At 45.2% G+C, this 108029-nt stretch overlaps 1 pseudogene; it reads left to right on the top strand.

Moving 5' to 3' along the window:
* Positions 1-3068: 3068 nt before the first annotated feature.
* On the top strand, positions 3069-90309 carry LOC142786336 (uncharacterized; annotated as a pseudogene).
* Positions 90310-108029: the final 17720 nt, after the last annotated feature.

The following is a 108029-nucleotide window of genomic DNA, read 5'->3' as shown; positions in this document are numbered from 1 at the left end:
GGAAGCTTTAACGTGGACTCGCAAAAGTCGAGTGCGTCTGCCACAGATGAACTGAGCGTTTGCACGGCAAGGTGAACTTTCATCTTTTGTTTTGCCCACTCAATATGAGCTCTTGTCAGCCTGTTCCCTAAGTGTAGTCCCTCATCCCGTTGCAACTTCTCGAGTTCTTCAATAAAGGACCACCTGACTTCTGATCCATTCAGGTCAGCAAGGTGGTCTACAGAACCTAGGCAGCTCGGATAAGCTTTAGCATGTGACATGCATCTAGAATTACAGACACCTTGTTTGGAGAATCTGTTTGTTCTGTTGAACTGTTAAAGCTTGTGTCAAATTTAGGGGAGCTGTACTTGAGATCAGCCCCTAGGCACCGAGCCATAGTGAAGTTCGAGGCGGCACCATCAAATGTTAATGATGCTACTTCAACATCTATTGACGAGAGTCTCGACAGACATTCTTGTGTTAGTGCAGCTCTTTCAGATCCAGAAAGAGACTCGATGAAGAAATTCCCCAGAGGTATTTTGAGTCGCATATTCATGCCGACCAGCATAAAAACGCAGACATTTGTCGCTTTGGGCAGGCTATCATCGCTTTCTTTTCGCCTGCAAGAAAAAAAAAATCAGTTATGCTCCAAAGTTCAGAAGCCGGGTATAATGGTCCCACCCACTGCTTAGACTGACTAGAAACGGGATTACTAACGCGGGGATCTATTTATAGTTTCGGTGCGGAAGTTTAGCGTGCCCGTATTTATGCACGCACAGTGAAAAAAAAAAGTTGGACAAGTAAGTGTACGTGACGTGCGCTTTGTCAGAGAGTGGTGTGATTTTGAACAGCACGTAGGAAACGAGAAACTGTGCCTACACATTCGGAAATCTATAGCCTATTTACCGTAACGAAAATGTACATTCGTGATGGTACTCACTGGTTTCTGGAGATGCGCAGGGAACGCAGCAAAAATGGTAGGAATGCTCTCTGGTCGCAGTCTGGTCGTTTGGCCCGTCCTGTCAAAGCAGTTGGCTTCAAAGTGCTCCGAGCAGAGAACGTCCGCATTCTTAGGCTCCCAGCCATCCCTCCGAACAGCACGCTGCCATGCGTCACGCAGCGTCTTGTCTTTCGGAAACCTGCGGTACCACACGCACAAAATAGGTTATTCAACTTCTACTCGCCAGCTGAAAAATGCTAATGAAAGTAAGTTTTCAGCTGAAACCGCGCTTCTCGAATGAGGTAGCGCGCCGAAGGAGACAAGCGATTGAAAGCGCTTTTTCCCGCGTACTTACACGTGAAAAGTGATTCCTGGCTTCTGCTTCGCACGATTAGTGCAGCCGAAGGCGACACATGAGCTCACCATAACGTCCGGAATCGTGTCAACTTCCTTTAGAACTGCACAAAATCCGCACAGAACAAAAGAACAAGGGACAAACGCGACAACTGTTGTTCAGTGGCGCGAACGGCGGGGGCCAAACGACCGACGGCACGTTTTTTGCCTGGAGCAACATGGCGGCCGTCGGCGTCACCAGAGGGCAGGCGCTTCCACTCCAGAAGTTTTTTTTTAAACCTCCTTGAGTAGAAACAACTCATGGCTGACCACTGCAGACACCATATAGCAATGCGATTGTCAACCCTGTATACTCTTCTACCTTGCTGCCTTATGCACATCTACTGTAACTGGATATAAACTGAAACAAAACTATCTTCTAAAAAAGAAACTGTTCTTGGTCGAGCTCCTTTCGGGTCTATTGGGCATTAAGTACCTCGCATGTTCTAACAGGCATGTTCCATAGAGTTCGGCTAATTTTCACGACTATCATCTCGGTCATCAAAGTGCATCTTGATAGGCTGATAAGCAATGGAGTGGGTGGCGTTATTTTGCAAGAGCTTAGCGTTTCATTGAGGGTTTAGGTTACGAAATGATGCATTTAATTGTGTTTAAGACGATAGCCTTTCTTGGGGACCTTCAAAGCAAAAAAATTTGGTCTGTCAGTCTGTACGTCTGTCTGTCTATTTGTGTATTTGTCAACCCTTAACAGTACCGGACACTTTAAACGGCTTCACTGATATCCCAAACGGCCGACCCCATCCGCAGCACCCACCAATGTTGCTCAAGATTCAGCGTTCATACTTGTGGTATTGACGTATAAAAAGCAATTATCGCGAATATCTGAGGCACTATAACAACACGTATATATTCTGTATGTGCGTCTTTTACTAGAAAAGGCATACATTGGTTGTTTTAAAGATCATAGCGTTTATCACGCGGTGCTGACCATGTAACGCTTGCACGAAAAGGGAAGTGTTTCCAACGCTTTGTTAAGTGGACACGGTGGTGGCACCTACCTGTCACCTTGCGTTCTACACCTTATCACCTCTTAGACGGGCGCGCACGCCTATCTTAGAGCCACGCGTTTTACTTTCCCAGATAACTGCCAGATAGCGCTCGTGTCTCACGTGTGACGTGACTTGGTGCGCTCGTTGTCCTCCGCCGCACGCTCGGGGCACTCTAACGCAGTGCCTCCAGAATACCATTCACTAATTTTCTTGCGCAGAACCTGATTTAAATTTATTGTTCGATCTCTCTAGACGCAAGACTATCAACTTTCGACAACACTAGCAGATTTGCAGATACGGGGCCATTTTTTTACTTTTTTCAATATACTTTTGGTTTATCAAACCTCTCCGCTTCATCGCTTATATACTATTCTACTTCAATGTGCTAGTTATAACGTTTTTGTTCAGATTTCTATCGCCCAATAAAAAAAACTTTATCAGAAATAGTTTTGATAAAACGCTAAATTTATCTGCAATCCCCTAGCGTGTCGGCGTACCACAGTTTCCAGAATCAGCTCTACTGTATACTTCTCGCGGTATTCTTACTCTGCAATAAAAGCAAAATTTACATTCAATCAGCGTATCTAATCCAGAACCCCGGTTGAGTGTCTAACATTTTCGCCCATGAGTGCAGTTTTGAACCCTCCTAAAGAGACTGTTCGTCGGCAGCGTCAACGTGAATTAAAGTCGCCATTCAACAAAGTCGCCATTCTGATCCAGAAACTCGTGGAGGAAGTTCCGAAACCATGGGCAAGCGTAAAGCAGGAGATATAAAGGTTCGTGTGAGAGAAGAAAATTTTACACACGAACGGCTTGCATCTGACCCCGACTACGTGGCAAGACGAACCGATGGAGAATGCTTTGCTGTGTAATCAACCTTCGCGACGGTCAGTTACTGAGGCTGAGATTATGAGCTTTAAGTGCTATGTGACTCAGTTCGATACGTTGTTACAATAAAACAAGATATCATGAAAACAATGCAAAACCCCTATGTACTGGAAGTCATCTTTATGTATGGCTGACACAGTTCGTACTCGAGGGAATTGTCACGAACAAATTAATAAAGACAAAGTACCAAGGCGCTCTTAAATACTTTGGATATTTCTACATGGTAAGATTTCATAAAACAGCACTGCTTCCAATGAACATTTCTAGTAAAGTTTTAAAAAGTTTGGTTGGGATATGGCAGTCCTCAATTATTTTTTACTTCTCGTTCAACGCTTCGTGCACAAGATGTATGCACCATTGAAGGTGTCACTCAAGTGCATCTTCTTATCTCTGGCACACATCCCCTTTGCGAAACTGATGAGTATAATTTCATCTCTCTGCAATGTAGAGCAACAAAGAGAGAATGGGCCTGAAACTCGGCTACAGAGAGTTTAGAGACTACATAATTAAAACATACTTATATATTAATGACAAAGAAATCGTGAATAAATGTATTTGACGCCGATCTTTGATCTGCCTTTCTAAAGTTAAATATGTATGCGTGAAAAATGTGGGAACCACGCACACCGGCTGTTCTCGCACCACCACATGCGGTGCTGTGGTGGTGCGCGTGGCCAACCTGCGCGAGTTGAAAGGGCAGCCTGCAATCTTCCCAAGAGACGGGTGCCTTGGCTGCCAAGAACAACAGATGATGTCACCCACGCTGGCTAAGTGCTGCTGCCCGATAATCATGGTCATCACTTTGCTGTCTAGTCTACCGGGGCTCCTTGGGATGTGTTCGTTTTTTTATTTTACACCTCCGGCGTCCTTTTTTGATCAACAAAAGGCGGGACGCAGGGAGCCCAATATGATCAAATTAAGCAATTTTTAAGAAATCAGAGTTCTTCGCAAGTCTACTCCTGTCCATTTTTCTGGAAACTTTGAAAACGATGTGACAAAAGTATACTCAGTATTTGCTTTCAGTGAGAGCATATTTCATACAGAAACTAATTATTTTTATGCAAGAGTTTTGTACTCTAGGTTTCACAAAAGCACATGTCGATATCGGACCATGCCGAACTAACAAAATGGCAGGAGCTAATGCACGTGCTTTCTTTCATTAATACTCAGCTCGCCATCCTAGTAATTGTTAAAATATCACTATAGATACTACAAAAATACTTTAAAATTGTTCATGATGATGACCACCTAAAGAAGTATACCTACCCCATGAATACGGTGCAACGCACAATATTAAAGATTTCACAATTGGTGCTGCAAACGTGCGCCAATGATTCTTTCGAATAGGTTGAAATTAAGACAGTTAATGAAGTAATATATGCTAATAATTCCACTCAGGAGAATGAAAAACGAAAATCTACACATAAGCGGCGTAAAGACCGTTGGTGCAGAGTGACCGGCGTTCTTTCTCAATTATCTTTCCCTTTTACCATCTCATCAAACCCCCTCCCCCTGAACTCACTCTCCCACCCACGCACAATAATGTAGTGTACATATCATTGATATAGAAAATTTTACACTCTGCCCTCCTTTACCTCATCATTCTGACTTATGTTATTCACTCTCTTGTCAAAATGCAGAGACAAAAGAGTTACCCACTCTGTTGCCTCTTTCGCCATTATGCATGGCCATGCCGTGCTTTTTTTTCTATCTTTCAATGCACGTTAGCAAGCCCAAGGCTACTCCATCAAATGGTTCCTAAAGATCTTTGTCTTACAGCCACGCCTTGTTAGCAGCGTCATCGCGATGTTCGAGTTTCGACCGTGAGTACGAAAATATTAATCCCGCCTCACGAAAAATGTTCATTCATCTTATTCATTTGTTCTCTTCCTTCTGTCTGATTTCTCTCCCTTCCCTCAATCCATCCTCCTGCTCACTTCCATTAACCAAGCCTTCGATTAGCACTCACTTGCCTCCTCCATTCAGGCTCCCTGTCTCAGCATTCCCGGTTTACTATACTCTCCCTTGCTGAACGCTTCAACCTGCTTCCTCATTGCTCTTCCCTACTCTATTTCACTCCTGTGTTTCCCTGCCATATAATGGCTGTCCCTCAAATGTCTTTCACTTGTCTTGAAAATAAAACAATTTATTTGACACATTTTGGCCTGAATAGTTTCGTACCTCACGTGCACATAATCTATGCTTAAAAAGTTTGGCTGTTAAAGAGCCACTAAACAAACCCCAGGGTCCGGGTTACCTCTGACTTTCGAGTGAAATTCGCCAAACAACGAGCGAAAAGTCGCCAAAAGTTGTTACTTCAGATTTTGTCTGCATGGTCCCCACTGATCATTTGTGTGAGGTGTGTAGTAGTAAAAATTGCCAATATTATATAGCCCCGTTGTTAACAGTACCATCCATAACTCCTAAATATATTAACGTTTTTACATGCCAGTTGAGTCACCCATTTTACTATAGGAGGCTTAGTGGTCTTGGAGTCACATGATCCCCTTTACCGTGGAAGCACTGAAAGGGCATGTATGCACCAGCTGTGTCCCTCAATGCTACTGCCTCAAAACGAAAGTTTGCAATGCTTTCAGTTGTGCGGCATCAGGGCGAACCAGTCGTTACAACAAGAGTCGGACTGCGTGTGTGGCCTACCTGCCAACCTATGAGAACTTCATCGCAGTGGAATCATATGTCTGATAATTAAACAACCAAATTTCGTAAGTACGAATGTAAATTTGAAAGTACGTGAGAACCATAGCAACGTCCACACCATGCTTTCAGGGCGGTCATGCTTACGCTGCAGTCACCGTAGAGCAGTTTGTGAAGGTTGCCCAAAGAAGCCCACTTCTTGGCTGGCCCGAACAGCGTGTTATTGACAAATTTAAACTCACATACTAAATGACAGCAGTGAAAAATTCGACAAGCTATTCAAGACAAATGAGACTGTGGCTCGAAAACGTGGCGTAATTGTCACAAAGCCACGTCAGAAGCAAAATTTTAAAGAAGCTTAAAGTGTGTAAATACCTAAGCAAACGTTATTATAACACTATTACTTTGGGGTTACTCGAAGAAGTACGTTTACTTAAGTTTTGTTGGAAGGCTGCTGGTGGACGCGCCAGTGGGCCAGTGTCCAAAAGATTTGTTGACTTGAGGAGATACGCATGAGAAAAAGACCAGACGTACTAAATTGCGCGTTTAGTGCGCCTTCTACTGGTGGTTATAAAACTATAAAAAAGTAGAACAAAATACTTTATCGCATTCATTGGGCAGACAAGGAGCATCGAATGTCTAACTCAGTCGAGACCACGGATGAACATCTCGAAAAGTTTGCCATGTCACTGTTCACAATTTTAGTTTGCCACGGGCCTTTCAAATTCGATTTGGCGGAAAGTGGCCACCAGTGGCAAGCCTGCGCAAGTTCCTAAACTAACAATAAAATTAAGAGCAATTTTTCGTAAACACGTTACCGCAATTCTTTCGCTATTACGTACTATATTTAGAAAGTTGAAGAAGTTTTAACATTGGTTTCAGTGGGCTTCAAATTCTCGTACGGCCTCGTTATTCTTCTCCCTCACAAAGAGGGGAAGGCATAACCCATCGTCGTCACTGGTTGAGACCAATCGACAATCTTCGTGCTATGTCAAGGCCCCAATCGGCATGATTGCGTCACTGCGCGTGAAAAAGAAAGATTAATCTACCGTACCAAAGGGGTTAGCGAATTGCGTTTCAAAATAGAGGCTTTCCGTGGCGGGGAGCGATGCTATATTTGAAAAATGTGATCACCATGATCTCCTTTACGAATTTTCGAGCATCTCTGAGAGGTTGAGAGGTATAAAAAAAGTTTGAGCCGCTTAACTAGACCTTCAAAAAGCCCTGACCAGCTGCTTATGGTTCACAAGACTGGAACATCCGAAAAGATTGATTGAAGCGCTGTTAAAACATCGACAAAAGAAGAGAGTGACGACACAATCGCCTTTGTTGGCATTTTCTTCTTGTGTCCCTTTTGTGTGCACGCACTCAAAAACCGCGTTTCAGAGAAACCATCACGAGGTAGCCGAAACAGCTGTTTCACCACAGCTCTCGACCATCAGTTTATTACTAGAGATAATGATGACGATCATGATGCGTGAAATATGGCTCATACCTACTCAGAGGGTCTGAAACAGGGCTTCAAAGAAATCAAAGTTTCACATTGTCAAAGGATACTAAACTTAGGTTGACCAAAAACCCGGGAACTTACGCAAGTAAAACACAAGTCTTTTCTTGTTATACAGTTGCTGCAAAATGTTGTAAACACCCAATAGAAGGATCAAAAATGACAACTGTCAGTGTCATCCTCATTATTCATTCTCGAGGCAAAACTTGGCACCACAGTTTCCAAGGTTAACGGTAATCTTTCTATTATATCTCCACTATTCTAATTCTGAAATAGTATTTTTAAAACCACTCGATTCTTGGTCGATCCCCTATAGTGGATACGCGTCGTGATCAATAGATGAACAAGAACAAGAAAACTTGGCAATGTGAACGTGAATTACGATGGTTCCATCAAACCATTGCCTGTCCCGGGAAAGCTTATATGCGTTTTACAAAAGTGGGTTACATATCTGCGAGTTGCTGCGAAACTGATTGACTCGAAGTGGAGTTCGGATTGCCATATGGTGATATTTGCCCTCTGATCCCTAAGATGTCCCTAAACAGTGCATGCCGAACACTAGCTTAGCGCTACAGTAAAGCACTTGGTTCGAATATAAAGCGGATTACCTTGTTTTAAGGCAGTCATGGAAAATATTGACCGCCTTCAGAAAACGTCATGGTTTTCGCAGGTACTTTTCCGCTTGGCGCGTGTGCCTTAGCCTAACCTTCAGGAAGCACGCACCGGCACACATTGAATTTCTAATGCATTGTATGTGTCGGTGTTTTACCTTCTAAATATTTGGTATGATTATGAGAACAATTTATGACCACCTGGAGCTCTTGAGCATGCACCGGCATCTTAGCACAATGTTATATATCCTTTTCACCTCCATCGAAAATGCAGCCGCTGCGAATGAGTTCATGTCGCACCCTTGGGGTTAGAATCGTGCACTATGACCGCTAGGCGCCCGTGTCGAGAGCAAATTGCATTGCGTCGCCTACACATTATGTTCTTCTGCCTCGATTCCTAAGCATCAAGCAAAAGAGCTTCATCAATAATACCTACAAAAGAATCTGGCTCTGCGATTGTGTAATTCCAAGGAAAATATTGAAAGCACAGGCTTTGGATTGGATAAGGTTAGCTAGAGAGCTGTCTACGAACTTTTTTCTACAGTCTAAGTTTCGTTCTCGTGCAGGCCGGGTAGTGGAGTATGGTGAAAAAGGCTGAAACAGTGCCTTTCTTGTTCAAAGAGGTTGAAGACCACTAGATCTCTTGATTTGCTGCGATGTTGGAGGTTTACGAGTTGTACTTGACAGTTAAAGGGCCACTTACCAGACTTGACAATTTTGAGATGACAAGCGCTATACGTAGACAAGGCGTACATGATCACGTCTGCCAAAATTCGCAACTCTACGCACCGCGGAAATGGGTCAAATTTCAAGATGAACGCTGCTCCTTCTCCCCTCTGCCGGCACGCGCCTAGAAAATGAGGGCATGACGTGCGCGTATGAATGACTCTACGTACACGGCAACGCAGTGACGTTGGTCCTCTACGTAGACGACTCTGCTCTGACGTTGCAAACAGTGCACGTAACATGGCAAAAATTATTTGACACCGCATGCGTAGTTTATGTACTTTTTTGCTTGAAGAGATTAATGAAGCTCTAGATAGATATTCAGACGCAATAGGAGAATGTGAGCGTCTTTTTTATTTTTTTTTTGTGAATTGCAACGAGAGGCGGGGCTAATGTGTCGGCGTTTTGCATGCGTTCGTGTCTCTGCGGTCAGCGTATCGAGCAGACAACCACCGTGAAAAGTTCCTACGCGTTCGCGCACTCATTGTGCTCATCGACTCCACCGTGTCTAAACCAGCGTTTCCAAACCATCCCGCAGAAAGAGGCACAAGACCACAAAATAACGCTGGTCAGCAAAGTAACGCTGATCGCGGGCTTGGGGGTTAGACTTGTTCGGGCACGTCATGCACACGTCACCTCACGATCGGATGTTGGATAGGGCGGGAAAGAGATTTGGCTTGCGAAGGCTACACGGAGGAGCCGCAATGGTTTCGAACTCGCCTCCTCATCCTTGTTTCGCGCCTCTTTAAAAAAAAACCCCGCTTTTTCCGCTCGTGATAAACCGAGAGAGAGAGGTAAAGGTAAACTTTATTAATTTCCGGCAGATTGCTGGGATGGGCTCCCACCTAGGGGCCAACGGAGAGACCGTGTCTCCCGGCAGCTTCCTTGGCCTGCTGGATCGCCCAAAGTTGTTTGTCCAGGCCCGAACTGAGCAGTGCAGTCCGCGAACGCGCCCGAAGGTCTTCATTGGAGGCCGTGAACCCAGAATATCTGACTAATGCTGGACATTCTCATAATATATGGTCAATAGTGGCTCTGGTAGTACAGTACTAGCATATATTAGAACTGTAGACGTCGGGATATAGGTGGTGCATGATGACAGGGTTCGGGTATGTGCGTGTTTGTAGCCGTCGCCACTGAACGGACTGGGCTCGAGTTAGCTTGGGGTGAGGCGGAGAGTACTCCCACCTTTGGAGTCGATAGTGTTGAATTATGCCATTAAATTTAGTGAGCCGATCGTCCCTTTCCCACACCGGCGCAGAAACGTCCGTTTGGGTGGCCGCTTCGTCTGACGTGACTCGGAACGTAAGACCTCGAGCCACGTTGTGCGTCACTTCATTCGGACTGGCCTCCGCGTTACCTAGTGGTGTGTGGGCAGGGAACCACAAGATGTGTACGTAATTCTCCGCCTCGTGAATTTTGCCTGTACTAAGAATCCGGAATGCCTCGGGGGAGATTCTGCCACTGGCGTAGTTTCGAACGGCTGTCTGCGAGTCGCTGATTACGCATGAGGCATTAGTGTGGGCTATGGCCATCACGATAGCCACTTTCTCTGCCGTTTCTACGTTCCGTGAGATGATTGACGCGCGGCTTTTCAATTGTTATGTGTGGTCTACGACAGCAGCCACGAAGCGGTGACGTTCCGGGTAGCGTGCTGCGTCAACAAAGACTGCCTCGTGGTTGCGCCCAAACATCTTTGACATGGCTCTGGCTCTACTGACACGTCTGCCCTAGTTGTGTTCAGGGTACATGTTTCTTGGTATGGGTGGTACTGTTAGCTTAGCATGGATAGTGCGTGGTATGTCGTGTTTATCTCCATGTTGAGTGTGGTAAGAAATACCGAGATTACATAGAAGCTGGCGGCCTGGCTTAGTCTTGGCTAATCGCTCGAATTGGGAGATTTGTTGTGCCTCAATAAGTTCCTCAAGAGTATTGTGTAAACCAAGCTGAAGGAGGAGCTCGGCGCTAGTGTTTTCAGGCAAACCTTGCGCTTGTTTGTAAATTTTTCAAATTAGGCTGTTGAGTTTTGACTTTTCTGCGGTGAACCATCGGTGGTACGCCACCGTATAGTTGATGTGTCTTAGAACAAATGATTGGATCAAACGGATGATGCTAGCCTCTTTCATGTCTTTGCGTTAATTGGTAATGCGCCTAATGAGGCGCATCGTGTTGGACACTCTGGCTTCTATGTTGCGAACTGTCCCTCCGTTGGTACCCTTACTTTCTATGATGAAACTTAGCACTCGGATTTTGTCCACGGTGTGTATGGCGTGACCATCGCTTGTAGTGAATTTTATGTTACCGTGTGCCTGCGCTTTGGAATGATGTTTGGGGGGCCGACCGCTAAGTGTACGGCGATGTAGCAGTAGCTCAGATTTCTCCGCCGAGCAGGATAGTCCAGTTCCTTGTAAATACCATTCGACTATGTCAACCCCCCTCCGTAATCTCTGTTCAATGGAACCGTCACTGCCTTCGCACACCCAGAGGGCAATGTCGTTGGCGTAAATGATGTGATGAAGTCCTTGGATGGTTTGAAGTTTTGAAGAAGACCAATGAGGGCGAGGTTAAACAACAAGGGAGAGATCACGGAACCCTGTGGGATTCCCGCACTTCCTATGGTTATTTCGGACGACCTGAGTGCTCCCACAGTGATCGTGGCCGTTCTGCCCGTAAGAAATGCCCTTATATAGTTGTACGTGCAAAGCCGCAAGTTTAGGGTATCGACCTGATTTAGAATGGTGCTATCCGTGACAGAGTCAAAAGCCTTCATGAGATGGAGACCAAGTATGCCCTTAGTGGAGCGCCCGGTACTGTCTATAGTGGGATGCTTAAGCTGCCACATGGCATCCTTCGTTGAAAGATGCCTGCGGAAGCCAATGATGGTGTGGGGGAAAAACCATTGTCTTCGAGGTAATTTGTCAGTCTAGCCAGGAAAGCGTGTTTTATCAATTTGCCTATGCAAGATGTTAAGGAGATGGGCCTAAGATTGTCAGTATTCAGTGGTTTGCCTAGTTTCGGAATCAGAATCACCTTGGCTGCTTTCCACTGCGGGGGCAAGATTCCGGTGTTTAAGCAGGTATTAATATAGGTTGTGATATGCGTGATCGACTCGTCGTCCAAAATACGTATTATCTTATTCGTGAAGTTGTCCGGACCTGGTGCAGATTTGGTGTTAAGTTTTTGTAGGGCGGCACGGATATCCGCTTCGGTGAATTCTTCATGTAGAGTGGTATTGACCTGGCCCGTATATTCTGGATGCTGCTGAGTAGGAGCCTGAGTGATATATTTGAGCTCTACCCCTCTAAGAAACACCTCGTCGGTACCCTTGTAGGCATGAATTAGTTTGTTAATGATTCGTCATTGGGCGGTAATGCTGTCTGCTAGATCGAGCAGGAACCGTAGAAAATGCCATATTTCACGAAGCCTTAGCTGACTCTCTATTGCATCGCAGTTATCATTACAGTGTTGCCGACTTAGCTGTGTTGCATACATCTCTATCTGTGTGTTGAGGAGTGCTGTGCGTTTCCTGAGATTTCTGTTGTGTTTCTGCGTCTTCCACCTTTTTTGAAGCAATTGCTTTCCCTCTCACATGTAGAGGAGCCGGCGATCGATCTCTTGGAGGTGTGCCTGGGGAGGTACGATAGAGGTGGCATTATTATTATACTATTTAAGCGTGTGTATCTAGTCCTCTATGTCGCTGAGGAGTTGGACCTGGTTCTGACGTGATTCGCGGAACTGGGTTCAGTCTACCAACTATAGCTCTTTTCCCATGGATTTACGTGGGCCACCTTGAACATGTACCTCAATGCTGTAGTGATCGCTGCCCAGGTCCTCTAGGGTATTTTTTCAGGTGAGTGCTGATGTGTTTCTCGTGAACGTAAGATCAGGCTTTGTGTCTTTACCGGAGCTAGCGCCCGCACGTGTGTGTGGGCTAGGGTTGGTGATGAGAGTTTGGACTAAATTGGAACGCTAACTTTGGACTGACTAAATTTGGAACGCATTGGCAGGACGATGCATACCCTGATGGCTCAATTTGTCCAGGTTTCACATTTGCCGCCTGGTCACAAAACACCTTTACAATAAAGTTTGCATGAAAATAATTGAACTAAGTCTCATTTATATATAACTTCATATCGTTTTGTTTTACACTCGAAAAAGAGGCGTCATGAATCTCAAGAACGTAATAGATCCGAAGCGCATCCGAAGCCTGTACTTCCCATAATTCTCATGGGGTTACAAGCGCTGCTGACGGAGCCCACGTAGACACTAGCGCCAGCTTCCCCTATAGGTGTTATAGTATGAAACTCTAAGAATAAAGCAAACGGCACACCGTTATCGCCCAGATCCGTCTGCGTGCTCAACAAGCATCAGTCATATTACTAACAGTAATCGTGAAGCCACGAGTACACATGTATTCGTTCCTGTTCGAGTAAATCTGCGCTCTCAGTGATACAGGATGCACAAGCATTTGTGTGTTTTTTGCACTAGTGTGTGAGAATATAGCAGCAAAACCTTGCACCAGTCTCAAAACTTGGTTCTTAAGCTAAACCTGTTACTAATACTCTTTCTTCTCCATAAGTCAGGGTTGTGCGGCCACACATAGGCACATCAGTGTAGCTTGAAGATTATCAACGTCCCTTCTTTTTGTTCGCCTGTATGAAAAATATCTTACCAGCACAAATAGATACAATGTAGGTCACGTTTGAGATCACCAGTTCAAAATTTTGCGTATTTAAATAGGTCACAACCGAACTATTTATATTACTTGAAGACCATTGAACGTGCTGTTTTGGTTTAAAACCCAGACAAAAAGAAGAACAGTTCGCAATATCAAGTGACCAAACAAAAAAGGTATTTTTTACAAAAGTAAAAAAATAACAATAGATTGACTGCTGGTACATTTGAAAAATACAATATTTTCTCTGATATAAAATAGAAACGTACAAAAAGTTTAGGACAAGGTAATCTCAACATTCTGTGGCATGCATTTATACAAAAAATGCATATAAATAGAAAAAACAGTACTATGTATTTTAACTCTACAACGTGAAATGTGCGCTTTATTTATTATTATCCTTTTCAGTTCATTTTAAAATAGCTTTGAACTAAGATTGCAGTCTTAATCTCCTTTCAATCGGTTAAGAAGGGACATGATTTGATATTTCATAGTGTGCTTCCCATAATTTTTTTTTTGTGTCATTGGTATTTGTTGTTTTTTTTGCTCTAAGTTAGTACTTTGATTCATTTTTGTTGGTGGTTGTATATGATTTTTCAAGGTATACTCTTTGAAGTAACTTGATATAAAAAATTTGATCGGTCCTCAGTTTATCACGCTTTATAAATAATGGTTGTGTTCTTAAATCCTGTAGGTTGTCTCTGTTTTTCGAGTAAAATAGAGCATAATTACGTGTTTTCATTAGCCTCACAGGGATTAAAGCAGCGACTCTGTATAAACATTACATAGCTTTTGCAAATTCCACTGCTAGGGTATCGATATATGCATTCCTGGATATGTGATTTTTAAATATTACACCAACACCTTTTTGCGTTGCGACTTTTATTCATGGATTGATAAGTGGGGTTTAACGTCCGAAAACTATTAATGATTATGAGAGACGCCGTAGTGTGTATCATATCTGATGAAAGAACATGTACTATCTACATGCATGATTGCCTCGTGCGTACTCCTGGCTCTCACCTTTTCTAATCCTTTCCACCTTCGACTATAACTACCAACGCAGAATAAACGATGGTGTTCACTTGTTTCTCGACAACCCAGCTGTTCAGTCTGTTCATTCCACACGGGAATGAAACATAGTGTCAGAAGTGGGCAACGTATAAGCAACGACATGGATCACCTGAGGCCACCTGAACCGCTACGTTTGACAGCTGATGGAGAAAGGAACTGGACGCGGTTTCGTCAGCAGTTGGAATTTTTTCCACAAGCGACGGCATGCCAAGCTATACGATGTCGGAAGCAGTGAAAACGGCCCTGGTCCTCAGCGTTGCGGGGAGGAAGCCTTGGACGTTTTCAACAATTTTGTGTTCAGGGGAGAAGAAAACAAGGAGGATTTCAGCACCGTAATATCAGTTGAATTTATTTTTTCGCATACAGTGTGGGCTATCTTCTGTATCATTGTCACTGGATCAGCGCCGCCCGATACTGTTTCAACCTACCAGCAGTTAAGATGCATGTACTGCTTCATATCTTCGCACTTTTTTGACAGCAACCTATTTTATTCCCTTATATTTGTGTTTCTTTCTGTTTCTTCACTTCTACTCTAAGTTGCTTGATTTCATCTACCAATTCTTTAACATCTTTACAGACGCCAGCACAAAAGCACACATTGTCTTTCAACTTGCCAATGAGCACCCAAAAGTCACGTTTGAAGTTTTCAAAGGCCTCCCCTCATCAATTGCGCATGTCTATTGCACCTATAATTTTTTTTTCATGACCCTAACTGCCATCTTTCATATCTTTCGCAGGAGCATCAAGTTTGTAGAAAAAATTGCTAACGATTTAGAGTACGATGCACTTTACTATAGGAGAGGAGTAAGCAGTTTCTAAATCAGGCGTGATGCCGGACGAATCCTTCCCACATTTCCGAAATAAAGAAAAAAATTGACACTTGCCGCGTTCGGCAGCCGTGCACCAGAAAGACGCACTGCTGGAATATCAACGGCTTACAGTACAATGTCTTACTTAGAAGAATGCAGTTCCCTAGATGCTCGTCAGTCGTGCACAGCTGCCGAACTGAGCCGAGTCCAGCGGCCGTTGGCTTTTATATTCTCTCGCACGCAGTCTGCATCCCGTTGCGCAGGCGCACCAGGGGTTCCACTGGTCCCATTTGCTGGCAACGTATGGTTGCATCTTTTTATCTTCTTTGTTGTCAAACTCCTGTGAAGGGCTTCCCCGAAAAGATCGCTCCCCCGTCGAAATATGCAAAAATGCAGTTCGTTAGGTGCTTGCCAGTATTGCACAGCTGCCGAACTAACGTTCGCTGAGTGGCCGACAGGCTTGCTTGATTGTTTCGATGGGGTTGTCAGCCACTGCGCGTTCAGTGCTCTTGCAAGATTTCAATACCGTTCCTCCCCCCACCTCCCATTCGCCCCTGCTGTGCATGGTACTAGGGCTAGCCCAATTTTTGAGGCACATGCTTCGTATTCATTTGACACACGCACCTGCGTTAAGGTACGAACACACTGGTGGTGCGGCACTCTATCGATCGCCGCTGAACGCTGGAAGACGCTTTTAAATGCGAAGCAATTTTTAGCGAACTTCGGCGACTTTGAGCGTATCCATCCATCCATCCATCCATCCATTCATCCATCCATCCATCCATCCATCCATTCATCAATCCATCCATCCATCCATCTATCCGTCCGTCCGTCCGTCCGTCCGTCCTTTGACTGTATGAAGAACATATTTGACTAGTCATACCATGAAAGTCATGACATGTATGTCATGAATATCATTATTTACATTTCATAATCTTGCAGCCATCGCAGTGGTTTCGTTCACATGGCATGCAGCAAAACTGGTATGGTATAGCATGATTGCGTAGCGAACACAAGCGACAGACCCTAACACAAATGTCTTGACACGCGTGTCATGTAACAACATCACTACATGCCACGATCATGATGCGCTCGCGGTCATTCCGTTAGCGTCACTTATACCAAACTTGGTATTACGGTACGTGAATGAAGGATAATGAAAGTATGTGACTTGTGCGAACATGATAATCATGAGATGCGTGTCATCTAACAACATGAATGCATGCCACGCTCATCGCGCTGGCGGCCGTTTCGCTAGCTTCACTTATACCAAATTAGGCATTACGGGAAGCGAATGAAAGGTGGAGGTATGAAATTGGTGCAAACATGATAAACTTGAGATGCGTGTCATGTAACAGCATGATTACATGCTACGATCATGATGCGCTCGCGGCCGTTTCGCTAGCTTCACATGTACCAATCTCGGTATTACGCTACGCGAATGGACATCTTGAAATTTCCGGAGCCCTGCAGTATGGCGTCTCTCAAGATTATATGGTGGTTTTGGGACGTTAAGCCTCACATATAAGTGAATCGTTTTCCTTTTCATATAAACTTCAGACTTGATCGCTTACTCTAGCTCTTTTTACAGAGATATAACATATTTCTCAGTACCGAATTTTTTCGCCCTGCATATATAAGCAGCCATTCAATCATCGTGGGCTAATGTAGCGTATGCTTGTGATTAGCTATCTTTTGTTGACAGTAAACGCTATCTGTATACAAATTTATATGTGTTGCATATCAACAAAAAAATTCTTCACGTAGACCTAATATACTAATTGAACGAGGACAAGTGCTTGACCATGTTTTGTCTTTTCAGCAATAGTCATCAAAAATATGGGAATGCAAGGCAATATGCCGCAGAGTTTTATATACAGTTGTACAATAGTATAAATACTCCTATTAAAATAATGAATGGGTGAATCACTGCAAAATACAGGAAATGTTTTGTTGACTCAACTCACTTGAATATACACATACGAAAATCCCCACTTTATAGTTTCCAACTGCTAGATAATATTTCCTCATTTGAGATACCATAATGGCCTTTCGCAGTCTCATAGTTCCAGCTGCATTTATTTAACTCTACTTAATCTTGAAAACTATACTTTTTTTCTAATTTGTAATCAGAACTTTCTCAATATGCGCCTATCTTCTGAACCACTAGTTGACGGTGTTTCACATTGAGAAGGTGCAATATTTGGCCTGTGATGTCCTTCTCTTCAAAATAATGATAGTACATAGTTTGTGACGTGAACTCCTATTTTATGATTAGACTGGTAAATTAAAGTTCATGTCACCCTAACGAAACGCTAAATATATATATATGTAAATATATATATATATATATATATATATATATATATATATATATATATATATATATATATATATATATATATATATTAATTACTTGAACCATGCAAACTCGGTTTTGCGAGTTAACCAGGTTTAGTTCAAACGCGACACGAGCGAAACTGAAGGAGGCTGTAATACAACCTATTTGGAAAAACTATCACACTATCGCCCTAGCAACGCATATGGGCATTCACTCATGGCGTTCAAATGATCTCAGCACTCGTTTGTCCTACAAAAAGCATCATACGCCGGTACGCATGGGGAGCCATATGTGGAATCACCGCACGCGTAAGGCCCTAGCAATGTGTGAGTTAGTTGTCGCTATGGCTATGTGGTTCTTCACCCTCACAGGATGCCACCTTCAAGAGCACATGTGTTCTGCATATCAATCATGTGGCGTGGATGATTGAGAGGTCAGATGACAAATAATCTTGAAGTCATTCCACAAGCAAAATCTACAATCCTTGCTTACCTATATTAAGCATGCTACTGTCATCCCGTGTTCATTTTTTGTTGTATCTTTCTTTTCTTGTGGTGTCGTCTACAGCAGTGTTCCTATGCCCGCTGTACACTAACGTGTAAGTGATAGATCAAATATTTTGTCAGCATCAGATGCCCTAGCGGTGCAGACGTAAGCTTAGTCCGCTGTAGTCTCGCCTCGACAAGTCAGCTGGGTGGTCTCCTCCGTAGCGTATCGCGTCACAGATGGTCTGTAATGTGAGCTACAGAAAACACACAGTGATCAACGGTAGCGAGCTTGTAAGCCTAACCTATTTAGTGACAGAACATTTGCACCTAGTCGATTGAATTTAGTCGATATGCATATACTTCATTTACTGCCAACTTACTCGATCGGCAGGAGTTGTATAACTGAATGTTATTGCCGCATATTGTTTGCTGATGTGGACATTGTTGGGTAGTTTGGAATTGGTAAGGTATCATGGTATTTATCCTCAAGGGATCCGTGCTATGTGACTCGTCCTGTTCCAGTTTGAAAAGACATACAAAGTTTCAGTTTAACTTCACAACAAACGCAGAAGCATGAAAGTATGTCTTTATCTGATCTTGTATATCTTTTCCTAAGATACAAGGGTCTTCTTTATTGCATTTCTACACTTGCATGAACGCTGTGATCCACACAATTTGGCCAGTTTTGCTTTTCAATAGGCACGCCAACTCTGCACTACTTGCAAGGCAGCTTCTGCTCGGCCAGCAGTGTTGTACTCGCAGCACGCTCTGCCAAAACGATAGTATCCAATAGAATACCTAGCCCCCTTTTCCGCATGGAAGTCGTCGCTTCGCTTCGTCCGATTTTCTCGCGGAGGCGAACCGAGCCATCTCCATCACTTGCCTCACTGGCCGCAGTGGAGTCTCCTTCCGACATTCTCTCTTCCACACTGGCTGAAAACTTTTGTTCTTTCCTCAGCAATAACGCTATAGGGGCAACCACAATTTGATTTTGGTTATCCCATTCTATTGTATTGCTTTTTTTGCCATATACTTAAAGTTATTCAGAGCTCTTATTTCCTAACTGCTATACTTCTTTGTCATTGTATTGAAGTAGACAAGAACAATGACAAGAGAAACTGCTGAATAGTTTTTCTTGCCAAAAATGAGCTGCATCTGCTTGTTCAACAAAACAAAGTATTTCCGTTCACATTGAAAAACATATTTTCCAAATCAAGACTCGTTTTCTCTCTCCAGAACTCACTACCTTTCCATAAAGCACCGGCAACGCTGCTGAAAGGTGCTTGGTTGCATATGTCGTCGAGTAGGTTATTGAACTGTTTGCTTTAAAGCAATAATTTCAAGATGCATTTAGAGCGTGGTAAGCTCAACGCGCAAACTAATTGTTTCTTTTCGCTGCGGTAATGCAGTAGCAAATATGAAACTTACTGAACTTAACAAATTACTCTTTCTTGATCCAAGATCAACGACAATCTAAATCATCTTTTATCAGCCTGTTAAGACGTGCATTTCAATACACAATCACACCGAAAGATCGCGCAGACATTACCCCTGTCACACGGGCACTTAAATGTCTTTTAAGTGAGCAGTCTTTTTCCGAAAAGGAGTTCTTGACAGCAGACATACGGCACAGAGCGAACTCCTTTTAAGAAGCGGTCTTTTTCATAAACGGAGTTCGTAGATCTCTTTTACGGCTCCGAATGAGTAGCCTCGAAACCCGTGTGCGCCAGCAATTTTCGAGTGGTAGGAAAAAAAGAACGAATGCTTATTTTTCTGTCACCAAACTCCTTGTAAAAACAAATTTCATATCCTGCAGAAGATGTAATGAACGCTTTTAATGGTTATTTCCTTTTCTACTCTTGTAAGCAACTACAACGCGTCGGCAATATCACGTGGTGACGCTTGGTCTCGCGCCGCGCCATTTTGCACAAGCGAGTAAAGCGTGGCAGTCGTGTGTTTGCCCGTCATTCAAGTGGTCCGAATCTGAGTGTCTATAGCCAACTCCGCATGATCAAGCAGCCGGCGCCTCACGGAAAAGGCAGCGTCTGCAACGGTCGGAAGCAGACACGTGGAGCCTAATCAGACTCTGGGAGGACAACCTCAGGAGGGATGGTTTCACGAATGCTGGCGCACTGTCTTTCGAGCTCACTGCGCAAGCTCTCCACAATTAAACGAAAGGTGGACGGATACACTCGAAAAGATTGCTTGAAGTTCTGCTCACCGAGGTGAGGTACAGTTCCCTCGAACCACTTCTCGTTTCGTCTGAAGGCCCAGATTGATCGATCGCAGGCCTTCTCCGATAGCTCCAGTTCGCACAGCAAGGAATTGCTGAACAGCAGTTGCTGCTTGATCCTCTCTTTGAAGGCTTTTTCAGCGTCTGCCTTGCTTTCCAAAGCGAGAAGGCAGGCCGTGAGGCTTGCGATCCTCACTTTTTCTTCCGTACGGTCGCCCATAACGTGTCGAGAGCAGTCGAGAGCAGCGAAAAACAAATAGGGTAAATAAAAGCCCAGTTGTGCCAGACGGACTTGTGCACGTCGCTATTTATGGGAATGCTTCCTTAACTAGTGCAACAAACTTTCAAATTGGTGTTTCTTCATCTCTTATTCTTAAAATTATTTGAAGAAATGAGCAGTGCAACAAGTCTTTAATTTGTACGTCGTGATACATCGTTTAATTTTCATTGCTTCTCTTTTAACTGCTAGTGCCACGCTTTCGCTAGCGTCTTCGAATGAAAATACCAAAAGGAGATTGTTGCTGCCATGTGTCTGCGCCGCAACACCTCTTTGTTAAAATTTTTTCAACTTCGTAAAAGACCGCCTACTTAAAAGACTTTTTGCGCGTCCGTGTGACACAGGTATACGTTTTTGAAAATTTTGAAAAACATGTGGTCAAAACGTGGTTTAGAGAAAACTCAAAAAAGGGCTACATATTTATTATGATGGGCATTTCACTCGTGTAATACATTATTGTGACCCCTCTTTTGTATTCTTGTCAAAACGCGACAGAAAATAAACACGCGAGACCTAAGCTGAATACTGGCATATATGTTTCCACCAATCATGCTTTTTAATGTCAATAAGCGTGACTACATGTGGCTGAAAACTGTACAATGTAGTGTTCGACTTTCACATACTAAGATGATGGCGTTCCAGACACTGCGATAAGACTCAACTTCGTCTTTAATGTATAAGGCAAAAAAATACTTGTTTATTTACTGCGCTCGGAATTGCTCTGCTGGCACTTGAGCGTCCCCGCATCCCTCCTCTGGCTCGCGCTCTTCTTCTTTCTCGTTTCCTTGTCCCAGCCTGGAACGTGAAAAATAATCAACATTTCGGCCGCGCAAAGTTAACCACATAGTTCAAGTGGGTACAGTCTTTGTATCGGCCTGATCACAAGGTGACCACCTTGCAACTTGATCTTGCAAGAACGAATGATACCGTCGGCACTGCTGTACACTTCCGTGACCCTTGCAAGCTTCCATAGCTGGCGTGGCGTGTTATCCGCATGCACAAGAACGATGTCCCCTTGCTTCAATGCTGTAGTTGATTTCGTGTCGGTAAAGTGTGCAGATCGTAATTGCAACAGGTATTCTTTTTGCCAACGCTCCAAAAAACTTTCAACCAGCACCTTGTAGTTGTGTCTGCGTATGGCGCCTGCTCGCTTAGAGTTATTGTTGATCTCGTCAGCAGTCGCATACGGTATGGAAGTCAACCTTCGTCTAACGAGTAGTTCGGCTGGTGTCAAAGTGCAAGGTTCTCCTGCATCTGTCTCGATGAAAGAGAGAGGCCTCTAAAGTTTACGACAGCTTCGACCTCTGCCAGCACTGTCGATATTTGTTCGTAGTTCAGACGAGCTTTGCCGATGATTTTTCGCAGCGGAAGCTTCACTGATCGTACGAGGCACTCCCACCATCCGCCCCATCAAGGAGCGTTGGGTGCAATAAACTTCCACGAAATGCCGTTGGTGCTGAGGTGACCAGTGACGTCCTTTTCAGAGAACATTCGGTGTAGTTGCTTTATGTCTGCTGATGTCTGGTGAAAGCTTCGTGCGTTGTCAAAATAGATCACCCTAGGTAATTCTCTCCGAGCTGCAAATCGTCGTAGGCACAGCAGGAAAGCCTCGGATGTCATTTCCGAGACAATCTCAAGATGCACAGCTCTAGATGCGGCGCCCGTAAAAAGTGCAACGTAGCACTTCGTGTCCCCTTTCTGCGTGCGTGCAAACAGAGCGCCCGCGAAGTCGACTCCTACAACTTCGAATGGGTTCGTTGGTGACACTCGATTACTTGTTAACAGGGCAGTCTCAGCACTTCCTGGGCCCGCACTGAAACGCTTGCATATATTGCAGCCATGCAGCACTCTTCTTACTAAAGAGCGAGCTCGACAAATCTAGTAGCGTTCTCGAAGCTGCGTAAGTCTATCTCTATTTCCTCCTTGTAGGACTTGAAGGTGGGCTCCGTTTTCCAAAAGTGCTGAAAAGTGATGGCTTGACGGCATTATTATTGGGTGCTTGACATCTTGTGTGGAATGCATGAGGTATAAACGGCCTCCAACCTGAAGAATTCCGTATTTGTCTATGTAAGGGCGTAGTTCAGCGATTCTAGATGTAGACCCGACTGGTTGGCCTTTGGTCAAAGCGGTGAGTTCTTCAAGAAAGCCTTGCTCTTGTGTACATCTTATCCAATACTGTTCAGCGTTCAGGATTTCTGTTGCCACGAGATGTCCTGTATGATCCGTCCTTTTTGTGCGTCGATCAGTAAATCTGAAAATCCATGCAGTGACTCTGAGTAGGTGCTGAAGCCTGCTGGATCGTTGAATATTGATTATTGGAACTGAGAAGCGTGTCATTAGTGCGACTTTTACTGTTGTAACATCACCTTGGGTGGCTTCTGCTATTTATAGTTCACTGAACTGTAGGGGCCATTCAGACATTGGTTTAGTTAGCTACTCGGGACCATGCCACCATTTAGAGCTGCACAGATGTCTCTCAAGCGTCGCGCCACGTGTGAGTCCGTTCCAGAACGGTATCTCCACTTTGATGCATCTGTAGTGCACTTAATTTCCTTGACTTTGTTGGCTATCAACTGTTTCCAATTTTTGACGTCACCTTTTATCCATGACAACACGAAGGAAGAATCTATCCACATCGTGTAGTCAGCTTGACCATTCTTCAAAGCGCTTTTCACGTATGCCAACATTTTTGAGCTGATTAAGGCAGCTAGAAGCTGCAATCACGGCAGCATTGTCTCCTTAATGGGTGCTACACGGGACTTCGCAATCAGCAGTTTCGGCTCATCAGGACTTGGCACGACGTATATCGCTGTTCCGTATGCCGCTGGACTGGCATCGCAGAAAACATGTACTTGAAGCACATTGGGCTTCCTTGCTCCGCCATCCAGATAGCGAGGAACGACGACGTCTTGCAGTTGCGGCAGCTAGATGACCCAATCATTCCATTCTTTTTGCAGGTCATTGGGTAGTACTTCATCCCAGCCAATCCCTTGTATTCACAGCTTCTGAAACAATATTCGTATGGCAACAGTATATGGTCCTACAAATGCCAACGGGTCAAATATTCTTGATGCTGACGGCAAGGCAAATTGTTTTGTGTCCGTCTGTGCAGTCGAAAACCGGAGTAGATTTTCAACCGAAAAGTTGAGTTCATCCTTTTCAGGATGCCAAACCAAACCCATCACCTTGACTGGCGTTTCGTGAAGAACGACCATCTTATTATTAGTAGATTCTACTTGATTTTCAAGCATTCGCATCAAATTTTCTTAATTTGCTGTCCATTTCCGCAATGTCATGCCGGCCGTTTTCATTATTGTGCGTGCTTCTCGGCAAAGTTTAGCGGCTTCCTCTACTGTGTCGGCACCAGTGACTAAGTCATCCACGTAAAACGACTCGGCAACAGTTTTCGCTGTTTGCGCCATGGCAGCCGGTGCTCTTTTCACGTGGTAGAGAATAGTAGCTGTGAGTGAAAATGGGCTACATGTAGCTCCAAAAGTCACTCGTGTCATCCTCAACTCTTGCAGCTTGCCCTTGGATAAATCATCTTCTGCGAACCAGAGAAAGCGGAAAGCATCTCTGTCGTCCTCTCTAATCGCAATCTGAAGGAATGCCTTTTCTATGTCCGCGATAATTGCCACCGGGTGCGTTCTGAAGCGTAGCAGAATTTGCACGAGGTCTTGGTATAAGTTGTCACCTTTTTCAAGGCAGTCATTAAGGAACTTGCATCTTTTGGCATGTGACAAAGCGTCAAACACCACTCTCATTTTCGTCGTCAGAGCTTTTTCACGCAAGACTTCCTTGTGCGGCATGTAATACAATTGTGTCACATCTGCAGGTGCATCACTGACTACTTCGGCGTGTCCTGCCCTCAAGTTCTCTCTAGTGGTACGGTCATACGTTTCGAGCAGTTCTTTCCTGGAGTTGAGTCGGTTGACAAGCTTGTCCAGTCGAGTAACGGCAACTTGCTTGTTGCTTGCAAGCTCGAAATTATCCTTCAAAGTTAGGGCCACTTCATACCTTCCGTTTATAAAGTTAATCGTTGCTCAAAATGCCTCATGATGTTGCTCATTTCAGCTGGCTTTTTTATCATGTCCGTAATTTTTATGTTTTCAAGTTCCCAAAAGGTGCTCAAAATCTCGTCGAAATCGGTAGCTTGGGCTATGAGCACGCACACCATCATTTGTGAAGTAGTTGGTCGGGACTCCAAGTGCGATGTGCTTCCCTGGAAGGTCTATCCAAGCTTGGAGTTCAGTGCGATCATTGATATGTTGCCTTCGCACCGTAAAAATTTGCCGGTCATCACTTTCCGCATCTGATCGGACCCGATAAGTACGCTGATGCCACTCTTAGTGATGGTAGATGGATGTTTGAGCTCATCGGCGACATCGTTTCCCAGCTTCTTGAAAGACGCAACGAAGGCTACGTCCATTGCAGTCTCTGCGATGTCCTGGCAGATGCTTATCTATTGCAGTTAATACTATTTTCGCGTCGGAAAACTGTCTTCGCAGTCGTAGTTCTACAATGCGACGCCTCTTAGCCTCTTGGTTCGATGTACTTGCGAAACTTTTGAAGGCTATTCGAGTTGTTCCCACGCTTATCAGCTGCAGGTGCTTGGACAGATCTTCAGTTATGAAAGTCCTCTGACTGCCACCAACAAAAATGCCTCGTATGTAGCGGCAGGTGTCATCATTCATGGCCCATGCTCTGTAAGTCTGAAGGAAAATGCAAGTGATAAAACCTTTCTCGACGGGTCTTCTTCTAAGTGATGCGCAGACTGTCGTAGTTTTCTCATTGTTCTTGTTAGCACAGTCTGACTTCCGCGAACACCTGTCAGGATCGCACATGCTTGTAGCGTGTCGAGCTTGGCATCTGGAGCAGGAAATCTTCGTTTGGCAGTCCCGTGCCTGATGTCCTTTGGTGGTGCAGCGGAAACGTCTTTTGTCGTTGGAAAGCAGTTCTTTCTTCTGTGTCAGTGACTAGTCAGTTGTGCAGGCTTCCGATCCGTGATGGCTGGACGAGCAGAATACGCAGTTGTCCTTTTTTTCTCGCACCGAGTTGCTGTGAAGCACATATTACGTCGGTTTCCCCCGCCCAGAGTACGTCGACTGACTGGCCACGGGGAGTGTTCCATGTTCTCGTCCTCTGGTATCCTTAAAATCACTCTTCTCCAGGCTTTCGAGCTCGATACACAGGAAGTTGAGCACACGGTCCCGTCCCACGGGTGTAGCTTCAGTTATCGAGTCATATGCCAACTGGATGGCACACGATCGATGATAATGCACAACTATATCCCGTGGAAAAGCACGCAGTAGGATGTCGCAGAACATTGACAAAAAGGAATACTTGTGCAGACCTAAAGTCAGTGCGCCTCAGATATTTACGAGAACTTAGTCGTACAAGCTGCGCGGCGCTTTGGTGTCAGTCGATGAACCGACGGGGCTTAACATCCGTAGCTTAGTAAAATATTCTTGCTCCAGGCGTGTCTTGTCCCCAAGTCACTTCTGTAGCATGTTGATGGCGTCACTGTAGCAACTTTCTGTCGTCGGAAGGCCCGCAATTACTGATGCAGCGTCTCCTTTCCGATACAGTCTCAGGAAATTAAACTTCTCTGTGGCAGTGATGCGATTGTTGCTATGAACAATTCGGTCAAATTGTTCCCGAAATTCGGTCAACTTGCATAGGTCTCCAGAAAAAGGAGCTATTGTCAGTTTAGGCAATTTAACTCCAGTTCCGTCTGATGGTGCTGCGACTGTCTGGGCAATTGTTTCTTGAGTTCCGGTTGATGTCCTTAGCATGCGATATTTCTTGCTGAGAATCTCTGCGAGAGTGCGCGTAGCACTGTCCTCATACTGTAAGACAGCGTTATACTCGACTTCGAACTCCTCGTCAGGTATAGGCAGCTCAATCTGGTTCAGGCTTTCAAGCTCTTCGTTATTAACCTCCAGCCTCTCATATATGAAATTGAGCTGGTCATAGGAGGCAGAGTCGTTAGCGAGGAAAGCACTTACTTTGTTTATCATCCTCTTGTTCTGTGCTCGCCGCGACGTCCGCTTCGACTTCAGTCGGTTCATGCCGCTGCAATTGACTGGTAGCCGTCCGTAGGATCCTGGTTTTCCATCCCGGTTCTTTGGCACCAAATATTAAGATGATGGCGTTCCAGACACTGCGATCAGACTCAACTCCGTGTTTAAGGTATAGGGCAAAAATAATTGTTTATTTAACTGCGCTCAGAAGCGCTCTGATGTCACTTGAGCGTTCCGCGTCCCTCCTCTGGCTCGCGCTCTTCTTGTTTCTCGTTTCCTTGTCCCGACCTGGAACGTGAAAAATAATCAACACAGGTACCCTTAATTGTAGGAACCATCTTCTAAACGCGAATGAATGTACGCTTTTCGCACTTCTGTGTGACGAGAATTGAGGCAGATGGTACTTAACTTTAAAACTCTCTACAGAACCAAGTGGCCGCAACAAGGGTGTTTACAATTTGCAAGTGACATTATCTAAGTAATATGTGTCCAAAAAAAAGGAAACCGCAATCGGCATGCAAATCAACATCAATCTTACTAACGCAGTGGTTTTATGCTAAACAAAACGATCATTAATGAAGTGCCTAAAAAGTATCTTGTCAAGTCTAAATGGGAAAAGAGACCCTTTTTGTCAGTCGAAGAAATACAATGTTAAAAGCACGCCGTGTTTTCCGCCACTTCACTTTTGCGAACTTACAGCTCTTGAGATATTAATATGGTTCTGCTTGCACCGAAACCCTACATATTCAATTAACCACAGAGGAGGAGTATGTACCTTGAATCACACTTAAATTATATCTTATAAGCAATGCTCAATGTCTCATTTGTTATGCCAGGAATTTTAGTCCGTTATAATTCAGTGCTCGCAAAGCTATTTCCTTGGCAAAACTGACGAGGCGTAATATACGCTGACGATAACAGGTCCTTACTGTTCTTCCTGGACCTCACAGTTCAGCCAAAAATAATCGAGGCACATAAAGCGCATGTTTCCTATGCGTGGCTGAAATGAAGAATACAGAGTGCTGGAATGTGTCAAAACAATCTGGGGTAGACAAGAACCAGGCTCTCGTCAAAGTGAGTAGACGCGCGTCGTGTCGGCTCCGGTTTCAACGAATGTTTCGCAGCGGAAGTCACCTAGAAGCCCACAAGACTTTGGTACCCGCGTATTCAGCTTGTCAACAGGAATCGCCCGGTACCAAGTTTCATGTGGAGACTTGAATTTAGACACCTTTACCGACGCATTTCCGTCAACCATGCTGGCGGAAGAGCTACGCCTAACGCCTGCCAAGCCACTGGCAGCGCAGCTGCCAGAGGCGGCCTAGCGCGGCGGACACCGAGAAACGCCGGTCGGTGCGTTTGACGACTCCAACTTTCTGAGAAGGAATGGAGGTCGCTGTAGAGGGAGAACCCATTTCCCGTGAAGAATTTGAAGAAAGTACAGGATGAAGCACCGTAGCATCAAAGAAGTCAACCCGCGGGCAATCACTAGAACCCGGTGCGGATTCTCAACGCGGGAATAACAGCAAGAAACAGCGTGAGCAACGCCTGCGTCAAGTAACAAAATAGGTCGGATGCCTCCACTGCCCCGCGACGACTACAAGATCATCAACTGATCTAGAGGTGGCCTTCAACTAGCCGATCATGGAGCCGCCCGAGTGGCAACTAGCATTTACAACGTCGCTGAAATTATGAGAGAAGCGAAAGATGAAGACGCAATATACCCAAATTTCCTGCAAAATATCATCGTTGGGAGCACACCCATCGAGGCGCATGCTGATATATACCAGAAAACCTCTCGCATTGTCTGAGACCTGGCTTACTTCCATGTCCTTTGTTTTTCATTCCTTCTCCTCCTCCTTATCCTCCTCTCGTATTGTGGTCGGCAACAAAACGTACAACACCAGCGCATATGAAGCAGCACCAGACTGTACGTCAAAAGGTGTGATACGTTACATCCCATTGGAAGATACTGCCCGAGATATTACGGCTAATGTGATTGCGACAAAGAACCCCACAGTCATCGCTGCGAAACACCTCAGCAACACAACGACGGTGATCGTACTGTTCGCTGGTCTTCACTTGCCGACATACGTTCGATAAAGTGGAGCAATGTTTAGGCGCTCCCTTTACCGCAAGTGGATAGAGACGTGTTACCAATGCGGTCACCTGGGGCACCGCGCAGATGTATGCCCAAATCCGAAAGACCACGTGTGCCGTCACTGTGGTACGACCAACCCCCCGCAAGATCACCAATGCAAGCCCACTTGTTAACTATGCGGCGGCGACCACCAGGAGGCCGAAAGGCGTGCAGGGCACGTTGCAAGACGCCGTACCTGGTGAAATACCAGTGATAGGAGCGACAGCAGCAATATGAAGACTACCCGACAAAGCCAACGCCTTTAAACAACAGCCTCGAGCAGCGGGATGCTACTTCTACCCGGAATCCCGGAAAGAAAGCCTGGTCGAGATCTCGGTCGCAGTCTCGCTCCCGGCCCCACTCCCGGCCCCGCTACCGGTCGCAGTCAACATCTTGCAGCCGTACGCCTGGAGCTGACACAACCTCCAAATAAGGCTGGGTAGAAGTAGTCATGGGGGCGCGATGGGTGTCTGAGGAGCTGTTTCTCAAGGCAAACTTGATAAATTAGATGCTGCAATAGCACAGCTAAAACAGATGTTAGCACAATGCAGCCAGAAAATTACAGCTTTAGGAGAGGAAAACAGGACCCTCAAGGAGGAGTCACTATAAAAGAACAAAACATGCTCCACCAGTATTACCACCACTCTTAGCTGTTACACCCAGTGAAACAATGGAGGAAGGTACAACACCACCACTTTCCAAGCGCTGAGCTGAAACGCAAACCATTGAAGACGAACCCACCCGTGTGACGCCCGAGATTGAAGTCCTAAAGGAAGTTCAGTGCTACTGCTATATCGCCCTACACTTTGAGGTCAGCCAACCAAACAACATCCCCAAGCGCAGGCACACGCTAATATAAAACTCACTACAAGCGATGGTCCCGCCATACCCACCGTGGATAAAATCCGAGTGCTAGGTCTGATAATAGAAAGTAAGCGTAACAACGAAGAGACAGTTCGCAACATTGAAGCCAGAGTGTCTAACACAATGCGCCTCATTAGGCGCCTTACCAATAAATGCAAAGGCATGAAAGGGACTAGCATCATCGGTTTGATATACGATCATTCGTTCTAAGTCACATCACCTATACGGCGGCGTACCAGAGATTGTTCACTGCGGAAAAGTCAAAACTCAACAGCCTAATTAGAAAAAGTTACAAACAAGCGCTAGGTTTGCCTGAAAACACCAGCACCGAACTCCTCCTTCAGCTTGGTTTACACAATACTGTTGAGGAACTTATTGAAGCGCAACAAATCTTCCAATTCGAGCAATTAGCCAAGGCTAAGCCAGGCCGCCAGATTCTATGTCATCTCGGTATTTCTTACCACACTCGACACGGAGACAAACACGACATACCATGCACTATTCGTGCAAGGCTCACAATACCACCCATACACAGAAACATGCACCTTGATCACAACAAAGGCAGACATGTCAGTAGAGCCATAGCCCTGTCAAAGATGTTTGGGCGCAACCATGAGGCAGTCTTTGTCGACGCAGCACGCTACTAGGAACGTCACCGCTTCGTGGCTACTGTCTTAGACCACACACAACAATGCATAAGCAGCACGTCAATCATCACACGGAACGTATAAATGGCAGAGGAAGTGGCTATCGCTATGGTCATAGCCATCGCTAACGCCTCATGTGTGATCAGCGACTCGCAGACAGCCGTTCGAAACTACGCCAGCGACAGAATCTCCCCCGAGGCATTGCGGATTCTTAGCACAGGCAAAATTCACGAGGTGGACAAATACGTGCACATCTTGTGGTTTCCTGCCCACACACCACTAGGTAACGCGGAAGACAGTCCGAATGAAGTGGCGCACAATGTGGCTCGAGGCCTTACGTTCCGAGTCACGTCAGATGAAGCGGCCACCTAAACAGACCTTTCTGCGCCGGTGTGAGAATGGGATGATCGGCGAACTAAATTTAATGACATGATTCAACACTATCATTTTTAAAGGCGGCAGTACCCACCACCTCACCCCAAGCTAAATCGGGCCCACTCCATTCAGTGGCGGCAGCTACAAACACGCACATACACGAATCCTGTCATCAATTGCCACATATATCTCGACGTCTATAGTTCTAATCTGTGCAAGTACTGTACCACCAGAGCCACCCTTGACCAGATCCTATGGGATCGTCCAGCATTTCCATAAGATATGGTCAAGAGTGGCTTGACCATATCTGATGATCGATAATTTTTATCGATCATTTATACCTCGTACATCAGTAGATTGGAACCACCTTCCCGAAGACATCGTAACTATCACTAAGAACAATATTTTCCGTCAAACATTACTCAGTATTGCATGAGCTAAACGTTACTCAAACTTGTGTTATGTTCGCCGTCGTTGCATAGCTACTCTGTATAATCAGGAGTTTTTTTTACTTTTTTATTTATACATTTGTTGCAATGTTTATTCTAGGGCCGCGACCCCAGAAGAAATTCTGGGGTCGAGGCCTCCAATGAACACCTTCGGGCGCGTTGGTAGACTGCGCTGCTCAGTTTGGGTCTGGACAAGCAACTTTGGGCGATCCAGCAGGCCAAGGAAGCTGCCGGGAGACACGGTCCCTCCGTTGGCCCCTGGGTGGGAGCTCATCCGAGGAATCTGCTGGAAATCCACAAAGTCTACATCTCTCTCTAGACAAGAAGCACAATATGATGTGACAGCAGTCTGGTGCGGGCACCGTGGCGGGAAAGCCTCTGAAAGTTCGGAAGTAGACTCTCTGACAATGAGGGAATCGGCGGAAGAGTGTTTAGCTGACGGCAATGCCAAAATATTTACCCATTTGCTGCCAAGAAGTTTCTTATGACGAGCCGGCTAATGTTGCCATCAACATGGCTGCTGCTGAGAGTGTAATTTGCGAGGCTGCTCAGATGGTGCTTGAGAGGGGCGCGTGGGTAAATAAGCCATCAGTTGCACTGTCAGAAAGAGACTTCTCTTTTTTGGGGTGTGAGGGTCGACATAGCAAGCTCAGTGATTGTTGACGTGATTTTGTATCATTGCATCTGTCATCTTTTTCCACTGTATTTTCTGTTCACTAGGTATATAGAAGCAGTTTTATCGATAAATTTTAGTTGGAAGGAAGTCAGCGCTTGTCCCGTCCTTTTCCCTACCGGTTGCTATTTTCGCGCTGTTTACCTTAAGTTGCTAATCTGAGTGTTCAGCGTCCTCTTCGTTTTGTTGCCTGTTCACTGACTATCTAAGAGCTGCTATAGAAAACGAGCCGCCTCAAGAAGTGGTTGCCGTGTGGTGAGGTGATCAATACAATAAATTTAGTTAGCCTCAATCACATTGCACACTGCAGTGAAGTTAGACATGATCCTGGCTGGGAAATTCTGCTTTAGCGCCCCTATAAAAATACACTTCGAATGGTGTCGGATAAATAACGACTGCACAACTCTACTGTGATGCATAGAAGTTAAATGTGTTCCGCCTAACAGGTTAAACGCTGTGGTAGCTCTTCTTCTTCTTGTTTCTCTCAAAGCTTCCAATTCTGAATGTTAATTTCTTAAGAACCTCTGAAAGTAGGCAACAATTTATGTAAATCGAAAAGGTACTTTCCCGCGCAGCTCAATAACAGCATCGTAACGTTGACACTAGCCCCCCCCCCCCATTTTTTATTCACAGTCTTTCAATAGCCGCTGAAACGCCGGTCACACGATTGCAGCAAACGGCGCACGCCCTCTCTTCAGATTAATTACTTCCGGCACTTCTCCTGTCAGCTCACGTCTGCTCAATACGTTGACAATCTCATCAATAGTCCCCAAGTACCGACGTCTATGACACACTTAAGGCAACAGAGAGATCTCCCCCCCCCCCCCCCCCCACCCGAGCCACTTCATCTTCTAGCAGCATGAAAGCCTGCAGTGGCCACAATCATTACCAGGTATACGCCATGTATTCATCATAGTAGCTATTTTTGTACGGATAAAAAGAAGTTGTATAGTATGCCCTGATGAGTGGATAAATCGTGTGTCGACATTAACTATGTTCTCAATCGAAGGACGCGTCACACATTGTCTGGCAAAGAAGACACGGCAGCGTACCTAACAACGACAAGTCCCGGATGTGTAGGTAACTTTCGTTACCACAGCGTTGGTCACAATGGTATATAATTGTTAATGTATGCGCCAACAAAGTTTTTTCCTGAATCAGTGTTTATTTGAAAAAAGTCTGCAACGACGGAAGAGAAGTCATAGTCTTGAATAAAACATTCCATCTTATGAATGAAGAAAGCGCAACTGACTGCTTTATTTATTATCATTTCCCGGAGTTACTTGCCCACTATTTTTCCTACGAAGTTGTCTAATGTGGGAACATTTTTTCAGCTTTACAGCTCACTCTATTCAGGACATCGTACATCTCTCAACATGTGGGCAAACAATGAATTGAATACAATGTGTCATGCCTACAAAGCTACCTACGGTTCACGAGGAGCTGGTGGTAAAATCATGTTTGAACTGCGTTGGACTTCACTTTTCTTCCTCCATACTGTTAGACAATGTGCGGCTAGAATCGTTGTTCAAAAAAGGTTGCTAGAATGTTCAGAAAACCGCTACTCATGCTGGCACAATGAATGAACTAAATTAAGCTATTACAAGTTGCTAATGTCATACAGGCCTAAAATTAATGTATAAAGCTTCTCAATTACCATGTCAAAATGAATATTGTGAATCACGGCTAAACTTTCGTGGTCGAAACACACAGATTCTAAGACTGTGGCTTATGTTACATGACTGATAAGCTGCCCCAAGTCCACAGAGAGGTGATTTTAAGGCATTCGCTAGTTAGGTAAAGATTTATATCTTCGGCCTTTGCCTCGATGTCTATATCAACCACCAGCGAGTGCGATCAGGAGCGCCTCCTGCACGTCACCCGTAACGGCGAGAAAAATAAATAACAATGATTTTCGGGCTTTAACCTTCCATAACCACCATAAAATTATGAGAGGTGACGCCATGGAGGGTTCCGGAAATTTCGGCACCCTAGGTTTCTTAACGTGAATCTAAATCTAAGCACATGGGCGTCAAGCATTCTCACCTTCATCGAAAAAGAGGCCTCCACTGCCAGGATTCCATCACGCGACCTAAACGACAGCTGCCTAGTGCCCAGCCACTTGACCACTGCGGCGGGTAGACAACCAAGCAAACCCACAGGTCACGGGATTGAATCCCGGCTGTGGTGGCCGAATTTTCGATGAAGGCGAGAATGTTCGAGGTTCATGTGCTTGGACTCAGGTGCATGTTGAAGAACCCCAGGTGATCAAAATATCCGGAGCCGTCCACGCTGTCATCTTTCATAATCCTATGGTTGTTTTGGGACCGTAAACACCAATAATACATATTAGGAAACCAAGAAATATTTGTCCACCTGTCCGCATGCTTCCCAATGAAAATAAAAAAGATTTGACGAGCTGAAAAAAAATGTTAGCTAGCTGGCGCTGCTTCTTTGCGATAGCCCAGACGCGTCTGCGGTTATAAATGCCAAAGCATGCCTCATCAAACATAAAGCTTGACCATCCGCCTCCCGCGTCATCGGGGACAAGTGATGCAAAAGACCATCACGAGGTGCCATCACCATTTAACGTCACAGTGGCGCTGAAGATCCCCGAAACTTGTGAAATTATCATGACATCACAGCGTTGTAACGTGACGTAATGCCGTATGAGGACGTCATCACATCGCATCATAGCTTGGTCGAAAGTGGCGTGAACACAGAGGCAGTGCAAAGTCATCGTAGGTGACTGACCTTGAGGTCAATGTGAAACGATGTTATGTGCAGAAAGTTTCAAAAGGGTTTGTCATAAATACAACAGTTTGTCATAAATACAGTAACTTCTACTTCCAAAACAGTCTTGTTTTATTGAACACTAGTAATATCTTTGCTCCGCCGTGGTGGTCTAGTGGCTAAGGTACTCAGCTGCTGATCTTTAGGTAGTGGGTTCCAATGCCGGCTGCGGTGGCTGCATTTCCGATGGAGGCGAAAATGTTGTAGGCCCATGTGCTCAGATTTGGGTGCACGTTAAGAAACCCTAGGCGGTCGAAATTTCCGGAGCCCTCCACTACGGCGTCTCTCATAATCATACAGTGGTTTCGGGACGTTAAACCCCACATTACAACCAGCCAACCAGTAATGTCTCTGTTATCGGCATCAATCTCAATTGGGCAAGAACATGCGTTTTTAGTTTTGCAGGCCACTTATAGCACTCAATAGTTTAACGAGCTACATAAAGAAGCGCCAGAGTAAATTTTTTATTATCCTAACAAACTTGATACCCCTGCGCAGTTCATGCGTGAAAGTATATGATTGCTGGACTTCCCACAACCCTTATATAATCATAAAGCACGCCGTGGTTGGGGTCTGCAAATGAAGTACAACAAACTGAGGTTGTTTAGCGCAAACACCGACATAAGCTAACTGGTGTTCACATGTTGGCACCTTCTAATTCCGGCCGCGGCTGTGAACTAGAGCACAGCCCTCGTCCTCTAGTTACAGTGACGCGACACTTGCGGCTAAACTACCATGGCTGGCGAAAGCACAAATGAAAATGGGTAGCAAAGTGTCACCGTACCTTCGTTTCCCAGACTGCTCTACAATACTCAGGAACATTAAGCTACATCACAAGAACTGCATATTGAAAATGAACTCTTCCGCGAACTAGGCCGAAATTCTCAGTTGCATGAGTTTTTAGCGGCGCAAACCTGCACCAAGAATTAGGGCCGAATAATGCACGCGTGCAGTGTGTGTCTCTCCTCGATGGTATTTTGCTTTGGCCAGAGAAACTAAAGACCAAATGCACTAATAGGGACAGCTTTGCGCTATAGGCAATTGCTAACACACCTTTGTCGAAGCAGTATTCCAAATCCAAACAACTCGTAACCACAGCGCCACAACAATAACAACACAGTTGTTTCACATTGACTGCAAGCTGACACGCCAAGCGAGTACCGGGATTCATCTGTAGCAGGGTAGTGCAGCACATTAAAATATTTCACAACACGTAGTATGAGTAGTTTTCTTCTCCAATATTCATGTGGTGTGGCAGTTGTCCATATATACATGTATAATCTAGCTGCCACGACAACAACACCCACCGATGCCCCTAACCAAAGAACACCATCCAGTGCGAGGTCAACAAGTCTTTCTTCGCGTGGTCCTTGATATAGCAAGCGTGTTGTGTGTACACAACTATGGTGGCCATTACCGCACTGAAGTATTGTCATTCATGGGCTCCAAGCTGTATAAATGAATGACTCATCGTCATACTTGTGATGAACCCTTGAAACAAGTACAACAGATGTTATAGCCACACAACTCAACGAAGTGGACGCGACGAAAGCGAAAGAATCTGGCCTACACGTTGTTTCCTCCCTAAGTAATAGCAGAAAAAGACAGAAATAGGAAAGGAAAATTTGATCTGTGGTTGCTGTCTAGAGATGCTGCAATCATGAATATTTCGAAATGGTATGAAAGGTTCCATCAGCTTGTTCTCACAGGAACTTCATAAACCTCTGAGCTTCCTTTTCCTTTAGGTGGATGGGTTACGCTGAAAGGATCAGATAATCCTTCTAAGCCCAGCATGCATCCAAGAAACGCTACGATAACGCCGATATACAGCCTCCATTATTGCACTGCGCAATTTCTTTTGAAAGCTATTGTGTGCCAGCGTGTTATCGATCACCGTGCTTTCTTTAGCAGCCGACCCATCACGCATAGTATGCGAACACAACAGCACCAGTAGCAACAAAGAACACTCAATAGCGACAAAAAAAAATAGCCCCGTAGCTGCCATCCAGTGCTCCTTGTGCATGTTGATAGTGCTAGATACTCTCAGTGACCTGGCACGAACTGGAAAGAAACAACGACACCTCAATGCATGCACACAGGCATGCATGTCTTTGGGAAACGACATCGGGAAACAATACTCTGGAAATGGCTGTTTCGAAACTTTCCTTCTCGAAGCTGCTCAAGCAGCGTATCCACTACGCATGCAAGATGCTTATTACTTCAATGCTGTTCTGTTGCATCTCGTAGAGAATTTTTTAAGCTCTCAAAATATTTTCACGCAACATGGACATACCACTTTGTTTTATAAGGAAGCAATGCGTTCGCCTTCATGTGAGTGAATAGTCGCCCCTTACGGCTCAATAAAAGGTTTTATCTTTCTTTATCGCTTAGAGGTCTTGTAAAGCGATGCGCGCTGCTTGTTACGGGAATAGTGGCGAATTGCGTGGAGATAAGCGCTGTTGCATTCAAGACAGAATAGGTCTAGCTATACCGTATAGTAATACGCTAAGGAAGCTAGCAGGAACCTATCCACCCAATCATCAATCATGCTGATTATCGCGAACACGGGAGTTTCTCTGGGCTGTATACGCTTTGCTTTCTTACCTGCTAATTAGTCGACTTCTAGTTGATATTCTTTTTGCAAAATGTTTCTTCATTTTTCAGAAGTTTCACTCGATTATATACGACTTTTTATTTAAAATAAAATAGTCTGCCGAGTCGCCTCTTACAAAGTAAAGTACAAATCGGTTCTCGACATTGGCGTACCAACAGCACACTATCTTCCTCTGATATTAGAAATATTGAGCACCCAAATATTTATTTTCTTATCAATGAGGCTCTCCCGGCTCTACCTTCTCAACGCAGGTCACATACTGCTTACATTTTGGCTACACAAGTACATGCTGCTCTAAAAAAATCATCAGAAGACCAGCTGGCATGTGCCACGCACATCCGAGTGCCGAGTTTTAATGACGGCCGATATTGCACTCTGTAGAAGCAACATAATTACCTTCTACATGAAAAGAGTCCATCGGTAACACCTTTTACTATAAGAACATCGCCATTTACCCAATTCGTAGGTGCGCCCGCAATATTTCCGATGATGCAAAAGACTACAAGAACCCTAACAATAGGTATATAATTCGACGGAACTGCGTTGCAAAACGCCCATTCTTTGTCTGTGGGGACTCCACGTGTATGCCATAGACGGACTGCTCGTGCTAGAATGCTCCGCTTTATTCCGCCCAAAATGCTTACGAAATTGATGCGTTCCGGCAGCCACGCGTGAATGGGCTCGCGAGAGATTGACGCTGATATGCTTGCGAAATGATGAACGTAGCCGTAGTACTAACGGTGGATTTCTAGCTGTGGTGGTATATTGAGAGGCCTTTCAATTTTGAACGTCGGGATCGCTTTTTCTCTTGTTTTTTTTTGTCTGCAACTCACTTTGTGTCCTCTCAAATCCTCCGCCTCCCCCCCCCCCAAAAAACCGTTAACAAAGATCACGAATGGGGCATGGGGCCGTATACCTTGCGGTGCAACCTTTATCGAATTTTCCGCCTAACGGCTCTGCCCTTCGCATGGTACATCCGGTACTGATGCGTTCGCAACAAGAGCAACATACTGAGATGGAAGAGGCCACGGCTAGAGGACCGGAGTACGGCAGAGTATTTACTTCATGACTTTATAGATAGCTCAGCTCATGCGCGCGGCATTGTTGTCCCGGGACGGGGTTACCGGTAGTTCTGCTGATACATAAGTCTAGAGTGCACACTGATTACAACAAATTCGTGTGCGTCTGCTTCTGAGGAAAAAGCTTCGCAGACTACTAAAGCTGTATGTATTTATGATCCACTAAAACTCCACAAAAACAGCCTCGCGAAAAACTATTCGTTGTTGTGGTCTCATATATCAGTTCTCGCTGTAAGATTGCTCAAAAGATCAAACAAACCGAAGCGCGAGACTGCCAATATGATTGCAGCTTTCGTCCATATATGTTCGCTTCTAAAATGCCGTGCTTTTTTTAACACTGGAGTACAGTAGTTAATCAACCCCGAAACAAGCTTCTATAGATGTCCGCACTCTTGTGTTTAGAAAAAGGGGATAACAATTTTGAGTACTTTATACTCTACTATGGGAGAACAGAAAGCCGTCCCATCGAACACACGATTGATGAGGCCGTGTTGGCAAAAATCTATCACGAATAAGCTCATGACGCTGATGTTTTCGAGACTGCTTGCTAGTGCACGAGACTGTAAACTGCGCATGTGAATTGACTTTTGACTATTTGAGTGATCCGGACCTTTCACGAGTATATTGCTACCGTACACTACTTCCGGTATGGGCTTCGCGATTTGCCTAGTGTGTAGCCTTCTTTTTTTTAATATATACACCGAGAATTGTTACCTGCTTGAGCAAGAACCGCTAAACCTAAAGTGACTCAGGTTTTTTTTTTTTGTACCATTTACACTAATGTCCTGAAATGCAAGTACAAAAGCATTAATCTCTTAAATATGGCGATGCACAAATCAAATACTACAACAGCAGACGCTTCGACAGACCCGAACTCCTGTAGCCACCGGCTACCCCTATTAATCTTAGCTCTTTAGCGAAGTGTGGGGTGATTTTAAATGCCCATTTCATGCAGATTTCAAGTGAGCATTTCATATACGCACCCACTCACAAATTTTGCGTCGGCGGTACACCCTCACTGCACATGCTCGCATCTCGTGCCAACTGTCCCTCCCTTCCCCCTCTCTCACCTCTGAAGGCCGACGCAGGCAGCGGCTGCTAGTAAAAAAAGCCGGCGCCATTTCCCACGGTGAAAACTCGAATAAATGCGTCGTAGAGGAGGGGGGGGGGGTTCATGTGAATGTTGCGTATTTGAGTGTTATTTCGGAATGCATCATTGTTATTTCGTGTATCATACTTTAATTTATTTATTGAATGAGAAGCGCTGTCTTCAACGTCATGCAAAAGCAAAGACGCGCTTGACTGAAATCCCAACAGGCGATTCAGTGCGTATACACGTACGGGGTGTTCAGTGAATGAGTGCGCCGCACGAGCAATCGGTTTTTACTCGCAGACGCTGCCTGCGTCAGCCTTACGGGGCAACACAGGGAGTAGCGAGAGTTTACAGGAGACGCGAAACGCTAGCATGCTCCACGGGTGTGATGAGGGCGCCGCCGACGCCGAATTAGCGACTATAGGGGCGGCTATAGAATGTTCTGCATTTAAAAACCAGCTGCTCGCGCTGCACAACCGTTCACCGACACTGGATCGCGCGTTTGAAATTCAGTCAAAGGCCTCTTTACTTGGCTTGACTTGACTTGACGCTTTGCTTGACTCGAGTAGATGCTATGGAAACAACAGTACCTTCAACCAGCAGTGGGGCAGAACCCCACAGGAGCGTCCCATCGCTCTTTGAAGGCAACGCTTCTCATTCATTCAATAAATATTAGAAAAGACAAAATAATCAGCTTTCCAAAATTATACCAGTTACGCAACGTTAACGCGATACTCCTACCTCCACTGCGATGCATTTGGTCGAGTTCTCCCCTGTGGCAAGATGTGGGTGGAAATTTCTTATAGAAGGTTTTGTTGCGAAAGGTACACAGGTCAAATTTGAGCAGTTTCGCGTGGCAGTTTCGCGTAAGTGCTGTGCATCACATGGCGCACAGATGACATGCCAGAGAAGTCTTGGCGCTGCTGGAGTGACACTCCCGTAATGTCGTGGACTGGCAAATTAATGTTCATTCATCCATCCGGGGTTTGTTCGTATGCACTTCAATTTGTAGTTCATTTGTCTGTTTGTCCATGGTTCGACAATAAACCCGTCCGTTGGTTTATCCACAGTCCGCCGATCCGTTCGTGGTCCATTCATTCTTCTTCCACCTGTCCATGGTTCATCCATCGGTTCGTTCATTCGTGGTTTGTTCATCTGTCCATCTATTCATCCATATATTCATCTTTGATTCTTCCGTTTGTCCATACTTTCATCCGTCCATCCGGGGATCATTCGTTCATCCATAGTTCACGCTTTGTACACCTTAGCGTAGCCGATGTAATCCACTGATACTTTTCTTACGATACATCCCTACATATACTGCGAATGTTTCAGCCTGCTTCTCAAACTGACTGTCAAGCTTTTTAAGAGCACTGTTGGTCCTCAGCACGGTGTCCGCTCTGTTATTCCTTCAGATCAAAGCATTTCATGACAAAGAATGCCCACGGCATTTTGTCAGGATAGTGAAAATATTTGTTATACCACGGTAAATCGGGTACTCAAACTACTATATGCAAATTAGCTACACAAAGAGACAGTGGTATAAAATCAGGTACAACAATTAGGCTTGTGCAAGCCTTCGGGCTTCGTAGAATCACTTTAGATTGCTTTCTACTTAAAGTGGCAGGTCTCAGAGAAAACAAAATGAAATTGCCTAGTCAGGAAAATGTTTAAGCAAGGCTTAGGGTTGCCGATGTACACAAGTATGGTGAAAAGATTTAAATTATGACTACGCGACGCGCTCGACGAATCAATTGAAGCGCACTACATAGAACAGAGCAAATGACTTTCAAAAACCAAAACGGGCAAGTACGTTCTACAGAAGTTAGACATAGGCCATCGAAGCAAGGGCAAAACACTGATGTAGTCGCGATGGTGGGAAAAAAATTGAGGTCCCATCTTTGCCCCAAAACATGCACCCGGAACATCACACCAGCAGGAGAAATACGAGGATGCTGTAAGTGTAAAGAAAATTAATAAATCGCGAGGTTGTGGCATTCGTGTACGTGGCGAGATATGTGCGCAGGTTTAGCTACGTGGTCTTGGTGGGCAACTGCGAAGAAACATGAAAAACGAGCGTTACGGTGCAAAGCCCGAAAGATGCAGAATATGGTGGAAGAGATGGCCATCGCTCTCTAGGTGGCCATCTCTACGCTGCAGTAGATTAGCCACTCTCAAGTGCAGTATGTAACAAGGAGGAAAGATTAAGCGAGAGAACAGGGAGCTTAGCCAGTTATTCACTGGCTGACTACCGTGCGCTGAGGAAAAGGATGAAGGGAATAAGGATGATAGAAAAGAAATGTTGCAAAGACAGAAAGAAAACAATACAATAAAATAGCGAAACAGGAAAAACAAAATTGAATAGAATACGACACTAAAGCCTGTCTCTGAAACCAGTTGTCCACAAAACGCGTAAAAAAGCTTTCAAGGCCTTCTGGGTGAGGAGGGACTCGGTCATTGACCCAGAACCCTTTGTTCCGACAAAGGGCAATCATGTAGTCTATCCAGAGGTTGAATAAGTTGTCGTCTTGGTGCGTTGAAATGGGTGCACTCCCATATAAGGTGGGCGATGGTTTCTTCACAGCTGAAGTAAGTTGTGTAGAGGAGCTGGTCACTCCAAAAAATAGGAGATAAGAGAAAGACACAAATACGAAGGCCAAAATACAAGCAAGTAAGACGCAAATATACACTACAACGCAACAAATTAACTTAAAGAAAAAGATAAATGATTCATCTTTCTAGAATATCGGTATACACGAAGGTCACACGTGTGTTCCTAGAGCAAGGGGAGCGCTTATTGTGCATGGTTCGCCACAGGGGCAAAGATATGACCACAGCTGCAATTAATTGCAATCTCATGCGAAGGACTGCCAGCAGCTTGATATACTTGAAGAGAACACATCAAGCTTAAAGAACTTGTGAAATTAGCGTACACAGGAAAAGCTTGGGTTAACAGGGCAAGTGTCACTGTTCAGGCAATAAAGCACGCTGCTCAAACACAAAGAAAGCCACACAAAACAAACGCGCTAGTATACTAGGGATAAACGCGAACTTTCACAATTCTTACTTCTTCGTGTATGAGCAGCACTCTCTACTTTCGGCAACGTGCCCGCAGCAGCGAGAGGTGTGACCTTCGTGCTCTCTATCAGTCATGTAAATTATAGGCTAAGTTGAGGTGCAAGCACTATATTCGGCGACAAGTTTCTGGGGCAGCACGGCCAGAGCTACGTAGGTGGAGCGCATGAACACATGCACCCTTTGCCACAGTTGACAAGAACGTGCTGAAGTTGCCGAGTTCTGAAGACCACCAAGGATATATGGTGTATATAAATTGCTCGCCACTAGCAAGCTGGAAAACGTGCGCTCTGTGGCATAGTGGTGTCGCACCGCGCATTGCGGAGTGTGGGGTCACAGATTGGATGCCGATCTGTGAAGTTTTTTCTTAATTTTTTTTTGTAATCTCTTAGTGTATTTTTACACCATATTTATGACTGAACTACACCAGCGCGATGCCTGGTGGAACTCGGCATAAAACACTTTCCAGTTAAAAAGCAGGTATTTGCGCGGGGACAGCAGCAGCTACACACCTACCCTAACCAAATGATCTTTCGTCATTTATTTATTCATTTTACCTCAGAGTACACAGTACATTTCAGAGGGGAAGGACGTGCACAACAATGAAAAACAAGAAATACAAAGCAAATGATTTAAAATATTGTCCCTAATTGGGGCACAAAGATGAATACTCCTAACAACTCACATCACAATAAAGCAAATTATAACACAAATTTTATATTTATTACATGGTGAAGGCACTAAGAAATACAAATAAACTGTTCAACATACAGGTGGTAATTAAGTAATCATTGTTTTAAGTACATTTAAATTGAATGGTTTCATTGATGCTTGTTATTGATGCAGGCAGAGCATTCCATTCATTACAAGTTCGTAGGAGATATGTTTTGGCATATGTTACTGTGTTGCAATGGGGGACTGTGACTTTGTGTTGGTGAAAACAGCAAAGAGAAATGAAGGGAGCAGCTTAGATTAAACGGGAACGGAGTTTCAAATTATGATAAAATATTTTATGAAACAGGCAAATGCGAGTGCGCTTTCGGCGGGTATCTAGTAGGATGAGGTTTAGAGATACCTTCATTTGAGTGACACAAGCTGAACGATGGTAGTTAGCCAAAATGCAACGAGCTGCACGGTTTTGAACGGATTCCAACATGTGTGATAATGTTACCTGACTGGAGTCCCAAACAGATGAAGCGTATTCCATTTGAGGGCGGACGTATGTGGTATATAGTAATAACTTTAATGACGATGGAGTAAGAAAGAAGTTTCTTCGAAGGTAACCCAGTGTTTTATTAGCTTTGGACGCTATATGTTCTGTATGTAATTTCCAGGACAAAGTGTTAGTTATGTGGACGCCGAGGTACCGGTAAAAAGTTACAGTTTCAAGAGGGTGACTGTGAATAAAGTATGTTGGACAAGTTGTGCTCAACCGAGGAATCCTCACAGACTTGCATTTTTTAATGTTTAGTTCCATTTTCCGAATATGACATCAATGGAGTATGTTATTGAGATCAGCCTGCAGAAAACGAATATTATTGTCTTTAGATATTTTATGGTAAATCACACAGTCGTCAGCGAACAAACAAATTTCGTAAGTAACAGTAGAAGGTAAGTCATTTATGTAGATTAGGAATAATAGGGGGCCAAGTACTGATCCTTAAGGAAGCCCAAAATCAACCAGTGCAGTGGAAGAATGAACATCGTTAGTGCTGACAAATTGAACACAACAAGAAATGAATGCACGAATCCAGTTAAAAACTGCAGGGTGAATTCTTAGAACACTTAGTTTATAAAAGAGCAGAGAATGGTTAACTTTATCAAACGCTTTTGCAAAGTCAAGAAATATACAGTCAGTTAAAAAAGCTGACTCCAAAATAAATGCAAATTATTAGTAAAGAAGTTAGTTGAGTATCACAAGAAAAGAATCTTTCGAAAGCCATGCTGAGTTGAAGGGAAGAAGCTATTATCCTCTAGAAAATTAACAAGATGAGAAAATATTATATGTTCCAGTATTTTGCATGGTACACATGTGAGAGATACAGGACGATAGTTAGATGGACTATGTTTATCACCGCCTTTATGTACTGGAATATTCACAGCAGTTCTCCAGTCTTCAGATAGTACACCATCATGATACGATTGTGAAAATATGCAATAGTAGAACAAAGATGGTCGGGAACAGGATCGCTGGTGGGTGTAAGCAATGATACTTTACTGGTGCTAAGTGGTTTCATTATACTTTAGAAACGTTTAGGGTTAGTCTTCAGGATGTTCGGCAGAGTTACATTGAAGAACGAGGATTTAGTAGCCGTTGGTGCTCTCGAATATGCTAGAGAGGCTGTCCTGTACTTTGTCCAGATGGCCGGTTTAAGTGAATACTTAGCGATTCTAAAAAGTCTTTTTTCCTGTTAGAAAGTCGGCTTAAGTATCTGTTATACCATGGAGCATGGTTATTGGAGTACACCCGGCAAAGAGGGATATAAAGATGAATTAATTCAGACACTTTATTACGGAACAAGCACCAATTAGTTTCTACTGAACACCCAAGATAACCTGGTGAGAAAATGCCTAAAAAGGAGCTCAGTTCATTATTAATGGCTAGATAGTTACCTTTGTAGTAATCTCTGATGTTCTTGGACTGTTTTTCTGATGTTGCATGTGACAAATTGATCGTGAAATGCAAAATATTAGGGGTATTCAGGCCAGGCATGAGCAATGCGGGTGACGTAACAGTCTGTGATGATGTTAGTACTAAGTCTATAACGGAAGAAGAAGTTTGAGTGACACGTGTGGGTGAGGTGACGATTTGTGTTAAACCAAAATCAATGCAGGTGGTGATAAACTTGTTGGCCTCAGTTGTCGGTGGGTTGGTAAATGGGCATGCGTGCAACCAATTAATATTCGGGTAGTTGAAGTCCCCCATTAGAATGAGTTGTGGATTGGGATAACGAACCGTGACTTGATTTAAGCAGTCGTGCAAGCTATCACAAAATGACGCATCGCTTGATGGAGAGCGATAGCAGAGCCCGACAATACCTTCCTTGAAATTTACATTCAAGCAGCACCACACAGATTCAATGTTTGAAATAATTGGTATGCAGTAGCAATCAAAACGCTCTTCTACGGCCAGCAAAACTGCACGGCCCACTCTGTCAGAGTGGACACTGCGGTAGGCTACATACCTTTTTTCACAATGAAACAATTAGGTGTTAGATATCTTGCTGCTAAGCCATGTTTCAGTTAGAGCGATGAGATCAGCTTTCATATAGCTACAGTACATAACTCAACTTTTTTGCGGTAGATACTACGATAGTAAGTATATAAAATAGAAAATTCTAATCTCGATCGAGTAGCACTGTTTCCCCTCCCGTGTCCCTAGCGATCTTTATGCTGAAAAATGTGGCAAGAGCGGAGTGCTCGAGAGGATGTACCATGCGAATTCAATGCAACCTTCGAGATACCGATCTCAACAATAGCGTCATCTATGTCATTGTAGTCAAAGTATTTACCGCCTACATGCAGTTTTTTGTACCCAAGTTTATATGGTGTACGCAGGTTTTTGACAAGCTCTCTTAACTTTTTTTTAATTTCGCGCGTTGCGGGGCAGAAGTCCTCACTGAGAGCAAAACCACTATTCATATCGTTAATTACTGTACATATCTCATCCGTTTTGCGGTAGATACTTAGAATGTTAGTATATTGTCGCGGTACAACGCGAATAAAACACAGATACACCTTGGGACGACGAAAGCAGCGTGTCCTCAACAGCTGAGCCACAAGATCGTCTTCTTCGGCCTGGAGAGAAGCTAGAGGCCCGCTACCTCGTGCCTACTAAATGCCCCATCATCGTTATCGTCCACATGTAGACACGCGTCATTCACCTCTCTCTCAAAGAGCATCACCAAAATGCGCAGTCTGTGATGCAGTTTTTTTTTCTAAAGTAAAGTATCACGCAATCACTCGCTGACGTAAGGTTTCATGCGGACTACGTGAACGAGTTCAGGATGGGGCTGGCGACGCCTTGTTCTATACGAACAGTCAGGAACAACTTCGTAAGTGACATCGCTCAGTCGTCGCACAACTAGGTACGGTCCAAAATATCTTTTTAAGAGTTTTTCGGAAAGTCCTCGTTTTCGTACGGGCGTCCAAACCCATGCTTTGTCGCCAGTTTGGTAGACGACTGTTCTGCGGTGAGCATTGTGGCGACGTGCATCGTAGTCTTGCTGCTGGCTGATCCGTAAACGTGCAAGTTGCCTAGCTTCTTCTGCGCGTTCCGTAAACGTGTCGGCGTCCGAGACGATGTCGTCGCCTTCGTGCGGCAACATTGCATTTAACATGGTTCGTACTTCCCGTCCATGAACAAGGCTGAAAGGTGTCTTGCGGGTCGTTTCTTGCTTGGCCGTGTTGTATGCAAACGTTAAGTAAGGCAAGATTGTATCCCAATTTTTGTGTTTGACGTATACGTACATCGAAAGCTTGTCTTCAATGATTTTGTTTAGACGCTCTGTCAGCCCGTTCTTTTGCGGGTCGTATGCGGTGGTCTTACGATGCGTTGTTCCACTCAGCATCAAAACATGGTCCAAAAGAGCTGCTGTAAATGCGGTTGCTCTGTCTGTGGTTACGACGGTTGGTGCACCATGCCTGAGTACAATATTCTCGATAAGAAATCTTGCCACCTCCGCTGCTGTACCTCTCTGGATAGCCCTTGTCTCGGCATAACGGGTGAAATAATCCATCGCGATGATAACCCATCCGTTGCCTGCAGTAGAAGTAGGGAGTGGGCCCAAAATGACCATGCCGATCAGGTGGAATGGAGTCAATGGGACCTGTATGGGTTGCAGGAGGCCAGCTTGTTTAGTTGGCGGTGACTTGCGTCGCTGGCAGTCGAGACAGGTACGAACGTGGTGCTTCACGGCTGTGGTTAGTCTTGGCCAGTAATACCTTTGATGTACCCTGGCCAACGTTCTTGTGTAACCCAAGTGGCCAAAGGTAACCTCGTTGTGGCATGCTTTAAAAACTTTGGTGCGAAGGGCTGCTGGGATGGCGAGTAGATAGGCAGATCTTGTCGACGAAAAACTTTTTTTGTTGAGTACCCCGCCACGTAAACAAAACGATGACAACGCTCTTGCGAAAACTATTGGGGCGTCCGAGATCTGCCATCCAAGTAGGTAATTAGGCCAAGCAACTTAGCATCGTCTCGTTGTTGCTGCGCATTGGCGGTCGTGTTGAGGACACCGAGAACTGATGTTTCCTCCTCTTCGGGTAGGGTTGCCGACTCAATGGGTGAACGGGACAAATAGTCGGCGTCCATATGTCACTTCCCTGACTTATGTACGACTGCCATATCTATTTCCTGCAGCCTGAAACTCCAACGCGCTAATCAGCCGGTAGGGTCTTTAAGATTAGTTAACCAACACAGTGAGTGGTGGTCGCTAATTACTTTGAAGGGGCGGCCATATAAATACGGACAAAATTTTGTAACCACCCATATCATGACGAGATATTCCTTCTCAGTCATGGAGTAATTAGCCTCAGCGCGTGTTAACGTTCTGCTTGCGTGAGCGATTACCCTTTCTGTGCGCTCTTGCTGCTGCACAAGCACAGCTCCCAGACCAACATTGCAAGCAACGATGTGAAGCATCGTAGGGGCTCTCGTCAAAGTGGGCAAGGACTGGCGGTGTTTGCAGTCACTGGCGAACATCGTTAAAAGCAGCTTCCTTTCCGTTATTCCACTCAAAGTTGACGTCTTCTCTCGTGAGGCAAGTTAGCGGTGATGCTATGCGTGCGAAATCCACAATAAATTGTCGATAATATGCGCAGAGGCCGAGAAAGCGTCTGACAGCCTTTTTATCGGTCGGTATAGGGAACTGTTCTACGGCTAAGATTTTTCAGGATCGGCACGAACACCAGCATGCCTGACGACATGACCAAGAAATTGCAGCTCTTCGTAGCAAAAGTGGCACTTCTCAGGCTTCAGCGTCAGGCCCGTGGACTGTATGGCTCGTACGACCACCTCAAGCCTTTAAAAGTGCTCGTCAAACGTCGTGGAAAACACTATTACGTCATCCAGATATACTAAGCATGTTTTCCCCTTCAACCCAGAAGGCACGGTATACATGAATCTTTGAAAGGTAGCAGGGGCTAAGCACAAATCGAATGGCAAAACCCTAAATTCATATAACCCATCTGGTGTCACAAAAGCATTCTTCTCGCGGTCTCTCGGGTCCACTTCAATTTGCCAATATCCACTCCGCAAGTCCATTGAAGAGAAGTATTAAGCATGTCGAAGTCTGTCGAGAGAGTCGTCTATACGCGGTAGTGGATATACGTCTTTCTTGGTCACCTGATTTAGCTTCCGGTAATTGACACAGAAGCGCAGGCTGCCGCCCTTTTTCTTAACGAGGACTACAGGCGACGCCTAAGGGCTCTGTGAAGGCTGAATGACGTCATCTTCAAGCATTCTGTGTACCTGCTGTTGTATCGCTTCACGTTCTTTTTGAGCCACGCGATGAGGGTTCTGGTGAATAGGTCTCGCCGTTTCCTCGGTAATTATTCGATGCCTGGTTAGAGGCGTGCGGCCAACTTATGATGTTGTCGAAAAGCAGTCTTGAAATTTGGCCAGTAGCTCAAGGAGTCTGCATCGGTTGTTTTTCGGCAAAGTAATGCTAACGTCCAGAACAGGCGCTGAATCAAGATTGAGCGACTCGTCGACTACCGCCAAGCATCCTTCGGCATCTACGACATCGTCGAAGTAAGCGACAGCCGTGCCTTTAGGAAGGTGCCGGCGCTCAGCACTAAAATTGGTCAGCAGCAAGTGCGTGCGTCCAACAGCAACTCTGACGATACCTCGTGCGACAGAAATGCCCTGGGTGAAGAGCAGCGAGCTTATTCGGTCTGCAACTCCTTCGGCGTCAAACTGAGCAGCGGCGGCCAAAGAAACAAGCGTGCATGACCTTGGAGGGAGAACCACATCGTCATCAGTAAGACGCAGTTGGTTTGGTCGCGCCTCTGGAGAATCGGGTAAGCCCGAACTGTTGCAAAACGTAATCAAGCTCTCTTGTATGTTGATGACGGCACCATATTCCCGTAAACAGTCCATGCCAAGAATTACATCTCGGCAGCATGCGGCGATAACGACGAACGACGCAGTGAAAGGACAACCTCCGATGTCAATTCTTGCGGTACATCTTCCCGAGGGCATCAATACCTGGCCTCCTGCTGTTCTTATATGAGGGTCCGTCCACGGCATCTTCACTTTTCTGAGGCTGTCGGCGAGGTCCTGACTGATAATGGAGAAGTCGGCACCAATGGCGACTAAAGCTGTTACTTTCTGGCCGTCAAGAAGAACACTAAGGTCAGCAGTCACGATTTCATTGTTTTCAAGGCTTATCGGCTGCATGACGTCATGCTCTGGGGGGCTTCTTGTCATCTCTATGGCCTGCAACCTTGCCCGCGGAGGTTGCCGCTCTCAGTTTCCCCGGCACGGGCTAGGTGACTTTCTTGTATTAAGGTCCGCGTCGGTGCGGTGGTTCGACAAAAGCGAACGCGCGGGGAACGGAGAGCAGGATCGACGTCTCGGACCAGGAGGGTGAGCAGGCATTGCCTCCTCTGCAATGGTAAAGCCGTCCTCAAAGTGAGAACTGGCTCCTTAGAAAGAGGTGTCGTCACAGCGCGGAGTGTAGTCGTCGTGGGCACGTCGACCGTCAAACCAAGGTCTATGAGGACGGAATAAATCACCTCGATGCCAGCAATGACGGGCAATATGTCCTGCACCTCCGCAGTGAAAGCATAGTGGACGTCTGTCCACTGTGCGCTAGGCATCTGTTTTCCGGGTCGGTGGACGCGTCGATGCCCAAGGGGTGGCTGTGGACGGCTTGTTGTATGGCTGTAGTGTGGGTCGTTGATGCAGTGTCTGCTTTTGCGGCAGATACGAAGGGTCCATCGGCACCTGGTGATATAGCGTCTGCATAGCAGGTGGTGGACGTCGGAGAGTGGTAGCGTAGCTCATAAGACGCTGCTGAGCATCAACACTAGCCGTAGACAACGCTTGGTGGATTTCATCACGTACGACTTCAGCGATCAACGCGATGGGATTTTCAGCAACCGGATTCCGCAGCCTCTGTAGTTCTTCGCGAACTATCTCTCTAACCAAGTCTCACAAGCAGCTCTAACTCTCAGACGTCATGGTGATTGTATTGATTAGGACATTGCAGGACATGCGGTCATATTTCCTGCAGCGTTGACGAAGGGCCCGTTCGACAGTCGTAGCTTCCTTAACGAAGTTAACTGCGGTACTTGGAGGGTTGCGCAGTAGCCCGGAAAAAAGCTGTTCCTTGACACTGCGCAGCGCATGAGGTAACTCAACTTTTTATCTTCCGTCATGTGCGGGTTAGCTAGTTGAAAGAGACAAGTCATGTCCTCGGCAAATATTGCGACGGTTTCGTTGGGTTTTTGAACCCGTAGCTCAGATAATTGCTGCGCGCGGTCCCTTCTATTGATATTGGCGAAGGTATTGACGAACTTCTCTCCAAAGTCGGGCCAAGCTGACAGATTGCCTTCACTATTCTTATACCAAGTACTAGCACTGTCGTCAAAATAGAAATAGGCGCGTGAAAGGTTTTCCTGTTCCGACCACTGATTTACCTTGGCAAGACGTTCGTAGTGGTCAAGCCAGTCGTGAACGTCTTCATGGGCACCACCACTAAAGAGATCAGGAACGAGGGGTTGAAAGATGGTCACCTGATATGGGTGCGTAGGAAAACTGCCTTGGGGCACCTGTTGCGGGCTTGCGTTGGCCATTGCTTGAGGTGTGCGGTGCCTAGCAGGTTCCGCCGAGTGAGTCAGCTATGGCGCGAGGCCTCGCAACCTTCGCCTAGAGCGATGCACCAGTGTTTCTACAGGTGACAATGCGTCTGGACTCGATGAACGGCTCCCAGCGGGCGTGTGGAGCATCAGACAGGGTTGCGGCCCAGCACCTCCACCAGTGTTGCGGCACAACACGAATAAAACGCAGATACACCTTGGGAAGACGAAAGCAGCGTGTCCTCAACAGCTGAGCCACAAGATCGTCTTCTTCGGCCTGGAGAGAAGCTAGAGGCCCGCTACCTCGTGCCTACTAAATGCCCCATCATCGTTATCGTCCACATGTAGACACGCGTCAATATAAAATACAAAATTCTAATCTCGAGCGAGTAGCACTGTTTCCCCTACCGTGTGCCACTATTTTTAAGCAAGGAACACTTAGCAAGCACCATTTCTTTTTGCTTGTATGCAGCAAATTTGATAATGATCGGCCGTGTTTTCATTTTCATAAACCGACCGACCTGTGCGCGCGTATAATGCTATCGCTGTTAAGGCTCAGATTCAGTTTATCATTAATGACGCTCAAAACTTTAGCTTCAGATTCAGATACGCCTGGTTGTTAACATCTGTTATGCCATAAAAAACTAGATTATCTCGTCGAGAACGGTCCTCTGCGTCGTCTAGCTGATGGCGCAGCGCGCGGGCTTCCGACTCAAGTCGAATAAATTTATCATGTAGCTCACTGAAATTGGCCCGACATTGCTGAAGTAATGTAGTCTGGCCTTCAACAGCCTCTAACCGTGCCTTTATATCAGATATGGCTTGAATAGTGCTTTTATGCTGGTCTTTTAGCTCACACACCATTTAAGCAACTGATTTTTGTACTGTTTCCATTCTGATTGATCGCTCATATAAATCTTTGACAGTTTTAAGAATTTCCGCAAGAGCAGCCGATGATTCATTAGGACCCGGGTTGCACTCAACATCCCCACGCAAAAGCAGTAGCAGCGAGCAAAAAGGTTCAAACGAGGCTTCAGTGCATGGAGGCATGACTAGAAATGGATCATCCGTTTGAAACAATGGCAAGGTAGTGGGGACTGCTAACTAACCTGCAGAATGAACAAAAGCGTAGGTGAGCCTTTCATCGTTATCATGCCTCCATGCCCATTAAGCGGCGACTGCGCAGCACTCGGTTTTAAACGGGGCGTACGTGTGGCTGTAGATGTTCCTGCAGCTGCCACGAGTTGAGGTAGAGCAAGATAAGGCAGGAAACCTTGAAGCTGGTCGTGCAGGCAGGAATGCAGCGACTCTAATCCAGGTTAAGTGGCATCGCTGGACACTTCCAAGGCTGTAGGTCCAGTGGAGAACGCACCGGCTAATGACACTTGTGAACATGCAGTTTCCGCAGCCAGCAGCACCAAAGACAAACTGCAGAATGAACAACAGCGTAGGTGAGCCTCCCATCGTTATGATGCTTCCATGCCCATTGAGCAGCGACTGCGCAGCACTCGGTTTTAAGCGAGACGTAGGTGGGGCTGTCCATTGTTACCTTTATCTATATTTAGAAGACAATTCCAAGGTTTGTTATGAAGAGGCAACACTAGTTTACTTACTATTGGAAGTGCTTTATGCTGGGATCCACCATGACATTGGGTACGTATGTTCCTCTCCGATGTGACGTTGATAAAATTTTTGTTAGAAACACACAGGCACAGGAGGCGGAACACGTTGAAGACACTTGCACTTCGAATCCTCGGTCGCATTTTGTCGATGTTACTCGAGCGCCATCTCTATTATCGAACGCGATCGGCGTTCTTGACTCGCACCGCGTCAGTGTCACTGGTCTTCTACTACCAATGCTTGCGTTCGGCCTCCCAGACTCGCACCTCATTGGTGTTGGCTAGCGTTACTGTATATGCTACCTTTAGATAGCAGATATGCGTCAAAGTACGCCATCTTGGGTTAAAATGTCTTGCGGGAAAGCCATTCGCACCCACGTAGGAGCAATGCTCGCACTTCAGAGTGCTACACAGTCCCTCAACATTGAGAGACTATGGTACTAGCATGACTTTATTTATTTTTTCGCATTCTGTCTATTTTTTTAAAAGTATGAGTAAAACTCGGATGCTCCGGTCACGCCTAAACGCCTTCATTTGATACTTACCATCTTGTTTGTAATAATGAAACAAAGTGCGTCGGCGCGTTGAACCAGTGGGATAAATATTTATGGATGGTTACACTATCTTCGTCTTCTTTTGAGCTGTTTTTCCCATTTAAAAATATGAAATTATTTTTGCAATTTCGATCGCAACCAAACCAGTTATAAATGAATTTTTTTCATCGGGCTTGACTCATTCGTGAACTGTGTGAGAGAGCTAGGTGTAGTTCTATCGCCTCCAACCTGATCCAGCTGTATAGCGATCGACCGTACCCGTGAGACGCGCATGTTACGCGCTGCTCTCTATTACGCTCGTTTTACAATAGCTGCTTACTACAGCTGATGTGAGTCGTTGTTCAACAGCCCTGTGTCGCGCCCAACATTTTTTTCCGCGTAAGGTTTGAAAGCTGTGTTGAATTTACGCGCTAGCTGCAACACCTTGCCGATTTGAATAAGTCTACTTTAACTTATTCTCCCATCATTTGCAGTGCTATACCAGTCAAACCAATCGCGACGTATGCAGCCGGCACACGCTAACCAACTCTGCATGTATAATATAATCACTACATCTGTGGGTAATACAAATTTAGCTGACTCGCAGTGCCAATTATAGATAGAGAAGCCAAACGTTTATTTCTTCCTCACTAGCTGAACATTAATCTTTCTCTAGCAACACCCGCTGCACCCACGTATAATCACATGGGCTTTAAATGGTAAAAATGATTATATAATGCACTTGCTAACACATTTCTTTAAACCAACATTACCTCAGTACCGAAGAAGTGCGGCGAGAATAACAACAACAGCCGATGCCAACCACGCTTGATCTGCCCAGAATCCTTGTAGCGTTGGCTTCTCCGCAGTGCCTTTGAGCCGCGTATGACCACGTGATGGCGCTCGGTGAACAGAGACACGGAACTCTTGCAGGCGGAGCGAGCGGAGCACGGAAAACAGTGGCGCAACTCTGCTACCTAAAGGTAGCATATACAGTAACTCTAGTGTTGACTTCACCATTCGTGAACGCGATTGACTTCGCTAACCCGCGCAACGCCGGCGACATCCGGGAAACGTACGCGCACACTAGCGGGAAGCATGCCACGACGGCGTCCCGCCCGTTGGCGCGATTGCGCGGCAAGAAGCGGCGTGCTGTAAACATTGTTGGCGCCGCGAGATTCTCGAAGCTTACGCAGCACACGCACCTACCGGCTCACGGCTTCTCGCCGACAGGTGGACAGAGGTGGCGGGGGTGAGGTGATGCCCTCGTGAGGATAGGGCAAGAGCGTTACGAGTGGTGGGAGAGTAAATCGAGTGAGAGCCGACATGTGGCGAGCACGCGGTAAACGAGGAAAAGAAACGTCACCGCACACTGCTAGGAGGGCATGAGCTATTTGGCAACACTCCAACACCAGCAACGTGGAGAGCGGCGCGGATGGAGGGACAGCATTACACAGGCTAGTCAAAGAGCTGCTTCGCATCTAATATTCTCCCATGGGGAACTGAACCTAAAAGCCCACTCGGGATATTTTTTGAGGTCAATAGATCTCAGTGAAATTCACTGTGTACGTTTCTCTGCACGTTACCGTAATTTATGCCAAATTACAAGCTCCGGAGATGCGCTGCTTTTTGCAAATGAATTTTAAAGATTGCATTGAAACGGCTCACCCGGCTTGCCAGATTTATTACAACAGTGCCTGTGTTTCGTTACGTTTCGCATGTGACGCCGCCGATGACATCACTCTTTGGCTGCTGCAGTGTTTGCTGTGCAGGGGACAAGGCGATGGGGGCGGTGATCGGCGGTGTTATACCTTCTTTAGTGGTGTTTGGCCAGCGCTTCGCTGGTCTGGCGCGCGATTTTCTGTTCCCTGTAGATGGGTGTGCGCCGGATGGCGGTTAGTGTTTCATTGTGGGTTGCACGAAGCTCTCATATAGACGCAGAGTGTTTGCTATCACGGCGTTACACGTGACAGTGCCTTCCCTGGGAAATGTATCAGTGCGATCAGGTGGGACAGCTGATTAGAGAGCGAAACGACACATGCGTGTTCCCATCATTTCTCGCCGCAGTCCTATCGGGACAGCGTTCAATTTATGATGCCTTTTGGGTTGTAATTCATTTATAATCCCAGAACAGCTGCAATCTCTCGGCAACAGAAATCCGGTGCGCGCTGGTCTGCAGTCGCCACAAGTGCACCTCTTTAGCAACATCATGCTTGTTCATATAACAAAACAGTGTCTAATCATCCACAGGTAACACTTACCATTCGTCGCCATAGTGCAGCGCCTATTGCTCGGCTTGTTCAGTGACTGGCCCTCGTGGTGGTGGTTTGAGCAAAAAAATCACAGCATATCCTTGGAGCCAATGACGATGACTGGAGCAAAGCGTCCATCAGTCCATCCGTACTTCCGTCCGCCCTTACGTCCGTCCTTGCGTCCATCCGTCTATCCGCCTGTCCATGCGTCCATCGTCCGTCTGTGTGTCCGTCTCTTCGTCCATCTGAGTGTCCATCCGTCTGTCCGCCGTTGCGTGAGCCCCGCTGAGTGTTCGAGCACCACGCTGAGTTTTCGCCCATGGTAGTACACTTCGCAAAGGCCACTGAACTTGATATATTATTAAATAATAAGATTCTGTTTCTAGCACGCATTGTAGAACGGAAGCCACAGAAATGAGCCCCACGAGTTATATGGCATATTTTTAAAGATCAAGAGCGTACCAGTTATTAGACCTCAAAGTTTGACCAAGTAGATTTTTCAATTTTGTGCAAAAGACTGTTGAAACTATGGTCATTTTCCCCTTAAAAATGTCGACGTCATCAGTAACTACATAACAAAATGTAGTGATTACTTCAAGATCTTTTACTCATCTTCTAAGCCCTAAGGGCGAGCCTGCAATTTGCTCGGCTCAATCTGGTAAAAAGAAATCAGTCTTCAAGCTGCAAAATGAAGTGTAGACCACATTCACTATCTTTATTTCTTCTTCAGTTCTTCAGCTTCTAATCAAGTGATGGGCATTCGGCGTTCCCTGCGGCTACAGATGTGAACAAAATGCTGTACCTTAGGAAATCTCATTGCGTACTTTAAAATGCACGACGACGTATCAATTTTATTTAACCTGCAACCAATGGTAACCAACCAATCATCTAAATGCTTCTTCCTTGTTTCATGAAAAAATTATATTCAGCAAAAGCATATCCACATCACACCACCTTTGTCAATACCTTAGAAAAAAATGCGATCCGTTGATGATTGACTGATATGTGAGGTTTAAGGTCTTAAAACCACCATATGATTAAGAGAGACGGCGTAGAGGAAAGCTCCAGAAATTTCGGCCACCCGGGGTTCTTTAAAGTGCTCCCAAGTCTGAGCACATGGGCCTACAACATTTCCGCCTCCATCGGAAATGCAGCCGCCGCAGCCGAGATTTGAACCCGCGACCTGTGGGTCAGCAACCAAGTACCTTAGCCACTAGACCACCGCGGTGGGAAGAGAAAAATTGGATCTTTATATTAAAATTTGGTACCTTACAGCATCAGCAGCTTTTTATTTTTGTTCTATTTCTTTTCATAAACACAAATACCAAAGAAAGAAAAAAAGTTAGATGACCCAACATTATATGACGTCCTGAACGCCTCCTCGTTGTGCGCGCGTCTTGTGCACCTGACGCACCCTAAGAATATTGGCAGTTCGCAGGATGATCCACTTTATGCTATTCGCGGCAAAAAAGTCCTGCTTTTATATATTCTTTGTTCCAGTTTTCACCTTTGGTGCATGTGGTCAGAAGTCGGCTGAATAAAAACTTCTGCTGTAAAAAGGAGCGTGCCCCCTTCGGGCAAATCATCGTTGGTGTTGGCGCGAGCAAAAGAGACTCGTCGAGATCACACACAGCGGCGACCACGTCAATAGGCCTATGGAAGTGCACTCCACAACTGCTTCGGTTTTCCCTTTTGCGGCCACCCCTGTAATTGTCACAACTACCCACTGAGAAGGGACAGTTGCATCTTTTCTGGACGGACTACTATCACGTAGAAAAGCTGCCATAAGAGCGTCTTTTCTCAACGCGTCCAGCTGGTTTCTTTACTAGTCTCTGCTCGCGCACCAGTAGCGAACGTATGTCGTCTATAATATAGCTACTTTGGTCGGTTTGCTTCATAAGGGGTCATTACCTAGCTCGACTTCTCCCCCATGAACTGTTTTTCGTAGTCGAAGTGCTGCGTAGGATTTTTCAGTGCTTTCACTTTTAATACTAGTCGTTTCACACCGAGTAACATTAAGAGAATTAAGCACAGCGTTCGCTTTTTGCTGAAGGTAAGAAACAACGTTTGCAAGCTCTATTTTTTTTTACATAATCAAAGTCCTCTTATTGTGTCATGTGACTTCATAGTGATCGCGAATTGCTCACTCCCATGCGACACTATTATACAACCTTTCAGTGGCTGTTGCATTCGCGAAGGTCTGCTGTTCTGCATTAGAATGGCGGTAACAACTCTAAATTCAGTTTCTGTGGAAACGGAGAGACAATTGAACACTACGCATGCAGCGGCACTCGAAATACCAAGCACCGACGCCCGCTCCGGGTGCATTTGTGTCAAGTGGACTTGAGACCCGTTTCTGGAAACTAGATTCTAAGACCACAGTCATGTGCGCAGAAGGAGATGAGAGTAACGGAAGTAACAGATCTCGATGACAACCTGTTCGTTGGATGTGGTGGTGGTGGTGGTGGTTGTGGTGTTGCAGCAGGCGCAGTTAAACTGGCGTAAATAACCAAAAATAGACTTTACTGGTGCCGTCAATGGGCGCGCAAGCGCTCACGGGAAAAGTTGGTACGCCGGAGCAGCCGCCGCAACGAGCGCGCGCGACTCGCGCTTCAAATTTACGTTTGCACTGTGCCAGCACTTCTGAAATGAAGTGAACTCAGCAAGGCGTGATATTTTACTGCGTGATTCACACAGAAACTGCAGTGTTCGGGCGCGATGGCGTGTCAACAATTTGCACTTGTCGCCATGTTCCACCAGCTGAGTGGCTGGGAAGCGTCAGTTAGCCCGTAAGTTAATTATTATTATCCTTCCGGCTTTGACTTAAATAAAAAACAGTACAACTTTGTTGCCTTAAAAGTGCCTAGCCAATCAGCTAGCACTTTTACCTAGCCAATCAGCTAGCAGCTTACCTAGCCCATCAGCTATCCAGCCTATTATTTTGTCATCGTTAATAATACTTCTGAGTCTAGTAAGAAGTTTTTTGTGACATACTACATCAAATGCTTTGCTATAATCTATGAATATCGCGTCAACCTGTCCTCGAGTATAAAGAGTCGAAGCGATGTCGTGAGTGAATTCAATGAGCTGTGTAGTTGTAGAAAAACCAGAGCGGAAACCATGCTGATTACGGGACAATAAGTTGTTATTAGTGAGGTGCTGAAGTACATGTTTATGAATTATGTGCTCTAAACGCTTGCAATAGGGACACGTTAATGAAATAGGCCTGTAGTTAGAAATGTGTTGCTTATTACCCAATTTAAACACAGGAATTACATTGGCGATTTTCCAAACGGTCGGCACAATACCTGTTTCTAATGATTTAACAATTATTATTGATAAATAACGAGCATTCCATTCTGCGTAACGCTTCAAAAACATGTTTGGTATGCCATCTGGCCCAGCATCTTTAGTAGTGTCGATATTCAACAGAAGGTTAAGAACACCAGTGTAGCTAATTTCAATTGCTGGAAACAAATCTATTTCCTGGCTGCTACGAATGTCAGGGATCGTTCCATTGTCATCTCCAAATACAGTTTGGAAATACTTATTAGAGGCTTCAGAAATTTCGGATGAATCAGAACACGACACATCATCTATCATGAAGGTTGACGGACAGGCCGTGGTAGGATTGATAGTTTTCCAAACTTAATGGAATTATTTTTCATAAAAGAGCTTAACATGGTATTAAAGTAAAACTTTCTGGCATCACTCATTTTGGCTTTAAGTTCAGATTTAAGCAAGCTAATTCGGGACTCCCCGTCTTTATTGTGAACCCTCCGTCGCTTTTGCAGTCGCTTAATACGACGTTCAAGCTGTATAATTGACCTGGTATACCAAGGGTGTTTGGCATGACGTTTTATGCTCTTGTGAGGAACAAACTGCGCTATACAATCATTAATTATACTGTAAAATTGTTTAGTCAACGTATCAATACTGCAGTGGTCACTACTCGATAAGAAATCGTCAAAGCATGTTGCAAGTTTAGCAAAAATGGAAGTGTCGTCTGCGCATTCAAAATTCAGCACAGTCTTAAACGGTGGTCATACTGGCTTACAAGCAACATTTAAATCAACAATAACGGCCTTATGTTCAGAAATTCAATCGACGAACCTGCACTGATATCCATTCGTAACCAACTCATGGTTGGCAAAAAAAAAAGATCTAGTATAGAATCCTCGCGTGTAGCTTGATCGACCAGCTGCGATAGATCGAAAGCTAGTGACAGATTATTTAAAGAATCACAAACTATTCTGTCACGACCAGTTGATGTTAACAAATTCCAATCTATAGAGGGGGCATAAGTGAGCAGCGGGCATTAAAGTCACCGGTCAATACAAGTTTAGAAGAGTCCAGCCTTTGTCCCACAATATAATCACTGACAGTCGAAAAAACGTCTGAGGCAGAGTTAGGAGGACAATAGAGAGCACCAACAATAAAAGCGAGACCATCAAGCATTAGTTTGCACCATATAGATTCAGTATTTGGGAGTTCTGGCAGTAAAGAAAATTCAATACCACTTTTAATAAAAAGTGCCACTCCGCCACCACGGCCAGAAGGCCTATTTTTTCTTAGAACCGTGTAACCAGGAGGCAAGAATTCATGATCAAGGATAGATTCATTTAACCAAGTTTTGGTCACACAGATAGCTGATGGACGATGACACTCAATGAGCCAGTTAATGTTTGCAATTTTAATAACCAGGCTACTCGAATTTAAGTTCAAAAGCGCAAAGGACTTCGCACGAAGCCGTCATTCATTGTTTGTAGCAGACAGCCGACGGCTTTCGTTAACGATCGCTTTTTTCTTCTCATCCCAAGAATACCGAACGTTGTCCACCAACAAATGATCGTAGTGCAGCCTGGCTTTTTTCGCATCCCTTCTTATCTCGGCTGAATTCTGCCACAGTTCCCTGCGTATCTGCCTCACGCGCTCAGAGAAGTCATCATTTATAAATATTTTCGTACCCTTCAACTTGCTTGCATTGCTTAAAATAGCGACCTTAGTTCTAAAACATAGCAACCTAATAAAAACAGGTCTTGGGCTAGTTCTACTGCTCTTACGCACTCCCAGCCTATGGCCTCGTTCGATATCGCCACACTTAACATCTAGTTTTGATGTAATCAGTCCAGTTACCGTTTCCAGCAACTCGTCTGAAGTTTCCCCAGAGTTTTCGGTTAAGCCCTAGATGAGCAGGTTATTTCTACGGGACATATTCTCTAAATCGTCGTTTTTATGGTCCAGTTTACTAACAATCTCTCGAATGTCCGCTACGGCTTTCTCGAGTTCAGACACGCGTGGTGCAACATCAGTAATTGACGCACTATACAGTTCAATTTTAGTCAATCGTTCTTCAAAGGATGCAACCCTAGAGGAAAGACCTGTTATCTCCTGTGCAATTTTAGTCTGCTCCGAGAGCTTTTCTCGCAACATGTCTTCGACCTCAGGACCAGGGTTACTCTCCACATCACCACACACAAGCAACAGCATTCTCAAGAAATTCATCCGCACAAAAGACATATTCATGAGGCCTGCAGGGGGGTCCGGCAGCAGCAGTAAAAAATAGTTGCCACTTCTATAGCTTTTGAAATTGTACTTTAAGCTTACCTGCAAGACAGAGCATAATAATTTGAAGCGAGTGCTTTCCATGCTGCCGCCGGACCCACTGAAGAGCAGCGGGTGATGCGATGCCTTTATACGTCCCGGTGTCGTCACAGATGTCGCCCTGTTCCTGATATCGCACCATGCGCACACACTTTCAGTCCAGCTAATATGGTTGCCAAAAAGTTTCTTCGCCGTAACCGTGCAAGCTACTTCGCCGCACGAGGAATAGACGAAACATTCGTTGACCGGCCCAGAAGGTACGTTGCTTGAAAAAGATGGTCCGTCCAGAACACTGTAGATTCCGGTGCATGCAGCAATCTGCAAGACAGAGCATAAGAATTTGAAGCGAGTGCTTTCCATGCTGTCGCCGGAGTTTAGTGACTTCCTTTTGAGTAAAGACATATTGCGGGTGCACAGCAAAGCAGCTCCAGTGTATAAGGGGCCACGAAAGCGCTGCTGACTTTCTTGCGGACCACAAGCCTTATAGAGAATCTGTAAGTAGTGTTTCTGTATTTATTATGTGTTTATATTTGTATATATTATAATTATGACCCCGCACCTAGAGCAGCATGTAAGGTGAAAAGCCAGGCGACCATCTCCAGCGGACAAAATGCAGTATGCCTAAGAATGGCAAGCCTGACGAGTAGATTCACATGACGCACAGTGGTACTGTGCTCCCGTTAATAGACAGTATGGCTGATAATGTTCGCGCATAGATGAACTATCGAGAAAATTGCGAAGTCACAAAATCCGAGTGCATTGAGGGCGAAGTCTGTGAAGAGTAAACTGAATGATTTCAAAAGAAAAGTGCCCAACTGCACTCTTTTGTATAGCAAAAAGGGTTATAGTTTGCATGCCCTCCAAAAAACAAAGACGGACTAGCTTGAACATCTAGCACAAGGAATTCGCTCAAAACATAGGAGCACTTCTGAAGTCAAAACTTGAAAAATTGCCGAAATCTCATTTTTCTGGCAAAATGGCAAAACAAGCACACGCAAGTTTGTTGCAGAGCACACTATCTAGAACACTTGGATCACCAGATCATAAGTTGTTTACGTCAAAGTCATTCGACGATACTTATAAATCGGTCACGTAATAATGAGTCCCCCGAAAATGTCACGAAATTTAAAAACCACAGGCGTAGCATACCAGTGGTTTTATATGCCACGGGCATGCTATCCATATTCAGAGTAGCATGCCAAAAAAGTTTTTTTTTAATTAGGAGCGTTTTAAGTTCTTGGTTGGTTGCATGGGTTCATTCTCTTTCACTGTCATGATAGTAACAGCAATTCAGTGTTTTTATTGAATGCAATGATAAACTAATACAAATAAACTCATTACGACTGCACTTTTCTCTGCTATGTATTAGCTGTAGTCTGTGGTCCCTCGTTATATACTGTCACGTGGTCGTGTCCTTGACGAAGGCAGCAGTCAGCGTGTCAAAGAAAAACTCTTTTATTGGCCTAACTTTTGGGCGCGAAACTGAGAGTCACAGTATACAACAATACATACTGGAGCATGATAATGGCAAACAGTGCGTCAGCCATCGATAAACCTGAAAAGCGGTGATGCGCGTCGGCATTTATACAAGTACCATCGAATATTTCAGCCTTATCGCTAGCGGCGGGTAATTGGCGTGGTTTGCAAAAATTAGTTGGCGTGGTTTACGTGAGGCAGCCTTTAAACTTTTATTAGGGCGATAAAAATTCATTTTTAGTAACTCGCATGAACTCAAACTTCCTTTTTTATTGGGGTATTTGGATAAAAGATGAATTCGTTCTAAGTATGCCGGCAAGCAGTTTTGCGATTAAAAACCCGAAAAAAAGGAGTGTGTCAATATACGTAAAATGAAGGACAGGTGTTGAGAAATACATCCCGTTCTGCTTCGTGCGTTCTTCTACGACAAATCAAAGTCGACAATGATCTTTGCTTTCTCAGTTGATTGTATTATTTCTTTCTCCACCTCACGAAAACTTCTTGCAGAAAACGTGTTTCTCTACAGCCTCTGCAATCTAGGGCACTGCATTCCTTACGCCCTCGAAATATTTCTTCGCCGCCTGGGCGAAACACCCTTCTTTTTTGAAGCGATGATGTCTTGATGGCGTCACACTGACTTCTCTCGCCAAAGCGAATTGTGACCTTATTCGATTGATGACTCCACTTCCTGACGTCATCAGCATACGTGATCGTCTCGTGCAACACTGTCAACATTTATGACGTTCTAGCGATGCCACGATGACCTCCTTATGACGTCATTGTCGTAACGGTCTACCAATTTCCCGGGAACGCGGAGTAATATCTTCCCTAGAAATGCTCTAAGAAAAAGGGTGTACAGTATTTCCCTAATCACTTACCGATGCACTTCAATGGTGGGAAGTTTATTCAACCAACGCAAGCAAGGACTGTACACCTTTTCACAGGAGCCGTCTCGTAGCCTTGAGCAGCAGGGGTCAAGAATATGTTATCAAAGTTGCCATCGTGCCTTGAGCCGAGCGTGCCGTACATGTACGCATGGGTGTAGTATGCGTAATAGGCGCCTGCCTTCAATAAAAATTAACTCATGGCAAAAACATGGAAGATCCCACTTACAGTGAGAATCGATAATATGCGAAGCACGAATAAGAAAGATAGATATGTCACTTTAAAATCAGCACAATGTTACGAGGTGGAAGTAAATGATGCCGTACATGACTTCCGTGTCATGATTACAGTTTTAAGATGTGTTATTTACCTTCATAATCGATTCACGTCACGGTATGCCTAGTTTATGATTTATGGAGCTAGCGAAACAGACGCGAGCACACTACTAGCGTGGTGTCTTGTCACGTTCTTACATGCCACGCGTGTCAGGACTATCATGTTGGCACCAGTCATTTTCATCATTCATTGACGTCACGTAACACCATAATTCGTATATGTGGAGCTAGCAAAACGGCCATGAGCGCATCATGAGGGCCGAATATGCTCCAATGTAGCACTGACGCGTGCACACACTGGGCACAGCGACGCTATGTTAGCAAAACGGGAGCACTCTCTGGTCGGACGCCAGGCGCGACCAGCGCCCGTCGGTGCGGCCTGACGGCGATTGGCGCGAAATTTGCGCCGATGCCCTACCAAGACAAACTGCGTTCCCTCTCTTTGTGACGGAGGGACACCGGATGCGCTGAAACGCGCATGCGTCAAAGCAACGCAGCGTGGGGCGCGCCTGAAAGTATATGACAGGACTGGTGCCTGGCGTGGCAATGCCGGCTTGACGCGACAAAATGAAGCCGGTGAGCACACGCACCGCGTCACGTTGAAATGTATTGGTGCCTTGAATGTGGCATGTCGTCATGTTCTCACATGCCAGCACCTTATGATTATCGTGCACAAGTAAAAAATCTTCGTCATCCATTGACGTCACGTAATACCAAATTTGGCATATGTGAAGATAGTAAAATGGCCGCTAGCGATTCATGAGTGTGGCATGAAGTCATGTTGTTACCTGGGCACTCTTAGAAACACCTGGGCACTCTTGAAAAACTCTTTGTATCGAGGCAGGCAACTCGTATTGTATCTGCTAGGTACCTCTAGAAGATTTTTTGGTTTAACAAACGAAACGATACCAGCTGCTGAACAGCCACTGGTGTATTACACACATGTGATAAAATCTTTGCAACAATGGCGAAACGATTTCCCACTGCAAGAACTCATGGAAATGTCTCCCACCAACATGAATGAACAAATATATTTTAAAAGTCTAACTGAGGAACCGTGCCGGAAATGCCTCGTGAAAAGACGTTGGACTCTTACAAAAACGTCCCTCTCCTCCGAAGTCCGTGATCTAAACTGACTTAAGGAATGGGAAGCTTTACCAACGGCCGACCGCCTTGCGGCGTGGGGTGTGGCGCCTTCCGCCACATGTCTGCTATGCGGCCGCATCCAAACGCTTAACGATGTATTTCATGAACGTATAGCAGCACGCACCATTTGGCGCATGGTTACCAGTATGTTTCAAATAAGTATGCAGTGGAAGTCCTGCCTCAGAGATAACTTTGTCAAACTGTTAATGGCTATCGGAGCCTTCGTTTTACGGAAGCGGAGGGGCCTGCCCACCTGAGGGGACGCCCTCAGAGAGCAAAGTTTCCTCTGCTACATCAGTTAAAAAACGTAATGCTTATGCATCTCAATGAAGAACTAGTCATGCTGGGAGAGGAAGTCTTCTTCCGACGCTGATCTACGCGATTCATTATTTTAAAAAAAAACAACAGAGTACATGTCCATGCCTTTCTTCCCCAATTGAAGAGGTGGGCTAGAGCTTGTAGCACTGTGAAATTGCAGTGCGTGTTTTTCTTTCCTTCTTTAGAGACATGTCTTTTTTTGTGCAATATTGTTCTATCGCATGAGAGCGAATTGTCCTCACAGGTGAATGCAAAAACGTCACCTTGCATTGTGAATCACCCCCTCCCCCTTAATTGTGCGTATAGCCTACTGTTTATATAAGTTTATTCATCTCGATGTTCACGAATGTTCCGTCCTTGTTCAATTTTTGCAGTATAAATCACTGAATACACAAATAAATTATTTTCGCTGTATATAACAGCTTGCACTGTTCATACACATGATCATCATTGTTCATCTTTCTGTGTGCACATAAGCTGTGTAAGACATATCTAGATATAAAAGTTGCTTAAACCATATACTGTAAACTGTCAAACATTTGTTAGAAATAGACCCGCCGCGGTGGTCTAGTGGCTAAGGAACTCGGCTGCTGACCCGCAGGTCGCGGGTTCGAATCCCGGCTGCGGCGGCTGCATTTCCGATGGAGGCGGAAATGTTGTAAGCCCGTGTACTCAGATTTGGGTGCACGTTAAAGAACCCCAAGTGGTCGAAATTTCCGGAGACCTCCGCTACGGCGTCTCTCATAATCATATGGTGGTTTTGGGACGTTAAACCCTACGAATCAATCAATTTGTTAGAAATACAGCCATTTGACTTGTCATGGTCACTGTTGTAAGGTTTATTTTGTGGTTTGCAGTACATCACTTCTGTTGCCATAGCCTTGCGGCTAGCTTTTTTGTGACTTATAATGACGCAGTTTATCAGTATCTAGTGTTTACGCACCTATACATGTTTTCGAATTTTCACGACGGGGGATACGATATCGAAATGAGCGCTTTTTAACATGCAAGTCAGGCAAACTCGCAAAGGGGCACGTGTACTGGAACCGATGCGTTACTCTGTGGTAAGGCAGCCCTGCGAAAGTCTGTGTTCGCCCATTTTTCGTTTGCTTAGATCATTTATGGGATCTCGTCACTGCCACTTACCAATCCGTCACTGTCTGAACCATTCAGCGGCGTGAATTTGCGTTAGCGCTGCAAGAATGAGCTCCGAGTTTGCGAACGCTGGTGCTTCGTTGTCGGTAATAGCAGTCGCAAGCGCACACACGTAATCTCACTTGTCTAAAGCTGCAGGGTGCGTAGCTAGAGACGCTTTTGTATGCAGCCTCTTCACTGCATTAATGACCGAAATTCTGATCATGCTCGATTTATAGCAAAAGAGTGCATGCGGTGTAATTATGTCAAGTACAATTTCAGCATCAGTATTTCCGTATTTATGCAGAAAACGTCAATCAAAGCTACCGGCTGGGTGCTCTAGACACACGTGATTTTGTCTGTACCTTTTTTCACTATCTCAGATGCAGCGCATAAGCATTGTTATCGACAATTTTCTCACCATCAACGAAGTGCCGGGAACAGAGTTGTTTCAGGTCACTTGGAAGGTCTTTAGATTCAGTGACGTCACCCACTGCTTTCTCAAATCAGGCGATGACGGAGAGCAATGCAGCTCGAACATATCCCACTAGCACTCATCGCGTGGCGTACTTTTCTGCAGGCACAATTTCACTCAAGATGGCTTCAATTGCGCTGACTGCACGTGCACCCGTGCACGACACAGTGATAGCCAGATGGTCTGTTCTTCAAATACGCAATATTGAATGCGAAGCAATTCTTAGCGAACTTCGGTGACTTTGAGCGTATCTATTTATATAGCCGTCTTTTAGCTCTCCTGCCTGTTTCGATAATCATGTTAATACCAAAATTGGTATGGCATAACATCAGTGTATGAAAAACATACTTAACTATAGTCAAGACAAAAAATAAAGACATGTATATCATGAATGTCAAGATTTACATTTCAAGGTCCTGCAGCTCCTGCGGTGGTTTCGTTCACATACCATGTTAGAAAACTGGTACGGAATGACATGATTGCATGGCAAACACAAGCAACAGTTCCTAGCATGAAAATCATGGCATGCCTCTCATGTAACAACACGAATACATGTCCCGATCTTGATGCGCTCGCTGCCGTTTCGCTAGCGTCAAATACACCAAATTTGATAATACGGTATACGAATGGATGACGAAAGTAGAATACTGGTGCGAACATGATAAGCATGAGATGCGTGTCATGTAACAACATGACTACAAGCTATGCTAATGGTGCGCTCGCGGCCACTTCGCTAGCTTCACACGTACGAAACTCAATATTACGCGATGCGAACGGACTACATAGGCAAATAACACACCCAAACATGGTAAACATGACATGCGTGTCATGTAAACACATGACTTCATGCCTCACTCATGATTCGCTAGCGGCCATTTCACTAGCTTCACATATGCCGAATTTGGTATTACGTGACGTCGATGGATGACGGAATTTTGTGACTTGTGCAAAAGTCACAAAATTGCGCGACCAGCGTCCGTCGGTGCGCCAGGCGCACCGACGGACGCTGGTCGCGCCTGGCGTCCGACCATAGAGTGCTCCCGTTTTGCTAACATAGATAGCGTCGCTGTGCCCAGCGTGTGCACGCGTCAGTGCTACATTGGAGCATATTTGGCCCTCATGATGCGCTCATGGCCGTTTTGCTAGCTCTACATATACGATTTATGGTGTTACGTGACGTCAATAAATGATGAAATATGACTGGTGCCACCTTGATAATCCTGACACGCGTGGCATGTAAGAACATGACAACACACCACGCTTATAGTGTGCCCACGTCTGTTCCGCTACCTCCACATATACTAAACTAGGCATCACGTGACGTGAATCGAAAGGTAAACAATACATCTAAACACTGTAATCATGACACGGAAGTCATGTACCGCATCATTTACTTCCGCCTCGTAACATTGTGCTGATTTTAAAGTGACATATCAATGTTTCTTATTCGTGCTTCGCATATCATCGATTCTCACTCTAAGTGGGATCTCCCATTTTTTTTTTGCCCTGAGTTACTTTTTATTGAAAGCAGGCGCCTATTACACATACTACACACATGTGTACCTGTACGGCACGCTCTGCCCAAGGCACGATGGCAACACTGATAACATATTCTTGACCCCTGCAGCTCAAGGGTTCGAGAATGCTCCTGTGAAAAGGTGTACAGCACTTGCTTGGGTTGGTTGAATAAACTTCCCACCGTTGAAGTGCCTCGGTAGGTGATTAGGGGAATACCGTACTCCCTTTTTCTTGAAGCATTTCTAGGAAGGTATTGCTCCGCGTTCCCGGGATATTGGTAGACCGTGATGACAATGACGTCATAAGGAGGTCATCGTGGCATCGCTAGGACGTCACAAATGTTGAAAGCGTTGCACGAGACCACACGTATGTTGATGACGTCAGGGAGTCGAGTCATCGATCAGATAAGGTCACAATTCGCTTTGGCGGAAGAAGTCAGTGTGACGCCATCAAGACATCGTCGCTTCAGGAAAGAAGGGTGTATCGCACAGGCGGCGCAGAAATATTTCGAGGGCGTAAGGAATGCGGTGCCCCAGATTGACGAGGCTGTAGAAAAACTCGTTTTCTGCAAGAAGTTTTGGTGAGGTGGAGAAAAGAATAATACAATCAACTGAGAAAGAAAAGATCGTTGTCGACCATGATTTGTCGTAGAGGAACGCACGAAGCAGAAAGGGATTTATTTCCCAACACCTGTCCTTCACTTTACGTATATTGACACATTCCTGTTTTTCGGGTTTCTAATCGCAAAACTGCTAGCCGGCATACTTAGAACGAATTCATTTTTTATTGAAATACGCAAACAAACAAGGAAGTTTATTTTCATGCGAATGACTAAAAAATGAATTTTTATCGCCTTAATAAAAGTTTAAAGGCTGCCTCACGTAAACCACGCCAACTAACTTTTGCAAACCGCGCCAATCACCAGCCGCTAGCGATAAGGCTGGAATATTCGATGGTAGACGTATAGATGCCGATGCGCATCACCGCTTGTCAGGTTTATCGATGGCAGACGCACTGTTTGCCATTATCACGCTCCAGTATGTATTGTTGTATACTGTGACTCTCAGTTTCTCGCCCAAAAGTTAGGCCAATAAAGGAGTATTTTTTTTGACACGCTGACTGCTGCCTTCGTCAAGGACACGACCACGTGACAGTATATAACGAGGGACCACAGACTACAGCTAATACATACCAGAGAAAAGTGCAGTCGTATTGAGTTTATTTGTATTCGTTTATCATTGCATTCAATAAAAACGCTGAATTGCTGTTACTATCATGAGAGTGAAAGAGAATGAACCCATGCTACCAACCAAGAACTTAAAACGCTCCTAATTAGAAAAAAAATCTTTTTACTGGCATGCTACTCTCTATAGGGATAGCATGCCTGCGGCATATAAAACCACTGGTATGCTACATCTGAGGTTTTTAAAATTCCTGATGCTTTCGGGAGACTCATTATTACGTGACCGACTTATAAGTACCATCGAATGACTGTGACTTAAACAACTTATCATCTGCTGATCAAAGTCTTCTATAGTTAGTGTGCTCTGCAACAAACTTGCGTTTGCTTGTTTTGCCAGTTTGCCAGAAAAGTGAGATTTCAGCAATTTTTCAAGTTTTGAATTCTGAAGTGCTCCTATTGTTTTGAGCGAAATGACTTCGGCTAGATGTTCAAGCCGGTCCGTCTTTGTTTTTTGGGGGGCATGCAAACTATAACCCTTTTTGGTATACAAAAGAGTGGAGTTGGGCACTTTTCTTTGGAAATCATTCATTTTACTCTTCACAAGTTTCGTCCTGAATGCACTTGGAATTTGTGACTTCCCAATTTTCTCAATAGTTCACCTATGCGCGAACATTGTCAGCCATACTGTCTATTAACGGGAGCACAGTAATACTGTGCGTCATGTGAATCTACTCGCCAGGCTTGCCATTCTTAGGCATACTGCATTTTATCTGCTGGAGATTGTAGCCTGGCTTTTCACCTTACATGCTGCTCCAGGTGTGGGGTCATAATTATATTATATACAGATATAAACACATAATAAATACAGAAACACTATTTACAGATTCTCTATAAGGCTTGTGGTCCGCAAGAAAGTCAGCAGCGCTTTCGTGGCACCTTATACACATGAGCTGCTTTGCCGTGCACCCGCAATATGTATTATCTCATAAATAAGTCAATAAAGTAAGGCATGTTAAGCAGACAAGCATCCGGTTCGCTACTCTGTAGAAAGGGAAGGAATGTAACGTGAAAAAAAGGTAGAAGAAAAGAAGCATGAACGGAATCACAAGCGCACATAGAAGAGCACGCAATTCAAGACTGCGTCAGGCGCTTCTCCGTTTTGTGATTTTTGTGGTAGGATCGGTGACTTCGAACATTTTATTTGGCTGTGCTCACGGTTTGAGAGGGAAAGAGTAGCAATGGTACACAGGGTTGAAAATGATTGTCCCAGACAGCTGGGGGAGAGTTCACGATGTCCTTTTTTCACGAAGGGCCCATGGCAACGAGCAGGATTGTGCAGCTGATCGTCGTGGTATTCCCACGATATATTAGGGAGAGTGACATTAGGTGACGCAGGCAAATAGTTCACGAGATGCTCAGGAGGTGTCACATTATACCTTTTTTAAGCAATCCCACAACGCACCATGGCCGCATGAAGCAATATGAGAAAAGTTGTTAGGTCGAGGGAACCGGCCCTTTCTCCGCCTGTTGCACGTTGGCGCCTTGCGAGCATGAAACGAAAGAAACATGCAACCGCTTGTTGAATAGGGTCCCAACGCGCATCTGCATGTATATCTACATATGAAATGTGAAATGGATAACACAGTCATTGTAATTATCACTAGATGGGTGGACGTAGAAGATAGCGGCGTGTGAGTTGTTGCGTACCGACCCATGTGGTAAGAATATGCTGTCGTCCAGAGTGTGAGCTAAAACACCGAATTCGTAGTTATGCAACGCTCATAAAGCGCTGTGGGTTTTATTACCATCGCAGTTTGACTGGGTCATTAACGCAATACTGCAAAGAAGTGTTGCAGATACAGAAATGTTTAATTTTTCATGGACAAGTGACGTGCTGCGAATAAGAAAAGTACACTATTCTAAACGTGTATAATGATGAAATAATGGAACTAGAATTCACGGAAGAGATACCCTGTTTTATTAATTTGCGGTTTCTTACGAGATGCTTCAGTGTCTGCGGAGCATGTTTACTGGCAGTATGTTGCGCATTGAGTGAGACCACTGCTGAATTTCGCGTTGGCGCATTCAAATGTTTTTCGGTGAGGAATATTGATAGCGTACTTACTCTTGGCAAAGAAAAAAAAAAACTTGAGCACATTACATGAGCTATAGTTTGCAGCTTCAAAAAGGCGCGGTGTTTTGCTTAATAATTACTGCATCGGTTTGTGAACAGCTTGTTCACCCTGCAAAAAACAAGACAAAAAGAATAAAGAATAATTCGGCTGACCTTCACCCACGAAGAAACTTTGATTGTTGCACTTAATCCATGCATACGTTTTGCCCAGTCTGAAAGGAAGTTTGGAAGTGATGCGAGGTGAGGGTATTGTTTTACTTAGCAACATTTCTTTTGTAGAGCTCAAAAGGTTGCAGAAGTCTGTAGTGCACAGAGGAAAGTACAATGAGAGGCATGCCAATTGTTCTTTCGATTGTTACGCAAGAGTTGCTAGTCGAATACATCTCGTGTTAACATATATATATTGGTCACACTGGTTGATGTATCAATGCGCGCACAGAGCATCAAAATTCATTGAATGGAGCCATCTCTTCTTACCTTGAATTTTCAGTAATTCAAATGCAATTTGATTTTTAGGGCCTGGTAATCTTGCAGAGTTACGCTAGCCAGACCACATGAGAAATCTGGGGGACATATGATGAAAAACACCGCACCTTGTTTAAGTCGACAAACCTTGACTATCGCTAAAACACAAGAAACTTAACTTCATTAATCAACTGTTAGTATTTTTGTATCTCGTTTAAACATGCGTGACGCACCCAAATTTTTTATATGTTTTTTTATCACGTGCGATAACCTTTTAGTCATAAGTGAGCACTTTCGGCATGCATATTTCTTCCCTGCTCATGCGTATTTTTTTTAACCTGTAGGTTTTATTCTAACCAGCATTTGTAGTATCTAATAAAGTTGGTATACGGATATTCTGTGAACAGCGAGCAGTCGTCTAGTCAATGCATTTTCTTTTAAGAAGTTCCGCTTATATTTATAGCACTCTTTAAGTAAACCAGAACCGTGCAGTTTACTCGTAAACAGCATCGAAGGTCACTAATTGATTCCTAATGTACCCGTGAAATTATGGACAGTGCTCGCACTTTTAAGACAACAAAGTTGTTCTGTTTTTTATTTAAGTCAAAGCCGGAAGGATAATAATAATTACCTTATGGGCTAACTGACGCTTGCCAGCCACTCAGCTGGTGGATCATGGCGACAAGTGCAAATCGTTGACACGCCATCGTGCCCAAACACTGCACTTTCTGAGTTAATCACGCAGTAAAATATCACGCCTTGCCGAGTTCACTTCATTTAAAGTGCTGGCACAGTGCAAACGGAAATTTGAAGCGCGAGTCGCGCGCGCTCGTCGCGGCGGCTGCTCCGGCGTACCAACTTTTCCCGTGAGCGCTTGCGTGCCCATTGGCGACACCAGTGGGCTTGAGAAAAGTCTATTTTTAGCTATTTAGGCCAGTTTAACTGTGCCTGTTGCAACACCACAACCACCACCACCTCCACCACATCCAACGAACAGGTTGTCATCGAGATCTGTAGATTTTTGGTAATAAATAGCACTTCCGTTACTCTCTTCTCTTTCTGCGCACATGACTGTGTTCTTAGAATCTAGTTTTCAGAAACGGGTCTCGAGTGCACTTGACACAAATGCACCCGGAGCGGGCGTCGGTGCTTGGTATTTCGAGTGCCGCTGCATGCATAGTGTTCAATTGTCTCTCCGTGTCCGTAGAAACTGAATTTAGAGTTGTTACCGCCATTGTTACTTGGCAGTAGCGGTGAGAGCTGTGTGCACGGGCTAAACTTTCTGGCACTCTTTTCGCAGAGCATTTCAAGCAGCCGCACAAAAAGCGTCCAAACAGTCCACCGCTTCTCCGAAGCAATCCAGGGTCTGGTACCAGGAGGCGTCATTGTCGGCTGCGCCTGCGTCCTGTCTCCTGGATCAACGTCACGCTTTGCGCACTACAAAAGGAGCTACGTGGTTGTCGCAGCTTTCACTTGGCAGTAGCGGCGAGAGTTGTGTGCACGGAATAACTTTCTGGCACTCTTATCGCAGGGCATTTCAAGCAGCCGCACCAAAAGCGTCCGAACGGTCCACCGCTTCTCCAAAGCAATCCAGGGTCTGGTACCAGGAGGCGTCATTGTCAGCTGCGCCTGCGCCCTGTCTCCAGGATCAACGTCACGCTTTGCGCACTACAAAAGGAGCTACGTGGTTGTCGCAGCTTTCACTTGGCAGTAGCGGCGAGAGCTGTGTGCACGGGCTAAACTTTCTGGCACTCTTATCGCAGGGCATTTCAAGCAGCCGCACCAAAAGCGTCCAAACGGTCCGCTGCTTTTCCGAAGCAATCCAGGGTCTGGTACCAGGAGGCGTCATTGTCAGCTGCGCCTGCGCCCTGTCTCCAGGATCAACGTCACGCTTTGCGCACTACAAAAGGAGCTACGTGGTTGTCGCAGCTTTCACTTGGCAGTAGCGGCGAGAGCTGTGTGCACGGGCTAAACTTTCTGGCACTCTTATCGCAGGGCATTTCAAGCAGCCGCACCAAAAGCGTCCAAACGGTCCGCTGCTTTTCCGAAGCAATCCAGGGTCTGGTACCAGGAGGCGTCATTGTCGGCTGCGCCTGCACCCTGTCTCCAGGATCAACGTCACGCTTTGCGCACTACAAAAGGAGCTACGTGGTTGTCGCAGCTTTCACTTGGCAATAGCGGCGAGAGCTGTGTGCACGGGCTAAACTTTCTGGCACTCTTATCGCAGGTTAGTGTTCCAGATATATCGGGTATTTTATTACCTTGTTACATATCGACGCTTCGTCGCTGCTGCCAAACAGTGAATCCGGAATTTGTTGTATTCTTGTGCGGGCATTGAAAAATGGCTAAAGACATTGCTAAACTCATGGAAGAAATGAAGGCAGAACTGCTAAAGATAAAAGAAGAGATGAAACAAGAGGTAAAATCTTTTCGTGATTCCCTTGAAAGGGATTTACGGAATGAAATCCGTGAGCTAAAAAATGATCAGCGTCAAATGACGGAAAGCCTCAACTTTGCCTTCACTTCAATTGAGGAGCACAAGAAGAAACTGGACGATGTGAATACAAAGAACAGGAATCTTGAAAGTGAAAATGCTGCACTTCGTGCTGAGTGTAAATGTCTTGAGAGCAAAGGCAGGAATCTTGAAACAAGGCTTGTTCTTGCTGAGCAGTACTCGAGGAAGGCAAACCTCGAGATACAAGGTGTACTGAAACAAGACAATGAATCTGTTACTAACATTGTCTCTAAGATTGGTAGTGCCATAAATGAGCAAATAACTGCAGGTGATATTGAGGTCTGTCATCGGGTGCCGAGCCGAGACAGCGGCAGAAGTAATATCATCGTCCAGTTTAAGTCTCGTGCAAAGCGAGACAGCATTCTAAGGTAAGCAAAACGAGCTCGTCTAACTAACAAAGATGTCGGACTGACCAGTGAAAATGCTATGTGAATGAGCATCTTTGCCCAGCCTTAAAGAAACTTCTAGCTCTTGCTGTGAAGAAAAAGTATGAAGACAAATGAAAATCCGTCTGGTCATTTAACGGGAAAATCTATGCGAAGCGATCTGACGATACGACCGCCGTGCACGTTCCAAATGAGCATGATATTGATAAGGTTTTTTCGGGGTCGTCATATGCAACTGCGTAGGCGCAGGTGACAGGCTGGGCTGAACACTGCGCCGTATCATCAAAATGGATAACGACTGCGCATACATAAACTTAGCGTCACCTTCTGCTATTAAATCTGATTACCCGTCATGCCAATCAGTTTTGCATATTAACACTCGCTCTGTAATGAATAAAGAGGACGACATTTTGCTTTTTTTAGAGCAACTCTCATTCAAAATGGGTGTTCTTATGCTGTCTGAAACCTGGTATACGAACAACAGTAGCAAGTTGAAACTGCCTGGATATGCCAGTTTCTTTTCCAATCGATCAGATAAACGTGGATGGGGTGTTGCGCTTTATGTGACTACAGAGAAGAAATGCCGTTTAGTTCATGAATACTGCGTGTCAACAGAAGATTACGAAATGCTCACTGTCTCCGATCAAAATGAAATGTTCGCTGTTGTTTGTCGCCCACCGGGTGGAAATATTAGGCGTTTCCTAGCATTTTATGAAAGTTTCCTGGACTTCACTTACAAAAACAACTTTCACTTGACATGCGGTGGCGACTTTAACATCAATATTCTTGATGACAGCACTACTTCCACGGAATTTGGTACATTGCTGTCTTCGAGTGGTTTCAAAAACTTAATTACTACACCATCTCGCATTACGTGCGGCACATTGTCTTGCCTTGACCATTTAATAATAAATGCAGAGACAAAGATTTACACCACTGGTACTGTTGCTTCGGACATTAGTGACCACCTCCCTGTTTATGCGCTATATAAAAATCAGAGGAATTCAAAACCGTGACGTAGAAACATTCACTGTTCAGCGAATAACAGATAGTGGGCTGGTTGCCTTTAAAACTGAGATAATGGCCCAAGACTGGTCTTCTGTCTTGGCATTAACGTCCGCCGATGAGGCATACAATGAGTTCATAGAGAAATTTATAAATATATACGAAAGGCATTTTCCTATGAAACAAGTAAAACCACCAAAAAAAAAAGCGAGAAAGCCATGGGTAACGAAAGAACACTTGAAAATGATTTCGCGTAAAAATTCCTTGTATCATTCATTTTTGAAGTCTCGTTTGCAAATACAATTAAAAGAATTTAAAGCTTTTCGAAACCAATTAAATTGTGAGCTACGGCGTGCCAAACGAGCTTATTACGAGCAACTTTTTCTGTCCGCCTCACAGCAGCGGCCCAATAAGACATGGAAAATAATAAAAGATGTTCTTGGTCGTCGGACCAAACAAAGTGTTCCAAACAGTATACTTAATGACGGCACTGAGTTGAAAGGCGAGGCCCTCGCTAATCACTTTAACCAACATTTCATTAACGCTGCTATTCTTGCTGCCTACCCCACCTGCGCTGCAACGTAGGGAATAACAAACTTAAGTCTTATTGTCGAAAGCATTTTCTTCCAGCGTACTGATGAATACGAAGTCTGCGCCACATTTCAATCCTTGAAAAATACTAATGCGTTAGACACAAACAACCTGCAACTAGGCCCCATTAAGCATTGTATAACTTCTATTTCTCCTGCTCTTGCTCACATATTCAATTTAACGCTTCAATCGGGCGTATTCGCACAGGCAATGAAATACGCCAGAGTTTCGGCAATATTGAAAGCAGGTAGCCCTAATGACCCCAATAACTACCAGCCAATTTCGGTGTTACCTTTGTTTTCTAAGGGGCTAGAAAAAACTTTACACTGTCGCATGGTCAATTTCTGTGATAAGTTTGGTATCATAACTAACGCGCAACACGGATTTAGGAAACACAGGTCAACGGAAACAGCCCTTCTGTCAATCAAGGAGACAATAATAAGGAACATAGAAAGGAAATCCTATGCGCTGGCGTTATTTATAGATTTTAGTAAGGCATTCGACTGCCTAAGTCATAACATTTTATTAGACAAACTAGAATGCTACGGAGTACGTGGTAGCTGCTTATCACTGTCTAAGTCTTACTTAAGTGACAGATACCAGAGTGTTTACGTGAACGGTCACAGGTCGTCTTGTCTAATAAACAAATTTGGCGTGCCCCAAGGAAGCGTTTTAGGGTCGCTTTTATTTAATATCTACATTAATGACATTGTGAACCTTAATACTAATGCTGAATTTATTATATACGCTGATGACAGCACTGTCATATTGTCTGGGAACGACGTGCGCAACTTGACAACGGATTGCAATGAACTGCTAAGAAAGTTATCTACCTGGTCTCAGCTAAATAAACTTAGGATCAACGCGAAGAAAACTAAGGTAATTATTTTTCGCTCCAAGAACAAATTGCTTCCGTTAAATAATACTATTGCTTTTGAAGGTCAAAAAATCGAAAAAGTTGACAGTCACAAAATTCTTGGCGTGCACTTTTCTTCACAACTTACTTGGGACATGCATGTAAATTACCTATGTGAAAAGCTCTCCTCTGTGACAGGTGTCTTATCACGATGTCGTAGTTTGCTATCTACAAAGGACAAAGTACAGATTTATAATGCTTTATTTCATGCCCACTTAAATTATTGCGCCTTAGTGTGGAGTACAACCACTATAACTAACATACGTAAAATTCTGATGCTACAGAAGAAGATTATTCGCTATATTGACAACATAGACTATTGTTCTAGCACCAGAGAAGCGTTTCCTAAGTACAACATTATTATAATTGACAACATTTATACTTTTCGTTTATTACATACTGCGCAATATGCTTCTGGATCCCACAAGAGCTGTATAAAACAGTTGGCATTGTTAGAACGTCGTAGAATTAATGTGAACACAAGGAACCCTGAGACATGGTCAGTTCCATATTTCAGGACGCACTACAAACATCAATCGTTGGCTTATAACCTACCATCTGCTTTAAATAAATATAAAGACATTGACACGGTCAGTAAAAAAGCCTTCCGCTTATATTTCGTTCACTTGTAATGTCACATACGGTGACATTCTGTGTAATTGAATTGTGCGTAACCTATGTTGTTTCTTTAACACAGTCTTCTGCTTACATGAATTTCTTGCTGTGGTATATGGCCAGTGTTTTCTTTTATTTTGTCCCGAATAGCTAGTATTGCTACATTGGTAAGGTGTTATTATTCAGTGTTATTATTATTTATGTTTATTACTTATGCTATAGCCGTATTTTATTGTATCTAGCACTTTTTTATTTATTTTTTTCTAGCACTTTTTATGCACATGTATTTATTTTCACTTTTTCTTTCTGCAATCTTCATGTTGGAAATCCATGTAAATCGCTGTATATGTACATAGGATATGGTATTCTGTTTTACTTGTTGGTTTTCTCGTCTGCTTGCTGTTACTGCCCTGTATAGCCTGGTCGTTGGGTCTCGTCAAGCTACTTATGTAGCTTTTAACCCAACGCAACCATCCAGTATGTATAAACTGGTAAATAAAATTGAATTGAATTGAAAATTCTAATGCAGAACAGGCAGACCTTTGCGAATGCAACAGCCACTGAAAGGTTGTATAATGGTGTCGCATGGGAGTGACCAATTCGCGATCACTATATGAAGCGACATGACACAATAAGAGAATTTCGGTTATGTAAAAAAATAGAGCTTGCAAACGTTGTTCCTTACTTTCAGCAAAAAGCGAACGCTGTGCTTAATACTCCTAATGTGACTCGGTGTTAAAGGACTAGTATTAAAAGTGAAAGCACTGAAAAATCCTACGCAGCACTTCGACTACGAAAAACAGTTCATGGGGGAGAAGTCGAGCTAGGTAATGACCCCTTATGAAGCAAACCGACCAAAGTAGCTATATTATAGACGACATACGTTCGCTACTGGTGCGCGAGCAGAGACTAGTAAAGAAACCAGCTGGACGTGTTGAGAAAAGACGCTCTTATGGCAGCTTTTCTACGTGATAGTAGTCCGTCCAGAAAAGATGCAACTGTCCCTTCTCAGTGGGTAGTTGTGACAATTACAGGGGTGGCCGCAAAAGGGAAAACCGAAGCAGTTGTGGAGTGCACTTCCATAGGCCTATTGACGTGGTCGCCGCTGTGTGTGATCTCGACGAGTCTCTTTTGCTCGCGCCAACACCAACGATGATTTGCTCGAAGGGGGCACGCTCCTTTTTACAGCAGAAGTTTTTATTCAGCCGACTTCTGACCACATGCACCAAAGGTGAAAACTGGGACAAAGAATATATAAAAGCAGGACTTTTTTGCCGCGAATAGCATAAAGTGGATCATCCTGCGAACTGCCAATATTCTTAGGGTGGGTCAGGTGCACAAGACGCGCGCACAAGGAGGAGGCGTTCAGGACGTCATATAATGTTGGGTCATCTAACTTTTTTTCTTTCTTTGGTATTTGTGTTTATGAAAAGAAATAGAACAAAAATAAAAAACTGCTAGTGCTGTAAGGTACCAAATTTTAATATAAAGATCGAATTTTTCTCTTCCCACCGCGGTGGTCTAGTGGCTAAGGTACTCGGCTGCTGACCCGCAGGTCGCGGGTTCAAATCCCGGCTGCAGCAGCTGCATTTCCGATGGAGGCCGAAATGTTGTAGCCCCATGTGCTCAGATTTGGGAGCACTTTAAAGAACCCCAGGTGGCCGAAATTTCTGCAGCTTTCCTCTACGGCGTCTCCCTTAATCATATGGTGGTTTTGCGGTCGGTCGGTCGGTCGGTCGGTCGGTCGGTCGGTCGGTTGGTCGGTCGGTTGGTCAATAAATTTAATAAATGGTCCTGAGTAACTCAAACCTCCAGGGTGTCCGCGAGGGACACTCTAGCAGCCGCTACTCCAGGTGACGCCCAAGTCGGGGTGGGAACGTGGTGGCGTTCCGCCACTTCTCGGGCCCTCTGGACTGCCTTTTGTTGGTTTCTGAGACTGCGGGTTCTGAGTGCTTTCTCCCAGTCAGACTCACTGGTGAGAGGTTTCCGAGGTTAGGAGGACATTGCCAGAGCATGTGTTCGAGTGAACAGTACACTTCTGAGAAGTCTGGGCGTTGTTCAAGTTCCTGGCAGGAAAGACGTGGGGGATGTCAGTAGATGCGACGATAGAACTCTACAAAGCCCTGTTTCTCGGTTTCCTGGGATATAACTTGCCCGTGTTGAGCAATGCCTGCAAGACCAATGTTCGTGTTTTACAGGCAGTACAAGCCCAAGCACTGAGAGTGTGCCTTGGTCTGACCACATGTACGTCGCCAGGGGCAACAATTGCAGTTGCACGTGACTATCCAATGCAAATTCACAATGCTATAGAAGACCTGAGAACGCACATCAGACACTTTGCACGTGCTTTCTGTCATCACCTTGCACTGTTGCCTTCAGAGAAGCGCCAAGAATCGTCCGCTAAAATGATTTTGAAGTACTACGAGAAACTTCTCTCGCGCTTCACTCCTGCATCTAAACCATCGATACCCTCTTGGTGTCTTATTCGACCCACAGCGCATCTTGGCGTACCAGGGATCAGGAGGAAATCTGAGCTTTCATCGCCCATGCTTAAACAACTGTCTCTTCTTCTTTTGCACGAGATATATTCGGACAGTGTACATATATATACCGATGGCTCCACGAACCGCCAGTGTTCCTCAGGTGCAGCAGTTGTCCCAGCAGGAGGCGTTACTATCATTTCGAAAAGTTAATTCGAGCGCGAAAACTTGACACGATCACTCACACACGCACATACCCATGCATCAAACACACAGCGCTCACTTCCAACTGATTTATTCATAGCTCGAAGGCTTGAATATATGCAAAACAAATTGTGCGCACACACACCAAAAGAAGACCAACAGCATACATTATCGAAACGTACAGTTAATCAATGTCATAGCCTTAGAGCGATAAACTGAAGTTCGCTTGGTAACAACGAAATTGAAGAGGCGCTTACACAGTTATCTTTATTTTTTTTCAATGAAAAAGGCTTCAAACACTTCACGTGCAGTTTTACTTGCGCTTCTGTCCAGAATCTTCGTTTCAGAAAATCGTGCGTCACAGCCACACGAGATGACATGCGCAACCAGGTGCGCATACTTGTCATCTCTTTTCGTTATTTTTGGCCGTGTTCCCTTAATCGGTCATTAATACACCGTTCGGTTTGGCCAATGTTCACTTTTCTGCAGGATAAGGGTATGGAGTACACAACCCCCATAGAACACTTAACAAAGGCTCTCTCATGTTTCTTCTGACAACCGCGCTTCTTTCTATCGCACACACTTTGGCACAGTCTTCCAATTTTTTCTGCTGCGGAAAACACCATCGGTACGCCGTGCCTGGCCGCTACTTTCTTAAGGTTGTCCGAGACCTTATGGATATATGACACAACTTGTGGCCTAATTCTTAAGGGCTGGGTAGCAATCATCGCTTCCCGTGTTCCACGTTTAAACTTCTGCAGAAGTGATTCATCAAGGGCCGTAATGAGCGACCGAGGGAACCCAGCAGCCTCTAGTCGGCTCACCTGATTAAGGAAACTAAGTTTCATGCTGTGTGGGCACGACCTTTTTAGCGCTGATTCTAAGCAAAGAGACGCAACGCCCCTCTTCACAATCTTTGAGTGGGCAGAATCGTACGGCAACAGCTGCTTCTCAACACAAGGATTATAAGACCAGCAAAGATGCTCATAGTTCCACGTGAGGCTTAAGTCTAAAAACTGCAGACAAGCTTCTTGAGGCAATTCATCAGTAAAGGAAAGCCTTCGTCCTAGTCTTATAAAAACGCTTAAAATAAAATCAGGGGATGTAAGGTCACCCTGTTTATCTAAAAGAATAAAAAAATTGTCAACTTACCTGAAAACCTTTAAAACCTCCCCCACTTTAAAAGCGTTGTCCAAGTCCCTATCTACATCCGCTAAAAAATATTGCAAAGGACCGGTCGGTCATTACGGCCGTTGCTGAATCACTTCTGCAGAAGTTTAAACGTGGAACACAGGAAGCGATGACTGCTACCCAGCCCATAAGGATTAGGCCATAAGTTGTGCCATATATCCATAAGGTCTCGCACAACCTTAAGAAAGTCGCGGCCAGGCATGGCGTACCGATAGTGTTTTCCACACCATAAAAAACTAAGACTGTGCCAAAGTGTGTGCGATAGAAAGAAGCGCGGCTGTCAGAAGAAACATGAGAGGGCCTTTGTTAAGTGTTCTATGGGGGTTGTGTACTCCATACCCTTATCCTGCAGAAAAGTGAACATTGGCCAAACCGAACGGTGTATTAATGACTGATTAAGGGAACACCTCACAAAATTAACGAAAAGAGATGACAAGTATGCGCACCTGGTTGCGCATGTCAGCTCGTGTGGTTGTGACGCACAATTTTCTGAAACGAAGATTGTGGGCAGAAGCGCAAGTAAAACTGCACGTGAAGTGTTTGAAGCCTTTTTCATTGAAAAAAATAAAGATAACTGTGTAAGCGTCCCTTCAATTTTGTTGTTACCAAGAAAACTTCAGTGTATTGCTCTAAGGCCATGACATTGATTAACTGTACGTTTTGATAATGTATGCTGTTAGTATTCTTTTGGTGTGTGTACGCACAATGTGTCCTGTATATATTCAAGCCTTCGAGCTATGAATAAATTAGTTGGAAGTGAGCGCTGTGTGTTTGATGCATGGGTGTGTGCGTGCGTGAGTGATCGTGTCAAGTCTTCGCGCTCTAATTAACTTTTCGAAATTTTATACCAACTAGCCCAACAACAAGTTCTCTTAGTGTTACTATCAGCTTTAGGACTGACCACTCCACGGAATGAACAGCAGTGGAACTAGCTGCTTTGCGCACTGCGCTTTTTGTTGTAAATCGGGCACCCCCGCAACAATGGTCAATATTCAGCGACTCAAGGGCGGCCCTACAATCTGTGCTCTCAGCATTGCATCGCTGGCAGCACGAACCGCTTGTTTTCGAAAGTCGATGCCGTCGCCGCACTTCACTCGCGAAAGGGCATCATATAATGTTTCAGTAGCTGCCAAGTCACTGCGGCGTCATAGGGAACGAAAATGCCGATACTGCCGCGCGGGCAGCTCTTGAAGGAACACGAGAAGAAGCCATACCACTTTCGAGGACCGATGCTGCCAGTAATAATTGATGATTTGCGCGTGAAATCCCGTTTTTATTACGGTACCCACCAAGCAATGAGATGAACTGTCATCACCACCTGTCCTCTTTGATGTCTCTCCACATACCCACTGGGCTCGACCAAAGAGAAGTCCCCCTTCTTTATCGCTTATGGCTGGGGATGGCATTTACAAAAGTCTTATACATTTGTCATAGGAATGACCGACAACGCTCTCTTCGATGCCCGTCGTTGCCAAGAGACGCTACACTACATCCTATGCGACTGTCCGTTGTATGACATCCACAGACAGTCACTGGCGTCCGTTCTTGCGCGCATCCGACAACAGCTAACTGTCTGTGGACGCTATTCTTTCAAGTGCCCGAGAGAGGACAATGCAGCAGAAGGTGACAAAAGCACTGTTGAATTCCTTCGTGACACGAACTTTAACAAGCAGCTGTAACAGCAATGTCACATACCACGAAATACAAGACTGGACTATGACTGAGTGTGCGTGCATGTGTCGCCAAATGTGCTTGGTTTATCTTCCCTCACTCTCTCTTTCCTCTCCCCCATTCCCCTCCAGTGTGCAGGGTAGCAAACCGGCCACATAGAGTCTGGTTAACCTCCGTGCCGCTCTTTTCCTTCTATTTTTCTTACTTTGTTCTTTCTTGGGCATTGTAAATCTATGTCTCAGTTGTAACGGCTGAGTCGGCCCCGTGATGGGTACGATCTCGTTTGTATAGCATGCGAAAAGCTACCTCTTGCGTGTGTTCGAGCTTTGCATGTGGTAAAGGCTATAGGCTTCTATCGTTTCGGTAGTAGGAGGTAATTTCATGAAAGATGACTAAAGAATCAATAAACTGTACACGTCTGGGCCCAGCTCTTCGGTGGCTGATTGATCGTCGCGGCGGGCCAGTTCTAGCGCTCGATCATGAGCCATTTCATTGAGGTTAGATTGCTGTGAGTGGAACTCTTTGCCCATGTGGCCAGGAAACCAAGAGAGGTAGTGCAAACTATGCATTTGCGTGTTTGTAGAATGTGGGCTGCTTCTCGACTGATGTTGCCGCTTTCGTAAGTCCGAATGGCAGCGCGAGAGTCTGTGAAGACATGGGCGTGGGGGGGGTCTACCATCGCTAAAACTATACACTCCGATCGCTGCGACTGGCACGCCACCGCGTGGCTGTCAGAGAAGGCAGTTGGTGAGATCCCGAGCAGAAGCGAACGCTTTCCTGCGCCCGCTAGCACCACTTCCTCCGTGACTTGCATGGAGTCGTAGGTGTTCCGTGATGCAGTCATGAACTGCTGCGTTTTCGGTTCTACGGCAGGTACACGTCGTGCCCTGCGGGAACGACGTTTCACCGTTTCTATACTCTTTCGTGCTTTATTGAGCAGCGGCAGAAGTGGATTGCGGATGTGCGACGAAAAAAGCAAGCTAGGTTTCCACTCCCTTCGCCGTCTCGCGTTCTGTGGTTTTGTTTTCCTTGTGTTGCTAGCATTTGTATACATTTCAGTGCTGGCGGAACAAACTGGCAGCCCTCTCAGCTCTCGAGGATATGCAGTGCACATTTCGTTGAAGGTGCGCCGTCCACTGATGTGTCGCCCCCGTCGTACATGCCAACGATATTTCCTGACGAGTATCGTAAGCTGTCCGTGCTTGCAGAAGATAAGCTTGGACGCTATGAACAGTGATAACTGCGTAAAATAAACTTTCTATTTTTATCTGGCTGTCATCTAGTCACATTATGATATGCCATAAGTTTTTCGACAACTCTTCAGCCAATATTCCGTCATGTTGGTGTGCTCGAGGGCCCGTGTGACCAATTTGATTTTAGTAGTGAAGCTTGCTAGGCAAGTTGGTGAATAAAGACTGCAGGAACAGCGCGATCGGTAAGTACAGAACTAAGGAGAAACGCATACAACAACACGAGCGCTGACTATCAACTGTGTATTTTCTGTTATGTTACAAACGCAGAAAATAAATAATTGATAGCCAGCGCTCGTGTCGTCGTATGCGTTTGTTCTACGTCCCGTGCTTTGCGTTCGCGCTGTTCCTGCAGTCATGATTTTAGTTCTGGCGGAAGCTCAGCTGATCAAGTAGAGATACGCTGACTGGAAGTCGATCCCCTCCCCAGAGATGCTGAGCGATAAAAATGTCAGGTGGTCGCGGCTCTTCGACAAGATCATAGGAATAAGGGAGAAAGACTACGGCTAGGGTAGTCCTACGGCACTCGCAAGCTTCGAGAGGTCGTGGTCGCGAAAATTAAAAAAATATTTAAAAGCAAACAACACTGGTAAACACAGAACACAGTGAGAGCAAACGACAGGACACTTCCTGTGTCTTTGTTTACCGCTGGTTTTTTTAATCGATTTTGACAATGTACCAACTAGCCTAGTCCAATGCCTGTGGTCCAAAAATATTTGCGCACCTCTGCGCTAGAGCATAGCTTGGGTGACGTTAGAGTTAGCGCAACTCATAAAAGTGTAGTGGGCTCACACAGACGTGAAAGCCAAGTGCGCAAGCACATTTAGTGGTTGATACTTGTAGTAAACGGCTGACCCTGTAATCATTCTAGGTTGATGAAACAAGCAAAGCATGCAGCATGTAGACGATTGAGCACGCGGAACTGATATCAGGGCTCTCTATTGTCATCTTAGATCTGACCGTCGTTGCAGTTTTTGTTTTGTTGTTACTCTGGAGCATGACGGGGAGTGAGACAAGGAGAAGCAGATCTGCGACACCTATTGGCTGCAAACAAGAATACTAGGTTGCTCTAAATTGAAGCAGTTCTACAGCTGCACCTCAGTCGGTCTGTTCGTGTTATGTCAGCTCGAACCAAACAGTACTTAATGTGTTGAAAAATTACAGCAATTGCTCCTCTCTCCTCCTTCCTCTGGTAAATTTTCGCTCATTTGTAACATGCATGGAATTGATGAATTAGATAAGTTACAGCACACATTTTTCGCTTCAGTATTAAGAAGCGGACAGCCATTACAGCTGTTGCCAATTTCGCCGAATCTTCGCCGAATGTGTTGCAAGCTGCACCAACTACAGACACCATGGATTCACCAGCAACTTCAGCATCACTAAGAGATGGAAATAAAGACACTGATGGAAATAACCAATCCAAACAGCTGCAAGGTGTTGACGTTGGTGCTGTTGTAATACTGCCAGGCACAGAGCAACTTTCTATTCAAAATGTGGAGATTACCAAAAATGCAGAGTGTGTGCTTAGTTTTGAAAAGTTGAAGGGCAGAATAAACAAATTGTCACGAATGACAAACAATGCAGCAATGAATAACTGAAACAACAGTTATTGGGGAAGACATGTACGAAAAAGAAACAAGTAGAGCTCTGATGTCACAGGCGTTAGCAACAATGTAAAAGCAGGGTCACATAGTTTGCGAGCTACGCACTTAGCACTAGGCCTAATTCGCATGTGTGCATTTCACTTCACTGCGTGTCATCAACTTGCCGCCGTGACGATGCATCAGGGTACCGAGTTCAAGTTTGTTTATGTCAGCATACGACTCTTTGTGTATAGACAATGAATAGCGAAAAGCAGAGCCTTTTGCTGGAGATTTGCTTTTGTTGGGAACTAAGCTACAAGTACATCACAGTGGTCTGAACAGCTACAAGGTTCCAGTTTCTTGTTACCTTATTCAGCAATGTAGCCCCATATGTAGTTAAATAGTCCTTGCAGCATAAGAGGTACGTCACACGTGGTCAATGAGGATTAAGACCCCTGCTCAACTGTTGCCATTTTTCAAGATTTGCAGGAGAAAGCAGTGGCAAAAGGCATGGAGCTTGTTCTTTGCAACGTTGCTTGCTATTAGATATTGCATGTTTTTTTTATTGAGTGTGGGTGACTGCGTTTTAATGCATCATTATTTACCTAGCGCGAGCCTTCGAGCGATACATTATTGTGTGAAGTACCCTTTACTGCCTCCTTTGAAAAGTGGATACTCTGAAACTGAAAACAAAGAATGGTGCGCTGAAATGTAATCTGGAACACAGAAGCAAGTACAGTCGTATTGGGTGTAAAACGGCTGGAGATGAACAATCTGAAACAGCTCAGGCGAAGCAAAGTGTGGTATAAAGGTGACTTGGACAGTCAGTTGCTGCTTGATTTCCCAGGCAGTCAACAGTCTTGTCGAATATAATTGTTGCTGTCAATTTTCCCCCTACTAAAAAGTCTACGATGGTTGTTTTTGTTGGTCGCAATAACCGTTTCATACCACCAAGTCTACCGAGTGCACTGTTTCTGTATGAGAACCATGAGAGGGCTATTTGCTTTGTCTGCCTGTTCAGGGATCTCTGATGTGACATACAATTGGTTTTGTAGTGTAAAATTGTGCTAGAAAGCACCTTGTTTTGTTATCTGAAAATTGTAACACATCTCTTTTATGTGAGTTTCAACGCAGACGGTTGAGACACCGCAGGCCCACAGTAAAGGTGTCCTTATGATTGCGTGCACCCTGTTTGCTGATACATGTGAGGCGTCCGTCCAGGTTTCATTCCTTGGACACGAACAGCCAGCAACGGCTGACGCAAGTGTAGCTGCGTTGTGCTTGGAAGACCACCAACCAAAGGGTTTCCTTGGCTACGAGTCCTTGGTAGACAAGGAAAATAATGATGCCATCAGAGACCTAACTGGTGTGACCAATACTGTGTTCCTGTCCTTATTGCACTTAATGCCAAATGTAAATGCTGGGTCGTCCTCTTAATGACACCAAGCAGGGCATATTCACAATGCACAATTTATTTATTTATTATAATTTAAGTTGAATAGTAATATAGATTTTCTTGTTTATGAATTGGTGCAGACTCCTTTTATGTATTTCTATGTCCCTTAGGAACGATCACTGCCTCTTAACACTTCTTGCTTTTTTTTGATTGTGAAATAATTAACTGCACAGATGTATAAAAGATGCTGATTATAATGGGAATTTGTTTCGAATTCATTGTGCCAGGCCTACGTTATTGCCCCGCCACGGTGGCCTAGTGGCTAAGGTACTCGGCTGCAGACCCTCAGGTCGCGGGATGAAATCCCGGCTGAGGTGGCTGCATTTCCGATGTAGGCGGTAATGTTGTAGGCCCGTGTACTCAGATTTGGGTGCAAGTTAAAGAACCCCAGGTGGTAGAAATTTCCGGAGCTCTCCACTACGGCATCTCTCATAATCATATGGTGGTTTTGGGACTTTAAACGCCAGAAATCAATCAAATCAGACTTATGGTATTGCTGTATTCTGGTGTTCCCCCTTGTTTTCACACATAGTAGTACACAATGTATCTGGTAATTACTGGTATGTTTGAAGCCAAGTGATCTGTCAACCACAACTCAAACAATGAGCTTTGTTCACGGTTTGATAGTATTTAAGGTTAGTAATGCGGATAACTTTTTTGCATAGTGGTACTTAAGCACCGATTTATTACGCGCTAATTTATTGCGTTGAAATTAGTTTACCTTTAGAATATTTTGGACAGAAAATTTTTTTTCGTCAGGTGGGAGCATTCAGAATTTCCCAGATTGTCATCAGGGTGTTGTTGGTAAGAAAATGTATTCTAAAAGAACCATTTCTTATTTTAATACCAAGTTTGGTCTACATAATAAGCAAACATATTGGCAAAACCTACATCCATATTGGCGAAATTCCTCGAAGCGTATAGCATACAGCAGAAAAATTGCAGCAATACTATTGAGCTTCAAAAAAATTGCACAAAAGGTTTCGCCTATCGTGTAAACTAATTTTGGTATTTCAACAAGAAACAATAATCTAAGAATAAGTTTCCTGAGATACACCGTCCAAGTGATATCTGGGAAATACTGAAAGCTTTCCAGGTTACATATTTTTTTCTCTCCAAAATATTCTTGCAATTAACTGTTTTCTTTCAGTGAACTTTTGTTTTCAAACACCCTTGAGAATTTTGCCAAAACGGCTGGGACATTTGGCATTGAATAACTTACAAGTGTTTGTGTGAGACACAACACTGCACTTTTAACCTTATAACAGCAAATCGGCTGAAAACGTTTTGCAAGATTGTGGAAGATTCTAGATTAGTGAGAGCAAAAATTGTTTTGTGCCATCTCTACTACAAACGTCATTTCCTTAAATTGCCTTTTTTACAGGTACGAGGTGAGAGGTATTTGGACCTGGCAGTTGGTAGCAAGCTCCTGTTGCGTCTTATGAAAATGAAGCAAGGCCTAACGTTTCTCTGCTAACGCAGAGAAACGTTAGGCCTTGGCATTCTTTGGCATTCAACGCACTAGTTCGTTGTGGATTTTTTATGCCACTTTCGGTGTCTGCTATGTCACTACTCAAAAGTGGATCAAGTGGTTTGCAAGGAATGTTGTCCACGCACAATGCCTCCCTCTTTCCGCCTCAACCATCCCATTTGTAGAGTTATTGTTGATTGTTCAGAAGTGAGAACAGAGAAGCCAGGTATGTTCGCTGACAGGGTTAACTGCTGGAGTAACTACAAGAGTGACTTTACTCTAAAATTTCTATTTGAGATCACTCCATATGGTTATACACCATATATTTCAGATGTGTTTGGGGGCAGGTCAAGTGACACATACATTATTAAAACTTTGGGTTGATCAACTTGTTAGAACCTGGGAATATAGTGCTGGCGGACAAAGTCTTTCCGCATGTCTCATTTGCAAAGGCCAACCAGATGTTCACGAAGACGGAGATGCAAGAAACTTATAAGGTTGCATCTCATCGCATTCATGCAGAGAGATGCATTCAGCGTATAAAGAGTTTTGCAATACTGAATGAAAGGCTAACTCCTGAACTTAAGTGTCACATTAACAAGATAACACATCTGTGCAGTGTGTTAGCCAACTTACAAGGTCCTGTAATCAAGACCGTGTAATGACTCCTGTTATCTACAAATTTGTGATTAGCAGAGTACGAGCACTCCAAACACAGTGAAATCAAATTATGGCCGTGATTTATTTATTTAACAATAGCAATGACTGCAAACATTTCTGCTGTTGTTTACTTTTGGATTATCACGTGTCTTTATACAATGTTTATAAAACCTTTACACATCATTTTAATGGCTGTCCTGTTTTCGTGCCCCATCTTGTCGTCTTGTGCATAAATTGAGGTGACTGGAATTTGTATTAAAGGAAGAAAATTGTGTAATTAAGCTTTTGGCAGTTGGATTGTTTCCGTGCAACTGCTTCTTTTGATACGCCGTATGCACATGCAGCGCTTGTGAAGGATCGCGGTGTAACAAGTTGTTGCGCCAAGCTCCCGAAGTCCGCTTGACGTATCTTGATACGGTGAGCTTTGGGGCTGGCAGAAATTCTCAAAGCCCGTGCGCAGTGCCACCGTGGGCATACATTTTAAAGAGTAGTCTGCTTAGCAATGTCGTTGCGTTCGTCTTCAGTATTGAACGTGAGTGCATCTCACGTTCAATAGGTATTATCAGCAGAGCAAAGCAACTTTTGCCACGTTGGTTAAAACTCCAGCTATATTACGCACTAATTCATTCCCATTTACAATACTGCCTTCTTGTGTGGGGAACAAGAACAAAAACAAATCTTAAAAAGCTGTATATCCTACAAAAACGTATTGTGCGAGTTATTGAAAATGTGCCATATATAACTCACTCCGCTCCACTTTTCAAAGCGAACACTATATTAACAATGCAACACATACTGAAAAAGAAGCTAGGCATTACAATATTTCAGAAAATAAAGTTATGCCACGATAGTTTTTTTCGACAATTTCTGGGAAAAGGACACGCTTACGAAACCAGAAAAACTAGGTATGTTAAAGGTTTTACACGAACTAACTATGGTATGCAAAAACAATCTTACGTTATAGCAGACTTTTTAAATCATCATCCTACCGTGATAAACTTGGTACAAGAAACGATGCACATGAAATGCTTCAAAAGAAAGTTAACTGCATATCTCCTATCAATACAAGAATAATTCTGTTTTCTTTTTTTCAATTTTTTTCTTTTTTTTTTTCTCTTTTTTTTACCTTGCTGCAGTTTATACTGTATATGTATATAGAAAATCTTTCTGTTTCATATGTATATAGAACAATGTATATATGTAGAAAATCCTGTATATGTTTGGCCAAAATATGTATACTATATGTAACCTTGTGTATTTTGCTTAGATAACTGCCACTGATGTTTGAGTTGTGTGTGTCTAAAAAGGGGTGTGACACCCAGTCAGGCATTCGTGCCTTTTTGTCACTCCTCCTAGACAGGGCAAATGTACATATTACTTGTCTTTGTCTGAAATAAATACGAATACGAATACGAATACAGTTAAAACGACCTCAAGAATCGAGTAATCGCTTACTTCCTCGACTGGGATGCTTTGTGCTCCATATATATTGCTCCGCTGTCCTAGCCGTCCGAGCACCTCGTCTAAATGAGCCAGGTTTTCAGCAATTTTTTGCTCTTGGCTGAGCTTGATGCCTGAGGGGCAGTTGGAATTGATGATGGCTGTGAGCATGGGTTGCCTCGCCAGCTTCTCCTATGGGGGTTCAGGAGGGTACATCTCGGAGAACACGACTCCCTTGTTGTGCATTCCCAGCTGCTTGGCAGATGGCCTCTTCTAAACGTTCTCGACGGATGTTTCTGTCGAAGTGTCCTGCTTATTGACGTACACAACCACTGCCGCTGCATGTTTGCAGCGGCATGAGATTCCACTTCGGCAGTTGCAGTGAGCATGTGTCACCTTCCTAGTGGCATCGAGAAGAAGAGAAAAGAAACATACGCGGGACATTTTATTAGAGCTCAAGATTGATGAACGGTTTTAATTAACCTTATTAACTCGTCAGTGACAGTTCACTAATTTGCACAGTACAATGCTAGGCGAGTAATTTGCTGGGTTAATTTGTTAGGACCACTAATTAAGGGGCGAACTGAACTACGCATTAGCGACCTGGCAGTGCTTTGCGCACTCGGCAGGATCCTGCTAAGACGCAGAGTAACAAAGCTGCATAGTATTTATGAAAAAAAAACGAAGCTTTGTGAACTTCTCTTGCGAAGGAAGCGCAATGTTTCTTTTAGAGAGCAGCGTAAACAACAAAAGAGGTTGTAGCAAATGAGCAAAACTGATGGTGGCCAAAGTGACCGTGCCGCCGCCGTCGTCTGCGCCACATCAGTGGAAGCGAAAGACGAAGAGGGGCCAATCGTAACACGTTTTTTTTCGCCTGCACCTCAAGTTCTTGGCATGAGCCGCGCGAGCGCCGATGTAAAGGCGTTCATTATGAGCGATGATGTTGCATCGTTTCTACGCGCGACAATTTCAAGCAAAACACTCGGTGGCTGCGAATCGACATGACACGAAGCCGCGAACAAATAACCATGCCGCCTTGCCACACGCCAAAGTTTCCATAGCGAATGGTCGTAGAGCCGTCGATTAGTTTTATTGTTTCGAGCATTTTGCAAATACACGGGTAGTGAGCATGCTCTAATAATATTCTAAGCATGAAAGAATGAGAGCTTACCTTGAGAGCTATGGAGTAAGCCTCTTGGGTGACACATGCCTGACGCATGCAATTAGCCGTTAGTATTCACAACACCGTAAAAAAGCGCTCACTCACGTCAAAAACGTGAGGAATCTCGTGCAGGTTTTCTCCTTTTTTTAATGGTGGCATCGCGGAAGAACTATCCCACAACAATATCTCTAAACCCAGCTCGAAGAACTAACGCGCCAGCCACGGGCGCTTGAGCCGCCGTAGCTGTCCAATCAGTGAGACACTGTCGTCTGCTAAGGCTCTCGCCGTTACATGCTCGCCGCACCACAAGTGGCGCTGGATGGATGGATGGATGGATGGATGGATGGATGGATGGATGGATGGATGGATGTATATGACTGTACCCCTTAGATCGGGCGGTGGCTAGCGCCACCAAGTCGTAATACTTATTGAAACATAAAATAGATTTATTTTTTTCCCTTAAATAGTGAGGTTGAGGATTCGTACTTTGCAGCGAAAGGTTCAATTTTCACTCGTGCCTTCACTTTAGCCACCAATCAGATAACCTCCTTCTAGTTAATTCTATCCGCATAAACTCTATTTTGCCCTCACTGTCCCTAAACCCCAGTGCTTTGAAAAACTCTGCGCCATCATGCAGAACTATAATGTGAAGCCCTTTACAGAACATTATCAAGTGTTCGGCAGTTTCTTCTTCCTCTCCACACGCACTGCATACCGTGTCTACCCTTTCGTATTTGGCCCGATATATCTTTGTTCGATATACTCCCGTCCTGGCCTCAAACAGTATAGAACTACCCCGAATATTGTCATAGATCCTTTCCTTGGCTATTTCCTGCTTAAAAGTTCGATAGATCTCTAGTGCGGACTTCATAATCATGCCATTTCTCTACACATCGGTCTCAGCTTCCATCACCTTCTTCTTAACCGATGATTCTTTTTAGTTTGGCCCCCTGCTGTTTTCCAAGTATTCACCAGTCAATTTTCTGGTTCGCTTGCGCCGTTTTCTATCGACATTCTTCATGTACAAGTAGCTGAATACCTTCGTAGCCCACCGTTCCTCCCCCATTTCTCTCAATCGCTTCTCAAATTTTATCTTGCTGCTAGCTTCCCTGCCCTCAACTGATGTCCATCCCATATAGTAACGGGTGCAAGAGAAGAAACGTCAAAAAATAGTTTATTATGGGCGAACTTGTGCCCTGAAAATTATGTGCGAAAAGATGAAAGAGTCTGCTAGAGCGTTCCAAAACAACAACTGTTCATCTGCCAACGCACCTTCTTCTTTGCAGCTCCAACCCACACTGACTCGTGCCTGTGAACAAGAGGCATGAGTCGTGCGGCCTCAAGCAAGAGTGCGCACAAGACTGTGGACGCTGATTCTTCTTAATGTCGGATATTGTAAACAGTCTCTGTGGCATTAGTCCCTCTTCGAAATACGCATCGTCCCGATGCGCGATGGAGGGAGGCAAAAAGAAAAAGGGAGCGTTTTCATTCCCTCTCATAATAGGGCTTCATACGATTGACGTGTACGAATCCTGCGCTGTTTTGCCGCTTTGAACAAATGTGGCCATCGGCGATGACTTCGTAGTTTAGGTCACTAATTCGTCGGAGAACCTTATAAGGGCCAAAGTATCGACAAAGAAGCTTTTCTGATAAGCCGCGGCGTCGGTGTGGTGTCCATATGCACACTCGCTCGCCTGGGTTGTACTGAACTTTTCTGCTGTGCAGGTTGTAGTGGCTTGCGTCCTTGTTTAGCCGTTGATGTATTCGATGTCGTGCCAACTGGCGTGCTTCTTCAGCCCTTTGCAGAAAGTCGTCAAGTTCAGATGGCTCGGAATCGTCGTTGTCTACTGGCAACATGGCATCGAGTGTCGTGTTGACAGTGCGACCGTAGACCAGCTGAAATGATGTGACGCGGATGGTCGTCTCCTGCACGGCCGCATTGTAGGCGAAAGTTGCGCATGGCAAGATTTCTTCCCACAATTTATGCTCAATGTCAACGTACATCGACAGTATGTCAGCAATGGTGTGGTTCATGCGTTCTGTCAACCCGTTGGTTTGGGGATGGTATGCAGTGGTCTTTCTATGGATGGTGTTAGTCATTGTCATTACGGACTGCATCAAATCAGCCGTGAACGCTGGTCCTCGATCGGTAATCACGAGTGGGGCTCCATGGCGAAGAACAATAATCTGAACGAAAAACTTCGCGAATTTTGTTGCCGTTTTTTGCTCAAGATAGCCGGTTTCAGCGTATCCTGTCAAATAGTCTGTCGCAACTATTATCCACCTTTTTCCTGATGCCGACATTAAAAATGGTCCGAGGAGGTCCATTCCAACCTGTTGAAATGGAGTTTTAGGTAGCTCTATAGGCTTGAGAAGGCCGGCCGTCTTTAGGGGTGGTGTTTTTCCCCTTTGACACTCGCGACATGTCTTGACGTAATGCTTCACGGACGCTAGCAACTTGCGCCAGTAGTATTTTTGATGAATTTTGGCGAAAGTTTGACTTGCGCCCAAGTGACCCACAGACCGTTCATTATGACAGGCTTCTAAGACTTCTTCATGCCTCATGGCTGATGGTACAACGAGTAAGAACTTCTCCATGTTGTGTTCAAAATTCATCTTGCAAAGTTCATTATCTTGGAGGCAGAATCAGGATAACTATCTCCTAAATACGAGAGGAACTCGTTCGTCGTGCCCTTCGAGATACTTTATAAATGGGAGCAGTTCCATATCAGCCTATTGATGTTCGGCGATTTTTGGGGTTTTTATCACACAAAGGAGTGGGAAGTCCTCTTCTACTGAAAGAGTCGAGTGGACTGGTGAAGGTGATAAGCAGTCAGCATCATCATGCTTTCTGCCAGACCTATATACGACCGTAATTTAATATTCTTGAAGCCTGAGACTCCATCTCGCAAGCCGTCCTGATGGGTCTTTTAAGCTCGCCAGCCAAAAAAGTGAGTGGTGGTTGCAGACAGCACGGAACGGGCTGCCGTAGAGGTATGGCCTGAACTTGCTGATCGCCCATATGACTGCCAAGCACTCTTTTTCGGTTGCAGAGTAGTTTCGCTCCGCTTTTGAGAGGGTGCGGCTAGCATATGCGGTCACTTTCTCTTCTCTATTTCGCCATTGCACCAGGACCACACCTAGGCCAAGATTGCTGGCATCTGTATGAACTTCCGTATCTGCGGTTTCGTCAAAGTGGGCCAGTATAGGTGGGGCTTGCAAACGTTCCTTTAGTTCGTTGAATGCACTGTCTTGTTCGGTGCACCAAATAAATGGCACGTCCTCTTTTGTGAGTCTTGTTAGAGGTTCGGCAATTTTCACGAAATTTTTCATGAACCGCCTATAATAAGCACATTAACCCAAAAATTGGCGTACTTCCTTCTTGTTATTTGGCTTGCGAAACAGCCCCACGGCCACAGTCTTCTCCAAGTCCAGGCCAACACCTTGAGCGCTGATTACATGACCGAGGAAACGAAGCTTCTTGAATCCAAACTGGCATTCTTCCGGTTTAATCGTCAAGCCGGCTGACTGGACAGCCTGAAGTACCGAACGTAGTCGCTCTACATGGTGTTCAAACGTTGCTGAAAACACCACAAGGTCGTCCAGGTAGACAAAGCACGACTGCCATTTGAGGCCTGAAAGGACGCTGTCCATCATACGCTGGAAGGTGGCAGGCGCACAACAGAGGCCGAATGGGAGTGCTTTAAACTCATATAGACCATCCGGGGTTACGAAAGCAGTCTTTTCACGGTCCCTTTCGTCCACTTCAATTTGCCAATAACAGCTTTTTAAATTCAATGAAGAGAAATACCTTGCGTGCCGTAGCCGATCCAACGTATCATCAATACGCGGCAAAGGGTAGACATCCCGCTTGGTCACGCTGTTCAGCTTTCTGTAATCAACGCAGAATCTCAGCGTGTTGTCCTTTTTCTTCACAAGGACTACAGGCGACGCCCACGGACAATTGGATGGCTGTATGGGATCATCCTCCGGCATCTCTTTCACTTGGCTCTTTATGATCTCACGTTCCATCGGTGATACTCTGTACGGATTTTGGTGTACCGGCCTTGTAGCTTCATCTGTCATTATCCGGTGTTTAACAACCTTGGTACTTCGTACTTTTGACGAAGTAGAGAAACATCCGGTGAAGTCTCTTAGGAGGTCTTGAATGATTTTCTTCTCGGTTGGGGATAGACTTCGGCTGTTTGCAACACTTGCTATGACATCGGGCGCAGGTTTCGAAGTAGGTGGCTCTGACACCAGACCACATAAGTCCGTCACTGTTTTAAAACCATGCAGGAAGGCGATAGCAGTGTCCTTTGCAACGTGCTGAATTTCGTTTCCGAAATTCGTGAGCAATACATCGGCACATCCACCACGTAACTGAATAATGCCTCGAGCTACACAAATGCCTTTCTTGAGCAGTAGTTTAATGTTTGCATCCGCTATACCTTCAGAATCAACGAGTGCTTCAATTCTTACACCGAATATTACGCTGCATCGTGGCGGCATGGTAACATCACAATCTATAACACGTAATGCAGTGTGTTCTGGCTCATTTGTGTCTATGGCTAGTTTGGTCGAAAAAGAGACAATAGAATTATGCAGGTCGATTATAGCTCCGTTTGCTAGCAGAAAATCCATTCCGAGTGTTGAATCTCTAGAGCATTCCGGAAGTACGACAAAGTAAGCAACGTAAGTAGCGCCTTGAATTCTGATTCGAGCGGTACATCTTCCCATAGGTGTGATAAGATGACCCCAAGCCGTGCGTATCTGGCGTCCTCTCGAAGGCGTGAGGACTTTCTTTAAATTCTTTGCGGCAGCGTAACTGACAACCGAATAATCAGCACCTTTGTCAACTAAAACGGTAAATGCACACCCGTCTACGGTAAAGCGTAAGTCTGAAGAAATCTTGTCTTTACCTAACCTAGTTGCAGTGTTCCGCTCGTCGTTGCTGCACTGGGACCTTGACGGAGGATCTTCAGTTGGTCGGACATCAGCGGCCTTGCCTCCATAGGTCGCTGGCTTCAGTTTTCCTGGTGGGCACTGCTTGAACGACGGTGTGTTGAGGTTGAAGGTGGAGAAGGTGAACTAAATCGTCGAGGGCTTCGCGATCGATAGCGAGCAGGCGCTAGTGATCTAGGCTGATGCTGGATACCGGCAGTTAAAAACAGAAGGCCGGACAAGTAATCTTCAATTTCAACGGGTCTTTCGCCATTTCGGGGGCATGGCGAGTTTGGAGAAAACCCACGGAGACCGACTTGTCGATATGGGCACATTGTGTACAGGTGTTCAGCTTCGCCGCAGTGAAAACAGACAGGCGTCCTGTTGGGTGTGCGCCACACGTCGCTTTTTCGTGGCCTCGAATTAGCTGAATAGTTTGAGCCACGCGGAGCCGGTCGGTAGCCACTGGGAGCTGCAAACGAAGCAGTATGCACGGTGGACTGGCGTACGGCATCAGCGTAAGTCAGTACGGGGCGTTCCTGCAATCGCTGTTCAAGTCGAACAGGTTGCGCCTTGGGTTCGACTTGAAGAATGGCGTGGCGAACTTTATCTGCGATCAGGGTAGTCAGAGATGAAACTGGCGTTGCGAGTTGTCGGGGCAGCAGCTTCTGGAGCTCTTCCTTCACAATGGATCGCACCATTTCCCTCAATGCTTCGCTGCTGCTTCCAAGGTTTGCTGAGAGGACATCCGCAAGAACACTACTCTAGTCATGATTGTAGTGACGGGAGCACTGCTGCAATGCCCGCTCTAAGGAGGTGGCTTCGTTGCGGAATTCAGCAACTGTACGAGGTGCGTTGCGTACAAAACCGGCAAATAACGCCTGTTTGATACCTCGCATCAAGTGACACAGCTTTTTCTTTTCGTCCATGTTCGTGTCAGCGCGTTTGAAAAGGCGGGACATGTCCTCAATATAAATGCCAACGCTTTCGTTCATGCGCTGGTTTCTGGACTGTAGAGCGTTCTCCGCCTTCTCCCGACGATCGTTGCTGGCATATGTAGCTACTATTTGTCGTCGGAATTCTTTTCATGTCGGTATGAACGCTTCGTGGTTTTCATACCGCATCCGCGCTGCATCCTCCAATGCGAAGTACACGCGACGCAGTTTCTTTGCTTCATCCCAGCCATTGGTTTTCGCAACACGCTCGAAGTGTTCTAACCAATCCTCCACATCCTCGAACGTGTCGCCGTGGAAGGGCTCAGGCAAGCACGGTGGGGACAGAATAAGTTCCGATGATGTCACCTGGCAAGCCATCGTTTCGTTGTCTGTGGACGCTGCTTGTGTTGCTGGAGCACTGGGGAGGGGTGCGACTTCAGGTGGCTCTCCTCGGAGGCGGCGGCTTGAACGCTGGTGTACCGGGGTAAGTTCGCCAAGTTCCACTCGTTGAGGATCGGGGCTTCCCTCTCTTGCGCCAAGGGGTTTCCTATCATACCCTGCACTGTCCACCAAAATGTAACGGGTGCAAGCGAAGAAACGTCAAAAACTAGTTTATTATAGGCGAACTTGTGCCCTGAAAATTATGTGCGAATAGATGGAAGAGTCCGCTAGAGCGTTCCAAAACAAAAACTGTTCATCTGCCAACGCACCTTCTTCTTCTTCGCAGCTCCAACTCACACTGACTCGTGCCTGTGAACAAGAGGCATGAGTCGTGCGGCCCCAAGCAAGAGTGCGCAGAGGACTCTGGACGCTGATTCTTCTTAATGCCGCATATTGTAAACAGTCTCTGTGGCAATGTCACCTTATACTCCCTGATTCGGTGTATTCCCGTGAGCTCCTAAGGCAAGCCTACCTATTCCACGTTGCTTAATTTCTAATCTTGCATGAGCTTCTGATCTCATGCACAAGACCGCATTGCCGAACGTCAGACCAGGAACCATGACCCCTTGCCATATTCCTCTCACAACATCATACCTAATGTATTTCCACAGTGCCCTGTTTTTCATTACCGCTGCATTTCTGTTACCTTTAGTCGTCACGTATATTTCGTGTTCCCTTAGGTACTCGGCCCCATCGCTTATTCATACACCCAGATATTTGTATTTGTTATATCTAGCGTGACCTCCTGTATTCGAAGCTCACTACCTTTATTGTCATTAAAAATCATGACTGCTGATTTTTCCTTACTGATTCTGAAATCGAACCTATCTCCCTCATTAGCGCAGATGTCCACCAATCTCTGCAAATCTTCCTTGTTGTCGGCCATTAGCACTATATCACCTGCGTACATCAATGCTGGTGCCTGTTCGATGAGTTTTCCTTGTTTGACGAAAGACAGGTTGAAGCCCAGTCCACTTTCCTCTAATTTGGCCTCGAATCCTTGTAGGTACATCATGAATAATAAGGGTGGCAGGAGACACCCCTGCCTAAGCTCCATTTTGCCTCTGCAGGCTTGGATATCTGTTTTTCCCACTTTATAATTACCTTGTTACCTTTATAGATATCTTTTGAAGATTAGTGACTACATCTTCCACGCCTAGTGTGTCCAGTATTCCCCACAATTTCTCTTAAACCTCGCTATCGTACGCTCCCTTGATATCCAAAAATGCTAGCCACAGGGGCCTGTGTTCCTTTTCTGCTATTTCGATGCACTGCGTCAGTGAGAACAGATTGTCTTCCAACCTCCTGTGTTTCCGAAACCCATTCTGTAGTTCCCCCAGCACCCCGTCATCCTCTATCCATGCCTGCAGTCTTTCCTTTAAAATCTGCATCGCCAGCCTGTAGACCACTGATGTCACTGTTATAGGACGGTTTATTTGTTTATGTCAGCTTTGTCGCCCTTTCCTTTATAGATCATGCTCATCCTGCTGAGTTTCCATCCATCGGGAACTTCACCATCGAATATTATTGTGCTCACTGCCTCTCTCAAAGCCTGCTTAGACTTCGGACCTAATGTCTTTATCAGCCTAATTGGAATGCCATCTGGGCCTGTTGATGTACTACCAGGAACCCTTTTCTCAGCCCTTTCCCACTCTTGTGAAAATGGAGCCATTGTGCCAACAGATTCATTCTTATCCTTTGTGGTGCATAAAGCACTTGTTTGTTGAAATTTTTCTGTCACCCTCGTTCTTATATATTCAATAGCTTCGTCCCCTTCTAGCCTAGTACCTTGAGTTATAGTTATAAACCTCTCCTCTAGGGTCGTCTCATTTCTTAGGGGGTTTACATGGTTCCAAAATTTCGCAGCTGCCTTTGTATCTTTTTTATGTACTTCTGCCAGCCACAGGGCTCCCTTTCTTCTAAACTTTCTATTGATCAGAAGGGATGCATCCCTTCTACAGCTTAGAAAGATTTGGCATTTTTTTAAACATCACCTATCGGTTCACCCCGCTGCTTAGCATGTCTGTGTTCCCTGGAGGCTTCCTGATGTTTCGCTATGGCTCCCTTAACTTCCTCATTCCACCAACTTTTGGGTTTGTGTCTTCTTTTCTGGGGTGACTTGTCACGTGCCTTAGCAAGCTCTAGCTCAAACAGTCTAATTAAATTCGTGTATGTCAACACCGTTTTTTTATCCTCAGTGAATACCTTCTCACTTTGTTTAGTGGCTACTTCGATTTGCCTTTCTGAATAAAAAATTTCCTGTAGTTGCTCATCTTGTCTCCTTCCCATTTTCACTGCTCTTCTAAAACTCCGCTTGATACGTTTGGGATCACTACCCAGACTTCTGGAGCCACCTTCATCTATGTGCATTCCCCGGAGCTTATCATATATCCTAAGTGACATCAGTGTGTAATCTATCGTCGACTGCAGCCTTCCTACCTCCCATGTTATTAGCCCTTCACACTTCTCGGTACTTTTGCAAATGATCAAATCAAGCCTTTCACACATATTCATTATCATTGTGCCTGTCGGGTAAGTATACCCGTCTATATCTTCTATGTATGCATTCATAATTCCTAGTATAATTATCTCGCTCTCTCTTCCTAACTCCTGAACGTCCTTTGTTATACACTCTACATTGCCTGGTGTTCCTGTCTAGCCTTTGCTCCCATCCACAAGTATACGAAACCAAGGAGTGTCAATTGCCCTGCCACTTTCCCTTTTAGCCATAAATGTTTCTTGCACTCCTGCTTGACCCTTTACCAGTCTGTACTTTTATGAATGAATGCCCCAATACCACCCCCCTTTCTGCTGGCTACTGTTCTATTACAATATTCCCATGCGTAGTCCGGATTGTTCGGAGGTTGTTCCATGTCCCTAATATTTGTTTCTACAAAACCGTATACCATCGGCCTCTCTTTTCTTAGCTGTTCTTCCATCTCTTCCCACTTCAGCCTATTCCTACCACCCTGCATGTTAATATACCCTATGTCTGAATTGGCTCGGCGCTCGTGGCTTTGTCTATTTATGCCCCACAGTTAGAATGACGCACCAATTACCAGCATGTGGGGTGCAGCGCGATTAATGCGGCTCATGTAGAGTGCGTAGCCAGTTTCCGACCCGTCAACTAAGGAAGCTGACCGATTCCGCGAAGGCGGACGCGGAAGACCCGAGCGCGGGAAAGAAAAGAGACTTCTTCGTTCTCACGGTTCACAAGCAGAGCAGTCAAGGTCGCCCCCGTTCGGGATTAGTAGGGGAAAGCTTACACGGAAAAGCGTCTGGCAAGAGACAAGTTAGGCGCCACCTTCTGAGTTTAAGCCTTTGTTGTCATGCACGCGTGTCATTGAGAATGACGCGGGGATGCGACCACTTGTCTGACTGAGACATAGTGGCAGCAGAGGGACGAGCATAATTTCCCCCGCTGTTGTTAAGATGTCGGGGCGCCTCGCTGTCGCATGTGCACCTGGTAAGCGCACAGAGTGCAACGGTGTACTCACCGCTCTTAAGGACGCTTCTACGAAGCAACATTTACCCCCGAATGCAGAGATGTTACTTGACTCGTACTTGACAAGTTCTTGACTCAAGACAGTCTTGCTGGTCGCCATAAATTGTTCTCGAACTTGCGGATGACTTGAAGGCGACTTGGCTCGGTCGAAGTCAGAACAAGTTTCAAGTCAGCTGCGGGGCTAGCTTGAAAGCGACTTTACGCGTTATTCCAACATGGCCACCTCACGAATGGACGTCGCGTGAAAGGTGGCCGCTTTTGAGTTTGCTTGCCTCGCCATAAGGATAGCATTTTTTGAGGCGCACTTCCTGCCGAAGATTTTTGGAGCCGCTTTACGTGACCAAGAAAATCCGATAGAGTTGTACGACGAGCAACAATTCCACGCTAGGTACAGATTCATGAAGAACACCGTGGGGCAGCTTCTCGTTATGTTGCCGCTCCGTGAAAGTGGGGACAACCGAAGACAGCCCGCGCATCCAGTGTTACAGCCACTGATGGCTCTCAGGTTTTACAGCCCTGGCACATTCCAACCAGTCACCGGAAATTTCGTCCGCCTTCCGTAGTCGACAGTGTGCCGTGCAGTGGAAAAAGTTACGCTACTCATCGCAAAGCACCTGTACGCGATGCTGGTGCGCTTTCCGCAGCCGGCGGACTGTTATGAAGTGGCTGAGTTTCCTTGCGTTACAGGTTGTGTCAACTACACACACGTGCGTATTAATAGTCCCGGTGTCGACAACGCCGAAGTGTTCCGCAACCGCAAAGGCTATTTCTGTTTTTCTATAACACGACGACAATTTCCGTCTCTTTCGGTAAAAAAAAAATTGACTCGGTGCTGTGTCCGTGTGCTTCGTCTATTCATTCGTCCCGTCTAGGGCACTGTTTCTCGCTCAGAAAGGCATCGCTTGTAGCACAATGCTACGTAAAATTACACACACATCAAAAGAGGTGCCACTGTCACGTTTTTTTTATCCGCGTCACCATCATGCAGCGATACATTGCTGCACCCCGCGAGAAAGAATTCTGCTGAGGGCAATGTTCTGACCCCCGCTTTTTTTCTTGTTTACCAAGCTCAACAAAAGGATACGAAGCACATTTGTTCCCAGAACTTGTTTTTTTTCATAATAACTGCGACCTAGCCAATTACAGGCATGCACACAGGCAAACAGAAAGGCAAATACCGTGAAAATCGCGTCACCTCGTGAGCCAGGTCAGCACAAATACGTGCCATGGCGTTCAATTGAGAAAAGAAACGACGAAAGAACCCAACGCGATTCTTGTTTCGCCTCCAAACAAGCAACCGTTGAGAAACTCACCGCATTTGGGTGACCACTAAAACCAGCGGGCAACCAACGCTTTACAGAAGCAACACTGCGCATCGCTGTGGTGGCAGGCACCACGTGCCGCTCGTTAGCCCTAAAATGGCAAGAATATGCTTGTTGCCCTTCGTTTTTATAGTTAATTTAAAACGTATGGTCTTTTTTTGGTGTAATGCATGCTTTACGCGAACAACTTCATTATTAAACTCGTTAGCAGGCTAGCAGCGTGTTTCTGCTTTGAAGCTCGTTCTTGACTTGACCAAGCAAGACAGCCTGAGCATCTATGAAACGCGAAGGCTGACTTGGGCGTTTTGAAGTCCGCTGCTTGCTTCGCGCCGACTTGCTCAGTTAAGTTGAAGTCGCGAGCCAAGTAACATCTCTGCATTCGGGGGTTAATGAGAGAGCCGACGGGGCTTGAGCGTGAGAACGGCCTTTGACAGAAGTCAGCCGACAGAGGCAGCACGGCCTGGCATGGGAGAGAGTGTCACACGCGGAGGACCTATCCCTTTGCGTGTTGTATTTGGTAACGTAGTTTTTACAAATGTAGTGCCTTTTATGAAAGTGTTTCTGTGATTGGTTGTGATGATGCGAGTCCCAACATGTGATTGGTTTTTGTGAAGACTCTGTTCGACCAAGGGTTGAAAAGAGGATGTTTGAATTTGAAATGAGGGCGGAGGCTCGGGCTTGGCTCGGGCAGTCGCCTAAGGCTGCAATAAAGCGTCTCTTCACCGGACTACGGCTCTTCCTTCGCGCTGCCACCGTGCACTCGAGTCATCGAGGGGACCCTTTCCGAACCTCAAACATCTTCCCTCCTTAGCTAGTGTTGAAGCTAGTCGAGGAGGAAATTAACTGGCGCAGTCGACAGGATGCGGAGAGCCCGCAGCGAGGAAGGCGCCGAAGTCCGGGAAGCTGACAAGACGCACGTTACTTCGGGACCTGCTGGTGCACTGCGAGAAGCAGCATTGACAGTCGGTACGAGCCTTCCGGTCAACATTGGAGCCTGGAGTTCGGCTGTGCGTCAGTGAACGAGAGCAGAGCCAAAGTTCGTCGTTGAGTGACGGACTTACCAAGATGCGCTGCAGGGTGCTGCTTCAGGAGCATAGCAGCAGGGCAGTCAGTCGATGGGACAGACTGAGTCAGCGACAGAGGTAATCGGGCGGAGACCTGCTGCATTGGAAGTGGTCATCGCACATAGCGTTGGTGACGAGACGGACGCAGTTCCAAGTGCCAAGTGCATCGGGCGACGCATCACTGCATGGTGAGGCCTGCTTTGTGCTCTCTCGGGGCCCCCAATTTTTTTTCAACTGAATGCACTTGCGTTCAGACACAGTCTGGGAAATGGCGGATTCAGAGCGAGATGTCATGGAAGGTGACAGTGTGAATGAATCGGATCGCACCCGCGAGTTGCAGCTCGAGATAGAAGTGTTAAAGCTCAAGCTTTAGCTTTAGAAAGTGAAGTCATTGCATGCCTTGTCAGAGGAGTCGTGAAACCTTAACCAGCATTCTAAAATCGCACGGTACGCGAAAGAGCTGAAGGCAATCTTGGCACCTATGCCCACTAATGAGCCTATGATTCTCGCTTGGTTCAAACATGTGGACACTCTCTTTGCGGTATTGGGAATACCTGAGGAAATTCAGGGCACGCTTCTGTTGCCATTTTTAAGCGACAAGATGCGCACGTTCGTCGCCAATCAGGCTAAAGCTGGGGTAATGCCGTACGCAGATGTAAAATTAAGATTGCTCAGGGAGTTGCGTATGAGTCCGAGCGAGTACCGCCGTATGTTTGTGGATATCAAAAGAGAAGCAGGCGAGTCGTGGAGTCAAGTGATGGCGCGCCTGCAGACTATGTTCACGTACTACTTGAAAAGTAGAGAGGTGGAGCCGTTTGAAGATCTTAGGGAGTTACTAATCGCTGATAGACTCAAGCAGTTAATGCCAAGTGAGCTCCGCACACTCTTGCTTCAGCAGGAACTAAAGGGCTGGTTAAGGCCTAAGGATATTACGGAGTTGGCCGCCAATTTTGAAGAAAGCCTTGACTGCAGACAGAGCAGTTATCGCGTTGCAGAATCAGAAAATTTTAATTATGGGCTGCGATCGAAACCCCTTGCTAGAGCCAATTTCAGCCCCAAATCAGGATGGTGTTTTGGCTGCGGAAAACGGGGTCACTTCTAAAGAGATTGCGAGCTCTCACGTGACACAGCTACTAATAAAGCAGAAGTTTCTTGCGTAGCTGCCCAGAATGAGCGATCATTCGAGAGCCGAGCCACACCATCGCGGCCGTCTGCGGTCGTGCAAAACTCGCTGATGCGGGATCCGCAGATCGAGATTTTCGTGGGAAACAAGCCCTGTTTCGCACGCGTTGACTCAGGTGCGGATATTACTGTGGTACGGGAGAATGAAGTGTCCGCTGATATTTTGAGTCAGAGTAGCGGCACAACAGAGCTAACCGACGCTTTTTGGCAGGGTGTGACAGTGCGCCCAGTGTGCGTACCTCTCAGACTCCCAGTCTCACCAGGAAGTGTTGCTGAACTGGTGAAATTGCGATGCGCGGTTACCGATCAGTTGGCTTCGAGTGTATCCGTTTTGCTTACACCGAAGGATTACGAATGCCTCCGTCACCAACGGCGAAAGCGACGGGATTTTCTAAAGAAGCGCGATGCGAGGGTGAACTGTGTAAAGCGGGAGATAAGACAGGAGCAGTATTCACCGAGGAGGTAGCCATATCATGTGCCTCGAAATTTTAGCCTTAGCGCTAACTCCGTGCAGCGCACAGTGGAGAAACAGGACGGCCGAAGAAGGGAGCCGCAAACGATTAAGTCCGCTTCCCTTGTAGAGCAGGGGGAGTTCAAAAGTCTCAAATATGGGGCGCAATGTGCTATTGTGGAAATCAAGAGGCTTGGTCCAATCGATGGAAATCCTCTCTACGGAGAGGAGAAACGAGATGAGCCACTGGCCGACGTGCGGCGTCAGGTGAAAAAGGTGTCGCACGTAAGGGTAACTGATAGGGCGCAGTTAAACGGGAAACAGCCCCGCCAGTCTGTGGTGTCAGAGTCAAGCCGAGACGAAGTTACAGCGATCGACAACTCTTGCGGTTTTAACTTCCCAGAAAAGAAAACGAGGAAGCGCGTCAAAAAGCGGCTAGCATTGGGTGTAGGCGGTAGAACGAGGGGGTTCTATGTCTGGCTTATTCCCCGTTCAAAAGGAAAGGTTGTCAGGATGGGACCGTCACGTGTGCGACTCAAGAGCGAATTGGTGCCGTAAGTTCTTGGAAGGATATAACTACGGGATTTTTTGAAGGTATTTTTGTTCTGCGTTGTCTTTCTTTAGTTTTGAAACAATTTTTTATGCAATCGACGCGGAGAGAAGTTATTTCAGTAACTAGTTTTGCGCTTTCTTTTCTTTTTAGTGTTTAGGTATGGCGTGTTACCAAAGAGAGGTGACATGGTGAAAGGCTTTTAGTAAAAAGTCGGCTCTTTGTCAGTTACGGCGGTTCGAGAGTGTTGAACACGCTGCCGTGCAACGTAGAGACACAGGTAGCGGTTGATTGAGTTAGAGGCCTTCGCGTTGGTTTCTGAGTTGACGGCAACCAACCCCAGCGAACGCACGCATCGGAAACGGCAATTAGAGGTTGCCTCTCCCAAACGATAGGTGAATGCGCATGATCAGTCGCGATCTTCAGTAGAGGCTCAATCAGTCAAAACAGCAGGCGTCCACAGTTGAACGAGAGGCGAATGGGAAACAAAAATAGTTAGTAATTAGGGCGCTTTGACCGAGGCTGCTGATGCTCTTTTGCGTCTTGGATGATCATTGAAATCTGTAATTGTGACTGCTTAGGGGCAATAGGATGTTTTGGCTATTTCATATGGTTGAGTTTTTTGTTGTTTATATTGATGATATGTCGCCACTGAAGTAGTTCCTGTGAATAGAATTACTGTACAGTAGCTTGAGTCGCACGTTTAGGTGTTATGCGTGATGTTAG

This window comes from Rhipicephalus microplus, unplaced genomic scaffold (genome assembly GCF_043290135.1).
Source record: "Rhipicephalus microplus isolate Deutch F79 unplaced genomic scaffold, USDA_Rmic scaffold_22, whole genome shotgun sequence".
Classification (NCBI taxonomy): domain Eukaryota; kingdom Metazoa; phylum Arthropoda; class Arachnida; order Ixodida; family Ixodidae; genus Rhipicephalus; species Rhipicephalus microplus.
This window is presented reverse-complemented; position numbering and strand designations above follow the sequence as displayed.